Source organism: Microcebus murinus, chromosome 21 (assembly GCF_040939455.1).
Source record: "Microcebus murinus isolate Inina chromosome 21, M.murinus_Inina_mat1.0, whole genome shotgun sequence".
Classification (NCBI taxonomy): Eukaryota; Metazoa; Chordata; class Mammalia; order Primates; family Cheirogaleidae; genus Microcebus; species Microcebus murinus.
Window position 1 is genome coordinate 24,719,488 of NC_134124.1, and position 144,179 is coordinate 24,863,666.

The window sequence follows — 144,179 nt, forward strand, 5'->3', positions numbered from 1 at the left end:
TCTTGAAGGTGCTTTGAAAAGAAGTAAGTGCTATAAACATGGAGTATATTGTTGGCCACCTGTTATACTTGGTGAGGAGTTGGGAAATTGAGGTGGAGTTTTAAAAGTGTATTATAATTTTATCAGGAGTCAGTGATCTACTAAAAACCAGAGTGGCATAGGAGAAAAACAAAACAGTTCTATTGAGGAGACCAGAGCAGTAGTCACCACCATGACTACAAACTAGAATCATCTGGAGGAGATTTTAAAACTAGTTAAGTCAGGGCCCTGTACAAGACACAGTTAAAGAGAATCCAGGGGGTAGGGCCTGGGCCTTGGCTGCTCTCATGGGAGGAATCTGGTTTCTGTCCTTCCCAAGGAATTGCTGACCTGTTTGGTTGTTTTCCTTGAAGCCTACCTGGCATTCCAATATTCACCCAACACATTTCTTTCTTTTTCTTTTCCTTTTTCTTTTCTAGAGACAAAATCTTACTCTGTCACACAGGCTGTTGTATAGTGGCATAATCATAGCTCACTGTAACCTCAAACTCCTGGGCTCAAGCAATCCTCCCACCTCAGCCTCCTGAGTAGCTAGGACTACAGGTATGTGCCACCAATAATTATTTTATTTTCTGTAGATTTGCAGTCTCTCTATGTTGTCCAGGCTGGTCTTGAACTCCTGGTCTCAAGCAATCCTACCATCTTGGACTCCCAAAGTGCTGGGATTATTGGCACGAGCCATTGCACCTGGTCCAAACACAGTTCTTTCTATTTAAGTTACTCAGGGTCATGTCTGTTGCTGGCAACCAGAAAACTCTAACTGACATCTTATTAGCCGGTTAACTCCAAGAAAGCAGGGAACCAAGGATGTCTCATTCGCCTCTGGGACATTAGTGACTAGCACAGTTCCTGACCCACAGTAGAGGTAAAAAATTTGTTTAACAAATAAATTGAGAGCTACCCAAGAACTGATCCTAATTGGAACCAATTAAGTCTAGGTTTCTTCAAAGCAAAGAGATAATGTACTTAAAGTTCCTGGCTTTTATATGTGGATACTAAGGGAATAACTTCAGTGTTTTGTTTTTTTTTTTTTTTTAGCATGTTATGGGGGCACAAGTGTTATGGCCATGTATATTGTCCATGCCCCCACTCCCCCCCTCAAGTCACAGCCTCAGACGTGACCGTCTTCAGTGGTTGTTTTTGAACACCATGGAGATACAAAGTGAGTATGACTGACATGAGTTTCCGGTAAATAAAATTTAATGAAGTAAGAAATCAAGCTTTATTGGGACACAGCCATTCTCATTCATTTATGTATTATCTGTGACTGCTTTTGTGCTATAATAGCAGAGTTAAGTAGTAGTAACAGATGGTTCTTTACAAAAATTTTTGCTGACCCCTAGTCTAAGGGAATAGATTCAAGACATGCATATGTGTAAGCCAGGCATCCTCAAACTACGGCCTGTGGGCCACATGCGGCTGTTTTTGCCCATTTGATTTTTTACTTCAAAATAAGATATGTGCAGTGTGGATAGGAATTTGTTCATAGTTTTTTTTTTAAACTATAGTCCGGCCCTCCAACGGTCTGAGGGACAGTGAACTGGCCCCCTGTTTAAAAAGTTTGAGGGACCCTGGTGTAAGCTATCCTCCTTCTGCCCCCCTTGATCAACTTTCCATCCCTCCCACCCTGTTTTGCACCCCAGGAGGCTGGCCTGTGTTGGGCGAGCCTGTGGTGGTGGTTCTCCACGTGTGCTCCTGGGTCAGCATCATGCCAGTATCACCTGTGATCTTGCAGTAACTTCTTGAGTACCACCCTAGACCAACTGAACCAGAATCTCTAGGGCTGGGGCCCAGGAATCTTTATTTTGACAGCCCTCCAGGTGAGCTCCGATGCTTATTAAAGTTTGAGACACAGTGGTCTATGGCAATGAGCTCCCTTTCCCTTTAGCCTGTTTGAGTTCTGCCAATGGGAGCATCAGCAAGAAATGGGCGGGAGGGACCATCGGAGTAGAGAGAGCAAGGTAAGGTATTTGGTCACTGTCTCCTACCCTACAGGTACTTAATTTCTCAGGCATCAGGCAGCCCTCTCTGAGCTGCCTTCTTTTTATCAGGTTCCATTAGCCACAGCTATTCCCCTCCTCTCCCCCCTTTTAGGCCTGGGAGTGGTTAGAGGAAACTCTGTTCCCAGACTTGGGGTTCATACTGGCTGCTGTGGTTTCCCTATAATTTCCCAATGTAAATTTTCCTTTGTAAATAGGCTCTTTATTAACGATTCCTCAAATCATTCTAATTTGAATGTGCCTCTTGCTGGGATCTTGACAAATACAACATATAAAATGGTTACTTGTAAGATGTCCTATTAACAAGACAGAATAAATGACACTCAATGAGGCTTTTGACAGCCCAGAAAACAGAAAATCTCTGCAAAAACTTTTGGGGGCTGGAGTGCTCACAGAAGTTTCCAGACGAGGTGTGACCTTGGCTGGTCTCTTAAAGTTGTGTATTATACATTTTAGCAGCAAAAATCCTTCCAAGCTAGGGGAGTGATATATATAAAACACACAGGCAGGGAGTATGTACCACTTTTTGGGCAACAGGGAGTCATTGAATTTGGCTGATGTATAATGTTGGGTTTGAGAACCACTGCTATAGGCAGTAAGGTGCTATTGAAACTTTCCAAGCAGGTAAGTGATTATCTCCTCCTGTGATAGAAGCTTAAGAATGAGTCAGAACAATCCAGAATTTTGTGGGTAGGAACACAGGCTTTGGAATTGGAAGGACTAAAATTAAAATCCAGCTTTGCTATCTACTAGCTGTGCAGCCATTTGTAAATAAGTTCAACCTCTGTGGAAAGCAATATGGAGATACCTTAAAGCGATACAAGTGAATCTACCATTTGATCCAGCAATCCCATTGCTGGGCATCTACCCAAATGATCCAATGACACTCTACAAAAAAGACACCTGCACTCGAATGTTTATAGCAGCACAATTCATAATTGCAAGGCTGTGGAAACAGCCCAAGTGCCCATCAATCCAAGAATGGATTAATAAAATGTGGTATATGTATACCATGGAGTACTATTCAGCTCTAAGAAACAACGGTGATATAGCACATCTTATATTTTCCTGGTTAGAGCTGGAACCCATACTACTAAGTGAAGTATCCCAAGAATGGAAAAACAAGCACCAGATATATTCTCCAGCAAACTGGTATTAACTGAGTAGCACCTAAGTGGACACATAGGTACTACAGTAATAGGGTATTGGGCAGGTGGGAGGGGGGAGGGGGGCGGGTATATACATACATAATGAGTGAGATGTGCACCATCTGGGGGATGGTCATGATGGAGACTCAGACTTTTGGGGGGAGGGGGGGAAATGGGCATTTATTGAAACCTTAAAATCTGTACCCCCATAATATGCCGAAATAAAAAAAAAATAACAGAAATCTCTAAGCCGTAGTTTCCTCTATAAAATAGAAATGGTGATACCTGGTACAGATGTCATACAGATTAAGGGAAGAGTTGTAGGTAGAGCATAAGTATAGGGCCTCAAATACTGCGCATGCTCAAGAAATGGTAGTTATCAGTGTGGACACTCTTATTCTTCTCCACAACCCTGAGGACTTAGTGCTTGATGGCTGTCAGTGTTTGAAAGGGACGCACAGTGACCTGGGCTCTAGCTGGTAGATGGTGCATCTTGATGGCATCAAACATTGTCCTCCAATGCCACCTCCTTTCTCTGAAGGTCTTCTGAAGAAGTCACTGTGCTCTGACCAAGCTACTTCCCCTACAGCCATCTCTAAGAGACATAGGGTCAAAAGGGTTTGCATTGGGGGTGTCAATATAGAAATTATTTGTGCATTTATAATTTAAAGTGCAAGGGAGAAGGTAGAATTTTCTCCTCAGAGAAGGCTACAAAGAACAAAAATATATTGCATGTAAAAACATTGGTATTTCCTTGGTGCTTGTTTGCAGGTGGTTTCATTTGCAGGTGAGGTCATTTTGGCCAATTAAAAAGTGAGCAAGAAAACAAATAAAAAGTGAGCAAGACAAAGACATACTGGGGGTGGGGTGGGAAGGCAGACAGATTACTGGGTGCTTCTGTTGGGGCATCTAGATGTGGCAGACTCTGTTTTCACCTAATGCCACCCTCCCCAAAAATAGGACTTGGAAATTTGATCCACCACTTAAGAAGATACAGCTCCAAAAAGTGTGCCTACTCTTCAGTAGGTTTATATCTTTATAAGTCCTTAACTCACATTCTAGTGTGATTTTAGGAGAAAGCAGAGATAGGTGCTAAGCCAATCCACTATGTTTAACCAGAAGTTGAGCTGATGTTCTCAGTTTATTATATGTTTCAAAAGAGAACTTTGGGCTGGGCGAGGTGGCTCACGCCTGTAATCCTAGCACTCTGGGAGGCCGAGGCGGGCAGATGGCTCGAGGTCAGGAGTTCGAGACCAGCCTGAGCAAGAGCGAAACCCTGTCTCTACTATAAATAGAAAGAAATTAATTGGCCAACTAATATACATAGAAAAAATGAGCCGGGCATGGTGGCGCATGCCTGTAGTCCCAGCTACTTGGGAGGCTGAGGCAGCAGGATTGCTTGAGCCCAGGAGTTTGAGGTTGCTGTGAGCTAGGCTGATGCCACGGCACTTACTCTAGCCTGGGCAGCAGAGCAAGACTCTGTCTCAAAAAAAAAAAAAAAAAAAAAAAAGAGAACTTTGTCTTCCAGTTTTGGCTATTTGGTTTGACCTGGGTTTCCTTAACTAGAGTCATTGAATTTCATCTTGGAAGACTCAAGGAGATTTCTTTTAGGTTTCAGAGTTTGCCTTCAGAAGATTTTCACCAAGGGTGCTGATCCTTCCCTGTTATTGAAGCTTGCGTGGGTGAGCAGTGCATCCCTTCATGACAGAGGGGATAGACAGTCTCATTAATCCCTGGACCTACCAGCCTGGACCAGAGGGACTTTCCCTTTGAGCTATGTCAGTTATGAAAAAAAGTCTATACCCCCCCAAAGTCATACTTTTCAGGTCCTATATACACTGTTTATATATACATGGTCATTCTTATCATTACTGGGTATTTTCTCTGCTTTGCTGGGATTCATGTTAATCCCCTTCCTCCTTCTGTCTGTCTCTTGTATCTCTTTGACACTGGAAATGCAACCACACAGCTGCTTCTGAGCTAGCATGGTGGATTCCTTATACCACTTCAGCTCTTACTACTTTATAGACTCTAGAGCTATGGAGGATTTTAGAGCTCATCTGGTGATTCCAAACATGCATTCTACAAATTAAAACGAAGAATTTTCTTTACACAAAATCTTGGGGGCATGCCTGGAATGCGAAGCAGGAAAGATGAGAGCAGCTTTGGTAATGTAGGGAAGGGAACCTGACCCTCTGCACCCTGCTTGCATCTACCCAGGGGTTTAAGGAACAAGACTGAAACACCACTGAATACCACTGGTTCTGTTAACTCTCAGTTTGAAGATAAACTGAATCTACAAGAGGGAAAGTAATTTGTTCAAGGTCACATGCTGGATTAGTCCAGGATTTGAATTGAGGCCTTTTTGCACTTTACTGCATCCTCTGGATCCACAAATAATGAAGCCTGAAGGGCAAATGGAGATTTTGAAGTGAGTGATCAACCAGTGGGTGCCTCCTCTTAGCCAGACTGCCCCTTTCTTCAAAGCCTCCTAACCTTCCCCTCCATCTATAGTGTTATATGAAAAATCATAAATGAAAATTCTCCCTGAAACTGCCTCCTTCCTGCCTCAGTGTTTGCATCCTGCTGGCTTGTTAATTTCAGTTTGGGAGTCAGACACTTAGCGAAGACCACTATCTTGCAGGGCTTCTTTGCTGCTCAATAAATGCTAATAAACCATAATCTGCAATCCTAACAATCCCTGCCGCCTGAACCAAAATGCAAGGGCAAAGATTACTTTGGTCTGAATTGGATTTGAAAAGGCTGAAAGAACAGGCTTCGAGTGCGCAGTGGAAATGCCAGTTGAATATTAATTACAGCGGCGCTGCTGGTCTGTGGAGGGTGCAATGGTTTAGCAACGAGAGCTGAAGGGGGCAATGGAATGCGGATGAGATGCTCTGGCATGTAGAATCCAAGAGTGTGGCTTCATACAGATCCCAGGGAGCCTTGGGGTGTCTTTTTGCAGTTCTCCTGGTGCTCGGAGAGGTCCTTCTGGTCTTCCAATTTGCTCTTCTTATTTACTCCTCAGAATCACCAGGGTGACTTGGCCAGCAGCGATCTTAGGGGCAGGTTTTAATTAGTGGCTTGGGGATTCAGAAAAATAGCAAGGCAGATGAGGGTTCCAGAACCTCTTTGCCCCTCTAATTATTTCCCACATTCCAGGAATGGAAATGCTCACGTCTCCAGTGATCCAGAAACATAATTATGATAACCCTGCTCTGCACAAGAGGTGTCTGCACACAAACACACAGAGCGTTAGTAGAATGGGGCTGGGGGGCGGTGTAGATATAGAGATTTGCTTATGGATATACTGAGCCATAGGCGAGAGATGATTTCCATATATCTCAACCCCTGGAATACTTCTAAATTATGTATACTGAATAATTTCCTAGAGATCTAACTGCCCAATAGATTGCGTGACTAATTGTTTCTTTCCACTTAAAATGGGAACCTCCTGGTAGGCTGTATGTTTTGGTGCAATTATATCGGCCCCCGGCCAGGGCCAGGCCATTTTAGCCACCTGAGGAGCGTGCTAATTGTCCTGAAGTATGCAGCATGGTGTGTGCCTCATTGCTGTAGTGGTTTTAATGGGAACTTCTAATTAAAAATAAGAAGAGAGCCAGGGCTGAGTGTATTCCTCCGGCATCAGGGTTCAGGCAGGGCCCCTTGGAGCAAGCCGGGGTGAGCCGGCCCATCATGGGCACCAGCTGGGGCAGAAATTAATGTGCCTCTGGTTTGGTTTGTCTACTAGGCATGGCTCAAGCTGTTGAAGCCGTAATTAGAGCGGGGCCAATGTCAACATATCTTTCCAGGGCACCAATCCTACCAGCGCCATGTCTGAGTTTGGAGTGAGTAGCTGGCTATAGAGAACGTGGGAGAGAAGGAGGCTGGACAGTTTATGCAGCTGCCCGAGCCATGCCTACTAGACAAGAACCATCGATTTCTCTGGAACTTTGACCACTGCATCACCATCTGGTTTTTGCTTATGGAGAAAAGAAGAAGGGGAGGCCAAGACAGAGACCTCCTGGCGTGAGGAAAGCAAGGGAAAAAGTCTTTCCCCACCTCTGCCTCCTGGGCTGGTGGTCAGGACTAGATAAGAGAACACCCTTCTAAGCTTGTCCTCCACTGTCGTTGGCCAGGGCGTGGTTGCTAGCCCTGGGAAGACCTGAAGTCGAATCATTCATGGCCTGTGACTTCAGGCTCTCTCATCCCAGCAGGAGTGATTAGAAAACCCCACAGACACGAGCAACCAAAAGCAAGTCTGTATTGGGTTCCACAGCGATGTTCAAAGAGCTTTGGAAGTTCAGTGCCTGGGGTAGTAGCTTTATGGAAGAAGTGGTCTTCTGAGGTCTGAATCTGAGATCTGGGCTTTAGAGCAGGCACTCTGGGCACAGGACATGGCTGGGATAAAGGCACAGAGGTTGGAAAATAGAAAATGTGTTCAGAATGTCGGCAGTGAGTAAAAGTTCCCACGAGGTTCCTACAGGCGTGGGCTCTGAGCCTGGCAGGGCAGGGTGAGCTCAGTGATGGTGGCTGAGTGAGCACCTGTTATAGGAGCCGGGGGCATAAATAGAGCATGTGTCTTTTTGCTTATTTACTTTGGGAGGTATCTTAATATCCTTCAGACTCCTTTCCTATCACCCGCTTACCCTCTCTGCCTCTGCCCACCCTCAGTCTATGTGACTTGCTAATGCTTAGCCAATCAGCAGGTTTTCAGTTGACTTACTAGTGGCTTTAATTATCTTTTCCAGGACTTGGATCAGTCTGGCTTCTAATACATCTATCAAAAAAAAAAATGATTTCTGATTGACAGTTTGAGTGCTTGAGTGAAAGCTTCAAGGGCATTCAGGTATGAGCTGAGCATGTGTTTTCAGAGATGAGAACCACACATTCAGAAAACTTTGGAGCCCTTAGACGTCCTCCAGGCCAACACCCTCATTTTACAGGTAAAGGAAAGGGGAAGAAAAAAGAAATTTACAGATCTGAGAACCCAGATTTCCTGACTCTAAACCGAGTCAGGGATTTCACCGTACTATGGAAGGAAGGCAGCCTAGTGGGGGATATTTTGGTCCCTGAAGTTGGGCAACTGGGGGTTGAAACTTGGCTCTCAGACATATACTTGCCTGTTGACTTTGGAAAAGGTATCAAACCTCAAGTTGCCCATTTATAAAATGGGCCAAGGGAGTCAAATGGAGAAACACGTTAGCATTTGCAGGGAACAAGCAAAGGAGGTCTATTCCCCGTTTGTCATGCTGTGTGAGGAGCAGCCTGCTGTGTAGACTATCACTACAATGGGGTCTTCCATGCCACCCTGCCTTGAGAATCCCATGCCTGCTTCTCCTTCAGGATAAAGTACCCCAAACTGCTATTAAAATACAGAGATGAGTTGCCAAGATGAGCTGTCATGTTAGGTCAAGATGTTCATTAAGACTACGGCTTCAATGATGTCTTCTGATCATCTTAAGCCAGTTGGCTGATGGGGGTGCCAGGAGGATGATATGAGATCCTACTTGGGAAGGCACCACTAGGCCCATTTGGTAAAAGCCTCTACAACAGGGCTCGAGTGAATGCCAGAAGTTCTATTTTCAACATGGAACTGGTCTTCTAAATCGCTCTCCTCTGGCCACCAGGGACAGGCTCATGGGGGCAGTGGAGAGTAGCAGAGGTGGCTCTCAGCCTCTGGCAAGTTCACCTCCTCTCTCTGGGCCTCCGTTCCTTGCTCTCTAAAAGGAAGAGGGCTTGGCTAGAAGCCTAGTAAATGTTAAGTTGCCCTGGGTTCTTGTATTCCCTTTCTGGAAAGGAAATGCTTGTTGTCCAACATACGAGTCTGTTATAAACAGGGAAAGCAAATGCAGGTCTCTCTTCACCCATTTGTCTCTTGCACCCAGTAAAAGGGACACATGCTTTATAGATATTGTTTTTGTACGTGGGAAAAAGTTGGGGTCATTTTAAAGGTGGGACTGGGGGCTCAGGAGTGGCAGTGGGTGCTCCGGAATTCTTTTCTGCCTGTGCAGATGGAAGAGCAATGCAGACGGGAGGAGAGAACACGGAGAGGTGCTGCTATAGCTTTACCCCTAGGCTGCCCCTCTGCAACCAGAGTGATATGAGGAGTTCTGGAAGGATCCCACAGTCAAACAGATCTACTCTGACTCACCTGCCATGGGGCTTGATATTTGATCATTTCACCCTTTTGGGTGAATCATCTTATTTTTAAACATTCAAATAACCACCGAAAGGATTGTCTGTTAATCTCTGTCTGATGAGATTATTGAAGAGCCCTCGCTGAGGGGTGTCAGGAGACCCCAATTCTAGTCCCAGCTTTGCCGCCAAATTGCTTGGTGACCCTGGGCACATCTACTTATCTTTCACCTGAGTTTCATCATCTGCATGAAATGGTGACATTTTATGCGCAGGAATGCCTTTCACCTCATCTCGTGGGAACACAGGTTAGCTGGGATAGGAAGGGCTCTTGGCACTGAGGGAAAACAAACGTTTTCCTCAAATTCAGTCAAGTCTCCACTCAGGCGTTCTCTCCCCTTAGCTGTTCTGGGGTTTGAGGATCAGGTGACTTGGTCCCTGTGGTGCCTGGGCCTGACCTAGGGGGTTGTGGGGAGTAGGGGGTGCCGGGGGAGAGTTGCCCCCTCTCACAGAACAACTGAGAGTCAGGAGAGCCGGTGGCAGTCCACATATGGGCAAGGGGCTTTGGGGCAGGGAAATGCTTGGAAGGGGGACTAGAGATTTTTCTCGGTGCTTCATTTCCATAGCAGGCTCCCGTGTTGTTGGGGGTGGCTGGAGGTGTTGGTGGAGATTCTGGGAGATGGACACCCCCTTTCCCCCACTCCTGAATGCACCTCAGGGACAGAGGTGTCCCAGCTCGGGCTTCCCTCCTCACAGTTGGAAATGGCATCTGCCCTGGGCCCTTATTAGGTCCTTAAGGTAACCCAGGGCCTCAAAAAGGCCAAGGGGTGCACTGCCTCCCCAGATGGGGCTGCTGCCCTCCCGCCCTCACACTTTCACTTGAGCCCAGCCTCCATTTATGATTTTCCTCAGCAGCGACAGTTGTGATATTGTTGAGCGCTGCCATGAGCCAAGCGCTGGGAACACAGCAGGGAGGGAGGCCAGGGCCCCCCGTCTGTGTGGAGCTGGAGAATTAAGTAGCTGCACGAATAGTAAGTCATGAGGCCTTGAATGTCCCAGAGGTTGTTCCTACCCTGCAATCGACCTCCCCAGGTAGCTCCTAGAATCACAGAATGTTAGAACCAGTCCAGCATCCACCTTGAGAGTTTGGGGAAACTGAGGCGAACTTCAGTTTGAGGTTGAAACCTGGGAGGGGATTGTCTAGCGTCATTGTGGAGACTGCTGGCGGACCCAGACTTGAAGCTTAGCCTTGGGCTCCCAGCTCTGTCCCCTGTCTTCTCTCTCCTGTTGCAGTAAGAACTGTCCCTGAGGCTCCTCCTCCACCCATGCTCGGTGGCACCAGAACACCTTCCAACGAGAGGCTCCCGGGCTCAGCCCCTGTCTGAAAATGCCCAGATCCTCATGGCGGGTGTCCTGAAGTGTTGGCTGGGCCGCACTCCTCTGTTAGTGCCCTCAGAAAGCCTGCCCGGGCTGGGCGCGGTGGCTCAAGCCTGTAATCCTAGCACTCTGGGGGGCGGAGGCGGGAGGATCACTCAAAGGCAGGAGTTCGAAACCAGCCTGAGCAAGAGGGAGACCCCGTCTCTACTATAAATAGAAAGAAATTAATTGGCCAACTAAAAATATATAGAAAAAATCAGCCGGGCATGGTGGCGCCTGCCTGTAGTCCCAGCTACGAGGGAGGCTGAGGCAGGAGGATCGCTTGAGCCCAGGAGTTTGAGGTTGCTGTGAGTGAGTCTGACACCATGGCACTGTAGCCAGGGCAACAGAGTGAGACTCTGTCTCAAAATAAATAAATAAATAAATAAAAGGAAGACCTGCCTGCTCAAGGCGCCACCCCAGCTCTCTAGCCTCCTGTATCAGTGGATTGCTGCCTGGATTCCAGCCCTCCTTGGGGGTCTGTTCTTTGGTTACCTGGGAGGATTCACTCTTGTGTGGTTGATTTCTCCTGGGGGCTCTCTGTGCCCATGACGACATCTGGCTGGGTGCCCAGCTCGGGTGGGGGGGCATATTTTAGGGCAATGCAGGCATGAATTCTGGTTCTCCTTAGGTGCTAGTATCTTCCTTATTTACTGATGCTTTTGTCTGGACAGCAACCCAGCTGGACACAGTGTGGTCATTCCCCAGGTCACATTGCCAGTCCGTGACAGTTGGAACGAAATTCAGGCTTGCTAACCACTGCACCACCTGGCATCTCAAGAGAATGTTGGGGAGACAAGACTGTCTGTCATCTGGTCCCTACCTACCCTCCAGCCTCATCTCGTGGTTGTGCAGATCAAGAGTGCAGCTTCTCGTTTTAGACCCCCCACATTAGAATGCTGCCTCGCCACTTGTTAATTGTGTGAATGTGATGTCCCCCTTTCTAAATGAGGATGTGGTAGATTGCAAATGGCCTCAAGTGTATTCACAGCTCCTCCCATCAAAAGGCAGAGCGTATTTCCCTACACCCTTGAAACTGGGCTGGCCTGGTGACTCGCTTCCGTGGAATGTGGTGAGCAGTGATGACGTGTGAGCTCTGAGCTTAGGTCTCAAGAGGCTTTGCAGCTTCTGCTGTCATTCCCAGAGTGTTGCTGCCATGTGACAGGGCCAGGCTGGCTTCCCTGAGCACGAGAGACCGTGTGGAGAGAGATCCCAGCCATCCTAGCCAAGGCCCCATGTGGAAGCAAGTATAGCTGACCCCATGTGGAGTAGAGATGAGATGTCTTGGGGGGGCCTACCCCGAGTTGCCCACACACAGCGTTATGAGCACAGAAATGATTGCTGTATTAATCTACCAAGTTTTGGGGGTAGTTTGTTACACAGCAGAAGCTAACGGAAATAGGGTAGAGTAATAGTTTTTACCTTGTAAGGTTGCTGTGATCTTTAGAAGATAATAATAACCTAGTGCACAGTGAGCTAATAGGTTATTACTACTAACATGATCATGAGGCACTTCCTCTTGCTTATTGGGTTTTAGCCACACTATTTAGCCACCTTTCTTTTCCTTGCATATCTTTTCCTTCTTCAAGGTTTTTGTGCTTAATTCTCTTGAATAGTCTTTCTTTGCTGTCTTGTTTTCATGGTTGAGGTCTCAGCTGAAATGTCTCCTTCCTGGGGAGCCCTTTTCTGACCATCCTGGGAATCCCTCTCTTCCCTCTCTCTATTCTTGCTTCCTCTCTTAATGTGTAATACCACATTTATTGGCTTCTTTGAATAGTGTCTGTCTCTCCTTGCAGATTGTGAATTCTTAGAAGACAGGAGCTGGTCTTTTTGTGCTCCTTATCTCATCCTTGCTGCCTACCACCATGCTGTTGGCAGCACACACTCAACTGACGCTGATTGAATGAGCACATGAAAGAGGCATCTGAATCTCTCTGGGTTTGGGGTTAGATCCAGACTCCCAGGAACCTGGGAGTAGCTGGGTTAGAATTTCAAACTGTGTGTGTTGATTCTGATTCTTAGAGCTTTTTTGGTTTGTGTCGCACTCTGACATTGGGTCAAGTGTGTTCATGATACTCTGTCTTGGGGGCGAGGTGTCCAACAAGGCTATGAGCTTCTGTAAGACAGGGACTGAGCTCCTCACAGTTCCTAGCACATTGCCAAACATCTAATAGGGCTTAATGGAAGTTTACTGAGTAGATAAATGGATGGATGAATAAATGAATGCAAAGGAGGATGAGCAGATGAGAGAGTATTCAGAACAAGTGATAATGATATAAGGAAATAATAAGAACTTTAGTTTGGAAAGCAACTATGAAAAACCATGTTTATTTTATTTCTTTAATAAAGGGTGACTTATTTCCAATCAGTAAAATATCATAAAAGTATAAAACTATTCTAAGTATAACCATTAGCATTATGTTATAGGGAAATAGTTGTAACTTCTCCCCTAAGATGGCGCATTGGATGGTCACAGCTGATTTACAAAGAGGGGCAAGAGTTGGTGACCAGTTGTACCAGTTGACCCAGTTTCCCAGGATGTTGAACTTTGTGAAAAATGAGTAAGTCCTAGGGAAACTGGGACGGTTGGTCATGTAAGAAAAAGAGCAGCATCAGAATGTTGGGTAGTTTGGAATTTAAGAAGAGGGATCAGACATTTTTTTTTTCAACTTCCCCGTCACCTCTTTCTCTCTTAACTCTGAAATAAAAATCCCTTGTGTTATTCCTGAGGATGTTACAGCTTTCAAAGTGTTTTCACCACTGGGTTTCATGTAATTTTGACTTGATCCTTATGCCAAGCCTGGGAGGTAGGGCGGTTCTAACCTACTTCGTGGGTGTGGGATCCTGGACCCTAGAGAGAACAGAGGCAGAGCAAAGATGCAAACTCAGGTCTCCTGAGGCCGCTGTTCTGTTCTTTTCTGAAACATCCTACCTGGCTCTTACTGGCTTTTGGTAATAGGCAGGAATCATCTGGGGGAAATGGCGCCCTAAGATCCAAGATTTGACTCAGTCCCCTCACTTGGAGCAATTCATATCGTCACTGCTTTGCCTGGTGGTTTTCCCTGCGTCTCCCTTGGCAACCTTCACGTGGGATTGCCCTGAATACCCACCAGCCGGCTGGTGCTGGCATCATTGCGTGGCAGAGGCAGCAAGAGAGAGCAAGTGCATTGGCTCTAGGATGATGCTCCTAATAGCCCCTGCAGTCCAGGTTTGCCAGGAAGACGGTCAGAGGGCCAGCCCAGTCTGTCTCTTGCCAACTGGATAGTTGACTGTTTTTTGGCACCTTTGCTGAGAAGGTACCCAAGTGATTGGCCAACTCGTGGCTGGTGGCTATGACTCTTGGGCTCAAAGACCTGCCACACTCATATCCATTCTTTTTCCTTTTGCCTTATAGGCACTACCTTAAGGAGGGAGGGTTCAGTAACCCTCCTTGACTTATCTTAAAAGACGAGGGACAGGCTCTACCTGCCCACAGAAGACTTGGTTTCTCTGGACAGCCCGTTAGAATTCTATTGTCCATTCATTTCTTTAAAGACTGTTTATTTTTTATTTTTATTTTTTGAGACAGAGTCTCACTCTGTTGCCTGGGCTAGAGTGCCATGGCGTCAGCCTAGCTCATAGCAACCTCAAACTCCTGGGCTCAAGGGATCTTTCTGCCTCAGCCTCCTGCGTAGCTGGGACTACAGATATACACCACCATGCCCGGCTAATTTTTTCTATATATTTTTAGTTAATTAATTTCTTTCTATTTTTAGTAGAGACGGGGTCTTGCTCTTGCTCAGGCTGGTTTCGAACTCCTGACCTTGAGCAATCCGCCCGCCTCGGCCTCCCAGAGTGCTAGGATTCCAGGCGTGAGCCACCGCGCCCAGCCTAAAGACTGTTTTGAACTCTTTGACCACTTTGACATTTATGACCTCTAGGGATAAGAAATCTATGCAATCCTTCTCTCCCTGTGAAGAGAAACTCTGACTCTCCTTGATTTAACTGAAGCATGTGCCAGTGTCTTCCAGGAGGTGGTATTCTGGGACAAGCTGAATGAATGGGGTTTAAAGCTAGCCCTACCCTTGAAGATGTCATTGTTTGAGCTCAGAGCTGCTCCATCATATGGATCTATTCTGGGTGCAGATGTGCTAAGATCTCCTGATCTTAGAGGGCTTTTTTATTTTTTTAAATTCTAAGAGCTGAATGAGGATGGGTAATTTTATTTAAAAATAAATACAATAAATAGATTTAGAAAAGAGTGCTGCCTGTGTCCTGTTGGCAGATTTCCCAGATGGTGAGACATATGGTCTATGAGCTAAAACAGGGGGTATCTGGTGCACCTGTTCCCTTCAGCATGTCTCTTCTTCTTGCCTCTTACATGAGCTTTGACTCTACAACCCTCGGAAGTGTCTGTGACACTGAGTTCAAATCCACTTTTCATCTTTAGATGTGGTTTTTCTTTGTCTTAGAGACAAAGAGCAGACCCAACTCTCTGTGAGTGGAAGGGATGTTAACACTGACTTGGCCATCACAGCATACGCTTGAGATGAAGCCCTTGTGTACGTGGGTCTCTTCTGACAGTTTAACCCTTGACACAAGCCCAGTAACTTCCATATCCTGAGATATTGCCTGGGTTGATACACTTCTTAGGACCTTGGAAACTTATGGTCCAGTTGCATTGGGTCATAGGCTGTACTTATCTGAAGAATGTCTCTGGGCTAAAAAAATTGATAACTCAATGCAACAGAAACATAGCCTCCTTATACAAACTTGTTTGCAAGATGGGCTGCCTGGAAGCAGCAGAAAACTAGAGACCAACAGGTTTTCCAGTCTTTTTGTATCAAGGCCCTAGGAGCCAGCACTTCCTCCAAGGAAGTCAAGCCTGGTGGGGAGAAAAGATTAAGACTGGCACATTCTTCCCTCTATGAAGAGGAAGGGTCAAGGGTTACCTGGGCCCATGATTTGGTAGCCTCTGCTGAGTTTGCACAGAGTCCTGCAGCCCCCTCATATGGTCAGAGAACTCTGGGATCGGCGATGGCTGCCGCCCTTTGAGCGCCGGGACATGTTGGTCTGTCCACTTGGGTTGGGTCCAGGTGCCATTGTCCTGTTAGGCCCCAGAAGGTGTTCCCCAGATGAGAGTTTAGCAGAGGAGTCCCTGGAGCCTGGGTCATCTTTCATGTGCTCTCTGATGCCTCTCTGCCCATGGAGCACCCAGTCCTCAATGTGCTTCCGCTTGCGAGAGCTGGAGCTCTTTGGGGTGCTGGCTCTGAAGGCTTGTTCTGGGCCAGGTGGCGCTGGATGGTGGGTGTGCCCAGACACGCCAGGGACAGGGGCGGGCCTCCGTCTGCTTCTCCAACTCTGGATTTCTAGGTCTCTTTTATCCATGGGGAGTTGGTCAATTTTCTCAGCTTTTGAGATAAGAGACTTCCCATAGGTCCCTTGGAGAGATAGGAAAAAGTACCTGGTGGGAAATAACAGAGGATAGATAATTCCTGATTGCTGTTGACTTTATAAATTTCAGCATTGAAAATGGTCTTAGAATTCAACTGCCTGCCTAGGGCAAGGTCCTTTACTGCACTAACTGATGCTTATCAAGTCCATGCCTGGGCACCTCTAATGTTGAGGAGCTCAACAACAACAACAAAATATAACAACAGTTATTATATGTTCCAGGATTATTCTAAGTGCTTTACATATAATTAACTCATTTTATTTTCTGGACAATCCCATGTGGTTAGTACTTTAGTTTCCCCGTGTACAGATAAGGAAACTGAGGCAGCTAAGAGATTTAGTGGTTCGTCCAAAACCACATAGTGGTCAAGCTATGGTCAGAACCAAGCTCTCTAGACTCAGAGGCTTGTCTCTTATCTACCATGCACAAGGCAGCCCATTCTATTTCTGGGCCATTTGAATTTAGGAAAATTCAGTTGCTTTGTAATGTTAAGCCTTTGCGGAACTTAAATGATTTTTAAGTAGTTTTAAAGTCCATATTCTTTTCTTGAATCTGTCTGTGGGCCATGCTGACTTGACAACGTCACAGTATTATTGCTATTTGCTAGATAAAGAGACAGAGGTCCCAAGTGGTGACGTGGGATTCTCGAGGTCTCTGAGAAGTTAAGAGAGAGATCTCTATTGAGTGGCTCAGGGTTTTTGCAGCCTGTAGTAGACTCTGGTATTGGGAGTCTCTATATGTGCCTAGAATGTTCTCTCTGTTCAACGTGTAGTCAGGGAAGGGGTGAGAAGGTGAATTAAACTATGTAGTCCATGAGGAAAGCATACAGCAGTTTGTGCCACTGGGTAACTAATCCCCTTCTCCATGTGTCAGTTGCTTTATCTAAAAAGTAACCCATTTAGCCCAGAGGACATCTAAGGTCATTTCCAAAAACAGTCTCTTTAAAAAAAATTTTCTTAAAGCCTTATAAGCAGAGAGGCTCCCATTCTCCCAAAAGCGGCAGGGAGACCCCACAGTGGGCAAGAAATTTCTGAAGACTACAGTAGACCCGAGGCATCAGATAAGATTTCCTCCATTCTTTCTCATCTCGCCCATGAGGTAGTTGGGGCCATGCATGTGTTCCAGGGAAGATTTGACTTCTTGCTTGTAAACTGGAATTTCCTTAGTGTAAACCTTTCCTCCAAGCCACCACCTTCCTCCTCCACCCATTTATTCAACAAGTACTTTCAAGTCCCCACAATGGGCCAGCCCCCAAAGAGGTAAGACAAGGCTCTTTCTCTCATGTAACATGTGAATACAGTTATAAACTGGAGGGAGCGATGAAAGTGTCAAACACCTGATCCTGTCTGGAAGACCTTCCTTGAGGAAGAAATACAGGAGGTAGCCAGGCAAAGGGGGTGAGAACTGAAACCCAGATGCAATGACCAAAGTGTGGCGAGTAAGGACTACAGCAGGGAAATAGGACCCAGAAGGGCTTGGCAAGAACTATGGGCTGGGTTTTGGTTTTCATGCTTTATTGCAAAGGTCTTAGGGAAGCCTTTAAAGAGTTATAAATAGGTGATATAATTACACTTTGATAAATGATAATAGGCTAGAGTAAGACCCCATAGGATACTATTCAAGTAATTGGGTAAACGGGTTATTAATAGTCTATCTGGGGTGGTGGCTGTACAAATGGCAATAGCAGACGAATTTGAGAAATACATAGCAGATAAAAACTGTCAGGACTTGGTGACAGGCTAGATATGGGCCTGAGTTAGCAGGTGATGTCAAGGATAACTCCCAGGGCCCTGCTTTGGTCCTGAGTGGGTGGCATCTGCTGTAGGAAACTCTGGAAGAGACCTGGGTTTCTGGGATGGTGGTGGTGAGAGAGGGTGGAGTCATGAATAAATTATAGATGTCTCCCAGTTTCTTCAGACTTAATATGCCCAGTGGCGGTGATGAACAGATAGCTGGAAAGATGTGTCTGGAATTAAGAAGACAGGTCTGGGCTGGGGATGTATGGGGAGATTCATCTGTTAAAAATGATTTTTAAATCCATAGCAATGATTGCTATGTTTATGGGGAAAACATAAAGTTAGAAGACAAGAGAACCTAGGACAGAGGCTTGACCTACACCATGCCAAGGACATGAGTCAGCAAAGGAAATAAAGTAGAAGAAGTAGGAGCAAAACCAAGAGTGTGTAGAGTCACCAAAGCCAAGGTAGAAGTGTCCAAGGACGGTTACTCTCTATTGTATCTAATTAAGAAGCTGCATTGGGTTTTAAGGTTAGTACACTAGTTAATTTTGTTTTATCTGTAAAATAATTTACATGAATCTATATTTCTAGTTTAAGAGAGTTTTCTCTGTCCTTTCAAACTGGTTGAATTAATTAGACCAAGATGAGTGAGGCCATGGTTTGTGGGCTAATTATTACAAGCTTGGTGAGCAAAATCAATCTCCATTATGATAAATATCACTTACAACTTTCAGTGAACACATACAGTTTTCTACAGCAAACATTCTATCATGCAGCCTTCTGTAAACAAACAGTCATTTTCCAAGGTTACAAGCCAGCAGTCTTTAGAACTATTAGAATAATCCTTTCACTATCAGAGAAAAATCTCTTTGCCTTTCTTAGTAAACAGAATTAAACAGACATTCAGCTTTATTATGATACTATAGAATAAGCAAAGATTTAACTTATGTGTTATAGCAAGTAAATATTTGCTAACTTTTTCCTAACTTGCCTCTCATCTGTTCAACAAGCTGCAAGGTGAAGTGCTTGTCTTCCCAAAACACACGTGCCAACCATCTTTGCATACATTTTAAGGCCTCTCATCAAACTCCTGATTCACCCTTGTAAGAGTCTGGCTCCAAGTATGTTTTCTAGTCAAGGCAGAGATAGAGAATGTGGAGCTTATAAATTTCTCTTTCCATACCCCAAATAAGATATAGAATAGAGGAGCTCACACTTGGCCAGTGGTGATCACAGCTGTGTTTAACCTTAAAAGTGGAGACAAAATATTTAACCTACATGTGTGATGCCCCTTCTAACAAGGACATGATGCTCATGGCCCCTCCCAGGGGTCTCTCCCTAGAGGTTGGGCTGAAGGAAGGGTGGTGGGGGCGGGTGGGGGAACTTGTGTTTGTTCTTGATTGTGTCCCACTTTCTATCCTCAGGGCTTCTGTTAATGCCAGTCACTTTCACCTGTGTTGTGGTCAGACTTACATCCAAATCATCCACTGGAGAGCAGGCTATGAACAGCAAGGGCCCTGTTTTATTCATCTTTTGTTCCTTCAGCATCTATTGCTCATTCCTCTATAGGTGCAGATTATGTGATGGGAACTGAGCCAGGTGAGGGTTAAATAAAGATAAGGAGACATCTTCTCTCCGGGAATTGATGGTCAGATGGAGGACATATAAATAATTTATGATAAATGGGAAAGAGGAGTGACAGAGATACACCCAGATGCTGGGGACATGTGAGAGAGGGATGTGTCTCAGCTCGAGGAGGGCAGGCGAGGTCACAGAGCCTCTGGAATTGGTCGTGCCTGACGTGGTGTCAAAGGGCGAGGAGGTTTGGTGATGGAAAGGGAATTCCAAATAGAAGGAATAGCGAGAGCAAAGGCAGGGAGGCGAGAGGCCCTGGGGCCTTTAAGGAAGTTCAAGTAGTTTGGTGGAGCCCAAAGTTTGAAGCAAGGAGTCAGGAGATTAGGTGCAGAAGACCAGCAGGGGCCGAGCGGGGAGGCTGTACACAGAGCAAATACTTAGAACTCAGCCAACGCCTATGGAGTTCACTGACTGCAACGGTATTCGCCATCTTGGTATTTTCAGCCTCCAACCCTGCATTGGAGGTTGAGGTTCTGAAGTGGCTTAAGAAAAATGGAGATCAAACTAGGGTAAGCAAGCCACTAAACTTAATAAAAGAAGCAAGGCCTGTTGATGCCTAATTTGGGGATAGAAAAAGTTTTGTACAATGTTGCAATTGCCTGTTGACTGTAGCTTAGAATGACAAGGTGGCTCAACTGTGATGCTCAGAGTGGTGAGAGCTTGGAGATGGAGAGAGGCCAAGTCTCACCTATGGGCTCATCATTGTCAAGTTCACCGATTGCTCTGATGGGAGAGTGTGGGCTGCAGAATAGGACTAGCCTCTGAATTGTGGTGGGATTATGTACACATTCTGGTCCCTCTTGGGACCTGAGCTGTCCCATGAGCAAGTGGGACTAGACCATTGCTCTGCCCAACTGTAAGCTGATGGCAGACGCAAAATGAGAGGCTAGATATGAGAGCATATGTTGAGAGTGAGCTCCAAGGCAAGGCAAGGCATTATTTCTGCTGTTGCTATTTTTCTGGAAAAGGTGAATGCGGAGGTTTTACCCTGGAAATGTCAGAAATAGTCTCTGGGCATGGATGATTTATGTGGCTAATGAAGATTTTATATGAGTTGTGTGTGTGAGTGTTTAAACAAATTTGAGCAATATTGAAATTTTTCTTCTAATATCTACCCTTCATCTGGCTTGCTGTGGTTGCTTGCCTTTCCCTGTAGGCACTTGAGTGGGAGACGCTTAAGCTAATACACGAAGGACCCAGAGAGCTTTTCAAAATGATTTCTTATCACACAATAAAATTTGTAAGGCAGGAGGGTAGGAATTATTACTCCCATTTTACAGATGTTACAACCGAGGCCACACCAGATTTGGTGACTTTGCTACTCTGTGGCTGACTTGAGACCAGAGTCCACGTTATTTGCCTCCTGGTTCATTGTTCTTTCTGTCCTAGGAGACTGTCTCTAGACAGGCGTCCTCAAACTACGGCCCGCAGGCCACACGCCGCCCGCCTAGGACATTTTTCCGGCCCATCGGTGTTTCTGCCACCGCTGCCTGTCCTGCTTAGCAGCCGACTGGTCCCGGGCCCACAGTGCGCACTCTCCAACAGTCTGAGGGACAGTGAACTGGCCCCCTGTTTAAAAAGTTTGAGGACCCCTGCTCTAGAACAACAGCCTGAAGGATCCTGGCAGAGATCAAACTCATGACTCTTGGGTTATGAAAATAGCATATTGAGGGGGTGACTGATAATACTAGGGATGAAACAGCCCAGTGCACAAACCTTGGGAGAAGAGCCACGGCAGGTGTGAGGAGGCAGACGAGGTAGAAAGTGGGGTCTGAGAGCTGGTCCTCCATCACCCAGTAGGGATTGGTGGGGCTGTTGCAGGTGACACAGATGGCATTGTACAGTAGGGATACCACAAAGTACATCAGGAAGCTGCCTAGGAGGACTAGCCCGTGGATGATGGTCTGCGGAGGGAAAGAAGAAGTAGACACGGTTGAAGGTACTGCTTCGGCGGCCAGTGCAACTATGCTTCTTGGCTCACACTGTTTTAAACTTTTTAAAAATGCAACACCTACTCTGGGAGGCCGAGGCGGTTGGATTGCTCGAGGTCAGGAGTTCGAAACCAGCCTGAGCAAGAGCGAGACCCCATCTCTACTATAAATAGAAAGAAATTAATTGGTCAACTAATATATATATAGAAAAAATTAGCCAGGCATGGTGGCGCATGCCTGTAGTTCCAGCTACTTGGGAGGCTGAGGCAGAAGGATCGCTTGAGCCCAGCCATGGCACTCACTCTAGCCTGGGCAACAAAGCGAGACTCTGTTTCAAAAAAAAAAAAAAATGCAACACCTGTTTTAAAAATTTTTTTAAAAACATAATTTAATGGATCATTATAAGCAAACACCCACATTGCCACCACCCAGAATTTGTACACACATACCTCCAAGATCCCTAAATCTTCTGCCTCAACCCGACTTTGGTAATAATTTCCATGCTACCCTTTGCAGTTTTACCTATCTAGGTTTCCCTATATGACCTGTTTTTAAATATTGGATAAATAGAATCATATTTTCCCCCCTCGATATTATGTTTGTGTGCTGAGTCCATTTTTTCCACATGTGGCGGTAGTTTATTCATTTTCAAAGCCGGTTAGCTTTGGAAGATGGCATGTATATCTTAGTCAGTTGGGATCATATTCATTTAAAAGTAAATGACTACTTAGGCTTTTTGTGATCAAAGGTGTTGTATAATTTTAGAAAACATACTGAGGTTTCTACTTTCCTGGATTTTATAATTATTGCATTGATATAAACAGCAAGTTTTAAAAGTTATAAAATGTTAAAGAATAACATACAAAATTCTAAAGGAAGAAGATGATTCATTACTAAAGCACTGGTCTAGTGAGTACCCCTGAACTTTTTGTCAATATTATCTATTTAAAAAAATTATCTACTTTTGCAACTAATTGTCTTCATGTTTTGTATGTGTTAGTTTTAGCATCCTGGCTAGATGACAAGCAAGTTGAGGCCAGGAATTTTACCTTTTTTTTTTTTTTTTTTTACCTCTTTCATCCCTGTACCAGTGAGACATAGGTAGGAAGTCAATGTGTATATACTTAGTGTATCAATAATACAGAGTGAAACGACTCAGAAATCTAAATGTAGCCAATGAACAGGAACACAATTTTTAAGCCCCAGGGGCCCTGGGACCCTTACCCATGTCTTCATCTCCATCGCCTGGTGCAAGAGGATTGTGGTGAGGGAGATGGTGTTAATCGGTGTCCCAAAGGTGAAGACGTCGATGTCAGAGTCCTTGTAGGTCTGCAGAGGGGGGGACAAGCAGTCATTGTCTACTGTGCCCAGGCACTTAAGGCTTTGGCTTTGACACGGTGATTATAAAGCCTCAGTGAAGGCAGGTGGCAAGGGAGGGGGAGGAACAGGGAGAGAAGAGGGTCTCCAGCTGCCCATCCATGTGAACCTGACCCAAGGAACGGACCAAGATGAGAAGCGAGTTGATAGTACTAAATCATTTAGAAACATGTTTGTCAGAGGAAGCCACAATGGGGGCTGTACAATGACTGTGGAATGAATGAAGAAAGAATTTATCGAGCACCCACCAGGCACTGTGCTAACTGCTGAGGCTACTTCTGTGTCTACCTTCAAGGAGATTACAGTCTATGAGGCAGGGCAGAGTTACAATTTAAGAGGGTAAGAGCTATAGTAGAGGCAAGTATGAGGTACCCTGGAAACACAGAAGAGAAGACATATCAGCAGAAACCAGAATAAGGGGGGTCGATTGCTTGAAAGAGGGGGGAAATGCAGTTCCAACACAGGAACTGAGGGTGGACACCGTGGGTTTGTAGAACGCCAGAGTCCTCCGCCATAGGTCTATTGAGCATATGGAAGGGCAAAAGATACGGCAGGAAAGGAAAGCAGAGGCCTGGCCAGAGAGGGTATTGTAAGCCGGGAAATTCAAACAGAGCACAAAAATGCCTGCCTCCCCTACCCCCATCGTGTTGCTAATTGCAAAAGAATATGAGCCTAGAGGCTGGGCAAGCACCACTGTTTAGCTGGTGGCAATTGCCCCATATCCTGGCTCCCTGTCCCAAAAGAATACAGGAATCCTTTGCTATCTAAATTCTATTTAAACTGGGAAATCAGACTGAGATTGGGCTATCTGCATTCTTCCTATTTATTTCAGTATAATATAGCATCTCCTATTATCAGAACTTGCTGCCTTGACCTTGGAAGCACAAATCTGTATGAAAATCAAGAAGAGTAAATTCAAATACCTTCAGCAGTCAAGTGGGAAACAGTTAATGAATGAAGACGGCCAGGTGTGAGACAAAAGGGAGTGGTGGGGACTTTGGCAAACTGGAGACCATGCTCCGCTTCTGAGCAGAGTTACAAGTCAACCCCAGATTTTTGCCATGAAGATAAACTGGCTCAGGGAAAAGATAGCTTTTGGTTTTTCAAGAGCCACCAGAAGTTAAGATGTTTGGGTAAAGTGTTCCGACTTTTCAAACACCCTGGGTTGGATGTGGCCTGCAGGCCACTTGTTTGGAGCCCCTGTTCTGAAGTGTCCAGAAAGACATTACCAGCCTGAAATTTCATATAAACGGGCCGGTTCTACCTGTGATTTGTGTGGTTTGAATAGGACTGTATTACTTACCAGGTAAGGGATAAAGAAACAGACGAGGCTCTGGTAGAACGCATCCGCCATGGAAATCCAGAAAGTCGACAGGTTGTAGCACTGCCGGGAAAGAACACGCCATCAGTTACCCCCATCCACGTGAGCCTCTATTCTTTGCAAGCAACTTTCTTGTGTGTGGCTTGGGCAGAGGATATGGCGCTTACAGTGCCTCTTATCTTCATGGCAATTATTTAACAGAACGCAGTGATTAAGAGCACAGGCTTGAGGGTGATAGACCTCAGTTCAAGTCTCGGCTCTGCCACTAACTGTGTGACCTTGTGAAAATTACTAAACTGCTCTGAGAACTGATTTCCTCTTCCATGAAATGGGCACACCTGTTTCCTTGGGTTTTGAGAGGACTAAACGCAATCATGCCTTAGTATCCGGTAAGTGCCCAGTTATTCGTTAGCTCTATTGCTAGTGCTACTGCAGACTTGGTAAGTTCAGAGATTCTAAGGTTTCTAAGTGGCATCTGAAAGGGAGACTTCAATCACAGCCTGGGATCATAGATTTCCGAGAGACAGAGCTCAATGGCTTCTGGGACGAGCCTTCTCATTTTGTACTTCAATCTTTGTGCCTTCCCTGGGAGCAGTGAAAGCTTTACAGTTTTTGGTGTTTGGTATGCTAACCTCTTTTAATAGTAGATACCCTAGGAGTTGGCTGTGCAGCCAGCACGCTGATAGGAAGGGTGGAGTTAGAAGACCCCAAGATGTACATGTCCACTATCCCCCACGCTTCCTTTGTCCGAACTGTGTGGACTGCTCTGTCACTCTCCTCTAGTCCTTGGGTGACCACTGGGCTTGTTTCCTTGCTGGCTGTCCACAACAAATCACCTGCCCTCAAACATCACATCTGGCTTTGCCCTCCTTCCCCCAGCTGCAAAGATACTCCCTGGCATTTCCAAGTCCCTTTTCCTAGTGCTCCGCCTTTGAGGCGGCCGTGATCCCTTCATCCCACCTCCTTGCTGGGCCTGGAGTGCCTGCCCCTGACGTCTCCAAGTCAGTCAGGGCTGCAGTGTGGCCTTTCTGGGCCTTCTCGGAAGCCCCATGATTGCTTCTTAGGCCTTCCTTTGTCTACTTGACACCAGCAAGTTCTAGACCATACATAATCTTGAGTTCTAAGCTTTGCCTTTCCTGATGTGAACAGAAGCATTCGTTTATGTGTGCCTTACGCAGTGATGAGAAAACTATGACAGCTGCCAGTCTCGGGGGTCCCCAAACTGGGTGCTGTTGGTACTCCTCAGGGCCTGAAGGCACCCACTAAGAGGCATGGGATTTTTCTGCCTTCCCTCTCTTCCTTCAACTAGGGCCATCCCATATATCGATGTGTGATATAATTAAGAAATGATTAAAAAGAGAAATGCCCACTGATCTGCTCCAATACCCTCAATACCAAACGAGAAACAGGCCAGGAATGGGGAGAGGAGTTACTCAAAGTCACATGAAAAGTAAGTGGCAGCACAGTGGCAGAATTCAGGCTCCTGACCCCTGGCCCACGGCTCTTTCTCCGATGCCTTCAGGGACAAGACAGAGGTCAGGGAGAGACTGAGGCCACCTTCCTCCGGCTGTCTGAGCCCCTTACCTCGGAGTTCTGGCCACTCTTGTACAGCTCAGGCAATGCCAGGAGGGTTTCTGCAGAGACGTCTTTGTCCAGGACTCCAAAGACGAGAGGCGGCAAGGAGGTGAAGAAGAGGTTGAAGAAGACCATCTGCCAGTAATCGATCATGGTGGAGGCTGAGAAACCGCAGAAGAACTGGTACCAGAAGAGCAGGTTGACGTAGCACTGCGGGCAGAGAGCGTGGCCTCGTGAGGGACGCCTAGCGCAGCCGGTCACCAGCCTAGGAGCTCCCGCGTGGCTGGAGCGTCCGTCTCCTCGTTTGTAACATGCGGGCTTGTGTCAGGGTTAGAGGTAAGTCCCATCCTTCCAGCAGGACCTGTTGCTCCTCCTCTCCTGCTGTATTGCTATTAATGTTCCTCAGGACCTGAAGGGAGCCCCGCTGACTTGTTGAGTACACAGTCAGTCCTCACTTAACGTTGTCAATAGGCTCTTAGAAACTACAACGTTAAGCAAAGTGACATATAACACCACCATTTTTTTCCTCATCAACGTTACAACAAAACAGCATTGGATGAAATGATGTTATTTGAGGTCCTGTTGTACCTCAATTTGCTTAAAGTTGCAGTTTCTAGGAACCTATTGATGACATTGAGGACTTACTGGAAGGTAGTGTTAAGAGCAGAGAGGGCTGGGTTGTGAAACCCCAATTCTGTCACTTAGTAGCTGTGTAACCTTGGGAAAATGGCTTAACTTGTCTGAACATAATTCTGTCATCTGTCAGAGGGGAATAGCAGTGTCCAGACTGGGGCATATGAAACATGAATGGCAGTAGTGTGGAAACAAAAAGGGATGTCACCGAGGAAGTGACGGTAGAAATAAAGACTGAACCATGAGCAGGAAGCCCGGCGAGAAGACAACCTCGTGAGAAGGTTCATCTCACATCTTCCCAATGATCATGGAACTCAGAGGGTAAGAGCATCTTCTGCCTAAATATTGCTTATTTTTTCCAAAGCTCTTTTGCACGTAAGATCTCCCCACCTGTGGACAGACTGGGTCACTGTCATTGCCTACTGTATTGTGATATGCTTTGGTGATTTGACCAAGGTCATGTAAGCAGCTGGTCCTGGAGTTAGGATTAGAACTCAGTTCTGGGGGAACGGAGGCACAGGGACATGAATAGTCTTGCAAGAAATCATTTGGCAGGTTTGTGTTCAAACTGAAATTCTCATTTCCTAACTGCTGGGCCTGTGTTATTTTGAAGAAACTCTCTATTCATTATTATTACTAACAGTAATAATATTAACACATTAATATTATCACTAGTGGTGACACCAATTATATTTATTTGAGCTTCTATATGTACCAGGTGTGTGATGTGCATTATAGTATATCGGTATATTAGTATATAGTACCTTATCAGATGTGCAATACACACTATAGTGTGTCCTAACAACTTTGCAAGACTAATACTGTTGCCAATAATATTAATAGCATATTTTATATTATGCTAATATAAGATCACATATTGATAATAATATTAACAATGATATTAATACTATTAACAATATTAATAATAATGTTAATACTGTTAATGACAATAATATTAACAATAATGTTAATTATGTTTAATAACAGTAATGTCATTATGTTAATATTAACAATAATGTTAATATTATTCGCCCCACTCTACAGATGAGGAATCTGAGGCTCCTAGCTAAGCAGTTGCCCCTTGTCCAAGTTCAGAGCTAGAAAGTGGTACAACCAGCATCTGAATTTTCAAAGCTCTTTAACAACCCCCGACCTTTCTCAGTACTATCTTTGGCTTACACAAGGAGCTGAAAATATTTTTTATCTGGCCTTTGCAGAAAAGCTTGCCGAGCCCTGATGTAGATGGTAAAGATCACAGGGGCAGGGACCGCGGCTGGCTCCATTCCTGCTCTATGCCCATTGCCCACTACCGTTCCTGACACACACCAGACATTCAGTAGTTATTGGAGGAAACGAGGTTGATCTTAGCTCTATTGTTCTAACTCTCATCCTGGAGTTTTCACATTACAGGATGCTCCTTTCCTGCTGGTGCCCTGGTCGGCTCTTGCCTGTTTTCTATTTCTTCTGCCTCGCTGGAACCTTTGCACCTCGCAGGGAGGGCGCTGAGCCCGGCGACAACATCGCTGAGATTGGACGCCTGCTGTGCCCCTCGAGAAGCTACAGCGCAGTCATTAATTCATTGTTCAAATTTCAGAGCAGGCAGGGTTTTAATCCCCCTCTGAAATTGGTTTCCGATGTGAAAGTCATAGTTCTCCACCCTCTAATTGCAACCGGGAGATTATGTGGCCTCAGTACCGCGATTTCGAGCGTGGCATTGGGCTAGAAATAAATATCATTTAAGCTTTGAAAGACTGGCTGGCTGGCTGGCAACATTTTCTTTTCTATTTCACAAATTTAATGCAGAGAGGAGGCTGTGCTTATTCAAAAGAATGATTCCTTTGGATACCAAAAAAAAAAAAAAAAAAAAGTTAAACAAGCATTTTGAATTCTAAGTAAACAGTCTTTCTTGCTCAGAGTGAGTTTCGAGTCAAATGGAAGTGACTTGTTTGCATAGACTTGCTGAGATAATATTACCATCCAGTTGATCGAATTTTCATTATTTTTTGTTGTGCTGTTTATCTCACTCCTGAGCGAGAATGACTCTGTCAGAACCTGAAAGAAAGACTGCGAGAATGAAGCAAGAGGGGGAAAAAAATTGCAATTTTGTCGCACTGCGTGGCCAATATATTTCTTTTCCATCACCTCGGTCTAATCCTTCCCTTTTCCTCATGCGAAGAGGAATCAGATTCTATTTGGAAACTTATGGGGACGACTGAAAGGTCCTTGAACTAGATGTTCAATGTTCTGACTTCTCATACCCATTGTTAATCAAGGACTTTTCAAAGGAGATCTTCTGACAGTTTTAATACCTGCCTCAGTTGGTGCATGCTTGCTTTGGGCCCTTATCAACAAGACAGAAACCAACGCGTTTTAAAGGATATCTCCTTTAATATCTCCATGTCATTGTTTGTACCGTGCTATGTGCTTTCCAGAGCTCTGACACTAAAGCCTCTTAATAACACTTCTAGGGACAGAGAGAGTCATAGTCTGCCCATATTGTTGATGAGCAAACTGAGGCTCAGAGAGAGTAAGTGGCCTTTCCAGGGTCACACAGCATGCTAGAGTCACGTGAGATTACAACCCAGATGATCTCCTCGCCCCAAACATCTTTGGCAATAGATATTTCATTTCGTGTCCTTGCCTCCAAGAACTCCCTTGTAAAGAAACCTGGTGGTGCCGAAGTGACGTGCAGGTCACAGGTTGAAGCTATGGGCTCCAGTCTTATATTCTGTGAGGAACTGTCACCTCTACTCTCCCCAGTCCTGGGATATAGCTCTTAACATTGGGGGGGGGCCCTATCTGGGGAGGAAACCTAAGATGCAAGTCAGGCTAGTTTTTCTTGAAATCATTCTTCCTTGCAATCAGAAAATAAATCTCATCTGTGAAATTTAACTCTATGAGTAATGACAGCAACAACAATGATAATAAAAAAATAATGGCTAACCTTAGAGAGCGATTGTTACATGCTAATTACTTTATATACAGCTTTCATTTAATCTTCACAGCAAAGATATGAAAAAGGTACTATGACCACCCCCATTCTACGGATGGTGAAACTGAGGTTTAGGGACATCACCACCTATGAGAGTCTGGATTTGAACCCAATGTGCTGGATTCCACAGTCTATGCTCGTAAACAAAACGCCCCCTACGTTCCAGGTGTTTTCCATATAGGATTGTCAATTCTCACAGTAATTTCACAAAAATGGAAAGTATTAGCTCTATTTTATCAGAGAGGAAATTAAGGCCCAGAGAAGTGAATAGTTTGGCCCAAGGTCACTGAGCAAAGAAGGAACAGTTTCAGGATCCGAAATCCAGGCCAGCCTGACTCCTTCCCTTATGCTGAGAAGCTGTGGGCAGACCTGGCCCCATGGTGGGGACTCCTCGGGCCCAGGGCGGAGACTGCCATGGGGCTACTCACCACATTCTTGTAGAAGTAGTACACCACCATCCTGGCCAAGCGTGAGTAGCACCAGTGCCCATGCACGAGCAGCAGCTTCTTGAGGTGCCTAAAGCGCGAGATGGCAAAGTCGCTGGACATGACAGCCTGGGAGGGGGAGAGCACACAGGTCAGCTTCCGCCCATGGCCACCGACGCCCAAAGAGGCCCCCTCAAGGGTGACGCTTTGTTTTATGTCCACAGCTGGCAGGGTCTGAACGACCCCTTGGTCGTTATGTGTTCACTCTTGGGTGGCTCTTTGGATTCTGACACCCCACCCTCTCTTCCACGAAATCAACACCTCACTGGAATCCAAGGAGGGCAGATCAGAAGGACCAGTGCTGCAGGCTGGTCCTTCCTCCATTTACCCAGCAAGCATTTACATGGCCCGGGATGTGTCAGGCGCTGCGCCAGGGATGTGACGTTAACGAGAGAGGAGGGACTTCCATTCGAGTAACTCCCAAATCTCTGAACACCCGCACCGTCTCCCAAGGCAGGCCAGTGGCTCCTTCGCAGATGGAGCTGCTGGTTAGATGGCTCTTCTTCTGCGTGGAGCTCAGGATGACCCAGAATTAGACATAGTTTGTGTATTCTTTTAAAGTATGAAGCCATGTTTAGACACACCTGGTCATAAATCCTGGTATGAGTCTTGGTCTGGCTATTTAAACTCCCCAAGCCTCAGTTTCCCCATCTGAAAACAATGGAGTAACAATCCCTAACACACAGGGTTGTGGTGATTATTAAAATCCAGTGAGATACTAAATGTGAAGAGTCTAACAGAGTGTGGACACATGGGAGACACTCAGAGGGTACTACTCAGAGCTATCTGTGGCTTTCCGGTCAATGCTCTTTTATCCTCATCAACGAATTTAGGCAATGCCAAATGTCTGCACTGGTGGTGGGAAAATTATTGTTAATGGTTCAAAAAGCACAAAATGGGGTCATTTCAATGGGAAAAGCTAGCTGTCAAGTTCGCATGCTTATTCCAAGCTGAATTTTGACTAAATAGGTCCTCCATGAAGGTGTACCAAACAATTTATGGGTTAAACTAGCCATCAGGACTAAAATGGGAATTGAAAGATGTTTTCAAATGTCCTTATGTCTGTCCTTACTTATGGAGGGCATTGCAACTGTGGATGTAGGTGGAAACTCTTGAACAGAAGTTCTTCCAACACTGTGGGGAGTTCCTTAAATCTCCAATAAGGATAAAGAAGATTAAGGAAGAAACAAGAACAGTCAACAATACCTGCATTCCTTCCTGTCCAGATATGCCAATGCCAATGTCAGCAGCTTGAATCATGCTTACATCATTTGCTCCATCACCTGAAAGAAGAGAGGTCATGAGATGCCTTTATGCCTGGTCCAACTGCTCAGTGACAATGACATGGCTCTAAAGTGTCCCTATTTCTTTTAACATTGCTCTGAATAGTCCTATAGAAAGTCACTGCTACAGTACTTAGCCTGAGAGTTGTCTTTTCTTCTTTGGACAAGAAGCCCTACTTTTTTCTTTATCATTCAACAAATACAGTACTGATTAAGTGTCTTTTTTTTCTAGGCACAATGCTAGGTATTGGGGATACAATGGTGATTGAGTGAGATGTGGGCAGTGCTTTAGAGTTTACAAAAAAGGGCCTTCATGAATGCTACGATGGACTTTACTGATGAGCAAATGTAGAATATGAGTGATTCAGAGATAGTTAAGGGTAATCCAGCCAGATAAGGGAGCCAGGAGAATCAGAGCTCAGACCTTTCTGATTCCTGGGCTCTTAGCTTCCCTGACTAAGTCAAACTTGAAATACTGATGGAATTAAGAAAACTGAACAATTTGGACATGAGAGATTTTTAATAGTGTCCAAGGAGAGGACAGCATTAAGTTTTGTTTCTGAATTTAGAAAAATGAGATGAAAGTGAGATTAAAAATGAATATTTTTGTTGAGATCCATTTAGTCACATTGAGTTCTCATTCAATGAACTGAGTTGTTTTGGGAAGCTGCAGGCAAGGCCATGGAAACACACATGCACGCACACACAGGCATGCACATGCACACACAAACGCATGCATACGCACATACACGCACGCACATGCACGTGCACATGCACGCACACGCACACACAGACATGGCTTCTCTTTAAACCAGAACTGTTAAACAGATTTTTCTGTGATGATGGACATGTTCTGTGTCTTCACTGTTCAGTACAGAAACCATTAGATACATGTGGCTATGGAAACTGGGCTGGCGAAATGCTACGTAACTTTAATTAAAATTGAGTAGCCACAGCTACTCTATACGGCAAGGTCTTCTCCAGAGGCCAGAATCTCCCCAGCGCTTTATCTTTTAGATCAGAGTTTAGCAAACTTTTTCTGTAAAGGGTCAGATAGTAAATATTTTAGGCTTTGTGAGCCAAGAAGGAAAATCAAACAACTGTTATTGCTGAAAGGCTATTAGTCTTTTACAAATTTTACATTTAAAAATAGAAAAACTGTTTTTAGCATCCATCCAAAAACATGCAGTGGGCTGGATCCGGCCTGCAGGCTGTAACATGCCCGCCCCTGCTGGAGACCATGTGGACTTCATCCTCTTCCTGGCCCCACCTCTTTCCCCAGTGGCTTCTCAGCATAAACTGTAATTAAATTTATATTATTCATCGTAGAGGATATGGGATTGGGGGGAAAGAATAATTCTTCCCCTAATTATTTGGTAACAGATCAAATAATTCTTCCCCTAATTATTTGGTAATTGATCTTAAAAATTTTGTCATTGGAAGTAGCCTTTGTTCTCGTAATTTTTTTAGATCACATAACATATATAATTTTAAACTTCCCCATGGCAGAACAAATCCAACCTCTAACCTCTTCTGTTAGCTAACCGGGAGAAGTAGAAATGTGAAACTGTGCTATTTTCTCACCCTGCTGGTTTTGTTTCTGTTGTTATGGGAGTGAAGCCAATATCTAACCCCAGGGAATCAGTCCTGGGCTATTGCCTTGGGTGTGTCTGAATTTCTGAAGAGGGCAATTCAGGGTATAAAAGTAGAATACAGTTGCTAAAGTTCTTCCTCCACTTTTTTTTTGTTGTTCTGAACTGTATTTACCTGAAGACCGGGAAGAGACCCATCATGTTTGAAATGCCAGGAAAGAAAATCTCTTTCCATGTATGTGATGAGGAAGAGAGGTTGGCACCATCTGTGAGAATGTCCCAAAGTGAATGCAGTATTTGCTATGCTCTGGGCCTGGGATCCAACAGTGAATAAGGCTGACATTGCTCCTATACTCAAGCAATGCTACAGCTATATGCTATAATGCTATAGCTATAATGCTATAATGCTATAGCTATGCTAATGCTATGTTATAGCTATAGCTCCTATACTCAAAGGTCCCCAGAGCAGGCCATCACAGGAGGTGTGACAGTGCTTTGGAGCTATGAGTACTGGGTGCTGTGGGAGCCCCTAGAGGAAAGCAAAGTTAGATGGGATTGGAAGAAGGAGTGTTTGGCAGAGGAAATAACTTGTGCAAAGACCCTGAAGTGAGAGAGGACAAGGCCCATGGAAAATGGTAAACAGTTTCATTAGGTTGGAACGCTTGGGAGCCAAGCGTTGGGAAGAAGAAGGCAGCCATGGTGGGAGATGTGGCTGGAGAGGCATGAAGACCAGATCATGAAGATTCTTGTAAACCAGGTTTGGTTGTTCCTGGAAGGTGTTAAGTACAATTTTTAGCTCTCTGCCTCAATTTTATTAAAGGTTAGCCCCTTCTGAGCAATTCTTTATCAACCAACTAGCTAGTCTTTACTGAGACTATGCTTTGCGCTGGCCTTGTATTTAGAAACGAACATACAAAATTTAACATGGGACAGTCCTGATCTTTAAAATATCCCCACCAGCCACCATTGACCCTCAGAAGAATATCAAATCCATAAACACCTGAGGCTGTGCCATGTGTAAAGTATTGAAGGGGAAACGCTTTGCATCCCACAGTTGAGATGGCCTGAGTATACATTGTAGATGGTAACACTTCTTGAGCTACCTGGATGTCCTGAACTCAAGGTCCTGTTGGTGTCAGCCTCCATCTAAGTCTTGACTTTTCTTTAGCTGACTTCCTAGTCCAAGGTCTTTGATTCACTCTCCCCCTCTATTCAGCCTCTGTGTCACCTCCCAGTTGCCACGTCTTGACTGTCATTCTGCACTCTCTCCCCCTGAGACAATGACCCGTAGGCTAAGCATCTTGACTATGACACTTGTCCTCCCACCTCTGGCCCAGGCCTCTCATCAGATCGTCCCTGCCAAGCTGCCACCTGAGTCTCAGCACAGTGGATACCTATGGAAAGCGTCATGACGCTCAGCTTGTCTCGCACCAGCTTGACGATCATACTCTTCTGGAGTGGCGTGCAGCGGCAGCACAGGACAGACCGACAATACTGGGTCAACTCCAGGAACTTCTTCTCCAGCTTTCCCTGGGAAATGGCATTCAGCGTCTTCCCATCGACGACCAGTCCAACTTCTGGAACCACAGCCCCTGAGCTGGTGGATGATGGTGTCTGGGAACAGAGGCGGAACCCGAAGAGCCTGCGCTCTGGCTTCTGTGGTTCATGAAATTGCTTGACCTCTTCCAATGCACAATTGAGGATGGATTCACAGGTTTCCTATGAAGAGTTATAATAATCTAGTATTAGTAAGCAACCTTGGAAATGTATGTTAACAGTTTCACTTTATTCTTTAGTAAGATAGTTGTAAAACTCTACTGCCATAGAGACTGCTTAGGAGTTATTCTCCAATTTTTACATTTCTCTGCAGTATGTGAAATAGCATCAGAGCAATTATAATTTGGAACCACATTAATGGTCAAAATAAGAGACACTTCTTGGGAATGGGAGTGAAAATAGCTCAGCAAGATGGAGACTGAAACAAGGACAGTATAAGACAATAAATAACACTAATGTGATGTTAAATTATGACACCTGTCATGCAGGTATGGTGCTTTCTATTTCTCAAAGGTCATTTAAGTTCTCCTTTGTTCCTTAAACATTCCTGTGTGATAGGTAGGGTGTTTATTGCAGATCTTAATTTAGAAATGAGGAAGTGGAAATAAGATCTTTAGTAACTCATCCAAGGTCATCCAAACTCAGTAGTGGTGGCAGTATCATTACTACTTGAACTGTGGCTTCCTAATTAAAGAAAATACATTGTCCCTGTGTTTATCCGTTGGTCTACTCCATGAAGGGTGCTAAAAACTGTGGTTCTTCTTACTGATTTTTTTCTGGTGTTTACCTTGAAACATAGTAGGAAAGCTATTTCCTTTCAGTGATTTTCTTCTATTACTTTTTATTATAGCAAAGATAAAGTCAGATTTTGATTTTAATTGTATTCTTAACATCTCTTTTAACGTCTGTGAAGATCACCTTTATTTTTTTTTGAGACAGAGGAGCTAGAGTGTAGTGGTGTCAGCCTAGCTCACAGAAACCTCAAACTCCAGGGCTCAAGGGATCCTCCTGCCTCAGCCTCCCGAATAGCTGGGATCACAGGCACATGCCACCACATTTGGCTAATTTTTCTATTTTTTACTATAGATGGGGTCTCTCTCTTGCTCAGGCTGGTCTTGAACTCCTGAGCTCAAGTGATCCTCCCAGCTTGGCCTCCCAGAGTTCTAGGATTACAGGTGTGAGCTACCATGCCTGGCCAACTTTTTAACAAAGATAAATTACAGCACACAACAGTATTATCAATTTTAACAGCATCGTTTTCTTCACATGCTCTTCATTTTACAGTGTTCTTTTATCCTTAGCAAGAGATGATGATTTTTTACTTATTCATGTGCTAAAAATTTCTTCTAAAAATAAACAATGTTCAAAGGGAGTCAATTTAAATGAAATCATTAAGTAAAAAAAAGTACAGATCATATGTGGATTTTGGAGAAAATTGTGAAAGTAGTTCTGAAGGGACAGGTTTGAGGAACACTGATCTAGAGATTTCTGTCTGGGAATGTCTAGAATAATTTCTTTTGGAAGGAATAGAGCCACACTTCATTATTCCTGGGCCTTCCTATTAGATGCTAAATTGAGCGTTGCAGGCAATAGGGTTGCACAAAGCCTAGAGGAGCCACAGGAAGTGGTTCCAGGAGCAAAGGGTTGTGCCAGAGGCACTTATCTGGGAGGGAGATCGAGGTGGTCCTCGGTGAAAGTTGGGATTGGTACCAATTATATAAATTCCTCCAGTATATGACTGCAGCAAAATTAAGTCTCTAAATTTAATTATGTCTGACTTTTTAAAGCAATAATCACAATAGTTACTTACCATTCCCTGAATATTTAGCGTATGTCAGGTGCTGTGGTAGGCAACCTGGAAGATGGTTCCCAGTGATTTCCACTTCCTGGTATTCATGCTCTTGTGTAATCTCCTTCCATTGTGTGTGGGCTAGACTGAGTGACCCCTTTGTAATGAAGGAAATTCTGCAATGGATGTCACTCCCCATATTAGGTTATAAAAAGTCTGTGGCTTCCAATTTGGTGTTCTTTCTTACTTTCTCTTGAATGTCTTGCCCTGGGGGAAACCACATGCCATGTTGTAGAGCAATGCTATGGAGATGCAGGGAGCATGTGAGTGATGCTAATAATCATGTGAATGAACTTGGAAGCAGAACTCCTTCTCACTCCCAAACCACCCACCCAGTTGAGCCTTCAGATGAGCTCGCAGCCCTGATTGACAGCTTGACTGCAACCTCAAGAGAGACCTTAAACTTGAGGCACACAGCTAAGATGTTTCTGGACTGCTAACCTACAGAAACCATGGGGTAATACATGTCTATTGTTTCAGCTGCTAAGATTTGGGGTAATTTGTTATTAAGCTATAGATAACTAATATCTATTGTGATAAGTAAGAACTTTTCTTCTATCATTTTATTTAATCCTCCCAATATCCTGTAACAGAGTTATTTTTAACTTCTGTTTTACAGATGAGCAGAATGGAAGTGCAAAAACCATGGTACTTGGATCATATTAAGCCTTCAATATATGTTAATAAGAAGAATAATAGCTATTGTTATTATTTGTTCCTATTTAATATAGTCCCTTTTAAAACTCCTTGACAGGTCAACACTTCCAGTGATGAGTTGGTAATTCCCTCATCTTGCGGCTGGGAACCCTGAAGTCCAGGGAGGTCTCACAACTTGCTTATTGCTTTAGGATGCATAGCAAAGAGACAGTAGCCCTAAATCAATTTATAGTGAATTAGGCAAATTAAAGCCCTTGGAGGAAATATCCACTGAATATGTAATTACATTAAGCTGGGGTTTAAATAAATTTAAGATTTAGAATGTATTCCCCCCATTTCTGGCTTAACATATTTATGCATCTCTAACTTATTCCTAGGCAAAGGGATAAGAAAGGCTAATGCTACAGGTTTAGTGGGCCCCGGAGTGTAGGCAGGGCTGAGGATTCAGGCACCGTCTTGTACGGGTTCTGGACAGCGTTAAAAGAATTGACATTGACCGAATTAAAGATGGAGTGTGGCTGACTGTTTCTTAGGAACTCTGGCTATTTAACCACCAAATATCTCCAGCTCCCTACAGGAATGCATGGCATTTAACAGAACCCACAGAAGCCCACTCCACCCTTCTCGGGCTGGCTGCCTCCCTGGTTTGTGGATGTCCTGCCTTCCAGAATTACCTGGAGTGAAAGAATCATTGCAAACCGAATTTCTATCACAAGCAGGGCAGGCAGGCACAGGGATCAAGCACTCGAGCAAGCTGAAAATTACTTTCTTTCCTAATCATAATATTAAAGCCAAAGGTTTTTTTCTTCTCTCTGAGATTATTTTCATTTTGAACATTCACTGGGGTTTAATCTAATCATAGCATAATCTGTGCACCTGACAGGAAAGTAAATGATTTTTCCAATTCATATAAAAGGGCCTCCAGCATTTTTCAGTCTATACTACCTTTTTTTTTTTTTTGAAATTATGTGTATATGGTTTCTTCAGGGAATAAAACCCAAATATTACCCTCCCCCCCCAAACTTCTATTCTGGGTCTTGATCAGCTGGCACGGTGGCTCATGCCTGTAATCCTAGCAATTTTGGGAGGCCTAGATGGGAGGGTTGCTTGGGCACAAGAGTTTAAGGTTGCTGCGAGCTATAAGGATGCTATTGCACTCTAGCCAGGGCATCAGAGAGACTCTGTCCAGAAAAAAAAAAAAAAAAAAAAGGAGATTGCAGTGTTCTTCCTGCCTCTGTTTCTGGAAGCTTCTCTTTTCCTGTCTTCCTCCATCCTCTCTGTTCTTTTCCCCATGGTATCCCTGGGGCTCCAGGTACCCTCTGCTCACTACCTCTGCAATAAGGTGCTCTCCTTATTAGTCTCCTCTACAAAATCCAGTGCCTGCTCCCTTCTGATAGGAGCACTCATATCTCATTGCCCCTCTCATCTTCATCAGCCAAGAAGATGGTGGAACATTTTTCTTCTGCAATTTGCATGGTGAAACGGACTTTTTCCTTCTAAATCCAAAATTGTATTATAGCTTTGAATGCGCTTCTTCAGATTTCCCACAGTCCTGTCTCCAAATCTCACTCCTGGACACCCGTGCCCGATTCTGATCGAGAAAGTTGCAGTTTTAGGACGTGGCTTCTTCATTCTTTCTCTCTCCCATCCCCTCAAAATGTACTGGCCTCGTGTATTATATTCCCTTCAGGCTTCTGCCGTGTGGCAGACCAATGTGACATAGAAATTGGTGCTGAAATCTTAAACTCAGAATGCTTTCAGTTTAATTGGGACTTTTTCAATGGATGAGTTGATCTTAAGTAGCAAGAAACTGACAATTGAGGTTCTATGAGCGAACAGTGTGGTAGAATGTAAATAGCACCAGTCACGCAGGAGGACAGAGGTCTAGGCTTAGTTCTGTTTATCAGAAACTATCAGGGTGAACCTGGGCAAGTGATTTGGCCCCAGTGATCTTCAAAGTCCTCACCTATAAAATGGGGAGATGGGACCAAGGGTAGAATTTGGAAGAGGTAAAACTTCCTACTACCATGTTTCCCCAAAAATATGACAGGGTCTTATATTTATTTTTCCTCAAGAAGACACCCTAGGGCTTATTTTCAGGGGATGTGTTATTTTTTTTAAGTACGGTACAACAATCTACATTTATTCAAACACAGTTAAGTCGTCTTCTTCTGGAACATCATCATAACTCTCCAAACCCCGAATTCCATCCTGAATTTCTTGGGACTCTATTTTCTTTAGAACCATTGGCCCCAATCTCTCATGTCGAGCACTATAGCTCTCATGGGGCAGATGAGAAGGGCTGCTCATCTTCTTTACCACTCTGCGACGAAATGCATGGGTTGTGCAGATACGCTGCGTAGCTTCAGGTCTTATTTTCGGGGTAGGGCTTCTATTGCGCAAATGCTTAGAAATCCTGCTAGGGCTTATTTTATGGGTAGGTCTTATTTTCGGGGAAACACGGTACGTAGTGCTAGACTAAGTAATATGAAAGACACCAGTCAACCATAAGTGGGGACGAAGTACAAGACATTGGACTGGATGACTTCCAGGGTTCTCCAAAATCCACGATTCAGTGATATTTTGGGGCGGGAGTGCTTTCCCAGTGGACCCAAATCCCACCCATAAGCCTGACTCCTATTGGCTTAGGGGCTGCTCTGTACTTGGACATCTGGTCCCCGGCCTCACCTGATTCTCTGTGTTAATGGTGTAAACAGTGTCGGTTTGATCCAACAGTCTGCAGGAATAGGCGATATTGACCGCCGTCTCCTGCTTGTCGCCAGTCAAGACCCAGAGCTGGATGCCAGCCTCCCGCAGAGCAGCGACGGTGTCTGGAACTCCTTCCTGCAGCCGATCTTCGATCCCGGTCGCTCCTGGAGTGACCAAAGACACCAGAGCTCACGTTTGTGGTCAAAGAGTAGCTGCTTAATTCCTCCAAAGCTCCGTGGAGCCAGGCAATGTTTAGTAGACATGATCCCTGGGCTAGGCTGTACCAGGCACCCGGGACACAAAAGTGAACTAGAGAGAGCGGGTCTCTAACCTGTCGGAGCTCAAAGGTTGTTGAATAAGGATTTATAACTGCGATATATGATGACAGAAGGTCAGGGTGCCATGTGAATTAATGTCAGGAGACCCTACCTTCACCTAGAAGACCAGGGCGGGCCTTGCTGGGGAAGTGCCATTTAAGCTCAGACCTGGAAGACAAAGCCAGAAGGTGGCAGAGGAGGAGAATTCCAGGCACAGGGATCAGCATGAACGGAGGCCCAGAGGTTAGAGTAGAAGACACAGAAAGGGAGGCAGAGTGAGGTGAGAGATGAGTCTGGGAGGGAGGTAAGAACTGTGGGATCATGCAGAGCCTTGTCCGGGTGCAAAGGGTTTGCAATTTCTTTGGTACCAAAGAAAGCTATTCAAGGGTCTTAAGCTAGGGAGTGACAGAATCAGTTTTGAGTTTTAAGATCGTTCTAGAGAATAGATTGGAGATTGGAGAAAGGGAACGAGATTCAGGGCTAGCAGCTACTTAGGAGGCTGGGTAGGGGTGCAGAGGAGCGCTGACAGCTGCCTGGAGCAATACGAACAGGGAAGTGGGGAGACTGACATCTCTGCCCCGCAACCCGATCACGGAATGAATAGCGGCTCACATTTCTGATAATATTCATGCAGGGAATTAAACATGCAGATTCCATAATTTTTGAATGATCTCAAGCTTAGCATCAACCTTGATGAATGTATACCCAAGTATTGAATAGTTGCTAAGAGATTAAGCGAAAATAAATCTGCATTTCAATTGAGATTCATTTCAGACCAAAGACTGATGGCTGTGCCCATCTCACTCTGGGCAGGAGCGAGGCATTTTGTTTCTTTTGATAATCCAGAGTGACACTAGGTTGGCAAAGCAGCTACATTGGATGCATATTGAAAAGATCATTTCATATTTTGAGACGCAGCGTTTTGATGGTGTGCTAGCGTGTCAGTGTGAAGATGAAATCTCTTCTCAGTTCAGTCCTCTCCTTTCCAAGCCACCCTGGGGGAGGAAAACCAGCTCTCTATCCGGAAGGGTGCCTGTTTTGCATTTCAGGTTCAAACGTGCCACCAGTAAACAGCCCCATGGAAAGTGATGGCTCGAGCCTCATCTTTCCTTTGGTGGGCTAGTCTGGAAGGTGAGATGCTCAGGCTGATTTATATGACAGCGAGGCAGAATGAAGGAGAGACTAGGAAAAACACATTTATTTGTGTGAAAGAGAAAATGAAACAGGAAGGTCGCGAAAGCCTTTCCCAGCCAGGGGAAGCGACAGGTTCTGACAAGTGTGCTCTATTCATGCAGAACTGGTGATCAACCCCTTCCACTGACAGGGACCACAGTGCTGCATGAAACAAAGGAGTTCAGGGGGTGGGGGACAAGAAGGGGCTCGGGTGCCCTAATGGGATGACTTTCTGGTGGCCATGTACGGTGGATCGAGTTGTCTGGCCTGGCCACCCTCTGGTTCTTGTTATTAATAAAATGAGTCCTTGTGTCCAGCCTGAAATGGGGCCTTTTAAGGCAGCATGCAAAGGCCTCTGCAGCCGAAACATAAGAAACAGAAGGCTAGCCGGGCATGGTGGCTCACGCCTGTAATCCTAGCACTCTGGGAGGCCGAGGTGGGCAGATCGCTCAAGGTCAGGAGTTCAAAACCAGCCTGAGCAAGAGAGAGACCCCGTCTCTACTAAAAATAGAAAGAAATTAATTGGCCAACTAAAAATATATAGAAAAAATTAGCCAGGCATGGTGGCACATACCTGTAGTCCCAGCTACTTGGGAGGCTGAGGCAGGAGGATTGCTTGAGCCCAGGAATTTGAGGTTGCTGTGAGCTAGGCTGATGCCATGGCACTCTAGCCTGGGCAACAGAGTGAGACTCTGTCTCACAAACAACAAAACAAAACAAAACAAAACAAAACCGAAAAAGAAAAACAAAAAGAAATAAAACGCTGAAGGAAGTGGCCTTCTCCCTACCTTGCCAGCCAACCTGGAAACTAAATCTTGTTGCTGCTGCTTTTTATGTGCACAGGCATCACCATGTGACAGCGACCTGGGGTCTTTCCCCTCGATCCCCTGCCTGGCTGGGCAGCTCAAGCAGTGTGATTCAGCCAGACGAGAAGCCAAGGCTCAGAGGGGCACAGGGGCATGTTCCTGAGTACACAGCAAGGTCACAACAGGGCTGGAATTTGAGCCTCGTCCCCAGGCCAGCATTGCCCGCCAAGATGAAAGAAGGCTTTTGCCACGTGGTCAGAGCATGCTGCTTGAGCACTGCGTACCTAGAGCTTGCTCCCAAGGTAGGAGGAGATTAATCCTGATCAATAAAGCCTCCCCTTTGCCCCTTGGTAATACTTTTTCCCCAACTGACACAGCCTGTCTCTTAACTGGTCTCTGTCTTCTCATCTTTCCCCCAGTGCAGCAGCCGAACTTGTGCACAGCAGCAGCCAGAGTAACTTTTGTCACGCACAACCTGTCCCTGCCTTCACTCCTGGCCCTCTCCGAACTTTTAGCTTATGATTTATGCAGTGCTTTGTAATCTGGGTCCTGCTGACCTCTGTCCCCTCACACCATTTCTTCCCCACACCCCCTGGTCCAGCCACAGCAGACCTCTGTGTTTTCTGCCAGCCCAGGCTCCTAACTCTGGGCCTTCATTTGGGCCCTTCCTTCTGCCTGACAAGCTCCTCTTCTTCCTTTCTGTTAACGGCCTTCCTAGGACCTGCTCCCCCCTCCCCCCCCCCGGCTCCCTGGCTAGGTTGGCATCTCCTACTTTGTGCTTTCATCCCACCTGGTCCATCTTCCAGCCCAGTTCTCATCACACTCTGTTAAAAATCACTTGGCTAATCATCCAGCGTCCTCCTAGAGCTCTTGGAGAACAGACTCTGTGGCTCCTGTTCCTTATCGTAGCCCTGTTGCCTAGCATGCTACAAGGTACATAGTAGGTGCTCAACAAACATCTAAATGAACGGAGGAGTGTGCTGCTGGAGAAGGAGCCAAACTCCGCGGCTTCCTCCTGCAGGGAGCAAAGTAATGCTCCCAGGGCATCCTCGGGAAGCTGTGCGAGGAGTCTGGGTTAGGTACCAGCACAGCCCACTTATGCCAAATGCCTGGAAGGGCACCCCAGGGAAGGCTGCTAATTGAGACATATTTGTAGCAGTGTCAGAATCAGGGCCAAGAACTTCCTTCCCAACTTGCCGCTTTCCTTTTTTTTTCATATAATGATGACTTATTTTTAGCTACCGAGTAAGGTGAGTTGATTCTCCAGATGCTGCGCCGTCTCCATTAGAAGCTCCTCTCGGTTTTCGAGGGATGCCTCGGCCTCACGCCGGAAGCTGGCCCACCTCTGGAAGTCCTCTTCACTTATGACCTGTGGGACAGGGAAATGCTCTTTAACAATCTCAGGTGGTCATTAAGAGAATTCCCTCCCCCTTCCCTATCCCATGGGCCTGTTGGAACCTCATTACATATTAATGATTAGATGGGGCTTTCTCCTCCTTGATATATATATATATATATATTTTTGAATGCCTGAATCAATGAAGATGGGTCCTTATGTTCCATTACCACCAAGCATCCATTGAGCCCTCACTGTGAGCAGGGCACTAGAGATGATCGAGACAGACAAGGTCCCTGTACGCCTGGGCTCATATCTGGCGGAGGCTGCGAGATAATATCCAAGCATAAAATTTAAAAGAATAGATCAATTTTTGGTGATATAGCACCTCTTGTATATTCCTGGATACAGCTGGAACCCATTCTACTAAGTGAAGTATCTCAAGAATGGAAAAACCAGCACCACATGTACTCACCAGCAAATTGGTATTAACGGATCAACACCTAAGTGGACATATAGGAAAAACATTTATCAGGTGTCCGGTGGGAGGGTGGGAGGGGGGAGGAGGGGATGGGTATACACAACCACAATGAGTAAGATGTGCAACGTTTGGGGGATGCTTGAAGCTCTTACTCGAGGGGGGAGGGAGGCATGGGCAATATATGTAACCTTAACACTTGTACCCCCATAATACGCTAAAATAAAAAAAGAAAGAAAAAGAAAAAGAAAGAGAACAGATCAGTTTCCAAGGAGTGCTATGCAGAAAATAAGGGTGATGTGATGGACTGTAATGGGGTAGGGGAATAACTGCAGGGGGCGCTGCTTTTTTTTGGATGTTCAGGTCACCCCCACAAGGTGACGTGCAAGCTAAGTGCAAAGACAAGAGAGGTCGGTCACGGAGAAGACCAAGTGCAAAGGCTGTGAAACAGCAATGGACTTGCCCTTCTTTCTGTGCCTTGAATAGATCAGGTGGTGGGAGGGTGGAAATCAAGGTGGAGAAGGTTCAGAATAAGGTTGGGGGGCCGGGCGCGGTGGCTCACGCCTGTAATCCTAGCACTCTAGGAGGCTGAGGCTGGTGGATTGCTTGAGGTCAGGTGTTCGAAACCAGCCTGAGCAAGAGTGAGACGCCGTCTCTACTATAAATAGAAAGCAATTAATTGGCCAACTAATATATATAGAAAAATTCAGCCAGGCATGGTGGTGCATGCCTGTAGTCCCAGCTACTCGGGAGGCTGAGGCAGGAGGATTGCTTGAGCCCAGGAGTTTGAGGTTGCTGTGAGCTAGGCTGACGCCACAGCACTCACTCTAGCCTGGGCAACAAAGCGAGACTCTGTCTCAAAAAAAAAAAATATCTTGTGTCTTCTCCTTTGGTGCCATGAGGCTCAAAGAAATCAACCTATCTGCAAGTCATTGGCTAAGGGTGACGTCCTTTGCCAAGACCTTTGCCAAGACAAAAAAAAAAGAATGAGGTTGGAAAGAAGAGCAGCAGCCAGATCTTACATAGCCTGCCAACCACCCCAGCAGGCATGGTGTCACACACAGGAGGTGCCTGAGAGCTGGCAGAATCCAGCTAGTGGCCACATCTTCCTTCCTTAGAGTCCCATAGCACTTTCAGACTCTTCTCTTGGCATTGCATGCATACTGTCTCTTATAGCAATGAAGGATTCTTTTGTCCAAGGGTCAAATATTCCCTGAGTCCCTCTGCATGGTGCTACAGGGAAAACCAAGGGGAACAACAGTAGGCCTTTTGCTTTTGAGGAATGCACAGTATCTTAGGGGAGGCAAAACATGCATAAATAACTTCAATGAAAAGTAGAACGCGGTAAGGGTATAATTCCAATCTGTAGAGTGGTATTAAGGATACATCGCTGTGCCACATGCTGTGCACGTGTGATCTTAGTTATTCTCCATGACAACTGCATGAGGTAGGGAGGATTAGCACATTTTATAGATAAAACTCAGAGAGATGAAGAAATTTGATTAAGGTCACATATCTACAAGTAGTGATACTGAGACTTGCGCCCAGGGGGGTCTGGCTTTAAAGTGGGTGCTCAACTTCAGTACTCTATTATGCACTATCAAAGAGATGCAGAGCCCTGGGATTTATGGACGGGAAACCACTTCTAGCTACCTAGAAATGTATGCCCATCCTAACACCCCTGGAGTTTAGATGCCTCAGTAGATGCCCTTGCTCTATAATTCACAGCACTCACTGGCTACAAAGTCTAAGGTCTGCAGAATGTGAGGTGGATAAATATACATGACTATACCTAGGCCAAGGGCAACGCAGTAGGGAGTGGTAGGGACCACGGCCAAGTGCAGAACACAACTGAATGTATCTCTCATCAAAGGAATTGACTGCTGCCTGGTTGTAGCTGATTGCTGCCATTCAAAAATGGAGACAGTTTGCCAGATCCTCTAAATTTTTAAGAGAAACCAGAAATCTAGATTTTCATGTGAACACAAAACAGCTCCCCAAATTGAAGCTTAGGCAAGTAGTGCAAATTTTAAAAGAATCCTTTGAAGACAAAATTATAGTTTAAATTACCTTATAAATTATGGGTTACCTATTAATGAAAAGCAGGAAACGACAAAGCCACACTGATATGGGACCTCTGCTCCTGGAAAATGGTCAGTTACAGGTTTTAGTGGTGAGTCAGAATAGCTAATCTTGAAAATATTAGAACAACCAACTCTAATGGTCTTTTGTAAAGAAAATAAGACAGAAAAGCAGGGTTGAGGCCGTCGAGCAATGGCGTTGGAAGCACACCGGGAAGAATCCGTTCTTACCTTCTTGGCGATGCACAGCGTACGCAGGCCGTCTCTTGCATACAAGTCCAGGTGCTTCTGGGTCTGGGCTCGGATTTTCTTCAGCTTCTTTTCCATGTCAATGTTAGTCACTGTCAAATAGTCATTGTCCCCATGAGGCCATGTACAAATGCTTAGAGATGCCCGTCCCCAACACCCTGGGATCTTCTTGGGTGGCTGCAAATGCTTTAGGGAAGGAATTCCCTTCCCAGCCCACCCTAGAAACACAGAGGAGCTCTCCTGGCTGTCAAGTTGCCCTAGCAGGTGACAACTCCAGGAGTCCTGACGTTGTCCACTCTCTTTATCTTGTCATCAAAAGCCTGGCTGAGAAAAATGCTATTTAACGAAGGTGGGTGGTCTAAGGGACTACTTCCAAGCACCTGTTTTGATGAGAACCACCTGGGAACTTAATCAAATACTAGAGATTCTCAGGGCCAACTGAAGCCCAGCAGAATCAGGGCACCAGAAAGTCTGAACCTTTATTGTCACCTAAGGTGTTTTTTTTTTTTTTTTTTTGAGACAGAGTCTCGCTTTGTTGCCCAGGCTAGAGTGAGTGCCGTGGCATCAGCCTAGCTCACAGCAACCTCAAACTCCTGGGCTCAAGCAGTCCTTCTGCCTCAGCCTCCCGAGTAGCTTGGACTACAGGCATGCGCCACCACGCCTGGCTAATTTTTTCTATATATATATTAGTTGGCCAATTAATTGCTTCCTATTTTTATAGTAGAGACAGGGTCTCACTCTTGCTCAGGCTGGTTTTGAACTCCTGACCTCGAGCAATCCGCCCGCCTCGGCCTCCCAGAGACCTAGGATTACAGGCGTGAGCTACCGTGCCCGGCTATCCTAAGGTGTTTTGTGTCGCCACTTTAGCCCTGGATGGCCACCTGACTTCAGAAACTGTTCTCAGTCTTAGACTATTGTCCTCTCTGTCATCTACTTTGGTTCTTGCACCAAATTAGATCCCAAGACAGCTACAAACCTGGATGTCACTAGCTAAGTTCTTCACTGCATTGGGTTTGCTGAGTTAGGCTTTTTTCTATGCAAGAAATGGTGTCAGAAAAAAACGGGGTTTTTTTGCATTTCCTGTAAATCTAGTGTGAAGAATATTTCAGTGTGTTGCTCAAAGTCCACTTTGTGAAGTTCTACATACATTTCTGACAGAAGTAATTTGTTTTTTTCTCTTGAAATTTCAGTCCTTTTATCTATCTAGTTCTATAATAAAAAGTTTTAAGCCTGGATTGGCTGGTGTGTGGGGGAAATCGATGTCACAACCATTTTCTTTATCTAAGCTGCCACTGGTATCACTTATTCATCACAGCACTTTGTAAAGCTGAGCTTGGAAAAGACTTTAGAATTTTTCTTATTTAACTATGGCTGGATTGTAGTTTTTAGAAGGGCTCATAATGAACAGAATCTGTGCACCTCATTCATCCCTGCATTTAATGGAAAATTAAAAATATAACTCTTTTTTCTTATTTATTTATTTTTTTTTTGGAGACAGAGTCTCACTTTGTTGCCCAGGCTAGAGTGAGTGCTATGGCATCAGCCTAGCTCACAGCAACCTCAAACTCCTGGGCTCAAGCGATCCTCCTGCCTCAGCCTCCCTCGTATCTGGGACTACAGGGATATGCCACCATGCCCGGCTAATTTTTTCTATATATTTTTAGTTGGCTACTTAATTTCTTTCTATTTATAGTAGAGACAGGGTCTTGATCTTGCTCAGGCTGATCTCCTGACCTTGAGCAATCTGCCCGCCTCGGCTTCCTAGAGTGCTAGGATTACAAGCGTGAGCCACCGTGCCCGGCCTAAAAATATAATTCTTAATAACGAGGTAAGTATAGAAAAGTCCAACAAAATTCTAATTTTTTTTCCCGTGGTACTACTCTAAGGCTGTTTTTATGTAATATAAAAATACTTTCAAAGACTATTTTAATAATTATATTATTTATCTAATATGCTAGTGGACACTGTGATTCATTTTTCAGATGCTCCTGTTTTTTCTGGTACCTTAAACAGTCTCCTTTTGTGCATTGTCTTATTGAGTGCTATTAACAATGCTTTATTTTGAAAGACAACAGCTCCTGAAATTAAACCTTTTCTGTTTTCTATTTGCTAACTTCTGAGTTTACCTTTTCACTCAGGCTGCCAGGAACCTCCACGTCAAATCCAATATTCAAACACCATAAATATTATTAAACCTGGGATTTTTCCCCCCTGCCCCCATTCAAAGCTTTGCTTCTTAATTCTCAGAGTAACATTGTGGATGTGCCCTGTATTGGAAACGTCTCTAATCTATTTTGCAATCAGATGAGGAGCAAATAAAGAAACATCCCCAGAGCTGCTCAGATGGCTGCTGCCCAAGGATAGGTCTCTTAACTCAAAAGCACTGAATTTACTTGTCTGCCAGAGTCTGGGATAAAGAGAACTAATTAGCTCCCTTCCCATTCTAAACACTAATCAATCCCCATGAACCTCTTGGCCCCAGTCCATGGCTGATAATGCATGAGGCACAGGGCTGCCTGGGTGATTCTAAAGCTTGGCTAGAATCTACTATCCTGGGAGAATCATAGCCCTATAACTGTCTTCGCCTTGTTAGCAATCAGAAAACGGCTGCACACTGATTCATGCTGCTCCCAAATCGGACAATGACATGTACGGATTTTGGAATATTTTTTTTTTGGCTCAGGGGAAGGTGGGGGAAAAGGATGAGAAAGGACATCTGAGGCTTCCCAGAGTGCCCTGAGCCCGGTGCAGGATTCTGGTGGCATAAAACAAGATCTGAACAGAAATACCTGGACCTGGGATACCTGGTCCTGGGATTTAACACCAGTTAGCTGTGTTACCTCTGCTAAGTCACTTCTCTTTATAGGTTGATTTGGATTCTCGCTGAAGCGAAGAGTTAGGACCACAATGTGTGCTAGAGTGTGCTAATGGACATTCTTGTGCAAAAAATTACGTGCGAATAATCCATGTTTAAATGGGTTTGGAAACCTGGAAATTGGGATCAATAAAGATAAAGACGTTTCTCTACTAAGAGAAGACCGTATAGTCTTTGACGTGCTAATGGACACTGTGATTCTCTAGGCCAAGGAGATGTAAAATAGAGAGTGTTTTAAGGATCTTGCTTTGAGGAGAGCATCTTGTGGATCTGTATTCCAGTTGGGACCTGCTGGGCCAGGTGGCACCGTAACCTGAGTGCCTGATTCCCATTGCGCACAGCTTCTTAAACTCCTGAGCCCTTTGTCCCTGGGGCACTGGTGAGGCAGGACTCACCGCAGGCTGGGTCTTCCAGCAGGTCCATGATGACTGAGTCAGCGCCCTTGGTGTAGACGACGATCTCACCCGTCAGTGGGTGCCTCACCACCACGGACATTCTCTTCCTGACGGAGTCAAAGCCCAGGGTGCAGAGGAGGTCGAAGGTCAGGCAGGTGCCCTGGGGCAGGCGCACGGTCACCTGCTCAGGTGTCCGGGACACCAGCGTGAAGCTGTAGGCATGGGCAGCGTGCACCAGGGCCGCCTCGTCAGGGCTCTCAGCCTCGTAACAGAGCTCGGGCTCAGCCAGGCCTGGAGCAGGGGCTTCTAGCACCTCCTCCAAGGATGCGCCCGACCCAGAACCCAGAATGTCGCCTTGGTCCCACACGCTGCTCCTGTAGCCACCATCGGTAGAGTAGCCTCCACTGCACACGGACGCGTCGTCTCTCTCGTCCGAGTCCGGGGTGGGGGCGTTGGCACCCAGGCTCTCCCCCAGGTCAGTGTCAGAGGGAGCGGTGGACGAGAATGACTGGCTGAGGCTCGATAGCTTCAGCTTCTGGAAGAGCTGGTGAATCTTCTCCAAGGACATCACCAGAGCCTTGGTTGAGGGTGGGATGGTGACCTTGTGGCCAAAAGAAGAAAGCAGAGCATTACTCTCAACGTTGGAGGTATAGCAAGCTGTCTTTTGCAGAATATGAAGGCAATTTTGCAATAGGTAGACTATTTTGGCCTTCAGTGATCATGGTCAAGTCTCTTCTCGTCTATGGGCCTCAGTTTCCCTGCCCATAAAATGAGGGAGTTAGGGCAGATATTTCCTTCCAGCCCTGACATTCTTGGGGTTGACGGTGCTCATTTTCCTCTATTTTTTGATCATCCTATTCTGAGCATGGGCAAAAGAAAGAAAAGGAGATGAGAGTTTGCATTTCTTGAAGACTTACGGTAACCTTTTCTAGTTCTTCTTTGTGTGCAGTATCTCAATTCTCAGCAACTCTATGGGATACTATCATCATCCCAGTTTTTGGATGAGGACATTGAGGCACAAAGAAGTTAAATAAATTGGCCATGATCACCCGTGTTCAGGGAGGAGAGCTTGGACTCAAAGCTGGGTCTGCCTGGCCCAGAGACTGGGCTCCGGAGCTCTCTGCCATCTAAAGCTCCCTCGTTAACTTGGAAATTGAGAGTCGGGTACTATCCTTAAAATGTCACTTCTTCACCCCTCGGAAATACAGTTAATTTCTCAGATAATGCTTCCTGCCTCCCCAAACTCCCTGAACACCTCTGATAACTTGGTGACTTTTCAGGGTGGTTTAGAATCTGGGCAGAGCAAGGAAAGGCTGTGGTGTGGAGCCTGAGTGAACCCTCTTGTCTTGGTTTCATAGACACAAGTTGCACCACTTAATTATTCCTGCCAGCAACTCCACAGGGAGCAGCTTGGCTGAGAGTTTGTGGAAAATTAAAGACAAATCTACCTTCAGTAGATTTCAAAGTATAACTCTACATAAATGACCATCCGGCTGCATTATTTCCATGGGAAGAACATCACAGTATTCATTATTTTGAGCCCCTATGTATAAAGAAAAGCAGAGAGCGGTGTGACAGAACTATTAGGAGTTGGTATGGAGTCACATGGACAGTTCTGCCATGTGGGGATTGTATGTTCTTTGTTAAGTTACTCAAGTTCTCTGAGCCGCCATTTTTTACTTGTTAAATCCAAGAATATATCAACTCATAGAGCTGTTGGGCTGTGAGAATTAAATGATCATGCAGGTATAGTGTTTGACATCAGGCTTGGCACATAGCTAAGTGCTCAGTAAATATTAACTCTTTATAGCTACCCTGTGGACAGAAAGACAAAGTTTGAAAGCTAGACAAAGAGCTCACAGATAATGTCTTCCATTTTATTTAAAAATGAGGAAGCAGGCTCAGAGAGGGTAAGAGATCTGTTCAAGTTCTCATAGTGATGGAATGGTGACACCACGGCCAGGCGCCAGGCATCGTGTCTCCTTGATCAGGGTATCCCACATCACCCTAGCCCTGCCTTCTACTTCCCTATCTCCCCTCCTCTCCACCCCCAATCTTCACCAGTCCTTACCCTCTGCCTGGGCTTGGTGGTTGTGGACACCATGACGGAGTTACAGATGGTTAGGGCAAGGAAGAAGTCAGCAATGGAGGAGGTGGTGGAGAGGGAAGGCTTGGTGGGTCTGTTGTCTGACAAGGTTTCCAGCCATAGGGCAGCATCTCGAACCTTGGTCAGTAGGTTTCTATCTGGAGTCACGTCTTTTTCCTGGAAGAGAAAGGCCAGAGTGAGAACCTTTCCTGAAGGGCCTGGGAAGGAAGGCCCCGGCAGCAGAATCTTTGCATGACTGGGGAAAGGATGATACAGTCTACACTGCGGTCTTGTATCTTGCATGTTCCCCTCTCCCACAGGCCTGCTCATTTCCCATTCTTATTTGATTTCTTCTTGCTCCTCAACCCAACATGTCCATCAACTGCCAGTTTTTCCCTCCCAGGATCTCCCCACCATTTATCACCCATTCCTGCTGCTTCCTGCCATGCTCAGACCCTCTATCCTGGATTTCTGCATCAGCCTCTAACCAATGTTGCTGCCTCTCACCTCTTTTTCTTTTTAACCTTTCATGGGCATATGAAATGCAATCTTCCTAAAACTCCATTTTCCTCCTTGACCTCAGAAAACTGAGGTCTGAGGAGAAAACTCAGGAGCTCTCCCTTTTTGGGACAATCAATTCACCTGATGTTTAGATTCTTCCACAGTTTGCATCTCTGCATATTGGCCTATATCTTCTTTTATTATTTGTTTGATTGTTTGTTTTCTCTTGCTCTGCCTTCTCTATTTCTCCTAGAGATCTGATGCCCTGACAGCTTCTCCCAGGTGGTGAGAACTTGAAGACCCAGAAACAGCTGGATCAGAGGTGGTGGCGGCAGCAGCAGCAGTGGCCTTGGGCTCTGCCTATCTCCCCACCAGCATCTAGACTTGACCTATATTTTATTTTATTTTTTTGAGACAGAGTTTTGCTTTGTTGCCCAGGCTAGAGTGAGCACTGTGGCGTCAGCCTAGCTCACAGCAACCTCAAACTCCTGGGCTCAAGCAATCCTACTGCCTCAGCCTCCTGAGTAGCTGGGACTACAAGCATGTGCCACCATGCCCAGCTAATTTTTTCTCTCTATATATTAGTTGGCCAATTAATTTCTTTCTATTTTTAGTAGAGACGGGGTCTCGCTCTTGCTCAGGCTGGTTTCGAACTCCTGACCTCGAGCAATCCGCCAGCCTCGGCCTCCCAGAGTGCTAGGATTACAGGCGTGAGCCACCGCGCCCGGCCTTGACCTATATTTTAAATTCACTTTTCTTATGTCCATGTTTAATCTCCCTAGAGGTAAGGTAAGAGCCTCGAAGATAGAGAGATTGAATTTTCCACAAAGCTGTATCTTTTAGAGCTCTAATGACAGCCTTGTTTGAAGCAGAAGCTCAGCAAACACCAGCGCTCAATAGTTCGATATGACAAAGCCATTTTGCAAAGAAGCTTTCGCGTAAGACCATTTCTGTCAGTGCTCAGAGTTCACAGATAAATTATAGTGTAGAAGAAAGTCAATGGTTGAAAAAGATAGACCGAAGGAATCTTGATTGATTCTTGCAGCGTGAAGACGGAGGGCCAATGAGTTGTACAAATAAGAACCCAAGTTCAGATTAAAAAAAATCTCACAGGAAAAGAGTCCTCAGACTGTTTTTTTTTTTCTGACTGTCAAATGCAGTGGCTTCCAGAAGTGTGATTCTGTCCTCCCCAGAGCTGCTGCTAGAGGGAAGGAAACAGATACATCCCTCTGGAGTGAAGCGTGCACTCTCTAAGAGTTCCAGCCTCCATTTGGGGTGCTCTCCACGAGTCAACACCCTAACTTGTTCATACCATCTTAAGAAGACAACTTCCAGGACGAAAGTCTACTCATTACAAGGAAGAGTGCTATTCATAATAAAACTACATCAAATCTGCATTTCCTTCCATTGCCTTGTAAGCAATGGTGAACTATTCATACCACGTGGAGTCATTATTTTTGGAAAGTTTGGGAAAGATGCATGCATTATGCATCCTCTCTGGCTTCGACAGCAGTCTTCATAACAGGAGCTCACATGTGCGAAGCTCGTCCTACCTTCCCAAGCAATGTCACTTATATGATCTCACCAGATCTCCTCAGTCCCACATTGAGATGAAACGAATCCTAACTTGAAATTGAATTGAAACCCAGAGAGATAGGCTGATTTAACCAATGTCACCCAGTGTGTCAGTATAAAGCCAGACTCAGAGCTCAGACACCTGGACTGCTATTCTAAAGCTTTTCCTTTCTGTGGTCACAGTGAAATAGCTATGTTCTCTTACTAATGCTCTTCTGCAAACTCCTTATACCAGATTCCAGGGTCCATTCAGTGCCTACCTCCCGTCAGTTCCCCAACCCCACTCCAGGAACTCTGACCCCACTTCTCATGGTGGTAAGAGAGCTAGTCACGTGGCGTTTCTTATGTTCCGGGACACCCAGTATCTCTCATTGCATCCCTGCAGCAATACCGTCTGTCGAATGCTGCTAGCCTCCCAGTCACCTCGGTTTTTCCTATGAGGAAACTGATGCCGGGGAAGTTAAGTGTCTTGCCCAATCTCACGCAGTGAGTGGGAGGAATTTCTTCAGTTGATTCCAGATAGTCTGACTCCAGAATTCATGCTCTTTAACCCCCAGGCCAGGCAAGTCATGAGAAGGAAGCAGGCGTTGAGACTGCCAGCCAGGTCTTTAGTGTCTGGCATCCCACACACAATATATGGTCTTGTATATCTTTAAGCCTCAGCAGACAGTCTGCGAGATTATAAAGGGGATTGTGGAAATCTTCCTTTTTCAGAGAATAGATTTTTTGGGGGGGAGGAATGTATGAATAGGATGCCATTAACCCTTAACACAGACACTAGAGTCGGGGAACAAGCTTGGAGGCCATCAAAGCCAAATCCCCTTTTTTTCTGATGATGAACCTGAGTGCTAGAGAGGAAGTCAGGGAACTGCTTGAGATTGTACACTGACTGAGGGTCAGAGCTAGGATAGCTTTTGCACCACCAGACTCCCAGCCTCTTACAATGCCCTGCTTTGCTCCAAGCTATGCATCATGTATTTCCAAATTGCAACACAGTTAAAATGACTTAATGGCTATTTATTTCATGCTCATTTAGCCTCTTGTCTATAAGTCCCATGGGGGCAGAGACTGTCTCTGATGGGCTCACGGTGTCTGGCAGATTGCAGACACTTAAGACATTGGTTGACTGACTGCTATCTAGGGTACTACCTCACCACTGATTAACTCTTTCTTTGTTTAAAACTATTCTTTAGTATACAGCAATGCATTAAAAAAAGTCTTCTCTGCAGAGGGCCAACCTCCCTGGCCTTGGCGGGCAGCCCAGCCTGCAGGTTCCAGGAGCAGATGTCAGCTAACCTTTATCAAGTCACCATAGACCTGCCTACCCCTGCGCTACAAAGTTCTTCATGATTCCTTTTGCTCCAGGCCACTGGTTTCCCATATGATCCATTAATATTTAGGAACTTGCCCCCTAGAATACTAGAAAGAAAGCAATGCCCTCACACACTGCTGGCCCTTTGTCCAGCCTATTTCTCTGAAGGAAAAGAGAAAAAGATTTGTAGGGCTACTTGTTTTCGAATTTGAACTTTGTGGCAGCCAGATACTCAACAGGTTGGATTTCTTCCTATTGCAGAACACCTAAAACTCACACGCACCCTCTTTGAGGAAGGTGATCTTTGAGCTCTAACTACACCCTCGAGGGTCCTATTGCTATCATTAGAGAATACTTACAGAGAACGTACAGCAAAGTCAGGCACTGGGCTAAGTGCTTTCACGTCCATCATCTAATCATCATAATGGCATTGATATAGCTACTAACATTCCATTTTAATTACGAAGGAAATGAAGCTCATCAAAGCTAAGTAAGTTGCCCAAGGTCGCAAAGTCAGAAACGATGTTCAGGGACTTAAATCCAGTCCTGCCTGATGCCAAAGGCTGAACCCTTAAACACTATGCCAGCGCTTCCCAAACGTTAACATGCACACAGATAAACTGGGGTTCTTATTAAAATGCAGCTTCTAATTCAGCAGGTCTGGAGTAAGTCCTGAGCATTTGCATTTTTGACAAACTCCTGGGTGGTGTTCATGGTGCTGGTCCATGGACCCCAGTTTGAGTAGCAAGGGTCTATGCTACATGGCTACCCTATTCCTCCCATTTCCTTTCTGGCTGGGATGTGTTCCCACACTGAAGGCTGGGGAAAGTAGGCCACACTCCATTCTGCTGTTCTTCTCTTAGTTTTAATAATAACTCACCCAAGTTTACACTAATGATTATCACTGATTGGATGCAACAGTTTGCTGCTGCAGGAAACCACAGAGCCAGCCATGGAAATAAACAGGAGTCTTGTTGCCTGGGCCTGGAAGAAAACCCTTTGTGGCATAGTTCCTCCTATGTCTCCTTTTTCTCATTCTCCTCTCTCAAACATGCAGCTTTCACTCCAGCTACTCCTAAGAACCCCAATTCTCTATCTTGCTTACATAGATTGTTTCCTCTTGTAACAACCTGCACTTCTCACTCCCTCCCCACTAGTTCATCTCCTCCTCTCACTGGTGCTCTTCTTGGCCCTTCATTGGGCTGTAAGCTCGCGAAATCAGGGGCAATGTCATATTAGGATCCCCAGTGTCTAGCACAGTATATGCCATGGAGCGGATGCTCTCTGAATGGTTGTTGACTGTCTGACTGACCAAATAAATTAAAGTCTATTTTAAAGAACTAGGAGGAAGCAGACTCTTCTATTTGTTGTTGGTGAGGGTCTCAACTGGTACAACATCTTCAGAAGAATCAACCAAAATAAAAAAAAAAGTACATATCGGCCAATTTTGCAATTATGCTCTAAGAATTAATACTGTAGAGAAACTCACGCATGTATAAACAGATGATGATGGCTCAACCATCTGACAAATTCTAATGACCATTACTAAAAAGACAACGCAGCTCTCTATTGAATATCTTTCTGTCTGTCTGTCTACACATAGGAGATATTCTCCAAGATTCATTAGGTTAAAAATAAAAAGCAAAGTCCAAAACAATGTATATGGTATGCTTCCACCTGTCGTAAGGGATGTTCTTATGTGTATGCCACATTTGTGGGGAGGATACACAAGAGCTGCTAATAATGATTGTCTCTGAGTAGTGGGAACAGAGGAGATGGGCAGTGGTGGAGGGACATACTTTTTCCCACCATTTGGCCTCTGATCCCTCCTGCATACTTAACCCCGTGGTGTATTACTATCATGGAAACAGATTTTCTTGGTTGCTGGTGAGCTGTAGGCTCAAATATTGCTCAGGGCAGTAATATTTTTGCCTGGGTTGAGGTTGTCACCCTGATGATATTTGGTTTGGATAAAGAACTGGGAAAACCCAATTTTAGTAAATGCCCACTCAAGTAGAAAGACATGGACTGTTGGGGTAAACTTTTCCCAAACGGGACATAAGCCCACAGGAAAAAACTCAGTGGCCCAGCAAGAGGGGGAGTTTTCCAGATCTTTCTAGACCCCGCCTCTTGTGAACAGTGTCACTGCAGCTGCACGCCCCCCACCCCCATATGGGACACTGGGGGCTAAGAGAAGCACAGATCCGCTTCCCTGGTTCTTGCCCTGTGTGGTTCCATCACTTCCAGAGAGATTTTGTGTGCTTGCCTAATTAAATCAGGACTCTTACCTAACCCGACAGTGGGCGTGTGTGCGTGTGGGCTGTCCCACCAATCTGGAGCAGACTGGGAGTGCTGCCATAAATCTCTTCCAAAGAAAGAAAGGAGGGCTAAGGTTGGCGAAAGGAGGCAGAGGTCCAATGACATCACCTTTGCTCCTCTCTATTGCATTTTCTCTGGTGAGGGGGAAGGGGAATACCCATAGAGGGTAGCCGTGAGGAAGTTTGGAGCAGCCTGGCTAGCCTCTGTGCAAAGTCTACAATTAGGTCTGATGGTTTACCATTTGGTCTGATGGTTCTGAAAAGCATTCTGCAAGTGATACTTTTAAACCAAGACTGTCTGCTCAAATCTTGGTTGCTTACAGACCAGGAACAAAAAAAAAAAAGCATTTCATTTTCCATCTGCCAGTACTATTAAACATTGGCTCAGAACTCACCATTTTTATAAGGATATTACTCCCACCTTAAAGCCACAGAGTTTATAGCAGGCAATTAGGCGACAATCACTGATGCTTCCTTGTGTTTTTATAGTAAAAGAAAAAAAAAAAAAACAACCCTAGGTTTTGATGCTGTTGCTCTTGTTGATTCTTGTTTTATTTTTGGCTTAGAGCAAAGTGCCAAGGAATCCAACAACCGGTTTCTTTAGAATGTGATGGAACGCTCCCTGGGGGTTTCAGCAAGTTCTGCCTGAGTTCACAGAGGGAAGGGAAAGCACTGGTGGTTCCAAGAGATGATCAGACCAGACCTGATGCCAGATGGGCAGGTGAGGGCAGGTTGGAAGCCACCTGGGAGAGGCGCAAGCTTAGGGCCTGCCAAGGGTGGATGGGAGTGGGCGCCATGGGACCCTCCTGGGGCTGCCACAGAAGCAGTCTGGAATTACTTTAAGGATCTGGCTGCAGCCAGAGGAAATTGATGGGTTGGCTTGAGAGCCCTTAGGTGGCATAAATCAGGCCCTTAGACTAATGCTTCAAAGCTGTAGGAGGTGCCTGTTTGAGCCAAATTGAAGACTGTTTCCTGGTGGAACATCGGTCTGCTTACAAAGGTTCTCAATCTTGGCTGTTGACCAGAACCATCAGAAATAAAAATAAGAATGTCCAGGACCCACCCTAGACCAAATATACCAGCATCTCAGGGGAGAGAGCACAACTATTGTATTCTGTGAAAACTCCCTATTCCTCTCCGTGATGCCGATACATGAATATTTATTCAAGGCAGACAGCTTTCCTTTAGAAAGATCATTTAAAACTTCTGTTTGGTATCCACCTGCCTAGAACACATAATTTGAAGATCAAATCCTCAAAATAAACTCATAAGCCTGAACAATCATGTTCATTTTAACAATGGGGAAGGGAAGGCTTCCAGTTCAGTAAATTGACCACGGCCATAGACCTAACTCATGGTGCAGCTGAGATGAAAACCTGGGGCTTTGGACCCCAGATATGCCTAATTCATAGCTGCAAGTGATCTTGCAGATGTTATTTGATCTTTAGAATGTTTGGTGAGGATTTTAAGTAAATTATTTGCAGGTGATGGAAGACAGCTAGAAAGAGGTTTAACATGTTGCTTAAGGTTACCCAGCAAGCCAGTAGCAGAGCTAAATCCAGAACCTATATTTCCTGACTCTTAGATCAGTGCTCTCCCTAACAACAACCCAAGGATGCTATTGCCCCACTAACCCCATATTTTCAAGTGACCTTATTATAGAACAGTGCACTTAGCTGCTCATAAAAGTAACACATCACCATCTCCACCTGCTCAGGCAACAACCATCGGGTCTTGTGTCAATTTCCTTATTGCTCCTGAATAAACTTTGCCAGAGCTTGCCTTTGGAACTGCCAGCCAGGGCAGGATGATAACATCCAGGATCTGGAGATAGATCCAGGGTTAGTGTGTCCCTATCAGCTAAGGGCCCAGAATAAAAGTTATACTGCCTGGTTCAGGGCTGCGGTTTTTCTGGGCTGCTGAGATTTTTCAGGCTGAACAAGGGGCAATAAATTGGTGTGTCCCAACTGAGATCCACAAAGGAAAGCTTCCTTTCTCTCTCCTTGAGTTCTGGGGAAAGACATTCTTAGGCACATGGGATGCCAGTGGTACCTAGAACCAGAAGGCGCCAGAATGAGAATTCCATAAGGTCATTTTACAAATATTTAGGGAAAGAGCTGGGGGAAGTACATTCCATTTATAGGGGGCAGAATTAAATTAAAGAAGAGAAAGACTCGATAATAGGCACACCCTGCTGTTATCTCACTTGGGAAAGTCAAAAAGAAAAAAAAAAAAAATCCCACGGAAATCTTCCTAGAGGTATCTATGGACCATTCCACTTGTGTATTTATGGCGATCATACGTCTTTAACACCCCGTTCTTGTTTTATCCTTGTTAATGGTGCATTTCTGTGCATGACAATAATGCAAGAGAGTGAACTCAACTTTGTACTCATCCAAAGTTAGATGAGTAACAACTCAGAACACAGACTCACAGCATTTTTCTTTGTCACACGTCAGAAAACACAGTCCTGGGTTATGAATACTAAGGAGCAATATGAAAAATGCTTTTGGTAGCATGTTGAGTTAAGAAAAACAAACCTGTACTACTTAACCCTGCACGAAGGAAAGAAAGAAAAACAAAAAACAAAAACCAAAACCCTGGCACCTACAATTGATATGTACCATGATTGCAAATGATGTTTGACATATATAGTTATGTGTGCTTGTGTGTGTGTTCATGGAGGAAATAAAAGACTGGAAGGAAACTGACCAAAAGGATCATTTTTATAATCTAGGTCCCATCTGTTAGTATGTGTCTCTTGTTCAAGATAGTCGGGGCTCCCTGTGGCCTCTTCTGCAAGTGCAGAGATTCCAGATGATGTGGTTTTATGTTCCCTGGACAAAGAACACATGCAGAGGAAAGAAGACTAGGACAGGAGTCAGAAGGCCCAGGTCTGGCCTTGACTTCTGAGGGATGCTGCGTAATCTTGGGGGAGGAACTCAGCCTCTTCACCTGCTGCCTGGATGTTTGCTGATGGCTGTCCCAGTGGCTCAAAGGACCACATGCAGAAAGCCCCAGACTGAAGTCACACACTCAAATGTCCATAAGGACCAGGCAGTTAACCTAAGGTAGTCATGTAGGCTGGATAATTGTGACATAGATATTCTTTGCTTTATAACTATTTAAGACTAATTTTTGATCATCACCAAAAAGTATACTCTCCCATTTTTCTTCAAACATGAGCCTTACAGGCTTATCTTTTGCTTTTGCGCTTTGTAGAAATATGGGCATAACAAATATTTCTCATTTCTCTTAATTGTATAATTTCTCTCTCTCCGCTTTTTTTTTTTTTTTGAGATGAGGTCTCACTATGTTGCCTAGGCTGGAGTGCAGTGACACAATAGTAGCTCACTAGAGCCTTGAAATCTAGGGTTGAATGATTCTCTTGCCCCAGTCTACCAAGTAGCTAGGACCACAGGTATGTGTGAATACACATGGCTAATTTGTTGCTTTTTTTCTTGTACAGACTAGGTCTTGCTGTAATTGTCTAGGCTGGTTTCAAATCCATGGCCTCAAGCAATCCTCCTAGCTCAGCCTCCCAAAGTGCTGGGGTTACAGGCATGAACAAGGCCTGAACTGCATAATTTAAAAAACATGCATACCTAACATGCTGCTGGCTCTCAGCTCAGTGGTGGGAGAAATAGAGGAAGTGGTGGGGAGAGGGCTGTGATCTGAAGACTGCGTGCTCAGTCTAAGCGATATAGACTCCTCAACTCAAATCAATTGTTGCCACGAGGAAATGCTAACTTAGTGTGTAGAATTTCTGCAATTTTCATTTTTTAAAGAGAAGCCAGAAATCTATATGTTTATATGAAATCTCCTGATTTCTAAACATTGAGCATTTCAAATTAACAAAAATTGTTGTTTATGCCAACGAAATACATGTGTGGACTACATGCAAGACCAAGGGTGCCATTTTGAGAGCTCTAGATGGTGTGTACAATCTTTTCTCTTTAACATCCCAAAGTCCTCTCCCACCTCTTCCTACCATGGGACATTTGCAGTTCAAAGGGGGAAAGGCAAGGACTTACTATGGAGCTGCTGAAGGCCACCGGAGGCTGAGAGCTTTCACAGCGTCCCATGGACCTTTGCCGGGAGTGGCCCTGGATGGGCACACGGGCACTCTGGCTCCTCCTCAGGGGCTGGGCACCTCTTTGGCTTCTCATAGTTGCTGGACCCTGGGCCCATCTGGCTGGGAAGGACAGGCATTGATATTGGGTCCACTCTTCACTGTCTGAGTCCAACTCCTTTGGGGTTTCCAGTCGCTTGGCTGCAAGAAAAGAGTCTTGTTATTACACCAGTCATAAGTTGGCTGGGCCACAGTTGAGTGATCCTTGACTTTGGGGTCGGGCAAGAGCACAGAAAGGGCCCACTCTAGAAAACTGGCGATGGAGCTACTGCGATTGGAGAAATAGGGGTGCCACCAAGTCCCCCAGATTTAAATCCTGGCTCTACTCCCTGCTAGTTATGTGACTTTGAGCTTTGACTTAACCCAACTCTGTATTTCCCCAATTAGGGTTTTTTTTTTAAAAAATACCCAACTCATAGGGTTGTTTTGAAGATTTAATGATATTATGTGTTAAAGTGATTCGCATACTCCAAGTACTGGTAATGGTAGCTGTTATTATTATTAAAAGGAGATCAGGAGTTCCCACATAAATGGTCAACTATCACCATAGCAAAGAGGATAGGCCCGTCTATAATATTCCCTCCTCTTTCTCTTTCTCCAGGCCTCCTACCCAAAAGTATGAGTGTATGCCCTCTTGAGAGTTTCTTTTCTTAGAAAGTGTGTATATGGGGTGGTGGTGGTGGTGGCTGAGGGAATCAAGTCAGCTTTATGAGCAACCTTTAGTTCATGCACGATAACAGTCCGGGTATCTTACAGCCCTATCTCCCAAATCAGAACTTTGCCCCAGGGAGAATCACTTTCTAGATCTGTCAAATCTCAGCATGTGCCTTGCCCTAGACCTGTCTGACATGTCAGGTAAGCTGACCTGAGAAATTTCTAAGCCTTGGTTGTATGATTGGCACATAACTGGGAAATGTCTCCAATCTGTTGCTCACAGGTAAAAATCCCGTGTTGTATATGGTACCAGATAAAGATCGACTGGAGGAGCACCACGTATGGGATCGCTTCCAGCCTTTGTGAACAAATAAGAGTTTACAGGTATCGTGTTTAATCGAAAATAAGACCTACCCGTAAAATAAACCCTAGCAGGATTTCTAAGCATTTGCGCAATATAAGCCCTACCCCGAAAATAAGACCTAGTGATGGGCGTGGCTACGCAGCCTGTCTGCACAACCCAGGCATTTCATCACAGGCAGTAAATAAGATGAGCAGCCCTTCTCATCTGCCCCATGAGAGCTCTATTGCTCGACATGAGAGATTGGGGCCAATGCTTCTAAAGGAAATAGAGTTGCAAGAAATTCAGGATGGAATTCAGGGGTTGGAGAGTGATGATGATGTTCCAGAAGAAGACGACTTAACTGTGTTTGAATGTAGATTGTTGTACCGTGCTTAAAAAAAAATAACACATTCCCTAAAAGTAAGCCCTAGGGTTCCTTCTTGAGGAAAAATAATTATGAGACCCTGTCTTATTTTCGGGGAAACACGGTAATTACAACAGCACTGATCTGTGACAAGGAAGACCACAGGGATACAGGAAACAACTCGCCAAAATGCCACACAGCCTCTATGGGGAGCCAGGATAGTGTCTCTCATCTCCTCTTCTCTTGGAAGAGCAAGATGTTTCCTTTTAGAGAGAGGGAGGATGGAGGCCCGTGGGGGCCCTCATACCATTTTCTTGGTGAGAGTACTCGCTGCCCATGATGGTGCAGCGCCGGAACACCATCTTGTTCTCTGTCAGGGTCCCTGTCTTGTCCGAGAAGACGTACTGGATCTGGCCCAGGTCCTCAGTGATGTTGAGGGCTCGACACTGAATGGGCGAATCGGTCTCTTCATCGTACAGGTCGAGGTCATTGTGCAGGAAGAATACTTGCCCGAGCTTCACCAGCTCGATGGAGACGTACAGAGAGATTGGGATGAGCACCTGTGGAAAGATGGATTCCCACGGAGTCAGAAACCAGGCTGCTCACCAGCAGGTGGAAAGGCACTTAATGGAACACAGGGTGGACTTTCTCTGAGAAATTAGAGGTCAATGACTTCACATCTCTCTTGGAATTCTTATGGAGAATCTGAAAAAGCAATATGCCTTCTTCCCCCGGGGTGTCTGGTGGGTCGTGGGCACTCACCACTGGTGGTCAGTCACTGAGCTGGAGGGAGAGAAGCAGCCTCTGCCCAGAGTCACCTGACTCCCCTTGGGTCTCTGTGCCACTGAGGGCTGCCACCCACTTTTACAGGCACTCAAATTCTTGGTTGATTTCTGCCCACTGATTTGACCCTGAATATTTATCCAGTGCTTGCTGTGTGTTGCATTCTATCCCAAGTCCTGGAAATGGGGGTCAACCAAACCAAATCCCTTGCCCTTGAAGAACTTACATTCCAGTGACAGTAAACAAATAAATAATATATATGTATATGGGTGGTAGTGAGTCTCATGAGAGAGAACAAAGAAAAGTAAAGAGGGTAGAGTGATGGCTGGGAGGGGCTCTTTTATAAACCATGACCTTTGAGCAGAGACCTGAAGAACTGAGGGTGTGAGTCACGAGGTTATCAGTGGGAGGAGGTTCCAGGCAGAGGAAAAGGCCAGGCAAAGGCTGGGCAGTGGGGGTGGGCAGGTGTTTGGGGAGTAACAATGAGCAGGCCTTAGACATGTGAGAGGAGGAGGAAGGGCCGGGAGACAAGGTCAGGGAGTGGGTCAAGGTCCAGACCACGCAGGGCTGTGTTGGCCGCAGTAAGGACTGCGAAGGGCACTTTGAGCAGGTGTGAAACCATTGGAGGGTTCTGCGGAGAGGAAGGGTATAATTTGATTCACATTTAAAAAAGATTACTCTGCTAGATGAATGAATGAAGGGAAAAGGTTCACCGATACGAGGGCAGTGAAACATTCTCAAATACCATGAGGAATCTAATGTAGATGGAGCCTCATTAAAGCAAAATTGCACTTTCTTCACCTTTTGGGAGATTGTTATTTTCTTAGAATGAAGATTCTTTATTCATCTCTTTTTCCCTTACTGCCTCACATTTTGTAGATGCTCTCCATGTTTTGTTTTGGTTTTTTTTCCTTTTATATAGGGACAAGTCTGTTTTCCTCCATCTCAATCTACCAAATGTTAAAACACAAACTGGGAGGTTTCTCTCTCTCGATGTTTGGAGCATAAGAGTTCTCTTTAACTTACTGTGCTGCTTCATCTTCTTTTGTTCCTAGATCATTAATGTTTTACCTGTTCTATATCTGAAAAAAGGGCAGACACATGTGGGTAACTGCTGTAATCTTAAACAGAAAAGCCTGATAAGTATATTCCTCTAGATATTATCTGGGGGCAGGGTTCTTCCCCTTCCCCCATAATGCAGAGTGATCTCGACATTTCCCAAAATGTGAATACTTTCAAAGCAACAAGCATCTCCTCTTCTCAGCCTAGTTCATTCTTTTGGGGCCAGTACCAATGTTTATTTATTTTGCATAGTTATAGGAGTATTGGTCACATGTATTCTCAGGTCTCTGGTTAGGGAGGGTTTCCTACCTGGAGCAGGATGATCATTGAGAGGAACATGTAGACACCCTCAAGGGCAAAGGGAAGGAAGTTGCCATCGGCATCTGGCACATCGAAGGGAGGGCGTTCTTCAAAGGTCCCATTCCAGAGGGTGTGACCTGAGAGGAGGCAAAACCAGGGGCGAGACAGAATCTCCACTTAGTCCTGAAGTCGGTCAATTACATCAGCCCTTGACCCATTCCTAGAAACAAGTGTGCTTTGGAGAACCCAGCCTTCTTCCATATGACATAGCTCTCTCTCTGCGTGTGTGTGTGTGTGTGTGTGTGTGTGTGTGTGTGTGTATGTGTAGTCATTTAGCTCTGAAGTGGTCCTTCATATACCCTACATTTCAATGCCTAGGCATTAAGTCTGTTTTACAAGAGGAGATCGGCATGGGTATTATGTTTTCATGAAGTTCTGTTAAATAGGGTTTGAAACGAGAGAAAGGGACACATACTCTTTTTAATTGTATAGTGGAAAGTACATGGCTGGGGAATGTTGACAGATCTATTTCCCAATCTCCCTTCTCCTATCCAATACCCATCTACCCAGCTATCCACCATTCATCCATCCACACACCCATCCATCCATTCACCTATCCATCCACACGTCCATCCATCCACCCACCCAACCATTCATCCAACCATCCATCCATCCATCCATCCATCCACCCACTCACCCATCCATTATCCATCCACACATCCATTCACCCATCTATCCATCTACCCACCCATCCATCCATCCACCCATCTACACATCCATCCATTCATCTCTGTTTACCTATTCATCCCTCCCTTTATCCAACATTTATTAATTCAAGGAGTCAGTCCTAGTTCTTGTCCTTGAGGAGTTCCTTTCCATTAGGGAGCTGGATATAAAGGGAAAAACCACATGGAGCATGAGAGGTGCTATTGCAGGGCCTGGGATGCTATGAGAGCCCATAGAAGAGCACCAGATGTGCACTGAACTCTCTATTTCCTTATCTGCAAAGGATAACCTGGGGATAAAAACACCCATTATCTGATGATTATGTAATATGACGTGCATCCAGCACCTGCTACAGAGCTCTTTGAACCTCAGTGTCCTTGTCTGTTAAATAGTAATAATATCTTCCCTATAGAATTACTGTGAGAATAGAATAACCTAACATGTAAAATGCTCTCGGATCTAGGGTAAGAACTTTAGGGAATAAAATGCATAGGGAATACTGCACTGCCTGAAGATACTTCCTCACCCCGGAGGTTGGGCCAAATGCCGCATAAGTGGCAGAAGAAAGGAGATTTACTGACATGAAGGTATTTGAAGATATTATTATAGAGCAAATGAGTGAGGGCCACTGGCCTTCAAAGGAGCAAGACAAGAGTACAGGAGAGACCAGAGAAGACTGCATGGAGGGGGAGGACTAAAGAGGTCCTAGAGCCCACGCGGGGAGGTCAGGAAGGCCAGAGGAGGACATTCCAGGCAAGGAAAGAAGAAACATCATCTTTCCAAAATCAAAGTAAACACGTGGTCAAGAACCGTGGAATGGCTCATTCTAGAGCTTGTACCTCCTGCAGGGCTTTGCTTTAATGAGGTGCCAATAGAATCCTGTTGGGTGTATGAGTGGCTATTCTCAGACAGAATAGAATTCTGCCCCTCACTATGAACTTCCTTCCTTCCTTTATTATTTTGGGGAATCTGCCAAGCCAATTCTGGCTTGCTATGCCTTATCTCACTCTGCAACCGTTTAATCATTAATTTCCTTCCTCTGGAAACACAGTGAGATGATCTCCGAAATGCCCTTTCAGCTCTGACATGCCTTGAAAAACCTGTCCTGACGCTGAGGCAACAGTTGCCACAGTGTTTCTGGGGACACAGAGGCGGCCACGTGGACAGGGGTGCAAATTGGGGGGATGGCGTGGTGTCAAAGTTTTCTAGGTGCTTTCTGGGGGCTCTCCTTACAGCTGTGAGCCAGGCTCGAGTGGAATGCTAGCAGACACGCTTGGGAAGCATGTTAATTAAAGCTCCCAGGCCACCCACAAGACTAAATCCCATCATCTTCATTGTGGTGGCACGCAAAATCTCTCTGAGCCCCAGGAAGCTCTTTGCCTTCAGATGCTGTCTTTCTTTATTAACAACAGCAAGGGCTACGATTTCTGACTAAGACAAGTAGAAAGCAAACATCACTGCTGTGCATTGGTTTGGGGCTTTTGGACTCAGCACATGAGTTCTTCCTTTTAACTGTCCTTGGCCCTTCTTTGGATCCTGAGAACCATCCTTAGAGTTAAGTATAAAGGGGAAGAAGGGGTCAGAGCTCCAATGAGATCCCCTCTTGGCCTCCACGCTAAGGATCAGGTTAAATGGGTCCAGATCACTCCTGTCTCTACCTCCTGTTCTGCTGAGGCCTCCATTCTCGGTCTTTCTCTTGCCACACTGAACAGCCAACTGCTCCTCTGCACAAATTGATTTTCCTACCTCTGTGCTCCTCTTGCACTGTCCCTGGGGCTAAGCGTGGCCTCGCTGTCTCTCCTCACAGCTGTCTGCCCTGTCCTGCTTCTAAACTTGCCCCTGCCACCTACCTCCTCTGGAGAGAGCCTCCGCCATGGTCTCACAGTTTTAGCAGCTACCTCTTCAAGAAAGACTTCTCTCGTTTGAGCTTCCATAATACTTGTGGTAGGTGGAATAATCCCCCCACCCTAAGATGCATTCTAATCCTGGGGCCCTGTGAATATGCTGTCTTTTATGGCAAAAGGGGCATTGCAGATGCGATTAAGTCATCCACCTTGAGACGGGAAGAGTATCCTGGATTAACCAGATGGAAAATGAAGAAATCAATTGGATGATATAATCACAAGTGTCCTTATAAAAGAGAGGCTGCTGCAGATGAGGAGAAGGAAATGTGAGCAGAGATTGGAGTGGCACACTTTGAAGATGGAAGAAGGAGCCCAAAACCAAGGAGTACAGGAACCACGAGAAGCTGAAAAAGACAGGAACAATTCAGAGCCTTTGGAAGAAACCAGACCTGCCAATACCTTGACTTTAACCCAATGAAACTGATTTTGGACTTCTGACCTCCAGAGCGGTAGTATAATACATTTGTGTTGTTTTGAACAACTAGGTGAGTGTTAATGTTTACGGCAGTGTGGGGAACAAATACAGTTCCCGTGTACGGCCTCATGCAGTGGGGCAGACTGTATTCCTGGTTCTGTCTGCATGTTTGAGCCCTTGCTAGACTATACCAGGAGCTCTTTGAGGACCAGTCCTGTGACTGATTCCTTTGTTATCATTCCATGCGAAGACAATGCCTGGGTCCTGTCAATATTCCTTCAACAAATAAGTGATAGGTGACATTCCTAATATTTAAAGAGCACATACCGCTTTCAGGAGATTTTCACTTGCATTTTCCTTTCATTGGCATCCTGACAAAGAGGTGGGGCAGGCTTTATTTTTTAATTAGCCCTATTTTATAGACTAGGCAACTGAGGCTCAGAGAATTGAAGCAATTTGTCCAAAGAAAAAGAAGATTACTGTGTTCTCGTTCCTTCCAGATCATTCCATACCTACAGCTCCAATGAGGCACATGAGGAAGAGAAGCCCGATGCAGAAGAAGATGTCAGTGTTCATGCGCCGCTCAATCTTGCTGCGCTTGTAGCGGGGGCCGCTGTTGTTCAGCATGGCTTTTGTCTCATGGCCTTTGAGAGAAAATGAGGAAATCAGGTCCTTGGTTTTTGTTGCCTCTGTTTTAGACCACGCCCTCTCACGGGAGCTTGTGATAAAAGAGAGGCTTTCTTCTTTAACCCGAACCGGTCCTGCCTCAGGGAGGTTGCTGAGACTAGCTATAGGGGCCTCACATAATGTGTCCACAGGTATTCACAGAGCATCCTCTGAGTGCCCAGCACTGTGGTGGGCACTGAACGTAGCTAGCATGCACAGGTTGTGCACTGCACAACTCTGGAAGGTACCTTTCATTTTGAAGTTGTCAAAGACCTGTAAGTTTATTATGACAACTTTCTGGCAAATGATAGCTGTCTTGAGGAAGTGCTATCTTCTAATTTGTACAAAGGTGCTGTTCTGGCTGATATAGGCTAGCGGTGGGATACAACAGAAAGACAGATGGTTCACATTTTGGTGAAGATACAAGGAAACAAATAAATAAGATGATTACCTTTATTAATAAGTCCTATGAAATAAATAATAAACAGTAAACAAAAAGCCAAGGCAGATAAGAGATAGTGCTAGAGAGCATGCCCAGGGAAAGTTTCTTTAGGAAATGACATTTAAGGGGAAACCTGAAAGGACAGAGAAAAGTTAGGAGCAGAGAGTTTAAGACTCATGGAACTGTATGTGCAAAGGCCCTGTGGTAGGACAGTACTTGGGGCCTGTATTTTCCACACTTGTTTCTTTGGTCGTGCGTAAGGTGTTGGTGTTGCCTATGCAAGAGTAGTAGGGACCAAAGGCCCCCAGCTCCCCATTAACTCTGAGCAGCTCCACTCCTATGTTGGAGTTCTGCATAAAATTTAGTTCCAAAAAAAGGTGACAAAGTTTCAAAAGTACCAATCTCTTACAGTCACCTCCTTTCCCAGTTGGGGAAACCGAAGACAGAGTAAAAAGGATCTGCCCAAAGTGAAAGAATAAATTAATATATCGGAGTCACAATGGGAACCCAAGATTCTGCTTCCCAGTCCATTTCTCCTTCCTCCAACCCGTGGTATCCAAGGCCACAGAGCTGAGAGCTAAGAGTCAAACTGAGACTTTGCCTTTAGAATCTCTCATTCGGGGCTGCTGAATCTTAACTACTGTGCGGTACTCCTCAGCAGTCAAATTAAAAAAAGGAAATGCCAGGCATATATTTTCTGTGCAAAATTAAAGCAAACGAATACAGCTCCAGAAGCAAATGGCTTTAATGCTGTTTAACTGGTTGCCTTATGGATTTAAAGCAGGAAAAAAAAAACCAAAACCGGTAGGAGTGAATAAACTCTAGGCTTTTGAAATTAGACACAAGTAGCTGCAGTTGGAGAGGGTTCCAGAAGCATGATGGGCACAGACCAATTACACTGATGGCCCATAGCCTCTCCACCTGTATCTCATGCTCACTGCATACGAGGGGTCCTGGGACCACCCTCTTCACCAAGCTTCTCCTTGTCTTCTGAAAGCCTCGGCTCTTTTGGCAAGGGTTGGGTTCGAGGGGAAGGCAGTACGCTATAGTGGTTAGAATGTGGGCTCCAGAGGCAGACGGAGCTCAGCTCTGCAGATGCGCGATCTTGGGTTACAGAAAGTTACTCTCAAGGTATATGTGACCTTCGGCGAATGAATCCCTTTGTACCTCAATTCCTCTGAAAAATGGGAGAGAATGATCAAGTGTGTGCAGGAGGAAATCAACAAACACAAAGTACTTAAATTAGTTTCTGAGACACAGTAGGGGCTCAGTAAATGTTTGTTGTAAGAAGCACACACCTCTACACTGGCTCTCTTCCTTCTGGAAAGGAAAGCTCAGCTTGGCCTTTCTGGGCCTCTGACTTCTGAGGTCCTGCTATTTTGTCTATTGATAATATCAAGGGAGAAATGATAACCCCAGATCCAGTTGTTTTCAGCTTGGGGTGGTTGTACTCCCCAGGGGACATGTGACAATGCCTTGAAAAATTTTTGGCTATCACAGCTTGGGGTGGGGGGGTGGGGCTAATATGTCTAGCGGGTAGAGGCCAGGGATGCTGCTAAACACCTTACAGGACAGCGCCTGGCCACAAAGAATAATCTGGACCAAAACATCAAGCCTGCTGAGGTCGAGAACCACTGCTCTAGATAATAATATTAAAAACAATGTGTCATTTTTGCTCACATTTTTGCAAGCCTAATACATTTCTGCCATTGTTAGGCCCTTTTCACAGATAATCTTATTTGAACCTATAACCTTACAAGGAAGGAACTATTAGTCCCTCTTATGTTGAAAGTTTAACCAACTTGCTCAAGACATGCAGAACACGAGTGCATTTTACCCTAGGCAGCCTGCCACCCTGGGGCCCTGGTTAACATTCTCCCCATATCAGCCCCCTCATATACCACTCCAATCACCCACTCGGGGTGTCTTCTTTGTTTCTGTTTAGGAGGAAGCAAAGCTCTAAGCCTATGTGTGTCTTTTTTGTAGGGTGGAGATTGCTGGAGAGTTTATTTTTAGTAGCTCTACCAGATGTCTTTGAACTCCATTGCTTAAGACTGTAGAAAGAAGTCACCTAAACTAGCAAATATAATCCTCCTTCCCCAAATCAGGGAAAGCTAGCTAGCTTGTGACTTTATTTTTAAAAAGATCTGTTTTTCTTTGACAATCCCAAGAGGTGAATCTTAAGGTAGATGGGTATTTTAGTGTTCTTCCGTGTCCATCAAAAGTGGGATTCTACTCAGACCAAACCAAAGCAAACAAAAAAAACAAAAAAAACAAAAAAAAAAAAAAAAAAATCAAAATATTCCCAGTGTCCCAGTGAGTGGAAGACTCATGGGGGAACATATTCTAGAGTCTTCCAGTTTGAGCAGACACTCCAGGGAGTCTGTGTTTCCTCTGAGGCAGAAGAAGTCTTCAGTTCTTCATATTATTTATTAAACACCTTCCAAGGGCTGGCGTTAGGCACTGGAGATATAATAGTCCCAAGACTGTCCTCCAGGACTTTAGATGTCATTGTGAGAAGTGTGACTGTTACCTTTTATTCCTTGAGAAGCAAAATTGAGGTGCAAAGGAGAGCTAGACTTCCATATCGAGGGGCCATAAAATAAACAAAGATAACAGTAAACACATAACTGCAAAACTAGCAGCTGAAACTCACTTCACTAGAGACAGTGTTGGGTGCTTTCCACGTGTTGGGTCATTTGATCCTCGTGCATATTCTATGAGGCAGATACAAATATTCTTCCTACTGTACAATTGAGGAAGTGGAGGCACAAAAGGTGACATTGTTAAGTTCGGTGAGGTTATTCCACAGGATCAGGGAGATGCTCTTCATCCTGCCTTTGGTTAGCATCACAAAACCACTGGGTTGGATGAGTGTGCACCCCTCTCCCCGTCTTGCTCAGGTGAGTGCTATCAACTTGGAATCTCATTTTTGTCTATTTGTGGATGGAGTGAACCGCTGTGATTTCCAGTCTCAGTGTGCTGAGCTGAGAAATGGGAAGTTACATGACTCTACACTGCCTGAAGATGGGTTTGGAGGAGGGAGGATAAAGGGGAGTTTGGACAATAAAAAAACCACCCAGAGACAATGACCTGCATAGATGACGATGCCAACAGCCACCTCGGTGTTTCGGACGGTGCAGCCTCGAAGCAGAAGATTCTCACTGCCAAAGCCAGTCCTGGTCTGGTCAGGATGCTCCCTGGGGATGAGGAATAAAAGATGGGGTAGTTTGGTGGCTTCTCCATGCTGCCACTGGCTAGTGTCGCAGAACAAGAAGTGGCGGGTGAACATGATCTGTCTCCTCTCTGTGTTTATAAACTACATTTAATTCCATGATTGTATTTGACTGTTTGTGGTTCTGGGAAGTTAGCAGGGTGACTGACTATCCTTATTCATGGAAAAGCTGAAGCTCAGAGTGGCTGAGAGATTTTTCCAAGGCCACACACCTGGTGCAAGGAACATCCTAAGACTTGGGAATCCAGGTCACAGACACCAACCCCATTGTGATTTTCACTACTCTAGAGATCCCAAAGTACAGCCCCATCCACTTACCCTGAATCAGAGAGTCATTTCCATTTTCAATTCTGCTGAGTCTATCAAGGAGGATGTCTCCATTTCATGCTGGTATGTTGTTAACCCTATTCTACCACTTGTTTATCCTACTTCTTAACACAGAGTGGCTTTGGCAAATAATCATCTGAATTTAGAATATAATGATAGCTGTTTTGATTTCATTGTATTAATTTTTACTATCACCTACTATGTATAACAAGTGATAGTGGTTTCCCATAGGGCCAGTGATTTAAAATTTCCTTTTGAAATAAATTTAAGAAAAAATAACTCAATTAAAAATTTTGGTAGATAGAAGTATAGATCTTTATGAATATGATAAAAATCATAAAGGTGGTCCAAGAATGGCTGAAGTAAAGGATCCACCATGTCGTCAAGGAGGAGGTTGGCCATGGACTCAATACTGGGTTAAGGAGTCTCACATGCCTCACTGTCAGAATATTTTTATGATACTCTGAGATGATAACACAAGATAGAGGCGTCTTCTTCCAGTCATAATATCCCTTTTTCATTGGATGGCAGAAAAGGACTAGTTATGTCACAGCTGCTGTTCTGTGTGGTGCTCTTGGTTTGCAGGGATGCTCTATTTAACTGACTCCAGAGTAGCATTTCTCAATCTGGGCACTATTCACATTTTGGGCTGGACAGTTCTCTGGTAGGGGGCTGGCCTGTGCATTTGTATGGTGTTACCAGCATTCCCCCTACTCCACCCACTCAATGCCAGCAGCACCCCTCCCCAGTGTGACAACCAAAAATGTTTCCAGACATTGCCAAATGTCCCTTGGTTGGAATGGTAGTGATGGTGATCGCCTCTGGTTGACGACCACTGCTCTGTCTGCTCTATAGAGATCCTTTTATTTAAAAGTTGCATTTTCAAATCAGACCCCCCTCATCTTCAAATAGTTTGTTAAAAGCGGTTCATCTTCTGGCTGGCCTGTGCAGTCTCAGGGAACTTCTAAATTAATGGGACCCAGAGAAACTTTCAGGAAACAAGAGGCGTCAGACCAGTGGGTCTGCCCAGGAAGAGGGTGCAGACCACCTGTGGGTGCCGGGCCTGAAATCTATCTGATTTCTATCCTGAAATCTGTCTGAGAGGGGCAGGCTGGAGCCCAGGCTGAAAGCTGAGAAAGGCCAGCTGCTGGCATGAGTTGTTTGCAGGGGCAGAAAGGTCCTAACAGAAATCCAGCAATGAGGCTGTTCTCTTAGAGGGTAAGGAGAATGGCTCAGGGCATGGGCGGTTTGGGAGGAACCATATCTACAAAGCTCGGCACAAGGAGTGCACTCCTATCAAGGACAGTGACCGGCTCTGTCTCACTAGATGCCTGCAATGGAGTTCTCCTCTTCCTCGGGACCTCGTTCCCTTCTCTGCCTGTCCCTGTCTGCTCTCTCTGCGCATTTTAAAAGTCATTTGCCTTTAAAACTACTGCTTCTCTTGTCTTGTTCTTATTCTTTCCCCTCTTGTATTCGTCCTCCTGACATCCCATATGGCCTGAGAAAACGTGGGTGGAGGAAAGCAGAGACATCTGCGTTCCAAGGTGGCTTCGTAAGTCCCTCCCAGGCCCTGTTGGTGGAGAAGTTGGCATAACAGGGCCAAGCTATGCACTGCACAGCAACGGAAAACGCACTGGGGCTGGCGTCAAAAGACCCAGATTCAAGTCCTGGCTTTGTCTTGTACCTGCTGTGTGACTTTGGCAGAATCTTGCAAAGTCTTAGACCATCAGAATCCCCGTCTGAGCAACTGAGATCGTGACACTTGCTTCCTTTGGTTGTTGTGAAGATTACATGAGATGATGCTCTGTAGAAGGACTCTAGAAACTCCTAGAGCACTGCATTAGGGCATCGACTCACATCTCTTACTATTGCTCTTATTTTGCAGGAAGACCAGTAAAATTCGATGTGGGAGCAGAATTACTATAAAATTCTTAGGCTGAACCAAAGTTGAGGAGTAAGAATAACGATATTCCCAATAGTGGCAGCCACCATTAACTGAGTATTTACTCCAGGGATCCTCAAACTTTTTAAACAGGGAGCCAGTTCACTGTCCCTCAGACCATTGAAGAGTGTGCACTGTGGGCCTGGGACGAGTTGGCTGCTAAGCAGGACAGGCAGTGGCGGCAAAAACACCTGGAGGGCCGGATAAATGTGCTAGGCGGCCCACATGTGGTCTGCGGGCCGTTAGTTTGAGGACCCCTGATTTACTCTTTGTAGATTGCTGTGCTAAGGGCTCTGTGTATGAAAAACAACTTAATTCCTAGAAAAGAAACATCTTATGATGTAGATATTACAATCTTCATTTTATAGATCTGGAAACCAAGGCCTGGAGAGGTTAATTAAGTTACCCAAGGTCACACAGCTTGTACTTGGCAGAACCCTGATTCAAGCCCAGGTCTGTCAAACTTCAAAGTCCCTGTTCTTACCTACAATCCAACACAGGCCCTTTTAGAAAATCAATCTTAATTAAATCATAGTTGCCTCCCATGAATCAGAGCACAATCTTGATTCTGATGCTACTTCACAAAGGTTCTAAAAAGGAATCACTAGTGAATTTAATTTAGCCTTGCAAGATAAATATAATTAACTATCACTCAGCAACAAAAAAAAAAAAAAAAAAAGAAAAAAAGAATAGAAAAAGTTTCCCAACTTAGATTTCTCTAGTCCTTCTTTACAGAAATAAATATAAAAGAAACAAACTTCCTCAGGATCCAGATGCTTATCTGTTGGATCAGTTCAAGCAAATGTATTTTCTAGCTGCAGAGGACGTATTTCCTAGTAGTACAGGTGCAATGGATACTTACATATAACCCTTGAACCTGTTGAGGTGGTTGTTGGGCTTCTCACACACGATGGTATTGCGGAAATGTTCTGGTTCGAACCGCACCTCCTGCAGGAAAGAGGACTCTGTCAGGTTATTAATTCAGAGGGATCTAGTCTTAATAGGATCATGGGGAGAGCTAATCACCGTTAGAACCATTGCAAATAAGGTAATCCCTGCTTTGTCACACGGTGATAATAGTAATGGGTTAAAAGAGTTAAATCCTCATTAAGGAAGAGAAAGTAGATGCAAGTGAGAAATGGGATACAGGGCGGAGCCTGTCACTGCCCCGACTGCATTTCTCTGGCACTCCTGGGTTTGGGGCTCCAGCCCAGGGTGGTACAATAGAACTTCCTGCAGTGATGGAAATATTCTAAGTCTGCACTGTGCAAAATATAGAAGCCACTCGTCGCACGTGGCTACTGAGCACTTGAATTGTGGTAGTTTGACCGAGAAATAGGTTTCTTCATTTCATTTCATTTTGATTAATTTAATGCTAAATAGCTGCATGTGGCTAGTGGCTACCATATTAGGCACCACAGAAATAGATGATGAAAAAGGAGGGATTATAAATCACACCACCTAGAGATATCTGCAGCTAAATGCTTGTTAATATCTCTAGGTGTGTGTGTGTGTATATATCCACACACACATATATTTATAACTATATATGCATACATTTATGCATTTCAAAAATAAGATCTAGTGTTCAGATATCTTGGACATTTTTACATGCCATTAAATTTTTCTACATCATCATCAACACCTGCACAGAAACCTATTGTATGAATGCACCATATTTCCTTTAACCATTTCACTATTGAATATTTACATTGTTTCAAATTGTTTTGCTATTATAAAAATGCCATGAAAATAGTAGCTAAAAAAAAAAAAAGTAGTATTTACTACCTGGAATTTTATTTCTACCAGGCTCTGTGATGAGAACTTTATACATAGTATTTATTTTCAAGCTTACAATTATTTTATGAAGTAGGAACTTTAATTACCCCCTTTCTTTAGCCATAGGAAACCTGTGACTCAGAAAGGTGAAGTAGGCTACCCATGGTAATACCAGGGTTGGGATTTGAACCCAAGGCTAACTGGAGACCCTCTGTTCTTTACTCGCATAACACATTGCCTCCTGGTGAGCAAGCTTGTAGCTAAGTACTTTAGACACATCCTTGACTCTGCTTCGTTTAGGTGTTTCAGCTGTACAAGTTGGTAGAGTCTAATGTGGGTAAAACACAACTAGAGGTGGGGAGATCTTGCTTCCAACTCTCCTCCACATTGACTAATACTATGTTCAAATCTTAAGCCTCAGTTTCTTCATCTGTAGAATGGGGCTAACACCACTTGCCCTGCCTATCTCATTTGTGCCTCAGAAAACAGAATCTATGTGGAGAAGTTCTGAGACCTGTAACATGCCATGCAAATAGGAGGTAGTAGTGCTAAAGGTGGGCTTGGAAATGGTTTCCTGGGTAGAACTTTTAGCACGAGGAGTGAATTTACCACTTAGAGCTTCAAAGTACAGCTGTTCACTGATAGGCGCACCATCTGAGGGATGGTCATGCTGGAGACTCAGACTTGTGGGGGGAGGAGGGAAGGGCATTTATTGAAACTTTAAAATCTGTACCCCCATAATATGCCGAAATAAAGTAATAATAATAATAATAATAATAATAATAAAAAAGTACAGCTGTTCAAAGGGACAAATGGATTCGAAGAAATGATAGCATTTTCTGGCTTCGTGTAAATATACTGCCCATCGGATCTGTGGGGGTGCCAACATAAATAAATTCTCTACTCACTTGAAATAAATTTCCCATCCAGGAGTTTCTAAAAATACGGCCCTTTTCCCTCTGGGTATCGATTCTTTCAGGGACAAACGCTTGCCGAGCTCTGAGATGATGACAAATCACACTGTAATTTGTCAGCTGCTTTTGTGCCCCTGATGAAGTCGTGCGCTTCACTCCTGCTCCGCACCGCCCGGCTCAAGGCTGGGTTTCTAAATCCAAACTCATTTTCAGACACGAGTGGCAGTGGGCTTTGAGAGCTAATGATCCTTCTGCAGTGCCTCTGAGCCCTGTTGTCGGTTTAATCATATCCCCCGTGTCCCCAGCAATGGCGAAGTTCGACTCTCTTGTTCCTCTCTTGGGGCTTCCCAGCAACCTTCCTACTGAAGTGTCCCTTTCCTGGTTCTGAGTTCTCCTTTCCTTCTGGGTGCTGGCCCTTGGTCCTCTGTCTGTCTTTCTCTCTTCATGGAGGGGTGACCTTGGTCTTCTTAGCTACCTGTCCCCCAGGCTCTTTTCTTCCCTCCCCAAGATGGGCAGTGGAGCAGGTGTATGGGACCTGCTTGCTTTTAAGGATTTGCTGTAGCTCACGCCAGGTAAGCTGTGGGGCTTCCCAAGGACAGAGAGAATTGCCTGTCCTTACAACTCTGTCAAGGTTCTTATTTTAGCCTTATCCAGTAGTTTCTGATTCCTTTCTGAGATGGACTAGGGTCCTCTCACCACCCTAACAGTTTTTCTTAACTTATGGATGGAGCTCACCTAACTGACCATTTCTTTTGACCCAAGCTTTTATCTAAGGCATTTCACTTTGATGAAAGACACACTCACTGGAAAAAAACCTGGGGAGTCATCAGGATTCAGGAAAAGACAAGCTCTTTCCAGAGGAGAGTCGTGTCTCTGCAGTTCTTTAGGCCAGAACTACCTATCCTGAGCACGTAGCATGTGCCAAGCACCTGTCATTAAGTTCTCACAGTCACCTTAAGAGGTTTGACAGATGTGCAGATGGAGATGGATGTAAAGTGACCGTCTCGTGGTTGGTAGGTAACGGAGCCAGGATTGCAACTCACATCATCAGAATCCAAAACCAATCATTGTTGCTGTCATCATCATCATCATCATCATCATCATCATCATCATCATCACCTCTATTCCTTTCCTCCTACTGTTGTTATTATTGCTATAGCACTTACTGAATGCTTAATATGTACCAAGAACCAACTAAATATTGTATACATGCCATCTTCTTTAATTCTTACAAGAACTCTATCAGGTAGGTACCACTATTATTCCTAGTTTACAAATGAAAAAAATGAAGGCTTAGGGAGAATTCATGACTCCCCCAGTGCCATGCAGCGAGCAGTGCAGGCTTTGACCTTCATACCACTGACTCCCCGAGAGTCTGCTCTCTTAACTGCAGTGTTACTTGGATGTACAGAGGAAAGATTAGCATCTAAGCTCTCCTCCTGGCCTGATTTCCCTTTCTATATTCACTTCCCACTTCCTATGATTGAAGTACCTGATATAACAAATATATTCACTCTCTAATAAAGGGTAGAAAAAATATGTAAAAAGATTACTAGGACTAATAAGCAATGCAATGTGTTACCTCTTCCAAGTATGTTTGCATTTTAACGTAAGGTACCCACAAAGGGTGAGGGTAAAGGTTAAGGCACTAAATAAATTGCCAGGAGGACATTCTTTTGAGTATTTTTATTTTATTTTCAATTTTTTAGCATTTAATATTTTTTTTGGCCAACCCTTCTATGAAGCTTACTATAATTTCCACAGATCTTTCCCCACCAGCCAGATGGAATTAATTGCTCCTTTTTATGTGCTTCCACCCACAAGGTTATACCTCCATCGAACACTTATGTGCCTAGATCTGTGCATCCTCTAGTCGACGGCCAGCTTCCTCTGGGTGACCTCCTGCAATGCCTTCTTTCAGCAGGCATACCATAAAGATTTGCTGAGGCAAGGTTAGTCTTGGGGAAGTTGATGTTGGGAATGTACATATTGAAAGGTGATGGATGAGGAGATACAAAGCAGACCTCACTGTACAGACAGACCCAGGTACCTAGGAAAAGCTTCAGGTACAATCTTAACTTTGATTGATGGGAGTAGGACCACATCTTTCATGGGAATTCTTTGGCTCAACTAATAAAAATTGTCATCAAAGTCCTGGATCCTGACTTGGGCCAGTCTAGACTCCCATTCATTCCTTCTTGCATTCAAACACTTATCGAAAATACCTGTGATAGATGAGCCACATGGGAAAGTGAGAGAGAGAACCAGAGGGAAGAAAGGGGTTATTGACACGAATCAATGATTACAGCCATAAGACAATTCAAGTTTCCCAGGCCAGCTCAGGCGTATCAATAGAAGTATCTTTCAAAGGAAAGGAAAGTGGGCCTTGTGCCAGTGTGAAATAACTCCCTGGGGTTGAGGTACCCTTTGCTGACCTATGTCCTAGATGCAGCAAGCCTACTCCCTCCCAGAGCCACTGGGGAGGCCAAGATAAAGCATTCAGGCTGGCGTAGCTTCCAGCAGCTAGAATCAGCCATTTCCTTGGTGCCTGTCTCAAAGCTTACTTTTCTAGGCTTATATTCCACTATTCTTCACAACCGATAATCAAATTCATCAATAAATGTGTTTAAATAAATATATGAATGATCTTTGGAGATTGTTTGTAGTGGTTAATGGTTAGTTTTCCGGCTACCCACCTTCCATCCCAGCCTTCTTGTATAACAGCCCTGTGACATCCGTTTGGGAAATGACTGTGTTTAGATGCCCCACCCATTAGACTCACCCACTGTGGGACTTTGACTTGAGTGAAATGATTCAAGGAAGGAAAAGAAAAAAATGAGACCATCAACTAAGTCCTGCTATCAAGCTGTTTCTGTCAACTAGCGGTTTCCAACTGGTAGATGAAGCTATTGCAACTTGTCTACAGATCCTCTGTATAGGCGCCAAAGTGCTCTCTGTAGACAGAATAAAAATAAGACTCTCACACACACGTACCACTAGTTTTCGAATTTCTGTGGGAATTCTTGAGATGAATACATGAAAAATTCATTTAAAAAGTCACTAAATTTATAGTAGCTCTTTGTTTGAATGTGTCTTCTTAAAATGAATGTATTTCTGAAAAATGAACACTTAAAGGACAACCGCTTTTTTGATAGTCACAAAATCTTTATGTTAAAAAAAAAAGGGACCCTACTCCTAAGTTCTTAGAGGAAGCACATCTTAGACCACTTCGAAACCTGTCTATGGCATTCAAAAAAGATTTTTGTTAATTGAAGAAAGAGAAACCAGCTAAACTCTTTCCTGAAACACAGAACACATTTACTTACTGAGGTTTTACTAGGGGCCAAGAACATTCATGAAAAAGAAGAGTTGGACCAGTGATCACCATGCTTCTGTGCAGCTCTCAGAGTCTGTTCCTACATGATCGTCAGGGTAGAGGATTACAAAGGAGAACCACCACCACCTGGGGATGATGATGGAAAACCAGCCACCGTGACCCTCTTGTGGGGACTGCTCACCTGGGCCGAGCCAAGGAGCAAGAGTTAGAGGTAGGCAAACCACGATAACCAGGGAAGGTACACTGGGAGTGCATTGCAGACTCATAAGGATACTGTGTAAAGATTTTTTTTTTTTGGAGACAGAGTCTCACTCTGTTGCCCAGGCTAGAGTGAGTGCCATGGCATCAGCCTAGCTTACAGCAACCTCAAACTCCTGGGCTCAAGCAATCCTTCTGCCTCAGCCTCCCGAGTAGCTGGGACTACAGGCATGTGCCACCATGCCCCGCTAATTTTTTCTATATATTTTCAATTGGCCAATTAATTTCTTTCTATTTTTGGTAGAGACGGGGATCTCGTTCTTGCTCAGGCTGGTTTTGAACTCCTGACCTTGAGCAATCTGCCCGCCTTGGCCTCCCAGAGTGCTAGGATTACAGGCACGGCCTTTTGTTTGTTTTTGTTTTCAAGTTTACCAGTTTGTCTAAAGGGTGAAAGCAAATGTTCTTCACCCCCCAGCTACTAATCTAGGTGATTGAGGTTTTCTTCCTGGCATACAAAGTAAGCAACCTCCAGATTTCTGAGAATCCTATCTGAAAACTAATGACAATGACCAGCCCTTGATAACCTTTGTGCTTCCTTGTAGGTGGGGGTTCTTTTCAAGATAATCCACAAGGGAGTGACTGGCAGTGACTTTCCTCTGGCTCTGGGTGACAAAACAGTCTGCATTTTCAATCACCCCAGAGTTCCCTGCCTGCTCGGGTCAATCTCCCACAAAAGCACACAGATTTGGGCTGGAGGACGCTGTGGGGAAGACTGTCTCAAGGATTCCTTACAGTCTGAATTCTCTTTCATCAAGGGACACATATTCTGTTTCTCAATAGGGATGGCTAAATGTAATCTTTTTTTTTTTTTTTTTGGACCAGCATAAACTTATTTTTATTTTATTATAACAAATGTTTTGTATTTACGAAATGTACATAGATAGGTAACTACTTCCTCCCGGTACCAAAGCCAATAGCTAAGCATGACAATTGCAATAGGAATTTGATAGGAAGATTTGTGGTTACATGAAAAATCTAGTTACAAATACACGAGAGGCAGAATTCAACATTCTGAACTGTTGGTAAGTTGTGTATGTCATCGTGCCCTGAACAAATAACTGGCACTGGTTTAAACATTAAAAACCACGCACGCGCCTCCTCAGGCCTCTTGCTGATTCCCAAACGGACTTCTGTATCATGGCCTTTTCCCTGCTCTTCCCCAACCTGGAATACTTTCCATCCAACTATTTTTCTGCATATTAAATGTAATCTTGAGACCCTGCTATGGAATTTCCCTAACATATAAGGCATTGGTTTGGCATGCCATGCAAACAATGGAAAAAGGATGATTTCTTCTGTCATTTCTAAAATTAATTGTTGATGGAATTGTTTGTTAGTGACTGCTTGTGTAATTTCCTGTTAGACATTCACAGCCTGAATCTCTCTTGTTTATTCCTGAGCTATAGCGTCCAGCACATAGAAAGACTTCAATACATATTTGACGAACGAATGAGTGTGTGGCAGGATGCCTGAAATATGGGTGGGTGCCACCAGATGGACGGTGGTGGCTTCAGGGAGCATTGCACGGACAGATCTTTTCTATGCAAATTTTCTCTGGCTGTGGATAACAGAGATGCAAGAAAATGATATGAGATCCAATGTTTTGTAGCTCATGTTTTTGGCAGAAGAGGTCACAAAGCAGAGAGTATGAATTTTGGTTTGAGAAACTATGTTAAGTTGTTCACAGAAGATATGATTACAATGTGTCATCTCTGCTGATAAACAGCAATGACACAAATCCTAGCACAGTATCTGGCAGCAAGAGGACCTCACCAGATGTTGGTTGAGTAAGTGAATTTATTGCATGAACTATACTAGCTGAGAGTGGCTAGAACATAAATGCATGGGAGCACCAAGAAAGCAGTGATCCCCTCTGGGCACACTGTACAGAGCATTGCCCTGGCAGAGCAAGGCCAGGCAGGGGAGAGGGAAAGCACTAGGACCATAGAACAGAGGAAGAGAGGATCCGTCTCTTCAAGGATGGATGACTGTGGTCACGTGTAAGTCAGGCTTTTGTTACATGCAACCATGAGCCTTGACGAATCCACATACTGTATTAGACTGGTATGGTTCTCATTTGAGACACCAAATATTTTCCACGTTGACCTTAAATATTCACAATTATCTTAGTGCTTAAGGCAGTGAAGGCCAATTCGGAAATATAAAAATGTTATCTTGGGCTATGGAGGTAGTAGGAAGGAGAAAAACTTTAAGCTATCATCCATCATTAACACCTTAGCATGAGTACATCTTTCACATAACCTAGCAGAGTTTTCTTATAAGGCCCTGAAGGGATAAAAATAGAAGAAGAGATGTTTTAATGGAAGTGTGCAAATAATGCTAAACATTGGGGAGAGGGGATGTTGTGTGTGTGGGTTTGGGGGTGTGTGTGTGTGCCACACCCCAGTAGAAGGCCGGAGGAGGTTACCAAAAGGAGGCCAGAAGTCTGTAAAAATAATAAATGTAACAGTTTTTCATAGGATCACTCCATTGCTATTGTTATTATTATTATAAATAATGATAACCTAAAACTTACATAGCTTTAGTATTTTCGTACATATGAAAATTATATCCATTTGAGAAATAAAAAATACCTATAAAGGCATGTAAGAACTACTTCAGTGATGGGAAAAATCATCAGATACATTAGGATTACGTTCTCATTTGGGCTCAACACCACATTATCTGGGTAATCTTTGACAGATTCAACCTCTCTGACATTGTTTCCTTATCTCTATAATGTTGTGAGTTCCTTGCTTGTCTACCTCAAAATATGTCTGTGAGTGTCAAATATCAAAAGGAGATGGTGTAGCACAGTGGTTAAGGACTTTGCCCGATGTGGGAGAAGGACTTACACATTTAATATTGATGAGGTGGAGTAAAAACCTCTAGTCCTAAATTTGAAGTGAAATATTAGCATGAATCCTAAAGTATTTATCCTTTAAAAAGGTCCTAGTTTTGTTCATTTAAATGGCATAGAAATAATGGTCAACCCAATAGCAATGAACACCTCTAGCATGTACTTATTATGGTTTCTAAATATCATTTATTAAAAGGAGTCAGATCTGTCAAAAACTACTGGGATCACCAAAAGAACTAAGGAGCTGCTTCTTTTCGAGAGGTTCCCACTGGCTAGAGATGTAGTAATCAGGAGAGAGAACAGTTGCACTGATTTCACATACTCAGATATGTGTAAATCTGTGAGTTCATCTTGACGCTAAAAAAGAAAAACTCACCGGACACTTTTGTAGGATGCTAGGGAAACCAGCTCATTATTTTGAAAACTGATAAATAAAAGGAAAGAAGCAAGCACTTATCCTGTATTTTCTTTATGGAGGAAACCTCAGAAGAACCAAATACTTAATGAGGGGAAATTTTTCTTTAAAAATGAATTAGAATATCACCATTTTGTAAATTCCATTGAATTAATGGATCTAAGCAACCATCATAAATGACTATTATCACTGAAAAAAGACAGTCAGACATTGTGCCTCAAGACAGTAGTACACTATATTTCCTGTGATGTATCATTGGCACACACATGCACAAACACCAGATCTAATCTGAATCTGATTTCAGCACTGAAGCCTGCTACCAATCTGTAGAATTATGGTGGTCAGGGAAACATCTTAAATGATACCACAGGGAGACAATGCAATAGCATAATCCAGACTATGGGGGAAATTTTATAGGACAAACAACCCTGGTTCATTAAGCGACAAAAGCTAAATATGCATTTAAAACAAGAGAGTGCTAAATGGGGAACCTATAGAGTAAAAGAGATTAATGAAACTAATCTCAGTATTTGGACTTATTTGGATCCTGAGTCAAACAAACTGGAAAATATTGGCCACTGACTTTAAAGTTGATTATCAAGAAATTATTGCTAACTTTTAGGGTATAATGATGGTATAATTGTATATATTAAATATCTTATCCTTTAGAGATACATATTGAAATATTTACAGATGAAATGTGATATTCAAAATCAAAGTCAAAATAATTTGCAGAGAGCAGAGTGTGGGGATATAGATAAAACAAGATTGGGTGATGAGTTGATTGTTGAAGTTAGGTGATAAGTTTATAAAAATTTGTCATATTATTTTCTGTAGTTTCGTATATACTTAAAAATTTCCATAATAAAAAGTAAAAAACAAAATAAAACAAACAAAAAAACCCACAACCCAACTCTGCCTGAGTTTAAATCTGAGCTCAGTCAACCTAGCAACCTAGAGGGGTTACTTAACTGCTCTTGCCTCATTTGACAAATGGGATAATAAAAGTACCTATCTTGTAGGATTATTTGTGAGGAATAGAAAGAGATAATAGGCATAGAACACTTAGAAGAACTGCCTCTGGCACATAGTTTGTGCTCAATGCAGTTATTTATTGTTATTACTTATTCTTATATATTGTTATGTAGTCCTATTTTAAAAGAATTGTAGAAAATGTGGTCTGTGTTCAACATTTAAGCAGTGATCAACAGGTAGAAAGCACTAAGTATCATTCTTTTTTTTTTTTTTTTTTTTTTTTTTTTTTTTTTTTTTTGCTTTCGTAGCTGAGCTATACTAAGTATCATTCTTAAAGGAAGTTTGGAACAACCTGTCTGGAGCAGATCCCATTACAAACCCACGAGAAAAGAGGACTTTTCTCTGGTTCTCAAGGGCAAGCAAAGTGAGAGGACAGGCAGCTACCTTTTGCTTCATTTGAGGCTAGTCATTACTGAACTGGGATGGTGATAAATTTCTCCTTACCGGACCTCAACTCTATATCAGCAAAATGCTCCCTTGTCTAAATACGTTAAATCAGTGCACACTTTTCACCGCAGAGGATCCAAACTACCGCAGCTGTTCCTAACCGAGCAAATGGCTTATTAGCACTAACCATCAGTGAAATGCAAGTCAGTCTAAAGGGACACTCAGTGAAGAATTAACTTGAGCGATAAACAGATAAACACGATGATTACATTCATCAGTGATGCCCAAGGGCAGTGCTTTTCAAACTTTCATGGGCACATGAATCCCTGTGGGTCTTGTTACAATGCAGATTCTGGTTCATTCTGGGTGGGGCCTGAGATTCCACGTTTCTGATGAGCTGTCGGGTGATGCTGACTGCAACGGCCAGTCCGCAGATCATACCTGGCGTAGCAAGCGTCCAGTTGGCACCAGGAAATGATCTGACACAGACTTCAGTAGGACTTAGGCTTTGATGATCTGGATAATATTTAACCAGGAATATGTTTGATCTGAAATACTAATTGGAAGAACTCATTTCTGACTCTTTGGCTTTGGTGACTGTTCCATTTATCAAAGTGAATGGCACATACTCCATTTCAGGTGTTAAATCCCTAGGTTACAACCCCTTTTAAAGAAGTTGTTTCAGGTATTAGAATGTTACCAAAGAGAAAACTGTACAATTTAATTCTCTAATAAAGTCCTTTTGCCAGCTGAGTGGACTTTAGTATAATCCTAATTTCGAATTCCTTCCTTTTATCTCCTTTTCCTAGTAATGGGAAATGAGAATGAATATTAAAAAAAAATAGGTCAATAATTTCATAAATTCAAAGATGGCCCATTGTGTTAAAAGCTTCAACTGATTTAAAAAAATTTGGTCCAAGATAAATTCTGATAAAAAAATTTTTGAACTCTTTAGCAACCTTGAGAATAATTTGCAATGTCGTGGGAGGAAGACTCTTTTAAGAAGCCCATTCGTGTTTATAATTTAATTTGAACCTAAACAGGAAAGGGAAGAATGAACTGCCTAAGTAATGAGAATTGTCAGCTTCTCTGTACCATAATCCAGGTTAACATTTCCCCAAAAGTTCCATGGGAATGCTAATAATATTTGTGTGGAAAAAGTAATTCTGAGGTTAAATAAGTTTGGAGAGGTGAGGGTCAAAGAAAGTTTAACAGGTCTGTTGGTTCCAGCCCTTCTCAGAGACCTAAAAATGTTAATGAACAATAGAACCTTCCAGAGGGGTCCACAGCTCACAAGCTTTCCAATTTTACTTGCCCATGTTTTCCAAGAACTGTCTCTTGGCATAAGTGTTAGGCAGATTCTACCTTGAGAAATGTTGATCCAGGGAGGGGACAAAGTATATCTTGCTGACTTTGAATTAACAAAATATGGCAATCTCTCATTATCCACAAATAGTGAAAATGAGTGTGGGTGTATGCGTGGCTGGGAAGTTTCTAGAAATCTCTGTGGTTAGTAAAAACTTTTTAATGAGGTGAAGGTCTTACAGACAATAGTGATTTAGGTGGAGAACAAACTAACAAAAGCCACTAATACTTATTATTTAAGACATTAAACTTTCAAACAAACCATACTGGTAGGTGTTCAAAATCTTTTCTGAGACAGTTAGTGAGATTTGCCTTTTCTGGGCCTCAGAGTTTTCATCGATAAAATGGGGACAATAATTTCCACCTCACAGGGTGGTTGTCAGGTCTAAAAGAGACAATGCATGCCACAGCCCTGGCCCCAAGTAAGAGGCGTGTAGATGGTAGTTTTGTTCTCGTTATGACAAGTGGGATTTTGGGAGTACTTGAGATGCTGCCTTGCTTTTGTTGTGCAGGTTTTTCAAGGAGGTGGTGATAAGTTCATCTCAAGGTCATCTAAGGGAACACTTTCAAAATATGCAGGATGAGACCTGTACTCAGTCCTGGTGAATCATAATTTAGTGGTGGTTATAAGGAAGGATGCATGTATATTTTTGAAAAACTTCCCCCACGGTTATGATGCTACACTCTAAATACCTGTAACGTATTTGCAGCAAATCCCTAAGTGGGGATCCCATCCCTTCTGCAGTAGTTCTGGGGTATGTTCCTTGGAATAAAAGGTTTCTGTGCTTAAATATTTAGAAATGCTACATACTAGTACCTGCCCCGTCTCCTCCTTGGGGCTTAGTAAAGTATCGGAGAAGTTCTACAGGACACAATATTTAAAAACTCATAGTTTATCATCTTCTGATCTTATGGCCTTGCGTTTATTTTTCTTGCAACTCTCATAAACATTTTTGCTCAACACATTCAGGAAATCCTGTGGTACAGAGTTAGCCAGAAGTGAGTTCCACCCACATTCAGAAATGTGTTTGCACTGGACATACAGGGGGAAAGAAGCGGAGCAAAGAGCAATCACGACTCCTGCCCCAGGGAGAGGGCTGGGCCCACTTTTATGCTTCCTGCCACCTGCTACACGTATGGGGAGAGAATATTGATAATGCATGCTTACAAAAGTAAGTGTTTCTTGGCAAACTCAAGGAAACAGTCCAAAGGCCAGGGAGATGAGCTACTGCAGACTTCAAGAACAAAGCTGGCTTCGAATCCCGGCTTCAGCACTTCCCGGCTCAAGACCTTGGGCAAGTGATAAGACCTCGCTATGCCCCAGTTTTCTTATGTATAAAATGAAGGCAATAATAGCACCCAACTCATTGGGTTGCTATGAGGATAAATGAGATTACCATCAAAGCTCTTACTATGTGCTCAAAACTTTACTATTATTATTGAAATGGAAAAACACACTGGAACAAATGAGGAGGAAAACCAAGAACTGAGACAGAATAGAACAGAGAACTTTGGGAAACTTTAAGCTCAAATAAACTTTCCTTTCACATATACATTTATCATATATATATATATATATATATATATATATTATTTTTTTAAATCATTACACCCAGTACCCTGTGAGAATTTGGGGTTAGAGTTTGAGAGACGTATTAAATTGGCTGATCTACTCTGCTGGAATGTGAATGACCTTTTTGTCTGACTCTTCCTTCCAGTTAAATCCCAAACGATCTGACTAATTAATAGTCAAGAAACAGCTTGGGAGCTGCTGCCAAAGACAGAAAGAAAAGTCACTGGTTGAAATGCAGCAACACTGAAACGACTGCCCGAGAGAGCAAAAAATGACGCAGGATAGAATGACGGTGTCGGCGAGGGGAGGCCGAAGGGGACATTTGTCAGCAAATACAAGCTTCCCTGCTCCTAGAACTTCAAACAAAACAGAAACAGAACAGAAAGTCTCAGAGTGCCTTGCAGGTGGTAAGGCTAAGGCCCCAGTTTCACACACGCTCACACACATGCACGTGTGTGTGTGTAATATATATTTCTCGTTGTGAGTCACAGTTCAAAAGGTCTGAAGACCTCAGGCCCAGTGGGCAGGCCACGTGGCCCAGAGCCTAGGAATGGACTGTTATTGCTCGTCTAGAATGGCTTTGTGAACTTAGGCTAGATCTCGCCTTGCCTTTTCGCAAACACCAGGGTGATTCAGCGAATAAGGTCATGACAAGGGAGAGAAAACTCAGAGGCCAGGCCCTGCTCGGGGGCTCAGGGGCTGACTCAGAGCCTGGAGACCGGGGGCCATGCTGGGGACAGCAGGGCATGATGGTGCTTTCCATTTCCAGTGGTGGCGTTGCAGTCCCCGAGGCAGCAACGGTCCCCATTGGTTGTGTATCTATCGGTACCAAACCCTGTGTTTTGTTCTTTACTTTCCTTATCCCGTATGAATTTCACAGCGAAACTGTGGGACAGCTATTATCATACCCATTGGAAGGATGAGAGAACTGAGTTTCAGAGAGGTCAGAGGAGTGTTAGAGAGGATTCATGGAGGGAGACGTGCTAGACCTGGGATGGGTTGGTCCCAAGGGTGATCGAATGGATATTAGACTCCTTGGTTTAGAACAGAGAGTATAATTTTCTTAGTTGAACAGAGTGGGTCCCCATTTAGAAACTCTCAGGCCTTCAGCAGGTTATTTAACTTTTCTAAGCCTCAGTTTCCTCATCTGTGATATGGGGATAATAACATCTCAGGGGGCTCCTGGGCAGATTAAGTGTATCTAAAGTGCCTGGGACAAGGCAGTGCCCATTACTTTCCCCTCCACCCAGCAGCTTGAGTTCAATTTTCCTGTGGAGTTGACTCACTTCCTCCCCTTGCCTTTGCCGTTGAAGACCTTAGAAAGAGCCCTACCTGCTGTGAGAAGCCCTTCACAACACGCCTCTGTTTGAGGTTCGTCTCTCCATCCAAGTTGGCAGTTTCCAGGTGGCAGATCCCACTGGGGTCCGAGGAAAAGAGGAGGAGTATATCCGCTGGGATGATCTCGTTGCATTGCACTTGGATGAAGTCTCCCACGCGCACGTCCTTCCAGCGCTTCTTCACGTAGCTCTGCTCCTTTCTTGGGTGGGAGAAAGACAGGGGTCTGAGTGAGCTTTAAGGTTCTTCAGAAAATTAATGGGTGAATAGAGGAAGGTCCCACCTGAACCTTAATATCATCCAAGTCAGCCTGTCATGAGACTGCCCTGTATTCTCCCTTGCCCTGAAGACCACCATCATGATCTATGTGGCCCAGTTAGGCATGAGCTATAGAATCCTGCTAGTGAAAGATCTATCCTAGGGATCATTTAGACTTCTGATTGACTGCCAGGTCTGGACTGGTCCTGTGTTCAGCCCTTGCTTCTTAGCAGGAGAAACATCTAAAAAAGGAGGGTAACTGCACTGTTATATTAACATGATACTCTTAATATACGTTATTTACTAGAATAGCCAGTTTTCGCCAAAGAAAGCAGGGTTTCAAGGGACTGAAAAGAGGCAAGATTGTTTTTGATTATGGGGAAGAGAGAGGCAATAGGAAAGGTGAGAATATCACCTGGCGTGGAGCTAAAACAGAAACCTCTGGGCAGTCAGGGAATTAGGAAGAAGGCACGACGAACATTGATGGGGTGGGATCCACAGTAACTATGGAATCAGAGGCCGAAGAAATCTGAGGAAATTAGGCATTTTATCTTCCCATCCAATTTATCAAGCTGAGATAATAACAGTGGCAGCAACATTAGCAGATTTAGTGTTTCCTACCTGCCAAGCACTAGTGTTAATTAACATTTCATTTACTTGCATAAAACAACCCACAGGAGTGGCTATTATCATACCTTTTCCACAAATGAGGAAATTGAGGGTCAAAAACCAATTTCCCGCGTCTCACAGAAACAGAGCTGGGACCCGAACCCGGGTCCATCCAGCTTGACACCGAAGCCCGCGGTTTTCACTGCTCAGGTACCTTGCCTCCCTTTAGATGGTATCACAGCCTCCACTTTTCCACTTCCAGCAAGGAAATGCCTGAATGCTTTCCGTTTCCAAAGAGCTCTCATTTCAGAAAGTCTTCCTTCTCCCTGGCCTTCTCCCTTTAAACGGTTCTGCTCCTCCAGCTAATATGGTCATTAAATATTTTAAGGTGTTCACCAGGTGTGCCATGAAGCCTTTGGACCTCTCAAGTCGAATTTAACTTTCCATGGGCCCCCATTTATTTCTTGTGTGACACAGTTTCCAGATCTTTCCTGGAGGTGTGGGGTCTTCAAAATCTGTATTTGGAAATGTCCCTCTTTAAATGTGGGATTCAGAACCAAACCCGTATTCCACGTGTGGTCTTTTCTACTGAGCCCAGCTGGCTCGAGGCCGGGAGCCTTTGAAGGCAGCCAGACCTGGAGAGGCAGGCTTCCCCGGGCTGCGCTTCTCCACGTATGCCTCTGGGCATGCTATTGTCCCTGTTGGAATCTGAACTGCCCTGGGCATGACACGTCCACGCTTCCACAGAGAGAGAGATGTGAATAGAGTTCCACTTTTCTGCTTTGACCTCACAAAAGTCCCTGAGGGGGCTGAGGGGTTTGGTATCTTCCTCCCTTCCTCCAGAAACTCTAGAGATATCCAGACAAGTCTTCTAAAGATCCCATCTTCCTGGTCATAAAAGATCCTCCCAGAGGATTCCCCCTGCCCTCTGAAATAAAGCTGCTTCCATCTGGAAGGCCAAGGTAAGATCTGATCAGAGTCTATAAAATAAACAGGGACTTGAGACCTGGGGAGCAGCCTTGTGACATGGAAGAACCGCCGAGTTCCGTGGCAGGGCCCCATGGCTCTGGGAGCTCAGTGCAGCAGCCACAGCTAAATCAATCCATGGACAATATTATCCACATGGCTATTGGGACCACCTGCGGGAATTTTGGAGAAAATGCATCCGTAGCATTTTGGTAATAATTCTTCCTTATGTTCAAAAGCACATAACAGGTTTCCAAGCACTTTTCATTCCATCAGCTCATTCTGTGCTTCTGCTCTGCTCAATCTCTTCATTTTTGCATGAAGAATAGGGGCAGTCACCCCAGATTTGTTTCCCTGTGTCATTGTGGAAATACATTTGTTTATGTGTATATTTAGGGTGGATACTCCTCCACCACGATTGCCGTTGTAACTCTTAAATGCTTTATGGTCTCTCTGCTGGGAATGATTTTTTTTTTTTTTCCTTCAAAGCAGTCCTGAGAATACTTTTTACATATCCAAGCACAAGGCTCCTTTGCACTGGCATGGGCTGTACTCTCTATGAGAAAAGGAATCTCATGGAGTGAAGGAGGGATTGATTTTCTATTTTTTTTTTTCTGTTTGAGAGAGTGCTTTTAAAAAAGAGAATATTAAATATGACAGCAAAATTCCCCCAAGGAACAAGGAATTAAATCTTATCTGCGTTTCCCCTTCTTTCCCACTTTTGGCTTTTGTATCCCATTGGATAATGCTTTTGGGAACATAGGTTGCTTGCTACAACTTTGCATTCTACCTAGTATTTGAGAGTGGATTAAGGGAGAGAATACCTTTGAGCAATATCCCAACACTTTCAGAGCACATTGGTTCTGAAGGTTTTGGCAAATGTGAGTCGGCTAGCATCTGCATACACAGGCATCTCAAAGACAAGAAGGCAAGAATCTCATTCTTCCCCTTTCTAATAAAAGACTCCACTGCTTATGTGGGTTCTGAAGGGGCTGGAAGATGGAGAGCTATGGAGATGAGCTTATGGCATATGTATTTTTATGAACAGTCCTTTCTGTGAGTTGAGCTGGATCATTGTCTTGTCAAATGCCATTATGATGGAGGATCACAAGGTCAATGGGGCCACCCACAAGCTGTGAGGCAGGCTAGACTCTGTCTCTTTTATGTCAGTATTATTTCTTGGATCCCAAGGAGGTCACTGCTGTGCTGGTAAAAATTGCCTGTCTTTCCTTTAGATGCAATCCTCTCTTTTTCAGGATGACATGCAGCAGTAAAGGAACATTCTCAGTCCCTGTCATAGGCTTGCCATCCCTGAGACAGACTGTCCAACTTCAGGGCTGTGATCCCCACACAGAAGCACACAGACGTCCAGAAATACTGAAGCTATGGGATCAACATCATTTTGGCATATTTTTTTTTAAAAAAAGATTTTTTGGGGAGACATCGTTTAGTAATTCACCTGGTACAAAATTTGAAGAATAGCATTGATAGTAACCTAAGCATAGTTATGTTATGGAAGCAGAGGAAATTTTATAGGGATTTTAGGGATAAAACAGGGAGGCCTCAGGGACATCTCCTTCTTGTACTGGGTCACTCTGTGCTGGTCTCCCGATTCTTTGGGGTCCACTTGTCTGCTCAGCTGTCAAAAGCATGTCTGCGGAAAAGCCGGGATGCACAACCCAAGGGAGGTGAAGCCAGGGGAGGTGACGACTGGCTGAATCCAGCCGAAGCGGAAAAGCAGCGTGCTCTCGCACTGAGCGACACCCAGACACGACCAGCAGCTGGCCGGGAGCCGCCCGGGGACGTCACTCCCCATCAATTCAGCCTGTTTGGAACAGCTGCCCCAGGTGGACGCGTTCACACACTCTGGATTGTCCCCCTGCTCAGTGAGTCCACACCTGGGAACAGACTGCCATTTTAGTGTCATGCGATGTTTACTGCTGTTTAAAAATAAGACAAATCAACATGGCTTGGGACGAAGGCTCCATCTGGCAGATTCCGCCTGGAGGAGAAATTAAGTGGTGTAGCGCTAAACGGCTTTCCGAGAGGAGATAGGGCTTATTAAGCGGTAAACAAACAGCAAGAGAGGTTTGAAGCTGCCAGGGTGCCAGGGGGGAGCAGGTGAAAGAGGGGAAACGGAGGAGGAGAGGAAGCTTAAGGTAGCGTTTCTCGAGTATCTGGGTTTTATGAAAAGAATCTCAGGGCTCTAGAGTAGAGGGGATTTGTCAGGAGGGTTAGTTGTCCTGCGGTACTTCCTCGTCACCTGCTCTGTCTGTCCTTCAGGAGGCCGGAATGCCAGGCTCGGAGCGCTCAGTGTCCTGGCCAGGGTGGTGGGGTTGGTCGGGGGAGCGGAACACCCCAGAGGATGACAACAGTGTAGGGGTTAAGAGAGGGTTTGAATCCCAGCTTCCCAGCTTACGACCAGTGTGACCTGGGGCAAATCACGTAACCTCTCAGAACCTCTGTCTCTTCATCTGTCAGTGGAAGGCAGTGAGAGCACTTGCCCCAGAGGGTTGTTGAAAGGATTGGAGTTATGACGCCTGTAAGGAACTGAGCGCAGGACTTTGCACTTAGTAAGTACTCAATAAATGCAAGCTTATATGATAATGATTGCCATGAAAACAATGATTGCTCTCGTTCTAGTGAGAGCTAACCACCGCTCTGGAGGCCACTTCATTTTCTTCTTCATGCTATTTTATGCTCATGATTACCTTTCATGGCCTGAGCCCAGGCACACAATACCCTGCAAACACAAACACTGTCCAACTTCAGGGCTGTGATCCTGAAGTTGGACAGTGTTTGTGCAACTTCAGTCTGCAAACCAAACCGCTCCCCCAAGCCCAGAAAAGAGGGACCCAAGCTCAGTAGATTGAAAACTCTGGCTACTGAGTCAGACTCTCAGAAATGTGTATCCTTAACATCCAGGCTGGAGGGGGATTTGGAACCTGTCCAAGTCAACCCCTCCTGTTCAGGTGAGGAAGCTGCGGCTGTGAGAAGGGGAATAACCCGGCCAGGCTGCAGGGTACCAAGGCTCAGGCTGGAGCGTCGCCCTCTTCATGGCTCCCAGGAGGAGAACCAAGGGTGGGGGAGGAGGCTGATTCGGGAATGTTCGAGATACCCCTTGTTAGGGCAGTGGTGTGTTGAGGTAGAGGCAGTGCTGTGGAGTGGCGAAGCGCTTTGGAATCAGGTGAACTGCATTTGAAACCTGGAACTACCGGGTACCCGTAGTGTGACCTTGAACCTGCTACTTAATTTCCAACTCTCCAGTTCATTCGTCTACTAAATGGGATAAACGTACAGGTTGTAGTGAGAGTTACGGTAGTGTATGAAAAGTGCCTAATAATCTCGCAGCAAATGGCATTTAGTGCTGCTATTATTGTCATTGGAGTTATTATTGGCTTGCAGCGGACAGGATGGCTGCTGTGGGGACGGTGAACTAGAGACTGCAAAGGATGTTTTCATCAGCTGGTATAAATGAGGTGTGGGATGTCTTGGCTGGAGGAAGCAGGCCAGCAAAAGGGAGTAGGAGGGAGAGAGAGAAGTGAGTCCTCAGCCTCTGACCTGGCTCTGAGAGATGGAACAGCAGCTGAAGGAGTCACATTAAAGACAGCCTGGGCCTGGGGCAGAGGGCCCCAGTGCACTGGCTTCTCCCCACGCTGCTATTCTTTGTCCCCTGTCCCTGCCTATCTGCTGCACCCCACCACGATGTAGGGGAAGGGGGTGTTTAGACTTGGAGGGCCCAGGGAAGCACCAGGAGGGAACAGCTGAGGTCAGAGGAGCAGAAGGGGACCAGGACCCCTGGCTGGGCTGGATATAGTGGGGAACACGACTGATATTTACCATATCTGATATATCCCAGATATATCCGCGGAGGCCTGAGAAGTAGGGTAGGAGGACTGAAGTCTCAAGTCAGCAGGTTGGGGGTTGAGTGGCACTGTCACTGGGGTATTTTTATTAATGAGACCTAATTCTTACCCAGAGGCGCGTGAGGCCTGGTGCACTTGGGTGGCATTGGTGCAGTAGAAAGTTCTTTATACTGTACTTATACGTTGAAGCCCCAGGTCTGGGGGTAGCCCACCCCGACCTCTTTCACTGCATGGCTGCCACATACGGAAAGCAGAGCTGAGCACAGACTGTGTCACCAAGCAGTGATGGCCATGGAAACATCATGCTTCAGAGGACACAGAAATCCCAGGTGTTGTCCACAAGGTCATGGCCACAGGTCATGCAGAAGCAGCCTGGGGGTACTCAAAGGCATACAGTGCCGCCCCAAATGTTCTTCCTCTAACCTCTGAAAATCCAAATGCTGCCTTTCTATTTTCACTCCTGGGGACTGGGACATCCATGGTGTACATCTTTTTGCCACATTTCCTTTCATCTTATGATCCTGTTTCCTAACTGTTTCATGTATCTTCTATTTTAAACTATGTAAAGCTTTAGAAGTTTAGAAGAAGCTTAGAAGAAGCTTGCTAAGGGCTGGGATAATCCTGGGTCTTAAATTTGTGTGCCTATATAGGTTCGAGTATGATGTCTGGCACATGGGGCGTGTTCAGTAAATATTTATTTGTAGATTCTTGGTAGATTTGTCTTGAACACGAAGCAGTAGAAAGAAACCTTTTCCTAGCCTTTAGACATTTTGACATCTAATCTATCTTTTTTTGTAATGGACACCCTATGGGAGACTTCTGACATTGATATGATCCTGTATTATTAGCTTACATGTACTGGGTGCCTACAATGAACCCAGAACTTAACCTACAGGAGCATTTAGCTGCCTTATAATCAGATAGTTTTTATTATAATTATTATCCTTATTTTATAGATGAGGAAACCATGGCTCAGAAAGATTAACTTGCACAAGGTCACACAGGCGTGTCTACAAGGACACATGAGTGACCTCGTGGGGGTGTCGTGGCTCACTGTGGCCTGGTGGTTCTGTTTGGGAATGAGGCACGAAGCACATGGGGGCTCAGAGAAGGTGATGTCAACCTAGCAGAGGCTGGGTTGAGAGCAGGAGCTTCCCCTTTTGGAATTCTGAGCCCCTTAACGGCAAAGCAGAGCCTATAAATCCTCACCCATCGAAGTACAAATCATGCCTGGTGACAAGAGTGCAGAGCTTCAGGGACACTTGAATTCTTGTTTTATGACTCTCCCACCTCCCACTGAATTTTGGGGGAGGACATAATGCATTCTCTCCTGAAATGACAAGTGGAATTGGCCCAAATGGTTTATGGCCTTCTGTGAGCACAGGGCGCGGCAGTGGGAGTAGCCTGGGTGCTTGTGAAATTGATGCTTCAGAGAGGAGCCCGCCTTGCTGGTGCCAAATGCAGAGCAAAGACCTGGGGGCTGGACACAGCGGTCTGCTGGTCTGTCAGCTCCAGCCAGTGGCACTTTTCCTAGCCGTGCTTCACATGATTCTGGGTGGTATGCATTTTTCAGAGTCTTCCCCAAGGCTCATTTTGCTGTGTTACTAGAGCTTGGAGTCAAGTTCTATGGTTGAAGATGTTTATCTTCTTTCATGCCATCCCAAACTCCCAGCAGGGCAGTCGCCATTCATTCTTGTTCCCCTTGGGCCAAGCTCATGGTGACTTCTGGTCATCAAGGATATAGAACTCTGCTTAGCAATATTTGAGCTAACATTTTCTGAGTGCTACTGAGTGCCAGGCACTAAGCTAAGCATTTCCCATGCATTAACTCATTTAATGTCTGTAGCAACCCCAGGATGTAGACTTTAGGGCAAAGGTGGGTTTATGATTGTATTTGGATTTTAGGATGGCTTTGGCAAAGCTGAAATTCTGTCCTGTCAATCACCTCATTTCCTTTTGGGAGTTTCTCAGAGAGCTGTTATGCAGAGAAAATAATAGAAGAATGGAAACCAAACAGCTGTTTCATCACAGCTGCACAAACATGATATTCTAATGCACGCTGTATGTTAGAAGTTGGGTTAGACCAAGCAGCTTAGGCCCTGGGCTAGATAAAACCACCTACATCCCTTCTCCGTATCTGAATCTTGGTGGGGGTGTGCTCAGGTGTGCTGTGGATAGGGAGAGGAGAAAGAGGGCCAGATTCCAGGAAGGTAACCTGAATTCAGATTTTAAAATCCTGACACAGAGAACAGGAAACAAAAACGAGAAAGCAGGGCACAGGTTTTTCCTTTTAAATCCTTGTAATCCTGTCCACTGGTAAAGGAGGGTCTGTGAATGTCCTTGGCTTTCTCCAGTAAAACTAGCAATTTCTCCCTTGTCTGTGTGGGGCACATAGCAAGAAGGATGAAGGACACATAGCTCAGGCTGGGACTGGCACTGAAAAAATTAGAGTTGAGATGATTGGAAATTTGAAAATATTATTTAGTGCTACTTCTCTTGTAGGCACCGAGTTAAGCGATTTATAAGCATGATCTCATCGGATCCACATGACCCTGGGGGATGGGTTCTAGGATTGTCCCCATTTTATGGATGTTGACATGGAGACTTAAGTGATCAAATAACTACACGTGGCCACACATTTGGTAAATGGTGGCTCTGAGATGCCCAGGTCCCATGTCAAAACCCTCAATGCCAAGCATCCAGGAACATCACTGCTGAGACTGCTTTCTGCCCCCTCCTGTGGCATTATATTCTATAGTTTGTTTCTGTTGCTCCATTATTTTCAAGCACTCTTGAGTGTCATCTGCACATCTTTTCACAAAATATACCAGAGAGACATTATGATTCCTATTTAAAGAGGAGAAAAAAATGGGACTCTGACTGCTTATGTGGCTTCATTGAAGTTATACACTTAATTAGTGATACAGCCAAGATTGGGACCTCTGGTTTCCTCATTGGCAGGTTTTCCTGAGGATACAGGCACAAAAGGTAACAAAAATAGGAATAGGTCACAGGGCACACCAAGCTCCCAGGGCCATGGTGTCAGAGCCTGGCTGCACAGGAAATTATTTTTACATTATAATAGCCACCTGACTTGCAGAAGGAAGACTCTCCGTGTCTCGGTCAAAATTCAGATTTTTAAAAATTCTAATCTGTGTGATTTTTTTTTTTTTACCTAAATTTCTGACATTTCTTGGTCCTGGTCTTTCTGATACCAGCGCAAATCACACATGGAACTTTTCATTGACAAGTGAATAAGCTGTGAGCAGAAATGTGTTCCCTCTGCCTGGCTAACTGTGGCTCTTCCTTCTGTGCCCTCCTGAAATGTCACCTCTTCAGGGAAGGCTTTCGTTAGCCTTGATGTTTCTTGGTGGCAGGCGAGTCACTGCATCCTCTGCACTCCTGTGTTCCTTTGAGCATAGGCTACCAAAGCACATGGGACACTGTAGCTGTTTACAAATTCCTCGTGACCCCTGGACTGAGAGTCCCTTCAGGGCACACAGGGTCTGCCAGGGCAGTGCACACACTAAGTCCTGAATTAATATTTGATTGACAGATGAATAAGTGAGTGATCGGCTGCTGCAACTCTGGAAGGCTTTTGTTCCACTACGATATGGGGACAAAACCCACCCTGGCTTCCCTTGGCTCCCATCCCTCCCTCCATACTGTATGTCTTCTGAATACAAATGAAAATTTACTGAGCTGGATGGAAAAATACAAATCTCTTGGCTGGGTATGGTTTCTAGATTCATTAAACTGAGCCCTGGGAGAAACTAAACTAATACAATTCTGAAGCTAATCTCTCCTTGAAGTCATTCCATAAATCTGATTAATGGGTCACCTTTAGACCACAAGCACAGTTACTATATTAAAAGAAAATGCTCTAATGGGATGGTAATGCTGTTAACAAGGCTTCTGCTGTTTGCAAAAAAGACATTTTTCTCACAGTATAAACAAGTCTAGGCTGGATGATGCATGGGATTAGGACACGAGCAAAACTCTTAGGGCTCTAGTACTCAATTGCACACAAATGAAAAACAAAGAGCATCAGTTCCTCAAATGCGTAAATCTGAGATGAAATCGATAAAGTGGATAAAGCCAGTGTGTGAGATATAAGCTTTTATGTTGCTTCTCAGATAAAAAAATTGTCCTCTCAGATCTTGTATTCTTTGCTGACTTCCATCATGTGTCACTGATATTTGGCAAGAGGATATGCCCTTTAGCATCAATCAGTTAAGGTAATTACTATGCTTATCTAGAATTTCCCAGCTTCCTGTGCTGGAGTCTTTCATAGAATCAATGAGTTGGAAGAACTTTAGGGACAGATAGTATAATATGTCCCAAAGTGTGTATATTTCTGTTAATATGTGGAAACCAATTTACAAGCAGTCAAGGCTCAAAAATGTTTTAAGATGGTAGTGTTGAGGACATGGAGGTGGCCTCTCCAACATCTGTTCCCCCCTTCTCTTGGAAACTATCTCATTTTTCCATTGGGTTTTACATCTTCCCAGAGTGGCCCATATGCTTTCAGGGAAGATGACTTCTTGCTGAGCTCTGTGGGTGGGGATTGGCACTCAGGTATAACCTAATTAGCATCATCCCATCCCCTGCCCCTATGGATTGCTTCAGGGATGGGCATGTGATCGATTGGGGGCCACTGAGATGTGAGGAAGATCTAAAGTATACGCCTTCTTAACCTTCTGAGAGGATTACCAGAAGTATCTTTCTTTTCCCCTTTGAGAATCAGTACATGTAGATGTGAGGGCTGGAGCTGCTGCAGCTGTCTTGTTGCCATGAAGGAAGTCTGCCTGAGAGTTAAGACGACAGAGGGGAGCTGAATTTAAAGAACTGCCAAGAGCTGGATCTAGAATGCTGGATTGAACCATGCTGATCATCTGCCCACCTTAGGACACTTGAAGTGACTTAAGCCAATAGAGTCCCTTTTTTGTTTAAACCTGTTTGAGTGGAAGTTTCTACTACTTGCAAGCAGAGAACTTTTCAACTGACACAGCTGAGTTAAACAAAATTGGATAGGCTACTTCCTGAGCATTGTCCCAGAATCTTTAATGTATTAATGTGCAAATTTATTTGGCTGTGGGTTCTGTTCTTACATAGTGCATCTCACAGGACAAAATCTTGTCTGACTCCCAAGTTTTGCAAAAGTGGAAACTGAGATCCAGAGATTTAAGTGACTTTCCTAAGCTATAAATAGGCAGGTATTAAAAAAATTTTCTAAGTCCCTGCAAGTTTGGAGCAACACTGAGTTAGTTAAAAATCAACAGATTTCTTTACTGTGTATCTTTCCTTAGTTATTTATGGGCCATGGGTCAGGAGGGCTGGCATACAATTTTTGGCCATGGGTATCTTTTTTCGGAGAATATTTCTTTGTCACTGTTATTCAACTGTTATTCACTTTGGGAAATACTGCCAGGAAAACTCTGTATCTCTTCCTGTCAGTGAGCTGGTGGACTAATGTCTCTTTTTTTGAGGTGATTATCACCTTGGCTTTCTTAACGTTCCTTGGAAGCTGCCATGAGAACAGAACAATAGCCTGGCCATGGTCCAGCCAGCTCCCAGCACAGGTGAGTCTGTGCTCTGATACACACTGAGATTATTCCCAAGAACAGGTCCATTATATTAAGATGTTCTGGCAGAGCAGAGAGAACAGGACCAGGCTCATTAAGGCCCACACATGCATTCTTCCCCAAGGAACCAGCTTCCTGGCTGGGCACTCTGCATCCTCTATGAAAAAAACAACAAAGGAGAAAGGTGGAAAACAAAAAGTGATGGTGTATTGGTGCCAAAAAAAAAAAACAACCCACAACAATGCTTTCTTAAAAATCTCCTTTTCAAAGGAAGCCATCATACCCCAGCTGTCATTTCTTCCTCTCTTTATAATTTTCTTACTTAAAGGTGAGGAATGATTGCATCTCAACTCTGGGTGTCCATCCTGCTCACAACATTGAAGACAATTAAATGTGGCTAAAGAAAAAATACGCTTCAGACTAATTTTTCTAGATGTGCAATGATGGCCCTCCAAGCAAAGAGGCCAGAAGCTCATTTGCCACTGAGGGACAAGGATGATCTTTCTTGTAGGGGTTCTTAGAGACATTCAAGTCCTTGTATTAGGTACTCCTTGGAGGCTTCCCCTGGCTACAACTTTCCAAGTGGAGTTTGGCTTATAAACCCTTTCAGCTGCCAGCTCCAAAACTTGGTCACCTTTCATTCCCCTTGGGAAGAGAACTCTTCCTTAGAAGTAAGTAGTCCCTAAACTGCTGGAGTGCACAGCTCAAAGCAAATCCCTTTCATTCTAATAAGGACCGGAGCCACGGGGTCAGTTTGATCATTTGCTCAATCGAATCTTTGTAGAACAACCGCATGTATGAAATTACACTCAATAAGGTGACAAGACAGGTGGTATGCAGTCTTTGCTTTGGTTGGGACAACATCAGAGGGAACTCTCAAGGATGGACTTAATGATGAAGAAAATATGAGTTTTAGATTCTAAAAATAAAGCAATCGCAATTTGCATTTACTGAGCACTTATTATGTCAGGTGTAGTACTAAGCATTTTCTAAGGATTACCTTGTGCAATTCTCACAACCACCCCAGGAAGTGCACCAATTCTAAGAATGACAAAATGAAGCTGAGAGAATTTACTTCACTTGCCTGAGCTCATGCAGTTAGGAAGAGTTGGAAATTGTGTTCCACCCAGGAAGTGTGTCTGCTGCCTTGGTTCTCCTAACACAATAGTCCACTGCTCCCCTTAAAAGCAGAGAGGTTTCTTCCCTCCCAGTGTCCCCAAACAGGCTCAAATGTGCTCGTGGCCACACTGCACTAAGAAGGGATGAGAATTTGTGTAAAATTCTTAAATGCTGGACAAATTCGAAACAGCAAAGAACCACATAATAAAGACCTCCTCATTTTAAAAGACAGACTTAATGCTTTTTGTTTGTTTTGAATTTTAGACAATGATCCTTACTGTAAAAAATTGAACAGCTTCCCTGACATAAAAATAATGATATGTCCCTACTCCATCCCTTTATAAGCAGTAGCTGCAGTGTTAGCAGCCACAGGAAGAACTGAGTTGGGCCGGCAAGTCTTCCCTGGAGTTTTTGCCTTACCTGCTGTAGAAGAGGCATTCTTGGTTATTGATGACTTTATCCGATTTGTACCTCCGGAGGTCTTCCCACGCATCCTTGATGGCAGTGACTGCCAGGATGGCACAGATGGGTATCATGCTCACCACAGGCTGGAAAGCATTGACCACAGGGACAAAATTCAGAATCACAATGCCCACAAAATAGAGATTGGCAAACCGGTGGAGCTGCTCAAAGATGTTCTTGGGGATGAAGGACAACACGGTGTACTTGCTGGTCTTAATTTGATTCCCACAGTGATGTCTGTTGGGGTTCTCTTTACGGGACCTTCCTTCAAAGGGCAGGTTGGAGACCACCACTCGTTTCTTGTCTTCCTTCCTTTTCCGCCGTTTCCTCCCTTCCTTTCTCATCTCTGCTCAATCCTGGCTCTTTAATTCTCATAATTTAATTCTCATCTTTTACTTGCCTTTTCTGCTGAAAATTTTTCTCTCTTCTTTCAAAAGGAAACTAAAACTGAAAAGCCAGCACACAGAGAGCAGGGGAGAAATGTGACAAGGAAGGAGCTTACAGAGAACGGGTGTGTATCCACTCAGCCACTTCCTTCTACTTCTTTGAGACTCCACCTGTTGGAATGTAGACGTCACCCACAGGTATCTTCCTTTTCCACCCTGGTAGCCAAGAACAGGTGTACGAACTCTGGGTCCTAAAACCTACCTGGTTAAGTTTTAAAAGCAAGGATTATCTTTACCCAAGAAACTCAGAGGCTTCAGAAATGGCATAGATTTTCTTGTTTGGGAGACATTGTTTGACATCCTTCAAAGAGCTTCTCCTGAACTTAGTCTCCTGAGATGATTCAGTCATCTTAGAATTTAATTCTTGAGCTTTTCAACATGCTTGTGCTTAATAATATGAGTGTTTATACAAGTTAAAACAAGGTTTCTTAACCTCAGTATATTGACATTTTCGACTGGGTAATAATTCTTCACTAGGAAGGCTGTTTTGTGTGTTGTAGGACTTCCAGCAGCACCCAGCCTCTACCCACTAGATGCCAGTAGCACCCTTCCTCCCAATATGACAACCAAAAATGTCTTCAGACATTACCAAATGACCACTAGCGTCAAAATTGCCCCCAGCTGAGAATCACTGTATTAAATGAATTTAAGGAAATATAACACAAGAAAAGAGACCGATCCTTTGACCATGCTGGTGAGTTTGCATTACCTTTTTGCACACGAGAACACAGAGACATGATTTCTCTTACCTTTCATATATTCGAATGTCGGAACAGTTTATCTCTTTATCAAAGCGGTGCCTCTTGAAGTCCTCTACCCCATCTTTGACCATGATGATGAACAGGACAATGGCCAGGGGTAGCATGGTGATCTCCCGGTGGAAGACTTCCATGGAGGGTACCCAGTTCAGAATCACCAGGAACAGGAAATAGAGGTTAGCCCATCTGGAAGGGGCAAGCGTGGTGAGTGTAAAACCCATGGAGAAGAAAAATACACTGTCTCCTCTAATTCTTCCCCACTGTTGGCCCTTATCAAGTAAAATGACACTCTTTCAATGTCACCTCAAACATTACAGAAAGTGCTTTGAAGCCAAACCGATCTATATTTAAATTCTGTTGCTGTTGTTTACTAGTTGTGTGACCTTCCTGAGCTCATTTCCTCTTGTGTAAAATGGGGATAGAACCAACTACTTTAAAGGGATCTTATAAATATTACACGGTATTGCTGGGTGCAGTGCCTGTAATCCTAGCACTCTGGGAGGCCGAGGCAGGAGGATCACTTGAGGTCAGGAGTTTGAGACCAGCCTGAGCAAGAGTGAGACCTTGTCTCTACAAAAAATAGAAAAAATAGCTGGTGCACATGCCTGTAGTCCCAGCTAATGGGGAGCCTGAGGCAGGAGGATCACTTGAGTCCAGGGGTTGGAGGTTGCTGTGAGCTAGGCTGATGCCACTAGCTCGGGTGACAGAGGGAGACTCTGTTTCAAAAATAAATAAATAAATACAAATAAATAGATATTACATGGTATAATATTTGCTAGGTACATAGTGGAGAATTCTGGAGCATATTAGTTGCTCAATAAATGGTAGCTTATAATAATAATTACAAAATTTAGGATGATATATAAGCACATATTTTCACCTTTAATTAAAAATCATCCTATATATTATCTCAAAAGAGTAGTTTATGTTTTTAAGTTTTTAAGGTGCAACTTGTTCTCCCTTGCCACAGTGCCTTTGCACATGCAGGTCTGTCTGCAGGGATATTTTTCTGGCTTCCTTTTCTGACTTCTCACTGCCCCCTTTCACCCAGTTAATGCATTTTCCTCTTTCGGGTTATTATACTTCAATTCCCTAACTTCCTCAACTAGACTAGATTTCCCTAACACCATATACTTCTCCTTGGAAGTATTAATTCTAGTTATAACTTTATATCAATTTATATCATTTAAAAATTAATGTCTATCTCTTTCACTAGACATATACTCAATGAGAACAGCCTCTCTCTCTCTATCTCTCTCTTTCTCATATATTCCTAGCACCCAATACATGGCCCGAAACAGAGTAGAACCTGATAAATATTTGCAGAATGAATGAATGAATGACAAAAACTTCTTAAAGTATATGCATTTGGATATTAAAGGAAAGGGGTGCCTCTCAGTCCATTTAAATGGCAAATACTTGATTAAAAGGTATCTTGTTGGAACAGGTGGGTCTGTACCTGTGAAACTGCTCAAAGAGATTCCGGGGCAGGAAGGTGAAGAAGGTGTATTTGGCCGTGCAGATTCTGTTGCCAAGGTAGCTCCTGGAGACCTTTTCCCAGTCCTGGTGGAAGGTGCTGTTGTTGGGGAACACGACCCGCTGCAGGCTCAGGTTGTAGCTCCGCCTCCCGTTCTCTGGAGAGAGCAGTGGTGTGGTTTCCGATGGAGACTGTGGGGACTCGTCTCTGACCCGCCACTGCCACCGGTGCCAAGAGGAGTCCACCGAGAGGGCCATTCCTGGCAGCAGGCTGAAGTCTGAAAACAGACACATGAAGTCACTATGGTCTGCAGAAATGTGGGGCACGTCGGCCTGTTCACTGGCTCCCATCCACGCAGTGTAGACACAGGGCTATGGTGTGAGGGAAGTGGGCTCAACCCCTGTAATCTAGAATCTAGGGTGGGAGACATCAATCAAATAATCATGTAAATAACCATTCTACTCACACTGTCGTAAGTGTCGTGAAAGCATGTAAGTGGGGGGGAAGGTGTTGGGGGCCGAGCTGGGGCTGTCAGAGAAATGCTAAAGGATGGCCTAGTGGGCTGTGACTCTGGAGATCAGAATTCTAGTTCTGGAACATTCCTAATGCTGAACTGTCGCTTCTCAGTTTTTTCACCCTGAAATGAGGAAAACTGTTCTTACCATACTTTTTTTTTCCACAAGATTTTTTGTGAGGAACAATTTGGGCAGTACATAAACATATGTTGGAACATGTCTTGAAGTAAAGGGGAAAGTATTTATTCTTTAGGTTTTCTGTGGCTCTCGAATTTTCTGATACTGATGACATTTTGTAGAAATTCCTCTGGGCTCAGAACCTCAAATGAGAGTGATGACGTGGACTAGAGGAGACAGGCCCTTTCCTAGGAAATCTGGGCCTGAGGGGACTGGGCTGTGCTACTCTCATTCCATGACTCTTTCTGATCTGGTTGGCTGGGGTGGGGCTGGGGGATCCCTTCTTTTCTCTCCACTCCATTTGGTAGATTCTGAAACCAAGCACTTGGTCAAGCAGACACTCTTCCCAGATGGCAAAAGAGTGCTACTTTATCGAGAATATTCCAGTTTCTGAGAGCTTTTAATGGAACTTATAAGGAAACTCTCAAAGTTCCTCTTGGCCAAATTTTGCTTAAAAACCCAGAAGGTTATTATTCAAAGACATACTTTGTAAAGTTAGAATTTGGGGATAATGGGCCTTCTCACTTAGTAGGCTCATAGGATGATTTTCTTTTGAATAAGTGGTTGAGAGAATGTCAAGTATTATCAATCGTACAATGAACAATCCAGTCTGCAATTGTAAATATGATCGCTTAGGAAAAAGAGTTTTATTTCTACTTTAAATGATAATATTTTATCTTCTGGATGCCCATATGATCTGATCCTCATCATAATTCTCCTCATGGCTTTAATCAATCCAAATGATTTTCAATCCACAGACCCCATGGCCGTGGGAAGCTCTTCAGAGCCTAAGTAAGCCCTTGTAGCAAGCATGAAAAAAAATAAATGCAATTACGATGTCTATCATAACATGACTAAAAGCAATATGATGACATTTAGCAAGCCAGAAATAATATCCTATATCTTCTTTTTCATTATAAAAAATATACTCCCTTCATGGATTCTTTTATTTAATGCCAGAAAAAAAAAAAAGGAAATGAAAAGATAATTCACAAATAGAGTTGAAAATGCACACGAGAAATCTTGCCTTGGCTAACACCATACATATCAGACTCCTTTCACTTTTAGGTGGCAAGATTATCTTTTTTTTTTTTTTTTTGGAGACAGAGTCTCGCTTTGTTGCCCAGGCTAGAGTGAGTGCCATGGTGTCAGCCTAGCTCACAGCAACCTCAATCTCTTGGGCTCAAGCAATCCTACTGCCTCAGCCTCCCGAGTAGCTGGGACTACAGGCACGCGCCACTATGCCTGGCTAATTTTTTCTATATATATTAGTTGGCCAATTAATTTCTTTCTATTTATAGTAGAGATGGGGTCTTTCTGTTGCTCAGGCTGGTTTCGAACTCCTGACCTTGAGCAATCCGCCCGCCTCGGCCTCCCAGAGTACAGGCGTGAGCGACCGTGCCTGGCCAAGATTATCTTAAATGAAGAGATTGGATTGCTATGGGAGAGGAGGTGGGGTACTTTAAAAGACCATTCATCATAAATTTTTATTTTTATTTTTTAACAATGTAAAATAAGCTTCCTTAAAAATAAAGCAGATGTAACATGGATGCCAAATTAGTGGAGAAAATTTGATGAGGAACTATATATTTCCATAGTTTTCAAAATATCCTCCCCCAATGTTATTAATTACAATGATTAAAACGAATCACTTTGTAGTGGAAAAAGCTGACAGACACCACCGTACCCAAGAGATCAAAGCAAGCGTCACCCATATTGGGTTAAGCTGACACCTCGTGCCTCCTGGTGTGATGTACTGAGAAGAACACAAGTCACTTTGGTGGCAGAAACATTAAAACACCTCAAACTCAGGGCTATTCTACAAAACAAATAGCCTGTGTTTTTCAAGTGGAAAAGGTCAAAGAAAGGCAGAGGAACTGTTTGTGATGAAAGGAAGCTAAAAATATGTGAAAACTAAATGTGATGTGTGATTCTCTGTTGAATCCTGGACTCGGGGGAGCTAGAATAGGTATTATGTAAAGATATTATTGGGCAATGGGCAAAATTTGAATATGAGCCGAAGATTGGGGTCATGGTAATTTAATAATGCCTAATTTCCTGATTTTGATAATTATATGGTGGTCACATACAAAAATCTTCTTGTTCTTAGGAAATCTTCCCTTAAGTATGTAGTGGTAAAGGGCAAGATGTCCCAATGATACAGAAAAAAAAATGTATATGTATATATGTGTATATGTATATATGTATATACATATTTGTACATATGTATATACATATATGTGTATATGTATACACACACACACACACACACACACACATACACGATGGCAGAGTCAGGAAAGGCTTCCTGGAAAAAGGAACATGTATTTAAACAGTTACCTGAAGAAACATGTAAGAGTTAGCTGGGTAGCAGGTTAGTGAGGGGTGCTCCAGGTGGAGGAACCAGTTCCAGAAACAGAAAGTGACGCTATGGAATACAGGGAACTGGAAGGACAAAGACGGGCAAAAGTTGAGGCTGGAGAGACAGACCAGGTCAGACGGCCTGGTGAGGCTATTGTGTTGAAAGCAGGAAAAAATCCTGAGGAATTTTAGGCAGGGAAGTGACGTGATGTCACTTTTTCGGCCAAAGCACTTAATAGGGACTGGCGGAGTGCAGACTGGGGGTCAGAAAGCAGCTTTCTAACACTCCGCCCCTTCTCTCCTCCAGATAAAGTATTTCTTCCCGAGAGTGGAGCAGGAAGCAAAGGAGATTGTGTAATCCTTTATCTGAGGTGTGGTTTATTACTGGTTTCAGAAATTATAGGGAGGGGCCTAAACTAACTCCCCAGGGTCCTTTCAGTGGTAAAGTCTCTCACTCTAGTCTTTCCGAAATGGCACCTCCCATTACAAATAGACTTGGTTGCTTAGTTTTGCTAATTGCACTCAGATCAGCTCTGGCTAGAAGTGACGAACCTCTCAAGCACCACCCTGAATGTCCTCTGGGCAGAATGTCTTTTAGATGGTAGGGGACAATTCTGTATGATAGGCCACGGCCTAACGTACTGTGTTAACTACAATTTTCTGAGGAAGCTTGTTTCTCTTTCCCAAACTTCTTCTCTACCCTGCCTGGCTCACATTTCCAATAGACTCCAGCTCCTTTCTTTTTCATTTTAATGAACCCTAATAAACCCCATCTTTAGCAAATTCTATTTTCACAGTTAGGGGATCAAACAACTAGTTGTTGTTCATTGAATCAACAAATACTTTATGAAACCTTTGTTTGTACCAGGTGAGTAAAACCTACACACATCCTTCTCCACCTGAGCTTACATTAATGCAGCTAAGAGATTTTAAACACACACTCCTAGAAATAAATGTTAATATATATTCACCAACCAACATAAATCCCACCGTCAAAAGACAAATCACAACAGATTTAGTTTAAAGATTTTAATTGGCTTTATGTGCAATTCGAGAATTGGGCAAACTATTCTATAAAACAGAGTAAGTGTTCCAATGAGCTGAGCAGAGGAAATTGGTTTTATAGACAGAAAGGGCTGAAGAAAGCAGAAACAAGGAACAAAAGGTGGATTGATCATTTCTAAGATACTTTTCTTATAAGGAAGAGAAACAATAGAAAAACAACTGACGGTTACCTCAGGTTACTGTTTGTTGTAAGGATTAAAGGCAGAGGGAACTTCATTATGCTGATTGAAACTGGCCTGTTTGGGAAATTTGGCTATTATCCCTCTCTCCTGATTTTTTGCAAGGTCGGAAAACAATTTAGTTTCAGTTTGGTGACATAGAACTTTAGTATGAGTGACTCAGCTTTGATTTTTAGTCTGGTCTGTTGGGATCTAGTGCAGGAATGGGGTCCAAAACAATGGACCCCATTCCCACTCTAATTTTTATTAACATCACAAAGTAGAGCAGGGTACAGTGAGATCTCATTATACAGAAATGTGACCTTGTCCTGGAAGAGGTGAGGCTTGAGCCTAGATGGAGAAATGAGACGGGGGTGGCTGGGAGGAGAGCTATGCGTGGTGTCCGTGTTTCTGTGAGCAAGCATGCTAGGAAGAAGGTGCCACATTTGCAAGCCTCCTGTGGCCAGAGCAAACCTGTTGACCTTGGCTTTTAGCTAAACACAGGAATTTTTAAAGCACTCTACCCTGAGGATAAAATGTGTAAATCTCAAAAAGAAAAAAAATTTCCATTAGACACTTAGTTAACAAATAATAACCACTTTGGAAGAAATGGTCTGGACTTAGCATGTCCTCAAAACAATCAGTTCTATCAGTTTTCCTCAAATTGCAATCATCATTGACTCCCCAATTTTTACCACATCCAAATAGCATTTGTTTTAGTAAATGCAATCTATTTTGCTTCAAGTCAACTCACTTCTCAAAAGCTTAAATATTAACTTTGGCTTTGTGCTAAAGCATTGATATCCAAAATGAAGGGGTTTGACAGTCTTGTTATTTTGTGTAATAGGGAATAACAAGAGCTACTTTTTATTCAAATAAAAACTGTGGGTACATTATGACAATATTGCCATACATCTTCTAGGTCTCTATTTGCTGTTCTGGGAACGAGGGTCAGAAAGGACCAAGCTCACCAAGAAAGCATCAGTCATTTCCGCTATTTGAGGCTTACCTACTAAGACAGGACAGGCTGATAACATGGTTTGCAAAGTACCACCCCTCCCCCGCCCCTGGCCCCAGAGGGGTCAAAACAATGGCTACAGGTTTTTCATCAACCTTCAATGCAGTAAAAATTTCAGTGAACCAGATTCCTATCAATTTTGCAAGACTTCCAGTAGATCAAGTAAGGCTTTGCAATAATCTCATTATCAATTTCTCATTTTTTTTTAACTTATTTTGATTGGATTTGCTTGAGGAAATGGCCATTGCTTTTGTGTAGTCTTTCACTGATTTTCACAAACCCATTTACAGATGAAGAAACAAATGTCAGGGAAATAGGACAATTTCTCTCCAGAGCCTGTAATGTCTTCCTACTCCCTTTCAATAAAAGCTATATTTACTAGAATCCAAGATGTCATTTTTTTCACATTTTAAAATTTTGAACCTCGATTGTTTCACACAATTGATATGGTAGCGTTTATTTATTTAAAAATTGTTTTTATACACTCAAAGTATTATTAAACTGATGGCATCTTAGATTCAAGAAAATACGTGTAGTTGCACAAACTTATGCCAGAAAACAGAAATCACCACTTGAAAGACTCTCAATAAGTGTTCTAGTCCTGGGACCTCACCAGGAAAGTTCAGCAAGGCCTTGGTGGGAAAGGACTAGTCAAAGAGGAATCCTTACTCCACTGTGGGGTTTGAAGAGGCGAGACACCCCAGGGAAGGCCGAAGTTCAGAATCCTTATCTGCATTGCACTCAGCTGCAGGTGTCCACATCCAGAGCTTGCATGTAAGCTGTTCTTAGGAGCACCAGAAAGTGCTCTGTCCTTCCCAATGGGAAGAGCAAGAGCTGGAATTGTGCCTCATTCACAGACTATAAAACTTGTCCTATAGTTAGGATGCCACATGCTATGCTGACTTCCTCTAGAGAGGAAGAAATATTGGGTAAGAACGTGTGCAAGGGTGGGATAGAGATTGTTGTCCTCCCTCCCCATGAAGCGTGGGGAAGGGAGGGGAGAGTGAGAAAGAAATAGCAACCACCTTAAATAACATTAATCGAAGGATACCATTCTGTAGAAGATAATGAAAGCACATGGCAAGTGAAATCCTATAGAATGGGCCTTTGTGGGAAGGGAATGATCGCAAGGGAGACCCTCTCATGTCTTGGCATTGTCCGCCTGCCTTGCTTAACCTCCATCGCTAGTCTTTGAGCTAATGCTCTGATTGGTTTTCTCTTAGCTATCCAGCCCATAAGAGCCTTCTAGTAGATTTTCAAGGACAAATATTTTTTAAACAGACAAGAAGACATTTCTAGTCTACCATGTTATACATCATCATCCCTCCAAATTCAGGAGAATTTAGGGTGTCAGTAGTTACCTGGCAAGCTGGTCTCCCATTAGGTGTATTTGGACCTCAGACCTCTCTCATGAGAGTGTCCTGTTGCTTTTTTGGCATCTCTACTTGTTTTCTAGGTAGCTCAACTTGAACATTTCAAAAACTCTTTGATTCTATCCCAAATTCACTTTGATTCCAGTAGCTCCCATTTCAATGAATAGCATCTCCATTTACCTGAATCACTTAAGAGTTATCTTTGACTTCTCCTTCATTTACTATAGCCAATTTCTTTTAACTTCTGTCCATTTTTGACTCCTAAATATTTTCAAAATCCATCTGCTTCTCAACATTTCTACTGCTTTCTAATGTAATAAAAAGCACTGTTCTCTCTTGCCTGGACTATAGTAATAGACTCCTAACTGTTTCTTCCACACTTACTTGCTTCCTTTCCATTCTAGTCTTCATACAGCAGCCAGCGTTATTTTTTTCTAAAGTGGAAATCAGGCCATGTCTCTCTTCTTCTTAATGCTGTTAATGATTATAGTTGCCTTTATATAAAATCCAGACTTCTCACTGTGGCCCGCATTGCTCCATATGACTGAGCCCTGCCTACCTCTTTCCTTCTACCTCAATATTCTCTAGATTCTCAAGCATGCCAGTGTTCTCTCTCTCTCTCCACCACACCCCTGTAGGCATTTAGTAGTTGCTTTCCTTTAGAAGCTCTTTCTTCACTCTTTGCTTAGCATCTTATTCAAGGTAGGCTAGACTATGCTGTAAAAACAAATAAAGCTCAAATTTCAGTGGCTTAGAATAACCCACTAAGAGTTTGCAGGTGTGGGCGACTCTTCCACCCAATGACTCTGGGATCTAGGCTCCCTCTACCTCATAATCTCACCATGTGGCTTTAAATATAGCCATACAGGGACCCAGATGTGGACTGCACCACTTTGCTCATAGTCTAATGGCCAGAACTACTTTCATGGCCTCATCCCAACTGCATGGGAGGCTAGACTATGTGGGAAGCACATAGAACTTTATATTCAAACATTTTAAAATGATACATAATAATTATACACATTTATGGAGTACATGTGATATTTTGATACATGTATACAAAGTATAATGATTAAATCAGGGTATTTAGGATATCCATCACCTCAAATATTTATCATTTCTTTGTGTTGGGAATATTTAAAGTCTTCTCTTCTAGGTATTTTATAATATACAATATACTGTTGTAAATTGTCATCACCCTACTGTGCTATTGAACTTGTATCTAACTATGTATTTGTACTCATTGACCACCCCTCCCATTCTACTCTCTATCTCTTTGAGATTAACTTTTTTAGATTCGCTGTAAGAGTGAGAACATGCAGTATTTGTCTTTCTAACATAGAATATTTAGAGAGCACTGATTATCTCTCCAGGGTCCAGATTAAATGACATTTCTTCAGAGAGTTGGGTATGGCACTAATCCAGTGAGGTCTTACTGGAGTAACTTTATGGCAATAAGATATGGTTGGACCTGTCATTATTGGCTTGTTAACTGAAACTCTTATACTATAATTTCCAAACACTGACATCCTTCTATTTGGGTGCCTCACTCCAAATTTGAGGCCAGAGAGTTGCCCCTAAACCCTGGCCCCTACACATTGTCCTAAGGTAGACTATTTACTGATGGCAGGATGTCAGAGAATTCATATGTGCTCCTGATAAAGTCTGTAGATGGAACACATTATATGCTTCATACATATGGGAGTCACTATTTTTGCGCATACTGTTGAGATCGACATATTGCAAATTTATTCGAAGGCATTACTGATTTGATGGTAAAATTTGCAATAATATAATTTCCTCAATCCACGAATACTAAAATTATAGCTACTTGCAAGCAGAAATTGTGAATTCTTTGATGACAAAAGGGATCTTTTGGGCTCTGAAAGGCTGTTCACAGTGGTGTAGTACAGGGAGCCCAGAGCTAAGAGCAGGGTGCTAAGTGAGGTGCAGACAGGAATAGCAGTGATGCAGATTTTCTGACCTAACAAAGTGGTCGGGTAGGTGAGATATATATATATATGGAAAGGTAACTGGATGGGCTATCAATGGGGAATTGGGCAAATGGCATATAGCAAGCACCAGGAGTTTTTAGAGATGGAAGAAAATATAGATGGCTGAGAAGGACAAGGCCAGCATTCTGGAGAAGTACAAGTGGCGATTACTGAGTCAGAACTGGGTAGCCAGGGGCAGGCAGGAGTCCAGAAAGTACAAGAATTGGCCACCTCTTGTCCCACATCAGCCCCTCCCTCCGAATCAGAAGCTCTGGAAATGGGCATGGGAAATCTGCACTCTTAACCAGCTCCCAAGCCATGCTAAAGTAAGGGTTGCCAAACAGCACACTTGGAGAAACACTGCCTTATACACTCATCTATCTGCTTTCCACTGAAAACTGCAACTACCACTTCCCATTTCTTTCCCTTTATTCCAAGCCTGATTTCCCAGGTACCTTCCTAATGAAAGTCAAAAGATCTTGGGAAATAAAAAGACAAGGCAGGCCATCTTTCCTTTGTAAGAGACAGGTAAAATAAGATGCATAATTTCATTTTTACTATCCCTCTAGGCAGAATGGGATTTCACTTAAAAATTGTTTTATAGATTCTTTTGTTTTGTTTTACTGACAAAATAATTAAGTTGGGTCTAATTAAAAGTAAATAAATTGCTCACAGAGGCTGAATAAATTGGTGCTGAGCTGAGAGGTGAAAAAAGTTATTCACAGTCCATAGGGCTGAAAGCAATTAAAAGACAATAGCACACATTGACTAGTTCACCTCACTCAGACATTTGCATGGTACCATACGTGAGTTACATGCTGACTAACACACCTGGGAAAAACTAAGTCAGGGCAGGCAGACAGCAGACCCTGGGAAATTTGGGAGCAACTTCCTCAAGGTCAAATGGACTAGGCACCTGGTTTACTGCAGAGTGTGGGGGCAGATTTGTGAAATGGGGTGAGGAAAACTGATATTAGTTGCCTCTAGAGTGTTCTTAGGGGACTAATATACTCTTCATCAGCACTTGGAGTGAAAGGCAAGGAGACAAGAATTAAGGGGAAAAAGAAAAGGAAGAAGGAGAAGGAGGGAGAATTAGTGGACAAAAACACAAGAAATCGAGATTAAAACGGTAGCAGGTTGGTGTCTGTGTTGGCAGAAAAGGGCAAAGGACTTTTTTTAAGTCAAATATTCACTTAGAAAAATATGTAATATTGTAATATAATGTCTTTCCATGTTACTTAAAATTGTTAGTAAAAGTTTACAAGATAGAGTTGCCAACTAGGAAAGGTATGATTTGATTGGGAATAGAGGTCTAGAAGAAAAAGAGGCTGTCCACATATTTGGCTCAATGCCAAGGGGAAAAGATAAAATAAAGAGTGGAGAATGAGAAATCTACCAAATACTGGAAGTCAGAACTGGAGACGCCTGGGAGAAACATAAATCCCACAGGAATTGCAGTGGTTGTGGGAGAAGTGGCGCTGGGTTTTCATTAGAGTACAGGCTGGATGTTCAGGTGGATTTCATCTAGATCTTAAAAGGCAGGGTAAGCTGAACATCTGGCTCCTACATCCCACTAACCAGCTGTGTGGCTGTGGGCAAGTCATTATGATCCTTGGACCCTACTTCCTTCCTCTATAAAATGAGGGAATTGGAGCAGGTGGTGTTAGGGCCCATATACATCTCTAGCACTTTCAACTCAGGTTTAATTAGCACCTTGACTGACTTGAAGTCAAGAGCATGACTGACGCTGATCAGAGACCTTTCCAGAGGGCAGATTATTTCCTCCTCAAATGACAGTCTTGACTCTCTTTAAAAGGTAAGTGATCTCTGAGCACATAATTGCTAAGTGGCTGATCCTTTCTCTGTTCAGAGATGGAGAATTTTCATTCATCTCTTTGGATTGAGTTATTCTCTCATATTTTCTTTGGGCTAGACATTCTCACAGTTCCAGAGAAATAATGAAACCTTCTCATCTTTATTACTTTCTGTCTTGTATTAGAGTAATAGAACAATAAGGTTCTCAAAAGGTTTCCATATGTTTCAAACGTCTAGTTCCAAAGTAGGGAGAAATTTCGAGAAAGATGCAACTGCCTATTGAACATTGCCACTTGGTTGTCTCCCAAGAACATCAATCTCAGTTTGCCTCCAAATAGACTCTGTATCTTTAACCCTACACATTCTATTGCTCCATATTTCCTCTCTCATGAAATGGCAATGCTATCCTTTTTGTTGCCCAACCCTTTGATTCCTCTTTCATCTCATGTATCCAATCAAATATGGAGCCCTGTTGATTGTAACTCACAAATATGGTTTGTTCTAGCCATGCTTCTCTGGGCCCACTGCCACCACACCTGTCCCGGCCACCTTCATCTCTTGCCTTGCTTACTTGAACAGTTTCATGATTTGTCTTCCTGCTTCTAATTATGCTGCCCTCCAATCTCTTTTCCACAGTGACATCCCAAAAGATGTTATCAAACAGTAAATTCATTCATGCCATCCCCTTGCTTAAAACCCTTTCTGGCTTTGATTTCTCTCAGCATAAGGACCACAACCTTAACATAATTTCCAACTGCTTCTCCCCATGAACAGCCTTATCTTTTGTTAATCTCTCTTTTACACTCTAGCCATGAAGATATTATCTTATTTTCTATTGTATTCTTCTTCCCACTGTCACACCATCACCATCAGCATTCTTCCCCACTTCCCATTCCCCCAAAGCCTAGCTAATTTCTGTTCATTCTTAGGACTTAAAGGTTACCTCCCACAGAAAGCCTTCCCTGACCCTTGAAGTATGATTGAAGGGCTACTCATGTGCTCCATAGTACTCTTCCTTATTCCATTTTAGCACTTAGTTATGTGTATTTAGTCTATGTACTTCTCTAGATTGAGGGCTTCTACAGGGCTGTCACCATTCTACCCCAGTGCCTGCTGGGAGCAGTCACCCCTCTGCCCCAGTGCCTCCTGGGAGAAGTCACCCCTCTGCCCAAGAGCCTCCCGGGAGCAGTCACCCCTCTGCCCCAGCGCCTCCCGGGAGCAGTCACCCCTCTGCCCCAGCACCTCCCGGGAGTAGTCACCCCTCTGCCCCAGTGCCTCCCGGGAGTAGTCACCCCTCTGCCCCAGTGCCTCCCGGGAGTAGTCACCCCTCTGCCCCAGTGCCTCCCAGGAGCAGTCACCCCTCTGCCCCAGCGCCTCCCGGGAGTAGTCACCCCTCTGCCCCAGTGCCTCCCGGGAGCAGTCACCCCTCTGCCCCAGCGCCTCCCGGGAGCAGTCACCCCTCTGCCCCAGTGCCTCCTGGGAGCAGTCATGCCTCTGCTCCAGTGCCTCCTGGCAGTAGTCACCCCTCTACCCCAGTGTCTCATGGGGGAAGTCATCACTTTGTACCTTGTTCCTAGGTGCAGTACTGGCACCAATAAGTGCTTGATTTGTTTGATGAATAAAATACAACAATTTGCAATTTATAATTATTTTTAAAATTTTCAAAAAACTGCATCCCTATTTATCTCCTTTTATCCCCCAAACAATCCTTTGAGGTAGGTTGGGCCTGTATTTTAGCAGTTCTTTGTAGTTGTAGGGGTTAAATTCCTCAATATTTCCATTTAGAAGCATCTGTGGTTAAGGAATTTAAGAACTTAGAAGTTTCCCCTTTTTTGGACTAAGTTTTGGGAGCATAACAAAAATCATTTTGAACCAAACAATCAAGGTAGCATACTAAATAATGTCAATGCAAATGACATTTATTCATTCAAATAACAATATGTATGATGCAATTTTACTTAGGCTCTGCTCCCTAGAACTTTTTAATGTTTACCTCTCCTGACACAAGAAACTTGAAATTAATTTTGTTTGTAGGTAATCTCTGTTATGAAGCATTAAAACAAAAATCGTTCTGATGTTATGACTCAGGGCTTTTGACTTCTGGTTCCTTGGAGCTCAGAGAATTATGAGTAATTGGATTTTTGAGATTGATGAATTATTGGGGAAGGCTTTCTGAAACTCCCTTCCCATTATACAAGATTACACGTCTTTAATTCTGCTCAGGAGAATTTCTGGCCAAAGTATACCTGTTACAGGACATGAGCATACCTCTCAGGAAAGGCTCTCTTCCAACAGACTCAGGATACACATCTAAGATCAAAACTCACTTGCTTTTATTATTCTTTATTTTTCACTCATAGTTCATACGATCTCTATTTCCTGTAAGCCACCTTTACTTATTTCTAACCCTTTAGTTCCCTCTTTTCTTAGAAATGACTTGATATTTGCACATGCTAGAAGTGAAATTGTCTGGATCAACTAGAAGATCTGCAAAAGTTAATTTGTTTATATTGGATTTTCATATATGATGGAAATTGTGGGTTGAAGGGTATGGCTGTGGGTAATTACAAATTTTTCTATATTTTGCCAATGAATATGATTGCCTTTTATTCTGGAATAATAAATATTTATAGTAATTTATAATGTGTATATAATTATATCCAAGCATACCTCAGAGATATTGTAGGTTTGGTTCCAGACCACCACAATAAAGTGATTGTTGCAATAAACAACAGTGAATCAGACAGATTTTGGGTTTTCCAATTCATATAAAAATTACGTTTTTACACTATACTATAATCTAATAAGTGTGCCATAGTATTACATTTACAAAAACAGTGTACATACCTTAACTAAAACATACTTTGTTGTTAAAAACTGCTAACTGATAAAATTTGATAAAAAACTGATAAAATTTGAACATTCAGCTAATCATACTCTTTTTGCTGGTGGAGGGTATGGCCTCAATGTTGATGGCTGCTGACAGGTCAGGACGGTGGTTGCTGATTAGGATGGTTGTGGCAATTTCTTAAAATAAGACAACAATGAAGTATGCCACATCAGTTGACTTCTTCTTTCATGAAAGATTTCTCTGTAGCATATGATGCTGTTTGCTAGAATTTTACCCACAGTAGAACATTTTGCAAAATTGCAGTCAATCCTCTCAAACCCTGCCACTGCTTTATCAGTTAAGTTTATGTAATCTTCTAAATCTTTTGCTGTCATTTCAACAATGTTCACAGCATCTTCACCAGGAGTAGATTCCATTTCAAGAAACCATTTTCTTTGCTCATCCATTAGAAGTGACTCCTCATCTGTTCAAGTTTTATCATGAGATTGCAGCAATTCAATCACATCTTTAGGTTCCACTTCTAACTGTAGTTCTCTTGCTATTATATTTCTACCCCATCTGTAGTTACTTCTTCCACTGCAGTCTTGAACCCCTCAAAGTCATTCATGAGGGTTGGGATCAAATTTTTCCCAACTCCTGTTAATGTTGATATTTTGACCTCCTCCCATGAATCATGAATGTTCTTATGGAATGTATTTCTTTTTTTATTTTTTTGGCATTTCTTTTTATTTTAGCGTATTATGGGGGTACAAGTGTTAAGGTTATGTATATTGCCCATATCCCCCCTCCCCTCTTGAGTCAGAGCTTCAAGCGTGTCCATCCCTGGAATGTAGTTCTTAAATAATAGGACTTGAATGTCATAATGATTTATTGATCTATGAGCTACAGAATGAATGTTGTGCTTACAGGTATGAAAACAACATTAATCTACCTGTAAATCCCCATCAGAGCTCTTGGGTGACCAGGTGCATTTTCAATGACTAATAATCTTTTGAAAGGAAATCTTTTTTCCTGAGTAGTAGATCTCAACAGTGGGCTTAAAATATTCAGTAAACCGTGCTGTAAACAGATGTGCTATAATCCAGATTTTGTTGTTCCATTTATGGAGTACAGTCAGAGTAGATTTAGCATAATTCTTTAAGGACCAAGGATATTCAGATTGGTATAAAAGCATTGGCTTCAACTTAAAGTCTCCAGCTGCATTATCCCCTAACAAGAGAGTTAACCTGTACTTCGAAACTTTGAATTCGGCATTGACTTCTCCTCTCTAGCTAGGAAAGGCTTAGATGGCATCTTCTTCCAATAGAAGGCTCTTTGGTCTACATTGAAAATCTGCTGTTTGGTGTAGCCACCTTCATAAATTATCTTAGCTAGATTTGTTGGATAACTTGCTGCAGCTTCTACATCAACACTTGCTGCTTCACTCTGCACTTTCATGTTATGAAGACAGTTTCTTTCCTTAAACCTCATGAACCAACCTTATCTAATGTCCAGCTTTTCTTCTGAAGTTTCCTCACCTCTCTCAGCCTTCCTAGAGTTGAAGAGAGTTAGGGCCTTGCTCTGGATTAGGCATAGGCTTAAGGGAGCGTTGTGACTGGTTTAATCTTCTATCTAGATCTCCTGACACTTTCTCTGTATCAGTAACAAGGCTGTTTTGCTCTCTTATCTTCCTTGTGTTCACTGGAGTAGCACTTTTATTAATGATTTCCTTCAAGAACTTTTTCTTTGCATTCACAACTTGGCCAACTGGTGCAAGAGGCTGAGATTTCAGCCCATCTCAGCTTTTGACATGCCTTCCTCACTAAGTTTGATCATTTCTAGCTTTTGACTTAAAGTGAGAGATGTACAACTCTTCCTTTCACTTGAACATTTAGAGGCCATTGTGGGGTTATTAGTTGGCCTAATTTCAATGTTGTTGTGTCTCAGGGAATAGAGAGGCCTGAGGAGAGTGAGAGAGATGGGAGGATGGTTGGTAGGTAGAACACACATGTATGTTAAGTAAGTTTGCTGTCTTATATGGGTACAGTTCATGGTGCCCACCAAAAGTTACAGTAGTAATATCAAAGATCACTGATTCCAGATCATTGTAACAGATAGAATAAGTCTTTGAAATATTGTGAGAATTACCAAATGAGACACAGAGACAGAAAGTGAGCACATGCTGTTGGAAAAATGGCGCTGATAGACTTGCTCAATGCAGGGTTGCCACAAACCTTTAATTTGTAAAAAACACAGTATCTGCAAAACACGATAATGTGAAGTGCAATAAAATGAGGTATACCTGTATTATTATATAAGTATATATAAAATTTGTCATAGTAAATAATAAAAATGAAGGAAGGCTAGGTGTCTTGCTTAAGGTCACAAAAATGGTCAGGAGCATAGCTAAAATCAGCTCCCTACTGCCCAAGTGCAGAGACACCTTGGTTATTGGTTTTTATACCTCAATGTGAGCCAGAATTCCACTTAGGTATCCCTATAGCCTGAGACATCTGTGATTGCCCTGTTGATTTGTTTAAAAATAGTCTTTCTATTTTGCAATAATTTTAGGTTTACAGAAAAGTTGCAAAGATGACAGAGAAAAGTTGCAAAAAGAATACAGCAAGTTTCTTTACCTGAGATTCTCCTAATCTTTTTTTCCCTTTTTTTTTTAGAGACGGGGTCTTTATTGCCTGGGCTAAAGTGCAGCGGTGTGATGATAGCTCATAGTAACCTCAAACTCCTGGGCTCAAGCGATCCTCCCACTTCAGCCTCCTGAGTAACTGAGACTACAGGTGCACACCATCACGCCTGGCTAGTTTTTTTTATATTTTGTAGAGACAGGATTTCACTATGTTGCTCAGACTGGTGGGGAGCTCCTGGCCTAAAAGGATCCTCCCACCTCGATCTCCCTCAGTGGTAGGATTACAGACATGTGCCACCATGCCCGGCCAGATTCTCCTAATCTTACATAACCAAAATACATTTGCCAAAACTAAAAAACTAACATCAGTACGATACAATGAACCAAACTACAGATTTTATTGGAATTTCAAATGGGTGAAATTTTAATTTCTCAATTAGAAAGCATTTAAAATTAGAGGAAAGCCCAGAAGCTGACTTCAGTGTCGCAATGACATACAAGGCTCAGGGCACCAAGAGACTCAGTTGACCAAAGGTCTGTGGACTGTTGCTTTGTTTTATGTCTCTTTATTTTTACCTTACTAAGTGACTTTTCAATGTTACCCACACTACTTCTAGCTCTTACACTGTGGTAGGACCCCTGAGTCTAGGTCCTCTGGGCTGGTACAGATGGGCAGAGATTTGGCTCTTCCCAGCAGGAACCCTGGGCTCTTGATGACAGCCCATCACAACTTTCTTGCATCCCTTGAGACTCTATAAGGGCTCTCTGGTTATTCTAAGATTCATTGTACTGCAAGCAAGCATATTTCTGGACAGAGAAGTTCCCTTGGAATGTGACAATATCATATACTTTTCCCTTTATTGCAATATGCACATTTTATTTTCTGAATAGGGACACACAGATCCAAGTACATCTTTCTGAAGAATAATAGACCACAGTTGTTATTCTGCATATTTCTTATAGTAACAATGTTTTTTTTTTTTTTTTTTTTTTTTTTTTTTTTGAGACAGAGTCTCACTTTTGTTGCCTGGGCTAGAGTGCCGTGGGGTCAGCTTAGTTCACAGCAACCTCAAACTCCTGGGCTCAAACGATCCTCCTGCCTCAGCCTCCTGAGTAGCTGTGAATACAGGCATGTGTCACCATGCCTGGCTAATTTATATATATATATATATATATATTTAGTTGGCCAATTAATTTCTTTCTATTTATAGTAGAGACGGGGTCTCGCTCTTGCTTAGGCTGGTCTCAAACTCCTGACCTTGAGCAATCCACCTGCCTTGGTCTCCCAGAGTGCTAGGATTACAGGTGTGAGTCACCGCGCCTGGCCAGTAACAAAGTTTTTTAACATTAGATGAGTGGAAGAGGGTCTGTAAGGTTGTAAAAGGGAAAATGACCAAAAATCTCCAGTAATGAGACCATAAACCCACAGAAGCAGAGAGAGAAGAGTCAAAAAAGAAATGCAAAGAAAGTAGAGATACAGGTTTCAGTACTTAAATACTCCTCTGGCTTAAATGGGCTTAAAGGCCCTTGTAGACTTGGATGAGCCGCACAGAGATAAATCAATCAGTGCAGAGATAAATCAGCCACTATGGGCTGGAAGGAGAATGACAGACTGAAGTCCCCTGGCAGGACTGCTTCCCGGGGTTGGCAGCTACACATGGCTCCAGGAAATACACCTCTCCTGAAGACTTAGTCTCTGAGGCCCAATTTTCCCCTCCTCATTAAATCTCAGTTGTTGGTAAGAGATCCTGGATGTTTATTAAAAGTGCTGGGCATTTCTTTTTCAGTTTCTGTCTGATTGAATTCTGATTGAGACCACTGAGGCAGACCTACTAACATACCCTGGTGTCCAGAGAGGTTGGCAATCGTTTCAACATTTTTAGGGTGTTGTAGGGGTTTTGTTGCCTGATTTTCAAAACAAAATTAGCTTTCTCTCTGGGTATTTTGTCTTATTATTCTGATATAAGAAATTGAGATAAAAGCAAATTAACGTGTAGGTAGCTACACTCACCACCTCTCCCTCTCCACCTTCCTAGTAACTTCCTTTTGTCTTTTCATGAGAAAGCCAATGAGATGACATTCCATCTGGGGAGTGGATAATTTATTTTCACTTTTCTCAGTCTTGTTAGAGTTGTGTATGTGGGGATTTGGTGACCTCTCACATCTCCAATATAATGATCCACAAGTGCTTCATACCTATCCAGGCTATAAATATTGTATCTAAGCAACTTTTCTTCCTTTTTGGCCCATTAGTAAGAGGGACAGCATTGCTGTTCAGCAGGTGGAGTGGGGCCCTGCTGAGTACAGAACCACGTGGAGAAGACCCTGCTGGCAGCAGAAGGCACAAGTGGGTTTGGGAGTCTGAAATATCACAAGGTATATATTGAGAAGAGGAGCAAAAGGCAAGTTTGAGTGAAGCCTGTTCCTCCCTTCTTCTGTGTTTCTACAGCACCAAGGCTTGTTCTACAACACACTGGAAGAGCTGTCTATCTAGGGGAAAATTCATCCTAACGATAATTTGATGTATCTGCATGTTACCAATAAACCAAGGTTTCTGAATTATCTTATGGATTAAAGACCCTTTAGAGACTGAGATTCAGACAGTGTGTATTGGCTCCAGGACAGCAAACAGGAAAATGATACACACCAGAGAGTCAGGCAATAGAGCTGTGTATATATGGGGACTTGTTTTGTGGCAGACATGGCCTTGTACATCGGTACAGAGAGACTACTCAGTAAATAAATGTTGAGATCATTGATAGCCTGTGCAACAACAGCAACAACACATAGTTTCTACTTCACACGCAGAAAGTCAATTCTAGGTGCATTAAAGACCTCTCTCATGGGGAGGGTGGCTTTAAAAAAAAATAAGAAAATATCCTTATGGCCTTGAGGTAGGGAGGGAACTCTTAAGTCATAGGTAACAATAATGAGATTGATAAATCTGACTACATTAAACTTTCTGTGCCCTAAGCAACATGGAAAGGCAAACCACAGATTGGGGGGAGATGTTTGTAACGTGATTATATATACAAATTCAAAAAGGAAAAGATCAACAACCCATTAGGAAAATAAGAAATGATAGGAATGGGTGGTTTGCAGAAGAGGAAACCCAAATAGCTCCAACTCATACAAAATTAGTTTCAGCTTCGCTAGTAATCAGGGACATGCAAATTAAAGCAACAATGAAGTGATACCTTGTTATACTGTCAGACTGGCACAAAATAAGAAGTCTAATTAAATTGAGATTTGAGGAAGATGAGATGCAATGGGCTCTTTCATATATACAAATTGTTGTGACCACTTTGGGAAGAAATTTAGCTTTATCAAGCCAAGCTTAGTGCCCATGTGCTTAGACCCAGCGTTTCCACTTCTAGGTAGATAATCCTGAATACACTTGCACACATGTGCACAAGGAGATATATTCAGAAATGTTCATCACACCATCATTTAGTAAATGTTAAACATAGAAACAACTTTAATGTCTATTGAACAGTAGAATAAAATACAAATTGTAGCATATTTGTAAAATGGAATGTTAATATGGCAGTTAAAATGGTGCTCTATCTCACGAATAAATAGCAAAATAATAGTGAATAAGTCTCATTAAGGGTTAGTTATTATTTTGCTGTGGGTAGTTTGGTACCAAAGTGCTTACAAAGCTAAGCACTTTGCCTGTCAATATTAACTCATATAATTATCACAACAACCCTGTAATGGGGGTAGTATTAGCATCCTCATTTTATACATGAGGAGAGTAAGGTACAGAGAAGTTTCAGTAATTACCAAAAGGTCCCATAGCTGTCAATGAGCCAGTCTAACTCCAGAATTGGTGCTTTAAACACTCCACTTGCCTTGTAAAACAGACTGCTGGGCAGCAAGGGTATAATGTTGAGAAAAAAATTCAGTTTGGAAGATGATACACACAGTATGATACTCTATTGTTTAGGGTTAGGTTCTACCACATTTAACAACAACAGCTACTACAAAAACAATAACAACAAGTGGGTTAAACAAGATAGAGATGCATATGACATAAACCAGATCTACAAATAGGTAGTCCAAGGCTGTTATGGAATGTCCAAGGTCATGAGGCACCCAGATCTTTCTTCTCTTCCATCATCTTTTTTTTTTTTGAGACAGAGTCTCACTTTGTTGCCCAGGCTAGAGTGAGTGCCGTGGCGTCAGCCTAGCTCACAGCAACCTCAAACTCCTGGGCTCAAGCAATCCTGCTGCCTCAGCCTCCCGAGTAGCTGGGACTACAGGCATGCGCCACCATGCCCGGCTAATTTTTTCTATATATATTAGTTGGCCAATTAATTTTTTTCTATTTATAGTAGAGACAGGGTCTTCCTCTTGCTCAGGCTGGTTTCGAACTCCTGACCTCGAGCAATCCGCCCGCCTCGGCCTCCCAGAGTGCTAGGATTATGTTCCATCATCTTCACTACTGATTTCCGACATCAAGGTGGTGTCATGAACCAAAGGACTATTGGAGCTTTATCTACCACAGTCATGATCCAAGTAGGAAGAGGAAAGAAAAGGGGAGGGAAAAGAAAAGATACACCTGCCACATGAGTCCCTTTAAGGAGGTTATCCCAGTGACCTTTGCTCTGACCCTATAGCCAAAAGAGGAGGAGAGAAATGTAGTTCTTTAGTTGAATGTTGCCCCACATAAACTGCATGTTCTGTAAAGAAAAAAAGTAATATTGAGTAGGCAACTAAGATGTTCTGCCATAAATACCACTCATAAGGCTTAAAACAATGCTGTATATTATTTATGCAAAACAATATCATTGGGATCTTATAGGTACTTATGATAGTATAAAAGCATGCATGGAAAAAATTAATACCAAATTTAGGAGAATAGTTATATTTGGAGAAGGAGGGAAAGAGAAGGATTGGAGAGGGATACACAATAAACTTAAACTATATCTCCAACTTAAAAAAAAACAAAGGAAAAATGACCTAATGTTAAAATTTGATCAGCTGGGTGGAGCTTAAAATGTAGTGTGTCTTTGGGGAGTATATATGTGTCTCCAATTCTCTCTTTCTTTTTTTTTGTGTGTAGTTTACTCACTCTTTCTGTCTCATTTTCTTCTATTGCCATAGAAAAAGGTCTGGATCTCTGAGAACTGCCTCCCCTGTTGAAAATTGAAGTCCTCAGTGAACTTGGGACAGCTTGTTCCAAAGTGAATCATTTTTGGAGAGACCTGCTTTAGCAATCATACATTGGTTGAAAGCTTATCAATGTCACACACTAAGCTAAGCCCTTTGCATATATGAATTTATTTAATCCTTGCAAGAGCCCTGAAAACTAAAACTATTGTTATTTTCGTATTATAGAAGAGGAAACTAGGGCTCAGAGAGGTTAAATGTCTTCCTTAAAACCCCACAGTTCACAGAGGTAGGGTTCAGGTTGGGATCTACACCTGTCTGACTTCAGATCTGGGTCCTGAAATGGCCATGCTGCACTGAGACACTCAATGAGCTCTTTCAATGTCCCTGCCCACCTCCTACTCGAACCTCTAGGAAAAGCTCTCTGGTTTGTACCCCAAACAAGACACAAACGATAAAGAGGGGTACTGGGTGTGGAATGGAAACACAGGCTGAATTTACCCTGTGCTTGGTGGGTCTCAGCTTAGGGGGCCACCTAGGGCCAGGCTGAGATGAAGGAGGAAGTAAGCAAGAGGCTAATCGCTCAGGGAGAGGACTTGGTCTAGAAACTAAAGAAAGAAGGAGGGCTTCTTAAGCTTTTTGTTATTCACAGTCTTGCCTCTGCAGGGCAGGAAGCAGCCAGGCACTGGAGGTGCAAACTTGGGCCAGGAAGAGTGTACACACACCAACACCGCTAGTCCTGCTTCTTTCCAAAATCTAAACTAGGTCATGGCACTAATCACTCTGCACCGTCATTGCCTGTTCACTTGGTTTCGCCTTGCCTTAGTCTGTTTTGTGTTGTTACTGAGACTGGGTAATTTATAAAGAAATGAGGTTTATTTAGCTCATGGTACTGTGGGCTGAGAAGTTTGGGCATGGCCCTGGCTTCCGGCAAGAGCTTTTATGCTGTATTATCCCATAGTGGAGAAGGTCAAAGGGGAAGTGGGCACACGTGAAGGGAGGAAACTGGAGGGGCATCCTGGCTTTACGACAACCCACTCTCTCTGGAACGAATCCATTTTTTGAGAACAAATCCAGCCCCACGGGAGTGGAAACTTAACTACCATGAAACTTACTGCCATTCATAAGAGATCTTCCCCCACCACCCAAACACCTCCCACAAGGCCCATGTCCAATCACTGCCACATTGAGGATCTCAAATTTCAACACGAGTTTTGGTGGGGACAAAACAAACCATAACAGCCCTCTAGAGATCTCCTTGAGGACAGGGACTGTCTTGGGTTCAAGATCTACCCCAGTGCTGGCACATGGTAGGAAATGGAATGTTTGCTAAAGAAACATAAGAATGAACAAATGAATAGGTAAGTAAACTCAATGGAATTGAAGTTCACCAGCATTCTCTAAACTGGGACTTAGCACTGAGCACAAGTAACAGCAAAATTAAAGTTCCCAGAGGGCAAAGACCAATGCATTATTTGTGTTTGTATGCCTTGCCTTAGCACTCTGCCCACAGTAGTGCTTGCTGAATAGTTGTCGAGTTGAATTGAGATGAATTATTTTTAAGAAAACCCAGAGATTTATGACAACAAACTTGGATGGTATAGGGTATTCCAGAGATCTGTATGTAAAGAGCCAGCAGGTTGTTTGAAAATAACCTCAAACCTCTAATAGAAACATCATTATCTTAATTATCAAAAATAAAATAACTATGGTCATCATTTGTCTGGTCCATCCTACGTGTCAGTTTCTGTTGATTACCTAATGCTTACCATCACCTTGCAAGGGAGGTATTATTATTATCACCAGTCTCAGAAGGTGAAGAAATTTCTGAAGCTCAAACAAATCCTAAAAGACCCAGTTAGGATTTATATACAGGTCTCTTAGCCTCCAAGATCTATGATTCTGCCATCCCAAGAAAAACTAACAAAACTATTGGAGTGGTTGAACTTTTTTCCTTTCGCATGCTGAACTGCAGCATCAACAAATGGCGGTAACGAAGTCTGCATTTCTCCTTGAGGAAAGATTCTGGAATGTCCTGTAATTCCTCTCCAGGCATTGGTGATTTTATGGCTACTCTGAATATACTTGAGCTGCAACTCCTAACCTAATTGTTTTCTGCTGGCAAATCTAGCGAATGTAATATAAACCCTTATTTCCCCTTGGTGTGATGTTATGAATTGGTATTATGCTATGAAAACTCTTCGTATGCCATAAAAGCACCAACACTAATCATGAAAATAAATGAAGAGAAAAATTATCCCCCAAAATATGAGCTTTTGCAAACATTTATTAGGAAGCAAAAATCAAACACCAAATGTAAAGGCTAGAGTGCAATTTTTTTTTTCTTTCTTTTTAAAGAGGCTTTTGAAAAATCTGAGTGCAGTGAAGTTTGAAATGAAAACACTGGTTTCTTTTCCTGGAAAATATGTCTCTTAACAAGCTTCTTAAGCACTTTTTTCTGTTCCAGGGTCCTCTGGACTAAATTTCAAATAAGTCAATTCTCTTAAAACTTTTCTTATGAATGAATATGCTTAAACGCCTCTGCCATCAGACTTTGACCAAGAAAGTTTGATCCTTGTTGTGTGATGTAAAATATTCTTCAATTACTATCCTCTTAATTCAACAAGTTTAGCTCAGCTGTCTGGAAGATGTTTCCTTTGTTTCTTTTTTGCATTTGCAGCTTTTCCCTGAGTTTATAGCCCTCTCTCCCTAAAGAGCTCAAACCATCCTTTACTCACGCTGAAAACTCCTTCCTGGATGTCTCACCTCATGGGTTCTTAGCTTTTCAAAGAGAAATGTTGCCTTGGGAAGCACAGTAGCTTTAGTGGAAAAGCATATGATTTGCATATCTGCTCACAAAGCCATGCGATCAAAAATTATTCCACTTCATAACTCACCCCATTGCTTTTCTTCTTATTATTGGTTATAGTGGCCTGATGCCAAATTACTCAACTGATGATTGGCATGAGAGTTGGTTGTATTAAGTAGGCTAGTTGTAAATACAAGTTGGGGATACCAAGAAGTGTGTGTGTGTGTGTGTGTGTGTGTGTGTGAGTGTGTGTGTATTTATAATATAATAAATAAAAAAACAGCTTAAATGTGGAAAGTTGCCATTTGGACTTTCATAGTTTGGGGACTGTTGCATACATCTTGCTTTTTTTGAATCATGGGACAGACAGGATATGTCCGAACACTGAGGGACTCATGGAGCATGGTGTGCTCTGTCCATATGGAATGTCCACGCTTCCTGAATAATAGGCATCCACAGAAAATTAAATCATTGTAATGTTGACTTGATTTATAATATTGATTTTAATCACACGGAAAAATAAGGTTTCAAGGTATAAAATAGGTTCAGTGAGATCTCCAAAATCTGCCACACCTGGGCTGATACATACTTTTCCTTCCTCTAGGCCCAGGTTCATTGCCACTGGTGTCATGGCATAAAGGATGCAGAGTTCTGAACAGGCTACTGCATCTCTTCAAGATTTCCAATGAAGCTTCTGAAAATTAAACTTTTAAAACTCTGTCCATTTCGGCTAGTCACTGTTATCTTTAAAGTCACAGATGACTGGGAGACTGACAGAAACTGTGAGAGCCAGATGGAAAAGGCTAGGAAGGTGGTGCCACTGTGCTAGCCACCCATGAGGGGCCATGTTCAAGCTGATGAGTGGGCGCCGGGGCCCGGCTTGCAGAAAAAACACAAAGAGCTAAGAGATCAGGCAGATGGCTGCAAAGGCTTCTTTTGACGTTACAGTCCCTCATTCCAATTTCTTACAAGGCTGACTGCTCTCTTTGCTCTTGGATTCTAAGAGATGGCCCTGATTCCTTTCAATGTGCCCTCCTTTATAAGACAAAATTAAAAAGCAACTCCAATGAAGACTCTCTCTTGGACCCATCATGCCACTTTGCATATGATTGGATCCAGAATACCTGGATCAAATCCCAGCTTTGCCACTTACCATCTGAGAGACCCATCGACCTGCTTAGAATTTCAATTACCTTCTCTGTGTGAGGATGATAATAATATGTACCTCCTAGGTTGTGAAGATTCCATGAGAAAATATTTCTAAAACATTGAAATAATGACTATCCTATAGGAAATAGTATCATTATAAGTGGTTGTTAACTAAAAATATTCAAATAAACACATTTCAGACATCCTATGGATTCTAATGAATCCATTGATCTAGATTAATGAATCCATTAAAAATCCCCTAATTTGGATTGAAATTTGTGTTTAACTTGGAATGGGATACTATTTGCTTGAAGATTACATTCTGTGGAATACCATCTATACAAAGACTTAGAACAACAACATATAGGCTAAATAATATGTATACTAAATTCTTTAGCTTATTTCCCCATCATTCAGCTAAAATAAGTGGAAATAATTATTGAGGCTTTACTCATTCATTTATTTATAACATCATTTGTTCTGTGTATTCCTTTCCTATTGGGTTGTTTTAGCACCATGTGAACTGGTCATTGGTGCCCTTCTGAACCTGTCTAACTACTAGTTGCTACTTTAGCTGCTCCCAAGAATTTGAAATATTCATTTCTAACCAAATAGCCTTTTTGCCCACAGCAAGCATGTCAAAACACAGGGAAAAAGACTCAGGGATTCAAAAAATACATATAAGACACAGAGAACAGGACTTGCCATACCAAATGGAGCAGATCTTATTTACAAATGACCTTTAACCTCTGAGATCAGCCCAAATAAAGAAGCATCTGTCATCTTTGAGAACATCCAATGCTCTTCACTGTGACAAGGGGCCTCCAAAGACTAGATTCCATTTCAATCTAATTGGCTCCTTGCCCTTTCCTGCCTCCCTGAAGCCATGCACGGCAAGCTAAACCATCTTGGGATGGAAAGCCAGCCCAGAGATGTGCAACACCTTGACAGCAGAACCAGGGGGTGGAGGAGGCAGGGCAGCAGCTCTGCTAATTACAGAACAACAGCGTGCATCGATTTCAGCTTCGGCAGGAGCAGGCCTAGATTGCCGTGCTTGGCATCTTGGAGCTCTTGCTGATGGCTGTGTTTAACTGGAAATTTCCCTCTCATCCAGGCATAGCACACAGATAGATCTTCCTGAGTGGGCCATCTAACCTATCTGTGGTCCATCTTAATGGCAGTGACCAAATTTTCCAAGCCACAAATGGACAGGTATGAGCGTGTGAAACAGATAGTACTTACAGAGAGGGAGATTCAAGGGAAAATCCAGGCTGCCTGGCTGTTATACCTTTTCATGCTTCTACTCATCATATATTCACCAAGCCTATACTAAGATTGAAACACTGTCATAAAAGCTGATGATATGTCATGAACTTGACAAATAAGACTGTTGCCCTCATAAAACCTACATTTTGGTGGAAGAGGATACATTAAAAAAAAAAACACCAACAAACAAGATCGTATCAAACTGTGCTGAGTTCTCTGAAGGAGTATGTTGGGAAGGGAGGAAAAAGATGGTAGCAGTAGCTAACACATACTTTTTATGCACCAGGCACAATTCTAACCATTTTGCTTGTATTAACTTATTGACCTTTCATAACCACCTTACCATTTCAGTTATTTTCCCCATTTGGCAGATGAGAAAACTGAGGCAGAGAGAGATTAAGCATCATTTGTCCTCAAATGACCATGGCAACTTCATCGTTCTAGTTGTTGGTCAAAACTTTTGAATCATTCTTTTCTCTCTCTCTCTCTCTCTCTCTCTCTGATCCTATGTTCAATCACAGACAATTAATCAAGAAATACCACCTTCTCTCTGTTCTCTACGCCAGTATATATGCAGTTTGACCACTTCTCATCACCTTCACTGACGCTACCCTGACCCAAGCCACCGTTCTCTCTCAATTGGCTTATAGCAATAAACCCTCACTGGTTGGACTTCTGCCTTGCCTATTGAGTCTGTTCTCAAGGAGTAGCTATAATCATTCTTAAAACTGTAAGTCAAGTAATTTCTCAACTGCATTCAATGGCTTCCTTTATGTTGTACTGTGACTGTGATTCACTCGTGCTTGCATCCCTTGGTTACTCTGCAGTTACTACCAAAGCCCCTACACACTGGGCCTTTCCCCTCTTCTCTGACCATGGTTCCAAGTCCCCCTTCTCTCCTGCTCACTCTGTCCCAGCCACAGCAGCCTCCTGGCTGTTCTCAGGGCACACTAGTCACCTGCCCTCAAAGCCTTCGAGCCTGCGGTCACCTCTGTCTTGATATCCACCAGGCTCCCTGGACCACCTCCTTGGCCCTTGCTCTTTTCAATAAGGGCTTCCTTGACTGCCCTATCAAAAACCGCAAGCGCTCTCTGTCCCAATGGTCTTTGTCGTATTTTCTTACATTTTTTTTCCTTCAGAGCATTTATTATAATCTGATACGGTACACATTTTTACTATTTTTGTTTGCTTATCACTTGCTTTCCACAACTAACATATAAACTACACAAGAGCAGGGATTTTTGTTTTGTTTGTTGCTTTTTCCAGAATGTCAGAATAGTTCCTTGCATGTAGGTGATGCCTAATAAATATCTTTTGACTGAATGAGTTAAGGAAGAAGACCTATTTCTCTGATTTGATAATAAAAAAGTTTAAGATTTAAAAAGATGATGATATCTGATCTAGATGAGAAAGAGGAAAAAGAATGACTACAAAATAGATGAAGGGAGGAGGGTATGCTCATAGGGGATGAATAATGTGAAGCTAAACAAAGAGGGCAGTCATCAAAATAGCCTGAACACATGGAAAGCAAAATGTTTGATTTAGTTCACTTCAGTTCAGTCTTCACCAATCACCCTGCTTTGCTCACTAAGAATGTCTATGACTTGGAGAAGTGACTTTCTCTCTCTGGACCTTGTAGGTAAAATAAAGTTGGTGCATGCGTGTTTGATTGTCTTACCCAGCTCTAATTGCAGGGACTACGGCACCGGCTTACTGCGGGAGTCTCAGGCAGGAAGGCCCGTTGTCATTGGCCTTTCTGAATGCTACACTTGTGGGAAGAGGTGAAGCAAAGGAAATGGCACAATCTATGACTCAGATCTTTAATAGTCTGAAAACTAGAACCCTAAACTAGGAAGTTTGTTTTGTTTTGTTGCTTTTTTTTTTTTTTTTTTCTTCATGAGTATAGCCCTATAAAGAATAGGATATGTAGTCAGGGAGAGGTATGGGGGTAGGAGAAGTTATTTTTGGAGAAAGTGTACATGGAAGGCTTATCTCTATCATGGAATATGGGTCTGGGGAAGGTTTGCCTTTCCCCAAACTGCAGAACAATTCTAAGATGCATCAGGAGAGCTGTTGAGAGACTCACAAGCCTAATTTGGGATGGTGCAAGTTCTGTGGTCTCACTATGACTTTGCTTCATAATGTGGTCAATGTTACTCCAGGGTGCCTTAGACTCTTTCTCTATGTGGTGAGTTTATTGTTTGCTCACACCCTGGAGAAGTGCAGGGTTTTTCTTCAGAAAAGTTGTCTGGCATGTGAGCACAGTCATGTGAGCCCTAAAGAGAAGCCCAGACAAGACTATTGTGTAACTGAAGGTGAAACAGGCCCAGACATCAGCAGCAGCCTGGGTATTTTTGGAAAACACATTTTCATCTTCAATTTACACCAGACGTGGAGTGGAGCTAAGTTATTACAAAGTGTTAGTCCTGTTCATCCCAGCCCTGGGCAGCTAGCTTTGTTAAACACATACTGTCAGTGCCATCTCTAGAGGGCAGGGTACCCCAAGGCTGCTGCAAAGATTTGGTTCCCTTCAATTTGACATTTCCTTATTCACAGCACACTGAAGTGACATCCTCCTACCCTGAGAGACAAAGGGAGGCTGGAAAAGGAGTCAAAGAGCAATTGGGATCGGGGAAGAGGAAAAGGGAGAGGAAGAAGAGGAGGAGGAGAGAGTAAATAATAGCAGAAGGTTATTAATGTGAGCTTTCATTTATTAGGTGCCTTTATATTAGCATGATATTAAGTACGTTGAAAGTATGAACTCTGATCCTTACAAACACCACAAGGGATAAGCACCTCTTTCTCCATTTTACAAAGGGGAAAACTGAGACTTAGAGGCTGAGGTCTAAGTACAAGTGTTGGAGCCTGCACAGCCTGTCTGACTCCCAAGCACATGTATTTTTTGGTGTGCTTTGCTGAAGTGAGAGTGAGGAAGGTCAGAAAGAATATCTGTGCTGGGCTCTATTTGGTAAAGAAGTTTTTTTTTTTTTTAATTTTAGCATATTAAGGGGGTACAAGTGTTAAGGTTACATACATTGCCCATGCTCTCTCTCCCCCAAGTAAGAGCTTCAAGCGTGTCCATTCCCCAAAGATTTGGTAAAGAATTTAACCTTGCCCAAAAGAGGTCTGCCTTTGCCTCTGGCTTCTGGTAATCTTTAAGCCCTTAGAATGTCATGCCTGAGAGTGTTCTTGTTTTTGTTTGATCAGGTATTGAGTCATGCCTGAGGAGACCAAGGTCAGCCATAATGAAGTGATGGAGCCTCAGTAAAAACCCTGGACACGGAGGCATGGGTGAGCTTCCCTGGTGGGCAATCCTCTGTGAGTGCTGTCACAACTTGATGCCAGGAAAGTAACATTGTCCATGACTCCATGGGAAGAGGATAATGGAAACTCTGCATTTGGAACTTTCCTGGACTCTGTCCCATGTGTCTCTTTGGTTGATTACAAATTGTATCATTTCCATGTGATAAAACCTAGCCATGAATATAACTTGCAGTGCGTTCTGTGAGTCCTGCTAGTGGATGATCAAACTGGAGGGTAGTCTTGAGGACCCCTCCAAACTTGCAGTTGGTGTCAGACATTGATTAGGATGGTCTTGTGAACTGTGCTTCTTCTAACTTTGCTCTCTCACTCAGCCCTCTTGCTGGCAACCTCATTCTCCTGGGATGTTACTCTCTTCTCTCTTTGTCTGAGTAACAAGCCCCTGGAATGAGTCACTGTCTCACTGGGCTGGGCCAGCAGGGAACTGAGGGTGTGGGGCCAGGGGTCAAGACCAGGGAAATAAAAATCAGGCAAAGCCAATGGTAGGTAGGAGCCAATGAGGGGATGCTCGGGATGTGACAGATGCAGAGGTCCCTGGGGCTTATTTGCTGAATACCTTTGGGGGACAGAGGTTAAATCTCTCTTGGCCTCAGTTTGTATATCTGTAGTATGGAGATACTGAATTAAATTATCAGTAGGTCCCTGAGAGCTTCAGGTTTTCTGGGATTTCAACAATCTGACAGCATGGAAATATTAAACATTCTTGGGGGTTCTAATCAAAGGAAGAAGTTCCTTTTTCCATTTCTGGATATTCTTGGTGGGCTGTGCAGCGTGGTTGGTTAAAACACAGTGCTGATGCTTAAAATAGTCACAGATCTGTGCTCCATGGAGGGCAGCTCACAGCACACCTTCCTTCTGTTCTCCTGCCCTCCTTCCTTCTCTCCTTTCCAAGGACTACTGTGTTCTCCCTGTGTGTCCACCATTGTGCTAGCTGAAAGGGATTACAAAGATGATTATAACACACACCTCCCCTTCTGCCCTAAAGGGGCTTGTTGGGGGTGGGAGGTTGGGTCAGGTAAGTAGCTAAATAGAGTATCTCAATAAAATTATGGCTACATAGGAATGGAGGTACATGCAGCAGAGGGGCCTAGGTCTAGGAGAAGGTTTTATTGGACCTGAAATATGAATTTCAGCAGGTAGAGACAAGTCAAAGGATCATTCCAAGAGTAGAAAATGGAAAGAAGAAAGGAACAGAGATTGTGAAGTATGGAGTGTGTGGGGAGAATGGCCAGTAGCTAGGGGCCTGGGCTGCAGAGTGGGGCAGGGGTGGCGGTGGGAACAGGAAACAGGAAGAGGGACAGGTGAGGCTGGAAGACTGTCATCAGAGCCCAGACAGCCTCATCTGTCAAGCCGAGGCATTTTTATCTTACTCGATAGCAATGAAGACTCTTTTGAAGAAGGAAGGATAAGATTATACTTTAAAGCTGTACTTTCTTTGTTCTTGGTTCCTTGGAACCTGTGGTTCCTTGAATCAGTGACGATGCTGATGACAATAGTCATGCTGACAATAATAACGTAAACCCCACCGTGTGCATCTCTACGTATTTCACATTTTCCAAAACACTATCACTTACAGTTTTTAACCACAGTTTTAACCCATCTAACTATTAGACTTTATGCACAGTGATTTATTTACGTCACACAATGCTGACCAAGTCCACAGTGGGCTTACCTGACCTTGTTTCATAGAAGTGGAGAGTGCAGCTCAGAGGAGGCGAGGCATGTGCCTCACTTTTAGGGATGGCAGGGTAGGACCAGGGGTCGACCTAGGTGTCAAAGTTCAAGTCCGCACCCTCAGCATCTGCACCTGCTCCCTGCTCTCTCACTGCGTACTGACCCTGCGTGGGAAAATAGTACTCTTCCCGTTTTACAGATGAAGAACCAGAGGCAAATAAAGATTAAGTCCTAAATCTAAGGCCACACAACCAGGATGGAAATTAATTCCTTGGCTTTCCTAATGTGCTTTCCCCCTGCTTGATGGAGGTTGTTAACGATGCTTACTAGACACAGTGAGCACAGCTGTTGCATATGCTTAAGGCTGAATGAGATGTTGGGAAAAATCTGGTTTTTTTTTTGTTGTTGGACTGGTTGACTGAGTACAAAAAGTGTTTTAAGTTTGTATGTGTACACTGCCTCCAAAGCAGCTCCTCTGAAATCGCCTTTCTGTTTTCCCAATGGCCCCTCCACCCACTTATGTGTTCTAGAGACCCCCCCAGGGGGTCTGTCCAGTTAGTCCCCCTCTTCTGAAAAATGCACCCTTCCGACCCCCACACTGTGTTTCTAGTATACGACCCACCTGCTGTGCACGTGGTGGAACTTGAATGCATCAGATAGGCCAGTCGGATTCTCTCCAGACCTGGAGTTGCTGGGGAGTCACTCTATGGGCAGAACACTCATGGAAGGAGTCTTGAAGCCTCCCGCCGAGGCTCATGGGTGGCCCTGGCCCCTGCTCTCCCTGAAGCCTGATTCGGCCGTTCTCTGGGTCCTATGTGAAACTTCATTAACCTTCCATAAATGCCTTTTTTTTTTTCTTTTCTCTAGTTTGAAGTAAGTAAACGAAAGACATCGAACCAAGAATATAGTTGTGATTACAGAATCTATAGGGGAGATATAAAAGCTGCTTTTTAAATTCAATAGTAGTCTCTCTCGTTGTTATTTTCAGTTCATTTTAAATATTAAAAGTCTTAAACCCAGGACACCTACCAAGATGAGTCAGCCTTGTTTGCTGTTTGTGGGAAAAGATGGGGAATCTGAATGCTTCTAATGTGTTTGAGTTCTGAGCAGCCATGTGGTCCTGACTAACCTTCTGTCATGATGACTGGCCAGACCGTGCCTGGGCTCATCCTCTGTGGGTGAGTTTGGCTTTGCACGGGGGTCACTCTCTGGCAAGTAAATAGGTACCTGCTCCTAATAGCTTTGCAAATGTTTGACTTGGAGTAAGTTTATACAAAGAGGCCCATTCATGGGCATTGTGCAATGGCTTTCTCAACTCTGGACACCTGGTATCTGGATGAAGAATCTGGCCTAATGGTCAGGTGAGTCATATGGAATGTGGTCTCTGTTTTTTCTGTTTTTGGCCTGTGGGACAGCACACTTGATGAAGAGTAGTTAGTAGGGGTGTTGGCAGAAAAACCTCTGTCTTTGTGGCATGGGTAACTAGAGGACTGAGTCTGGGGCAGCCATACTCACTGTAGAATGAAGGAGGAATGATTCCAGGAGGGAAAGATCCAGAAAGAAAATCCCCAATTTTTGTCTGCCCTCATTTTTGGCTGACCCTGAACTATATGCATGCTTGGAACAAACTCAAAGAAGATGAATTGAAAAAAAAATTTTTTTTGAACCAATATGGGAGCTGCTGCTCACCCAAAAAAGAATTTGCAATTCAATTCCAACCAAGTAAAGTCCTTGCTAAATGAAAAGAACCTACAGTTTTTATAAAAAAATTTCAGGATCCAGTCTCCATATTTAACACTTGTTATATCATATCAGGGATACTGACCATCTAAGACCCCTGAAAATGTGACCAATTCTTAAAGGAAAAGACCATTAAGTAGGACCAATCCCCAAATGACCCAGATGTTGGAATAAGCAGACATGAAATTTAAAGGAATTATTATAATTACCCTTAATGATGTAAACAAAAATGTGCTTGCCATGAATGAAAAGACTAAAGATCTCAGCAGAACTATGGGAACAATGAAAAAGAACAAAATTAATATCCTAGAACCAAAAACAAAATAACTGAAATTAAAAAATTCACTGGATAGATTTAACAGGAGAATAGAAATTACAGAGGAAAAACCGAATCTGAAGATATATCAATAAAGTTTTGGTTTGCTTTTGTTGCCTGTGCTTTTGAAATCTTACCCATAAAATCTTTGCCCACATCAATGTCCTGAAGAATCTCTCTTATGTTTTCTGCTAGTAGTTTTATGGTTTCAGGTCTTATATTTAAGCAAGTAGATCCAATCTGGGTAAATTTTTGTATAAGGTGAGAAGTAAAGGTCTAGTTTCATTCTTCTGCATATAGATATCCAGTTTTCTCGACACCATTTATTGAAGAGGCTGTCCTTTTCCCGATGTACATTCTTGGCAATTTTGTTAAAAGTCAGTTGGCTGTTAAATTAAGTGAATTTATTTCTGTATTCTCTATTCTGCTCTGTTGGTCTGTGTGTCTGTTTTTGTGCCAATATCTGCTGTTTGGTTATTATAGCTTTAGCATATTTTAAAGTGAGGTAGTGTGATGCCTCCAGCTTTCTTCTTTTCACTCAGTATTGCTTTATGTACTTGGGGTCTTTTGCTTTATAATCGTGTTTTGTATTCTTGTAGAGAACGTCATTGGCATTTTAATAGGGATTGCATTGACCATGTAGATTGCTTTGGGTGGTATGGTCATTTTAATGATATTAATTCTTCCAGTCTATGAATATGAGATTTCTTTCATTTTCTTTGCATTCCTCAAATTCTTTCATCAGTGTTTTGTAATTTTTACTGTAGAGATCTTCCACCTCCTTGGTTACATTTATTTCTAGGTTTTTTTTTTTTTAAAGTTATTACGAATGGGATTGCTTTTAAAAATTCTTTTCCAGCCAGTTTATTAGTGTATAATGTGAAGAACAGAGAGCAAATGAGCAGAGCCTCAGGGACCTGTTAGACAATATAAAACAATCTAACATATGATATTGAAGTTCTCGAAGGAGAGAAATGAAACGGGGCATAAAAACTACCTAAAGAAATAATTTCCAGGGAGGGGGGCGGGTATATACATACATAATGAGTGAGATGTGCACCATCTAGGGGATGGTCATGATGGAGACTCAGACTTTTGGGGGGAGGGGGGAAATGGGCATTTATTGAAACCTTAAAATCTGTACCCCCATGATATGCCGAAATAAAAAAAAAAGAAAGAAAGAATTTCCAAAAACTTCCCAAATTTGACAAAAGATATAAATTACATAATCAAGGTGTTCAATAAACCATAAGCAGAAAGCAGAATAAATATGAAAATGGCTATAGGTGCATGGATGTGCCAATGACCATGAAAAGCCAAGGAGAAGGGCAAATGAGAGAAGTTGGAGAAAAATGACACATTACCTATAAGGAAACAATGATTTGATTAAAGGCCAGAAGTGGTTGGGACAACATCTTTAAAGAGCCAAAGAAAAACAAACAACCCAGAATTATATAAGCAGCACAAATAATTCTTTAAGAATGAAGGCAAAACGTATGTATTTAGGTAAAACAAAACTATGGGCATTTGTTGCCACTAGACCTGCATTGTAAGAAATGCTAAAAAACAATCTTCTTTAGGCTACAGCAAAAGTAATACCAGATGGAAACTCAAATCCCCAGAAAGGCATAAAGATCACCAGAAGTGGTAAATATCTGTGTAAATATAAAAAAGACTATTTTTTTTGCCTTTTTCTTTTTAATTCATTTATAATACATGTGCCTGTTTAAAGAAAAAAAAATAGCATTGCCTTCTGGAACGTTTTATGTAAGCAGATGTAATACATATAACAATAGCATAGTGGATGGAAGTAGGAGAATAAATGAATTTACATGATTGGAAAGCTTCATGTGAAGTTGTATACATAAACCCTAAGAAGATTTATTAAAAGTTAAGGATTTATATTAATTTGTAAGATGAATAAGATTTAGTATGACCACTAAAAAATAATGTGAAGAAGTGTAGCTAAAAAGCCAAGGGAAAAATTAAAATGGAATTCTAAAAATTGTTAAAATAACTCAAAACTTTCGGGAAAAGAGGGAAAACAATACCATAATAAAAACAAAACAAACCACCAAAATAGAGGGGGCAAGTTGAAGATAGATAACGAAACAGTAGACTAAAACATAACCATATAAAAAGTAATTAAATGTTCAATTTAAAGGCAGAAAGTATCAGAATGGATAAAAATCAATGAATTAAAAATAAATAAAAATAAAGTAAAAATTTAAAATAGATAAAAAGGCACAGATAAGATGAAAATAAATGAATGGGAAAGATACCACATGTACAGTAAACATAAGAACCCTGGGGTGGTTATATTAATGTCAGTGAAAAAAATTATAAAATAAAGATAAGAAGAGATATTTCATAATATTAAAAGGATCAATTCATTAGGAAGACATAACAATTATGTATGTATATATGTCTAATAATAGATCTTTGAAATAGGCAAAGCAAAAAATTATAGAGTTAAAGGGGGAAAAAGACAATTCCACAAGTATAGTTGGAGATTTAACATGTTTCAGCAATTGGTAGAACTAGACACAAAAATTAGTAAAGCTATTGAAAATTTGAACATTGCTGTCAACCTTTATCTGGTTGATATTTGTAGAGCTATTAATATAACCTAATAACCACAGCATACACTTTTTTTAAGGGCACATGCTTATTAGGATATGTTAGGCCAATAAACAAATGTCAGCAAATCTAAAAAGTCTGAAATTATGCACAGTATGTTTTCTGACAATATGGAATTAGGTTGAAGATCAATAGTAATAAATTATCCATGAAAGTCCAAGTATTTAGAAATTAAACAATGCTTTTCTGAATAATTTGTGGGCTAAAGAAGTAATCAATAGGGAAATAAAAAATATTTTGAATAAGTGATAATTAAAATAAAACATCAACATATGTGGGATGCAGATAAATGAATGCTTAGATAAATATTTATAACTTTCAATGCTTATGTTAGAAACAGAAAAAAGAGCTAAAAATCAAGGATCTAGGTTTCCACCTTAAGAATTAGAAAAAAGATCAAATTAAACTCAATGTAACAAAAGGAAGAAGACATAAAGATAAGTACAGAAATGTATGAAATCAAAAATGGACATAAAATAGAAAAAAATTAATGGAATCAAAAGCTATTTCTTCAAAAAGATTAATAAAATTGACATGCTATAATTTGATTATTAGTCAAGAAGATACAAGAAATAAAATGCCAATATCACCAATGTGTAGGATAGCACTACATATCCTACAGTCATGAAAGGATAAGAGAATGTTATCAACAATTTTATGGCAATAAATTTGATAACTAAAAATGGACAAACAATTCAAAAGACATAAATGATCAAAACTGACCCAAGAAGAAGGAGAAAAATAAATAATCCTATGTCAACTGAAAATCTGAATTCAAAATAGAAATATCCTTACATAAAAGAACAAGGCACAAATGGCTTTACTGAGAGACTCTATCTACATTTAAGGTAACATAAGACCAATCTAACACAGACTCCTTTAGAAATAAGAAGGGAATCTTTCTCAAACAATGTTATAAGCCCAGTATTATCAGGCAAATACATTACAAGAAAATAAAACTATATACCAATATCTCTCATGAACACAGGTTAAAAATCCTTACTAAAATATTAGCAAATCAAATCCAGTAATATATAAAAGGGATAGTATGTTATGTCCAACTGTGATTTATTCCATGAAATCAAGGTTGGATTTAACATACAAAAATCAATTAATTCAACTCACCATACTAATAAAATAAAGGGAAAACCCCACATGGACTTTTCAGTAGATGTGGAAAAATTTTGATGAAATTCAATTTGCATTTATGATAAAATCTTTAGGAAACTAGGAATGAATGGGATTTTCCTCAACTCAATAAGGGTATCTACACAAATTTTTACAACTAATATCATATTTGATGGTGAAAGACTGAATGCCGTTTCTCTAAGATCAGGAACAGGGCTAGGATGTCTACTCTCACAATTTTTATCAACATTATATTAGAGGAATTAGTGCAATAAGGCAAGAAAACCAACTGAAAGTCATACAGATTCAAAAGCAAGATGTAAAAACATCTTTATTTGCATACAACATGATTAGATACATAGAAAATCCTAAAAGGTAGCAGAATTTATAAGTGAGATAGAAAGGTTGCAAAGTACAAGGTCAATTATATTTCTATATATTAGCAATGAGCAGTTGAAACATAAAATTGAAATAATAAACCCATTAGCAATGCCATAAAAATACTAAAGAACAAATGTAATGAAAAATGTGCAAGATCTGTGCAATGTTCAATTCTGTCATTCCATCCATTCACAGACCTGGTGCCCTGGTGGGAGCACAGGTGAGAGACGTGAATGGCTGTGATTCCTTCAATTCTCAAGCATCTAACTTCCCTGAGAGTGATTCTGCTGTTTATAAATACCCATTTTCTTTTTCTTTTCCTTTTTAAATAAATAAATAAATAAAGACAGAATAAATAAATAAATGAGGGAGAGGGACAGCTCATGGAAATAATCATTAAGCAAACACCATAGTAATAACTTTGCAGACAAGATCCATTGATGACTGTGAAAGTGGGAATATATATGTATGTATACACACACACACACACACACACACACACATAGGTAGAAAATCCATTTTTGGACAACGTTGTTCTCAGAGGCAACTCAGCTTTAACTGTCCAGTGTTGTGAAAAATAAAATTATGTATTAATTGCATTTCATAGTCAACTTAAGGCATTTTTCAAAGGTAATTTTGACGAAAAATAATTTTTGTTTAGTGCCAAGTGTCAAAGTTAATTCTTGCATATGCTGTGACTTCATTAAACTTCAGAAGAACCCTGAGTCTACAACAGAATGCAGTTTGTAAAGCATTCTGTGTGGAGACGTCTAGTGGATAACTTATTACCTCATAGAGCATTCTGTTCCATTCTGGACCACTGAATTGTTGACTCTCCTAACGTAGGATCATCTTGCTATAGTTTGCCTTGGCTGTGCTCTAAGGATCCATGTTGAAAAATTGCCATCTTTTCCCTGATAGTTCAATATCTGAGGAGCTATGAGGTTCACCTTTGGCCTTCTCTTTCTAATACTAAACAATCCCAGTACTAGATACATTTTTTTCTTCTCTTCTGTAGTAATCAGTCTAGCAATGGCCTGTGGCCACAATCCAAAACAAATGCTGAATTAAGCAGTGGTTAATGGGTACCACCTGTCCTCAGGTTACTTAACTTCAGCTATTGCAAAGTATAGGAGGCCCTGAAATATCCAGAGTTCTTGTAATAGTCATGTTTTTCCAGCTGAGCTCTGCAAGGAGGAGTAGCAGTGGTGAAAGTCTTTGGACCTTTGGTCTCTCTCCCAAACCTGTCGTCTATCTGCTTTCGGAGATATGCCATCCTTTGACAGCTCTGTAATTGACTTGGCTCCCATCTCCATGAGACATTATAAGCTCACGGAATAGAAATGGCCTTCCCAATCCTCACTCCCCTTGCTCTGGCCTCCATCAGGGAGCTGTTTATTATACAGGAATGATCTTTAAGAAGTTGCATATTTATTCTGCAGGCAATCTCTGCTGCCTCCCACAGTGGACTGAGCCCTCTCCCAGGCTTGTACAAACAGCTCTCCCGGAGGCAGCCACGCTGTATGAACTGTGCACAGAGTAAGCACATCACCGGCTGTCAGCCTCTGAACACTCTTTT

At 43.2% G+C, this 144,179-nt stretch overlaps 1 protein-coding gene across 2 annotated transcripts; it reads right to left on the bottom strand.

The window, feature by feature from the left end:
- Positions 1–15,323: 15,323 nt before the first annotated feature.
- Positions 15,324–105,533, bottom strand: ATP10B (ATPase phospholipid transporting 10B (putative)). 2 transcript variants are annotated; one of them, XM_075996260.1, is made up of 22 exons: positions 105,094–105,533; positions 103,626–103,820; positions 89,563–89,767; positions 75,170–75,255; positions 71,897–72,003; positions 68,208–68,339; positions 64,660–64,787; positions 62,813–63,065; positions 61,047–61,285; positions 51,292–51,483; positions 49,221–49,821; positions 45,933–46,042; positions 43,049–43,175; positions 39,490–39,674; positions 34,133–34,457; positions 31,070–31,146; positions 29,807–29,932; positions 25,763–25,963; positions 24,161–24,241; positions 22,705–22,809; positions 21,266–21,453; positions 15,324–16,184 (listed from the first exon to the last, which is right to left on the bottom strand). In XM_075996260.1, the coding sequence occupies exons 1-22, from the start codon at positions 105,459–105,461 to the stop codon at positions 15,728–15,730; spliced, it is 4,488 nt and encodes a 1,495-aa protein (XP_075852375.1). In that variant the 5' UTR covers positions 105,462–105,533; the 3' UTR covers positions 15,324–15,727. The 2 variants fall into 2 exon arrangements, with proteins under 2 accessions (XP_075852375.1, XP_012641788.2); XM_012786334.3 differs by lacking the exons at positions 103,626–103,820; positions 105,094–105,533 and adding an exon at positions 102,389–103,367.
- Positions 105,534–144,179: the final 38,646 nt, after the last annotated feature.

Bases quoted from the DNA above. Each gene is read 5' to 3' on its own strand.
- ATP10B (XM_075996260.1), bottom strand. From the start codon at position 105,461: ATGGGAGCCAGTGAACAGGCCGACGTGCCCCACATTTCTGCAGACCAT. The intron at 31,147-34,132 runs GTATCCACTGTG...CTCTTCTTTCAG, and splicing joins CGTCATGACGCTTTCCATAG to GTGATGGAGCAAATGATGTA. The intron at 24,242-25,762 runs GTAAGGGGCTCA...CTTTCCCGGCAG, and splicing joins AGAGTGGCCAGAACTCCGAG to TGCTACAACCTGTCGACTTT.